Source organism: Ciconia boyciana, chromosome 2 (genome assembly GCF_034638445.1).
Source record: "Ciconia boyciana chromosome 2, ASM3463844v1, whole genome shotgun sequence".
NCBI classification, from domain to species: domain Eukaryota; kingdom Metazoa; phylum Chordata; class Aves; order Ciconiiformes; family Ciconiidae; genus Ciconia; species Ciconia boyciana.
The window spans coordinates 46,362,812-46,506,990 of NC_132935.1; the positions used below are offsets into that span (position 1 = coordinate 46,362,812).

Genomic DNA, 144,179 nt, shown 5'->3' on the forward strand with positions numbered 1-144,179 from the left:
CTTAATTATATGGTAGTCTTTGTTAACTAGGAAATGAAATACAAATAATACTTTGTAACAAAGGACAAAGACAACACCAAAAGTAATAATCACAAAGCAAAGAAAACCCTCTTAACCACCCCCACTAAACCCCAAAGACAGAGACACTGCAATTTTATTTATGTTGTAGACTGTAGGAATTAGTAGGTGAAAATCAATGGAATGTGCCACATAGAGAGTGAAAAGACAAGAGCGTATTCTTTCTCTCTGTCCATAAGAACTATGAATGCAAAATTTAAGGTGGTAATCTACAATATATTTTCATTTTTGTACAGTATTTTAACCTTACTCAGAGCACAAAAATCTCTTCTGCTACAGTTCCATTTGCCCGGTTATTTACTCTTCCTAACATTGAGTACTTATCAAATGAAATATGTCATACAAAAGAAGTGTGTGCATGCATTTAAGTGTGTGGACATTTATCAAGGGCTTTGGCTTCCCTCTTAGCACTGATCACTTCAGCCTCACTGTGCATCATGTGTTGGGGTCACAGCTGCATGGCCCTCCCCTGCCCTTCCAGTCCAAAAGATCCTATTGCTTCAGCCTCTGTCCCTGCATAGATGCACACATATGGACACTTAATGCATGCACATATATATATTCACACATATACATTGTGCAGTCAGTTTACCAGAGCCCACTTGAATGACTGCACAGAGATAGTGTATGGTTAAAAGTGAACTAAGTGAAGTAACAGTCATTTGTATCTCCAGGAAAACGAAGTGTTTCATATGGAAGGGATGGCATGAAGCAAGTTTTTATGTCACTAATATAATATTAAGAAATCTTACCTCATTTCCTTAATTAGTCTTTTCCTATTGTGCCTATAGTCCAAAAGGTTTACCTACTTGAGCTCAAAAGGGTGGAGTGTTTTGACAGCCATGTTAAGGTGCTTTTAATTGAGGTTTTTGGCTGTCTGCTTACATTTCTTTACTATACCTAATGTTGTGAATGTTACATAATAACTTCAGTACAATCCCTTTTTCTTGGTTGCTATATTCAACTAAATCCAGACCAAAGTGCCACTGAGATATTGAGAGAGCAGATATTACAAAAATGTAAATTAGTCTTTTGTCCATATGAGCATTTATGATTGATTACTGCAAACTTTCAGATTTTTGTGGGGACTTAAAAGTGTAGAGATGATCAGATTCTGGACTGACAAAGTCCAGTTGTGAATTATTGGAAACACAGTCTTCCCCCTCACCAAAAACGCCACAAAATCTTGTGCAAAAGCCATGGGGAGGGCAAAAGAAGAGGGCTTGATACCAGTTGAAATGGAAGGTTCAAAATTAAAACTCAGTTAAAGTTTTGTTAAAAGTGGTTTGGTTTTTTGGTAGCTGAACTAATACTGTTTGTATTACACAACAAATTCCCTTTTTTAAAAATATTATTATCAACTCTACCATTCAAATAAAATTTAAAATATCATTGTAACACTTTGCAATATCAACTATTTATCTGTTTTAAAAGTGTCACAAAACAAGAACTAAAATGCTTTTACAAAAGCTCCAGGGCCACCTATTGAATGTTTACATTCTTTTTAAGACTCCAGAGAGAGACAACAACGCTTAAGGCTAGCTGCGTCTTTGGAAGGCATCAGAAGCGACTCCATACAAGTTGATGGTGCTAGATTAGTGTAAAACCATATTCATAGTTAATATCTATATAAGGTAGATACGAGAAGATAGCACTGAGCTTCAGGACTCGTGTAGACAGGAAAGCCCAGGCCTGGAGCTAGGGTATGAGTCTGGTGTACACAGTAGCAACCATGTGCTATCATAGCAGTATGGGCTCTCTTTGTACACAGCTGGCTTTAAAGAATAAAACCTACTCCAATTGCAATGCATTTTTTCAAACTCATCCTGCACCATATAAAACCTGCCTTAGACTCAGGACAACTGCAAAAGAAAACTTCAGTAGTCGCCACCAAGTTTTATAAACTCAATTTGCACTACATGTAGTTGAGCCCTCCTCACCAAGCAAAAAGCACTTTGGAGCTACCAATTACAATATGAAATGTCAGCTAAACTTTCTCTAATTAACTACTTTTCATCATATCTTTCCTACTGGTATTATATTTATTTATTGATTTGATTTGGGGCTTTCGTTTCTCCAGAGATAAATCTGAAAATCTCAGAGGGCCTTGTCAGAGGAGCATAAAGGGGGCTACTCCAAAAGAGGAATGTGGAAGGGACAGCTGGTTCCTCGTAGGCTTTCTGTCTTCATACAACAACACAACTGGGCTATGCCAAGCCTTTTCCCCAACTCTTTTACCTAACACAAGAGCACAAACACACAGAGGTGTGCAGGCACCTGTGGAGGAGTTGACATACAGCAGAATGGGGAGTAATGATTTGATCTCACACACCCTAGCTCTCCCATCGGGTAATGCCATACCTTCCCTTAAACAAACTCATCGCTGCTTTCCCGCCTTCTATAACTTTGTTTGTCTGCCTCTAAATGGGACTTCCCCTCCCGTCACATCATCTGCTCCTAGGGCTTCCCTTGTTGTTCCCCCTCCTACTGACTCCTCACTGGTTTTATTAAACGTGTAAGAAATCACTTTATTCACCCTCTTGTGTCCTCAGTCTTTCTCCTGGTGACACAGCCTGACCCAGTATGGTTTCTTACCCCACTTCTACAGTCCTGCTATGCACAGCTGCTTTTTCTCTTATCCTTCTCCTGCTGCCTACTTCTCTGCCGGTGTCCCTCCTGGGATTGTCCCCTCTGCCCTCTGTCCAGCTGTCCCAGAAGCTTTCCCCTACACAGCAGCTGTGTGTAGTTGCACGCCATATATAATCCCAGGGTGGGTTGCATGGGGTGCTTGCAGACATGTAGCTGTGCTGGTGATTTTGAAAATTAAATGAACGGTTTCATAGAAATGATCCCCAGCAATGCGCTCCAGAGTTAGCACTTGAACCAACGCTCCCGGCCTACCATTGCCCCTTTCTTTCAATCCTTTTTGCTCCAAGTTCAAGTGAGAGTTGGGCATGGATTTTTTCTGAAGTAATTAGCACTCTGTACAAGTGGAGGCTGCTAAAAGATAATACTTCTGTCCCTGAATCTCTTCCCAGCTGCTCCTTGCTGTTGCTCCTAGCTTCATAAATTCACTTCTAAATGTCATATCCTTCATTTTAGCCAGACTAAAGTTTTCAAAACAAATCTGAGCATATCTGGACTATTTACTTGCTATATATAGACCAAAATAAAATCCCTAGCTACAGTGTGAGCTAGTGAGAACATATGGAATGCCTCACAGACTTCAGAAAGAAACAACTAGCTGTCGAAAAGTGTAATTAACTCATAGGAAGGCTACTGTAACTTGAAGGAACAATTTCTACCAGGTTCTGCTACTGGATCTGATTTGGTCTTACGGAAAACTATACTCTGATGTTTGAAACTTTTGGAAACTCTTACATATATATACACACACATATATATAAGGCATAAAGGACAAAAATGTTAGAGGTGCTGGATTTGATCCATGATTGTGGATGAATTTTGGGGAGGAGGGGGAAATACCACAATTTTAGTAATGTTTCTGTCTAAATTAGCAAGTCAAGTCTACCAAAATTCAAAGTATAGGAATACTGAGACTGATGGCTTGAAAACAGAATTTTCTGTTTTCTGTACTGAATCAGATCTGACTTGTTTTGTCTCTAAATCAAATAATTGCTTAAAAAATCATTCCTATTGCAACCAAAAAGTTTAGTAAATACATACGGTCACACCATTGTAATTCAAAATATGCTTTAGTGGCCATGGTGCAGAACAATGACTGAAGGATAGGATAGGATAGGATAGGATAGGATAGGATAGGATAGGATAGGATAGGATAGGATAGAATAGGATAGGATAGGAAAGGATAGGTAGGGTAGGGTAAGGTAGGGTAGGCTAGAACAGAACAGAAGAGAATAATCTCAGCTCCCAGAAGGTCTAGGACAGGTGCCTACACATACTGGCTGTAATCAAACTCTTGGCACAAATGATGGAAGTATGGGAGACAGTACGAAAAATCAGAAGAGCTTTGAAGTGCCCTTTGAAGTGCAGATTTTGAATTCCAGTACCACTGCCACATATATGGGAATCTTCAGAAATGCTGCTAAAGTTTGTCATAAGGTAAGACAGTATATGCATACTGGGAGAAAATATCAGTGCTGAACAACGGAGCAGTCATTGAAGAAAAGTTACAGTCAGCTTAAAAGCAAACTAAGCAAAGTCAACTACTGCTCCACACATTCTCAGCTGTGATACATTAATGCACAGCAAATAGGTATGAAATGTCTGAGAAGGAACACAATATAAAGAGGATTTGATGAATTAGAAAAGATCAGTGACAAAATTCGTTTTATTAATTTCACCAGCATCCCCAAACACTCTGAGCAGATCCTCAGCTGATTTGCAGCAGCTGAGGTTCTGCTCCCGAATTTTGGATATTGGGCACTTCTCAGCAATATTTAATCTAAGGTTACTTCCTATTTTATTGTTAATAATCAGCCGCAGCCCACTGGCTACGGGCCACCAATAGGCAAAAAGTCAAAAGACTTTGCAATATGTTTGTCCTGTTTCAGGCTAATGTTTGCAGGCCTCACCTTGCAGGAACGTTATTATGGGAGTTATTAAAAAATCTATTTTTGCTGAAAACAATGCAAACGGAAGGAAGTGAGCCTGTCAGGAGACTTATTTCCTATTCAAGCCGACAGGTAGTTGGAGAATGGCCATCTGGAGTTTAAAAATTGCCAGTCAAGCCTCTAGGATTTGTCCCTTCCTGAATTAACACACTCGCTCTGGATAGTGCAGCGATGTTGTCATGGCACGACAAACAAGAAGCAACTTTCTGGGGGGGAAGGAATTGAAGGAAGTTAGTTAGCCATGAGAAAAATTGTTTGCTCTCGCAGCACTAATAGCCAAAAGGCAAACACTTGGACATGATCCATTCATCTGGAAACACTTTTGCGTTGTGGGAGCACCGAGATACCGAGGGCAAGAAGCCGTGGGGCAAGGGCTCAGCCGACGACATGGCTCCCTCCCCACAGCCCACCTGCTCCCTGGCCCCCACAGCCAGATAAGCAGGCGTCCCAGCTCCCATCTCTCCTGGCAAAACAGATTGTTCCTCCTGCCCGCAGTTCCAGGGTGCTAAACCTTCATTTCCTGAAGATTGGAAAACTCTCTGCCTGAAGCCAGCCCTCACCCTGAGTCCCGCTGCTCCTTCTGCAAGGAGTCGCACCGGGCCCAATCCCTCCAGTCAAGTGAGTCTAACAAAATGACAAGCAATCAGCCTGGAAAGCAAGTGAAGGCATCAGGAGAGAAGAACTCAGCATCCCTCCATCGCCTCCCCCCCGCAGTCGACCACCCTTTTTGCACTTCACTGTGTTAACAGGATTACCCTATAATTTTAGGCTTAAAGCAACATAGGACTTCTGAGCTGAAGTTCATTTTCCTCACTGATGAGTAAATAGGAAACTACCTGTGTCACTGGTTTGCTTGGCTTGTGGCAGTTCTTCTGCTAGCTCCAGCAAAACTTGTTTTCATCTTCAGCATCCTTAACCTCTTGGCTAAGCAAAGCATCACACGCCAAGGGTCTATCACCAGAGCATGGTTTGGCAAATGCATATGTTGAAAAATATTGCCTGACCTAAAAATGATTTTACTTAACAGTAAGGTGTCCCATTTTACAGTCTTATCTCTCCCCTTCATATGCATCATATGCCTCAGTAGTTTATACAATATACATACCACAAAGGCAGAGTTTGGTCAGTAGAAGCTAGAAAAGAAGCAAAAAATAAAGAAGGTAGAAAATTTTGGAAGCATTCCCATTGGACAGGGTTGAAAATTATGGAGGTTAGTGGGGGTTTTTTCCAGCTTTCAAAATCATAACATTTGGGGGGAAGATTACCAAAAACTGTTTTGCTTATCAGAAACTGTTGCAAGCAGCCTGTGTACTTGGGGCAAAAAAAATCTATCTTTGAAAATGTTGACCACCTCCATGAGAAAGAGTCTGCTCTCACTGCACCAAACTTTTGGGCCCCACTTCAGCACCCTGCTGAATCGGGGCCCTCATGTGCTGAACAAGGGCAGCTGGCATTATTGAATATTAATGTGGTAAGGTAATCCCTCAGCGATCCATGACACTTATGTTTTTGGTTTTACTTAAGTTGTAATTTTCAAAGTTGGACAAGCTTGGAGGAAAAAAACCACCTGGCAAACAAACAAACTTTAAAAATTAAAGGAATTTTCCAAGTCTGCTGGATTTGCAAGCCTAGGCATACTGCAGCTTAATTACTAGTCAATGAAGGAGAAACAATTATGCACCAGAAAGTAACATTCAAGAGCTCATGAAATGTGGCCCCAATGTGTTTCTAATTTTTTTTTTATACATGAAGGACTCAGCTGCCATGGTGACAGGCAAATAAAATAAATAATTATAACAAATATTCCATGAATCGGAGTTGTGAAATCTGTGAACAACATGTTATTTTCTCCTTCCATCCTCTTTACTCCAGTTTGGAGGAAAGAGCTGGTCAAATGTGCTGCTTTGAGCCTAAACTTGTCCGTTCCTCTTTTATTTTCTTCATAACTGTTCTGATGTACACTGCCAGCTAGAAGGGATGAGGTGATGCAAGGAGAGAGTCTGGTCTCCAAACTACTTTTGGAGAATGCTAGGAGCCAGGATTTCTCACAACATCACAGAAATATGCATGAGGCTTACAGAGATACAGTTCCTTACCCCAAAGGACTACACTAAGAGCTACCTACGTGCTACCTAAAGATACTTAGACTTGCATGCAAAGTGTGTATTCCTTATCTTCTTTATTTAATCATGTGAAAATGCATGTCATCAGGTGGACTTCAGGCTAGCCATCTGATCACAAAATCCATTTTCTTCCTGTATTTGCAGTGCAGAGATCCCATACTGAATGTTCCTTTTCATTTCAGTTGCCCCGTTGGATTTCACATGTGGAATTTATACCTGGGTTATTTGAAACTCTGTTTATTGTTTTTCTTTTTTAAAAACTTGTTCTTCACCCCAGTTGAATGCTCATATTCATTGTTTGAATGGCATGTTTCATACTCAGCCTTGAATTCTTGGCAAACGATATACTCAAGATCTACTAAAAATATATCCTTGTAGAGATAGTAAATTCCCTTGAGCTTTTTCTGTAAAGACAGATAAGTACCATAATCATTTGCTTCAATTACACCTGCTATGCCATTTGCACTTTGATTTTGAAAGGTGAATTTATTCTTTTTAATCATTATTAAGAACATATGTATTTCCTGCCAAGGCAGTCTTATAAAAACATTGGAGGCATATGAGAAAAATTCCTCTGAGGCCTCAGGCACATTGAACTGTCCTGAGAATGTGAAGCGAGGAGAGATTGATGCACGGACTACCTGTCCAGCAATTCAGTAGTACTGGATCGGATTTTCCATGCTTTCTCTCTCTCTCTCTCTTTATTTTACTGAAATTACACATCACTTCCATGCATGCATCCGTGCATGCATACAAATGTACGCACATGCACACAAAGTGCTCCTACATAGCAGTGAGGATAATGGTAGGCATGATCTGGCTGCAGTTTAGTTACAAAGGGAAAAATGAATTTCCACACCTTCTTATATATTTTTGAGAGTGTAATTTCTGTTTTAGCTATATGGCTATAGCTATTTGCAACTTAAATATTACATATGGTCAATGTACCCTCCAAAGCAAACTAGGTGAAAGGAATGAGTAGTTACCACTGGAATTATAATTGTCACTAAAGCATAGAGCCAAGTCAGGCAGTTCCAAGGATATTCTTTGATTTAAAAAAAAAATAAATAAAAATCATTCCATTTATTTATCTTTCTTTGTTATCTCCTGGAAAACATGTGCTGAAGGCCCCTGGTATTTTTTCCAGTGATGTGAATGAAGATGTATAGAGCTACACAAAAGCATTTCAAAGTTAAGTCAGCTATTATTCCAAAAGTTCGCCTTCTATTTTTGAAATTCAGACATGGGACTGTAGCCACTTCTGGCTATTGGTACAAAATCAAAAACATGAATAGCTCTTCTCCCTCTAGCAATAGGAATTATTAAGGCCAGAAGACAGACAATTACAAGCCTTTAGACTGACCTCCTGCATAACACCAGTCTTTGAATTTCACCCAGTGATTCTTGCAAACCCATAACTCCAAGCTGACTTCGATCATAGTTTTAGAAAGATGTTCATTTTTGATTTAAAGACTTCAAGGGATGGAGAATCCATCAAATCCCCATGGTAATTTGTTCCTATGGATAATTACCCTCACCTTTAAAAATATGTTCCTTATTTCCTCTCTGTATTAATATAACTTCAGCTTTCAGCCACTAGATCTCTGTTTTTTCCCTTTATCTCTCAGAATTAAAAAGCATTGAACTATGTAGGTAATTACAGATAGTGATTAAGTCTTTACCTAAAAAGGCCAAAAAATGGAGAGTCTTTCTAACTTTAGACTCAAAGGCTTCCCCTTTCCAGTATAAGGAAGGAGTAAATACTGAGTGGAATTACTGTGAAGCAGAAAACACAGAAGATCAGACTTCTCTCTCAAGTGATTTTACTTGTACAGGCAGAAATAAGGCATCTAACCCATAAGGATCTATATTCAAATCAACAGCGTTATTATGGCCTACTTTGCACTTTATTTCCACATGTCCCACAGTTTTGCAAAATAGATTTGGTGTAGGTTGGACAGTCAGTCTTGGCTCCAAATTTTCTGCATTTAAGTCAGACTCCCAATATCACTTTAACGGGATATTTAGGCCAACAGCAACTTATCTTGACTTCCTCACTTCACAATTAGAGAAACTACCTCACTAGACACCATAGCTTCTCCAGGTGACATTTACCTGAAGCCAGATTGAATCCTAGGGGACAATTCCAGCTCTGCCTTGTACCCTGTATCACTCGGCTGAGTGGGGTTGCACAGGATGTACATCAGTACAAAACTTGGCCTACAGGCACTGAATTTATACAGTGGACAAGGAAGCAGAAGGGACAGTGCCTTTAGCAAATTGGATTTTTGCCTGACTAACCATTTATAGTAAAATTAATGAATGGCATTCCATTTTTCAGCTTAAATTCTCTTTGCAACCATCATGGTAAAAACACATGTTTTGAGGTCTACAATCTTTTTTGGCACAGCTGAAACATTTTGCGTAGCTTACTGATTTATTGTCTTGATGATCTTTTCTTTTGCCTTAGCAGTTCAAGATGTCTCTTGTGGCATTGCTCTTGTCAACCTGATACCTGAATAGAATTAATTCCTCTTTAGCCACTACCAAAAGGTAACGATATCAATTATAATTTAATGGTTAGTAATATATACATAAGCCATGCAGACCAGTTCAGGTGACATTCACATGAAATGTTAGCCCCAAAACTAGGTCCCTAAATCCCTGTGTAATTACAGCTATCAATATGTTTAGTGCATATGTATCCACCATCTCCTATATCCACCATCTCCTATAAAAAATTCCAGTGTTCAGCTTGATCCGTTGCAGCTCCTGTTTGGTAAAGACCAAACTCAGATACTGTGTGCAGGAATCCTAAGGTGTTTGGCTGAGCAGAACACAGTGGAGTTTTTCTGATGACTTTTTTGTCTAATTTAAAGAGCATATACGCTGCCCAAATGTAAAATATTATTTTTCTCACTGGTTATTTGGATAGCCTAAATTTATTGCAGATGAATTCCTTTTTATTCCTAGTTAAGTTTGCCTTTGTTACCAGTGCCAGATTTGCCAGTTAATACACAAAAACATCACAGCCTTACAGTCTGTGGATGAAGAACAGATCCTGGTGCTTCCTTTTGTCATTATGTTCAACTACTAACAAAATGCAACCAGTAAACCATGAATAGACTCAAGAAATGCTCAGTTCTAAAATCATTAATTGGTTTTCATTCCCTTTGCAGCATTTGCTTATGACAGCAACTTCCTAAAAAGTTGCATGATCTTCTCTTTGGGAAACCAAATGTCCAGAGACATGTAGACTAGATCCACACATGAAAGGATTCACTCATTTGCACAGTTTGTTTCTATCTACCATACCTCAACACACTGGTGTTCCTTTCTGCAGCACAAACTGATGTCCCAGTGCAATTTCAGTATCCCAGCTTTTCTGACAAGACAGGAATACAAACCATCTGCTTTTCAGAAAGAAAGGCGAGGACTCTGCCTAATGTCACTTCCCTACCGACAATCAGGTTTGTGCCAATTTATTGAGGGGGCAGGAGGGAAACTTGTGCTCCTGCCTTGAGCCCTCACATGCCAAGCTGCAGCCTGGAATTTTTACAGCTCCGTCCTGAACCTCTGACAAGAGGGTTTACAACAGAAATCTTGCCAGACCCTTAACTATAGCGACGCCACTATAATATTTATAAGTACGTTATACTCTTTCCAAACATATGTGCTTATTACTTATGTCTCCGCTCCTGCCTCTCTTCTGGGGGACTTTTCTGTATAAACAAAACAGATTCTCTTGCTTATACTTAGAAAATCTAATTGCTCTGCGTCTCTAGCTGTTATGCAAAAGCCCAAACAGCCAAGAGATTCTTTCAGTGCATTTGCACAGCAGCGAGTCTCTACCAAAAACATAAACTTCCTCTTCCACTTTGCTCTTCTTTGCTTTCATAAATCTGCCCATTTCACTCGTGTTTGGATAAGATTATTCTCTGAAAAAAAAGTAAAAATAAAAAATGCAAGGCTGAGGTGGATAGGCCATCAGTTACGCAGCCCAGCCTTACAAGAGCTGACAATTCTGTCCCTTTAAGTAAACAGAGGAACAGAAAAGATACATAAACAAAGAGACCACTTGCAGGGCTGACAGCTTGTCTGCTCCAGCAAAAGCAGGTTCCCAGGGAAAGTGATTGCCTAATAGTAATAGGGAGTGACAGGGATTTCCTAGCTTTTCCATGAACATCTCAAAGCAGTTTGGTCCTGGGCACAGATATGCCCGTTTCTGCTGATGAGTTAGACAGATGTGGCCTGCAGGTGAGAAACTGCTCGAAAGTAGCTAACCCAAAGGAACATAGGTTCCCCTGCACAAGGTATGAGCTGGATTCAAAGTCACCAGAGCTTTCAGTGAACACAGACCGGGATGTTCTTAGCTGCTTTTGGGTTGGGTTTGCATCAGGGGTTCGGTTTCGAAATCAGACTGAGGAACAGTCTGAGAGTGGCTTCAAGTGAGCTTAAAGCAAAATGAAATGGGATTCAAATCTGAAATAGTAGAATTTTACTGAAATCGTCTTTCTTGTGAGATTTTAGCCATGTTTCAAACAGCACTTTGGATAGGTCTCTTCCAACTCTAAAACAATAGGAAATCGAACATGTAAAGATATGAATATGTAGCCTGATTCTAGTCAGGAGTGCCGGGTAAGTTTTTCACTTCAGCTGCCTTTTTACCCTGGCTAAGAAATATTTCAGTTGGGTTGTATCTATTTGAATGCTTAGGTAATTCAGAAATTAAACTACTTGGAGTTATGGTCTGTATATAGCCTGTAAAAAGGAGGTGTTTGGGGAAAAAAAAAGACTTTTAAGTAAGAAAGTAATACCTAGAGCAAAATATATACAGGAATTGTATAAGTCAGGTAAATGACTCCTGCATGGGATTTTGTAGAAAACAGCTTCTCTGGTCTGTCTGATACTGATGCAGTTTCTCTTATCAGGAGACAGATCAGGAGAAAAGTGTACTGGTCAGCATTTTCTTCTACAGTTCTTCTGCAGTCATAAACAGGTCATAAAAAAAGTGAAACAACTTTTTCAAAGAAGCTACTATCACATAACAAAAGCTCTCTGAAAATATTCTTTCCTGTTGCACTTTATTCTTTCTGAGCTTTCATTTTCTCAAATAAAGGATTTAGTTTTTGACGAGTAAGCTCTTCTGTCTACATATATATGACATATGCGATACGGCTGCAGAAAGAGAGGGGAAATAGTAGACTCAAGCTATCCTTAAATTATATGATGAGTTGTCTGAATGACCGATCTGTTCATAACAGTGAGAAAATGATGGGATGTTGGATGAATGTCTATGTTTCTAATCCTGATAATTCTGAGGATGTGAAGACAAAGTTACCTGTGGAAAAAAAAACATTATGGAAGACCAAGTATAACCCATATGTGGGAGGAATTGTATTAAGATTGTTCTGTAAATATATATGAGATGTGATTCCTCTCTCAAAATATTGGCATTAAATTCTGGGGATTGACCTAAGTGGAACCTCCCACAAAACACCTCAGAACTCGGTCACTAAAGCTGAAACCTGGCATCGATAGTAGGCATGAATTTTATTATCTGAAAATATTTCTGATCATTCCTGATTCTTCTGAGTTTGGGGAACTCAAATAGGAATTAAACACTACACAGAAATTATAAGGCATAGATGTAAAGTCTAATAAATTGTTTTATTTTCCCCTTATTTTCGGCATGGATTGTGTCAGAGCACTTTAGCCTTGGATAAACTGTATCCTGAAAACTGAAATCGGGAAGTCAGGAAATTCAGAGACTATTAAGAAAAAGGAGACTGAGGGGAAAAAACCATACAAATAGGTTTGATGACAAGGAACAAATTTCATTAAGAAGAAACCCACATGAGGAAAACCAGTTTTTACTTTGCTGTTTTAATGGACAAAGTCAGCAATATAAAACAACCAGGTCATCCATCTATTCCTGCAGGAAAACCACTGGAGCCTTCAATATCATAGTGTCAGCTGCTTTTCTATAGCCTGACCTCATGAGCTAAGAAGCATGAACTCTGCTAAAAAAGATTCCTTTGGGTTCAGTAAGACTGCCTCCTGTTTTTAAGTTTTCTCTATGTGTGTGTGTGGGTATTGTGACACCTGCAGTCTGATAGAGCTGTTATTGCTCTAACTAGGCAAACTAATTTAGGCACCCTGGTTTTTTTTTAGTCGTGCTTAAGTGGCTGATTTTAGCCTTTGAAAACAGGAAACAAGTGCTATAATTTTAAAGAAATAACCTGGCAATCAACCCATTAAGAACAAGAAATCAAGGGTGGGTTTTTGAGGGTGGTTTTTTTTTGAGTCAGAAGCTTAAAATTGGACACAACTCAGACACAACTTTCCTTAACTAACCCCTGACTCTGCTTAGAGCAGTAAGGAAGTGGAGGAGGAGCATGACTTTAATGGACTGAACCAGAAAATAATAAAAGAAAAACAATGCTATTCTCTGGACAAAAGAGTGTCACGATGAAAAATCAGTTTATTCTCAGTTAGAATAAATTTTGAAAGAAAGAAAACACAAGAAGATAATTTTCAAAGGAACTGCTCTCATAAAAAATTGATGCATGTATCATGAGGATAACTTAAAAAAGGAAGCAATAATTTAAACATTCCCTTTCCCAGAACCTTCACTGCAAATTTGTAACAGAATAATCAAGTGCAGAGGTGTTTAGAAAAGCACTTAGATTCACCTGAAAGTGATTTGGGCAGGTTTTGTTTTCCCTCCTTTTGTTAATTTATTTTGATTAACAGCTAAAATGTATTTCAGTTATAAGCAGATCTAAGTTGTTAAGTCAAACTTAATAAATGAGAGTGGCCAGCCAGGGGGAACGCTGAATTGAAGGAAGACTCACTTTTCCTTCCCAGTGCCCAGGATGTAATCAAAAGCTCTGCTTCTACAGTCCATGAGTCAAATCTTGACCTCAGATGCACCTGCAATTGAAAGATTAGTGGGAACTGTAGGTGCACAGCTAATGAATAACTTTGGTCCTAGGTGTTAGAAGATGAAGCAAAGTTCCAGCAGCTCTCACTCCTGAGAAACTGAACCCAAATTTTTTGAGAAACAGGATGACAGATATATGCAGCCAGTTATGTAAATCCATTACTTGGCTTGTCAACGATGACATTAGGCAGAGTTCCCAGGCAATGTAGGGATACAGCCATCCTCTGTTTTATGCTTTGGACTGGAAGAACCTAATTTGACTCCCGTAACTGAAAGTTTTGAATTTGGGTCTGCCTTTAATGCTTATTTGCTGAAGATGATGGACAGAAGCTGCCTCTAAACTCCTGCCTATATTCCAGCACTGCTCACCTGAGCCAGTGTACTCTCACACACAGTGTCTCTTCAGTATTATTCGACAGGCATTTCCTCCCACGCCACTGATACAAGAACAGACCACATGAAAAAATGGAACGAGTCCTAAGACACTGAGTATTTCCCCTCCCCGTCCTGGATGTTTACAAGCATTCTTTGCTGTCAAAACAATATTCGTACAAACCAGTGACTGTGCTGGGGTATTTCAGTCTAAGCATGTAGCTAGAGATATAGAGAAACACTCAGAAAACAGCTTTCTTAAACAAATAAACAGCTCAGCTCTTGAACTCTATGCTCAGAGTAATCTCTGTCATTATTAATCACAGTCAGTGTTTGACTTAGCAGTCTAAATGGGGGGAAAGCAAGGGAGGAGGGTAGAAAAAAAGTCATAACCCTCTGCTCAAACCAGCTGAGAACTGTTTTCTTAAACATGGAATATACGATGGGCCTGATCCAGCTGCTGGGGAGCACTGATCTTGTGAGGAGACAGATCTGGTATCTTTGGCATGAGTGTTACCACAAGAACACAGAGGGCATTCGTAGGTAATTGCTAAAAGCCCCAAAGTCCCTTACAAGAAGACTCCACAGACCAGCACAGTGTCTGTGGCTGTATATTAGCTGTTCAGAGTCTGTTTCTGTTTAACAAATGATAAAAACACAATCCAGCTCCTAAGAAGGACAGTTTCTGCGTTAAGAAGATGCTTAGGGAATAGGATCACTTCAGAAGCCTTGAAAAGAAGTCGAATAAGGAGCTCACAAACTACTCTTTCAAGCAGTACCCTTCCTTCTCCTAAAATGAGTCTCTCACCTATAGTCACAAATCCAGTTGGAGAAGCTGAGGGAGCCTCTCTTGTCAACATATATTATTCTTATTATTCTCCTATAAGACCAGAACACTCTTGATTTACATACAAGTTGTTGGAGTCATCCATATTATTTTCTTTGGGAAGGCTGAGGAAGAGAAGATGGCTGCTGGAGAGGTCGAGTGAGGAAAGAGGTGTGGGCAAGGAAAACTGATTATTGCTGCTAGCAAAGCTTACTTTTTTCCCCCTCATTGTCAAATAGAGCTGTTCAGCTGATGAAAACCAGCTGGGCCCTCAGACAGTTGATGAAGCAATAAGGTCCACATGCTGAAGGCTAACATGAAGCAAAGGTGCTAATTACTGGCAAAAAGGTAAAAAAAAAAAAAAGGCTCCACCTGCACACTATAACTTCTGAACCTTCATTTTTCCCAGGAACAGGAAAACTATAATTTAAACAACCTGTCCCACTCATTGTTCTTTTATGAGGGAAAATTTGAATTTTAAGGCAGATTATGACCCTGAGTGACAGAAAAAACTATGCAACCAGGTTTGCACATTGAACTGATTTAAGAATCAAACGGTTTCTAGATAGAGAGATTAGCTGACACATAGCGTGGGACCAGCCATGTCCCTCATTATAGCCTCAGCCTGGACAGAAATAGATTCTGAAAATCTTTAGTCTCCTGTAAACAAAATTGCCAGAGTCCCACAGCCTCAGCAGATGGGCCTGATTCCCTGCTGCTCTAAATTAGCCAGGTATGAGACTATGGATTTTTGCATCCACTAACTTACTGCAGCCGATGGAGCTTGTTCTGCTGCTGATATGCAAGGGTCAACTTGTTTGCTCGCTTTCACAAACAACACATGCTTACTGAGGAAGCTACAGAAGCCGGGAAGGTGACAGCCCTTCCCTTTCCATCCTTACTATTATGTTCCATGATGCCACCGTAGCATGATTAAACCTTGAGTCGAATGATGTGCTGTTGGCTCCTGCTCACGTTGCCTTCCTCGCCTTGCCTCTTTCCGTACTGTCCCATTTCCTTTCTTCGACTACCTTCTCTTGTCTTCCTTGAAGTTTGTTTCAGGACAGATTTCCACCTTCCTTCATCATTTATTTTTTCTTCTCAGAAGTCCCTACACCACAGGGACCTAGGTGTGGCTATAGCAGGGACGTAGGTGAAGGCATGGGACCAGCCGGATGCAGATATGACCCTGCCTCCAGGGCAATGCTTGGAGGACAGGTAGGATTGCCTCTGGCCAGTTAGCAGTCAGTAGCACCGCAGTGTCGTGCTTCTGACACTCTTTCATTCAGCAGTTCTACATGATGGGGAAGGCGGCAGAGAAAACATGTTCATAGGATATGCCTGTCTAAAATCAGCAGAGCAGCACTCTCCTTGTCAACTTATACCCAGCTTCCTGTTTTGATGCATGATTCCCTGACTGCTATTTAATCCCAGTTTGGCTCTAAAAGATTACAAAATACATTTTTGGCAATGGCTTTCTGAGATTCCTAGCAAACAAAACTCGTTTTTGGGAAGACGCCGAACTCTAATAAAACTCTTCAGGAGAAATGTTTTCTAACTATAGCTACTATGACTACTTACTGCATTTAAGCACTGATGTTGGAAGTAAGCTGTTATGAGATAAATTCATACACACTTTTCTGGAAGTGATTTATTAGTACTGTTGTCACCAAAAAGACTACACCCTGTAACAGCATGATCCCTGGACAAGATTAGACATGAGGCCCAAGTTGAAACAGCTCTTGAATTTGATTCAGAGACTTGTGCCCTTTCACAACTGAAACTACAATAATAGGAGACTTGGAAGCAACAAGTGCCACCAAATAATTTCTCAGATACCACTAACTTGCAGATAATTCTCTAATGTAGTATTTTAAGCTTAAGGATTCATATGGAGTAGATCTCTTCAGAGTCTACAATACGCAGGTATGCAGCCTCTAAAACCTTTTAATCAATTAGCAAGATCTCAGAGGATTTCTCAGAAGCATAGCAGTGATAAACACACCTCAGATTAGGAGGTAGTCTGTTAAAACCTTCAGAAAGCAAATGTTTCATGTCCTAGCTTCCTCATGTTCCAAACAATGTTTAGGGCATACAGTAAATAAAATCTAAATACAGCCAACACATGATTCTTACTTTAGTGCTATCAGAAAATGCTAGGAGACCAATTTGTATTAATTTTCACTTCACACCCAGACGGTTTCTTTGTAGTACACTCTCTCTCCTAGGTCAGATCTAATAGAAATATGGTTGCATGGTAATACCTATTTTCTTATAAATCCATAAATATTCTACCTAGATAGCCACAGGTGAACTCTCCCGCCCCCCCCCCCCAAAAAAAAAAAAGTCAGACTACTGATTCCTACAAAGACATGAGGCATGAGCTTCAAATAAAACAAGAAGAGGTTAGCAAAGGTTTGGATAATATCCATGTTAAAATGGTTGGGTCTAATGCACTCAGATGCGACACCATGTAAGATTGTAAGATGCATAAAACTTTTAAAATACATCACAAATTGACTCATTAAATCTTGGAACCACTGACAGATATCATTGGAAAGATGTCTGTGAGGTGAGACAAAAGAAGACCGTGAAAGGACAACGACAGTGTCTATCTTTAAAAAAGAGGCAGAAGAGGAAAAGGGCAATTTTTACACTACAGCTCCAGGTTGCCAAAGAAATGCTAGAACAAATAATCAACAAACCATCTGTAAATACCTAGAAAATAAACAATGCGATAAGCATGAGCCAGTTTACATTTGCCAGAACAAACTGTGCAAAACCAAAGTAATTCCTACAACCACATAACAGAACGTGCAGATAAAGAAGTCATAGTTGTTATATAGCTCATCTTAAGAAATGTACCAGACGGTATGACATGATGTGCTCCGGGGAAATTTACGGAAGCATGGACTAGGTGAAAGGAAAATACAATTCTCTTTTCAGAAGGCACCAATCAATGGTTAAAGGGTCTTTCCTACATCAAGTGTTACTCAGTATTTTCACTAATGATCCCAGAAAGAAAAAAAAAAGTATCAAATATCAAAAACAACTTATCAAATTTGAAGATGACACCAAGTAAGACAAACTCTTACTGCACTATAGGACAGAAAAGACACCATAATCCTCCTACATTGGTGTTAACAGTCAGAAAGCCATAGGACACTGCCCACAGGGGAGAGGACCATTTATTGCCTCTGTACAGGAATAAACTGCTGCATCAAGAACAGATAGAGAACAGGTGCCTAAGAAGTATTTAGGTAGGAAAGAACTAGGGGTTATGTAGTGGATCATAGGGTGAACGATGCCATTGCCCAAATGACACACAGGAGTAGCCTGCAAAAGAAGATACAGTCTGCAAGAGACAAGATTCTCCTTCTTCCCTTTTCAGAGCTTGCGAGGCCTCAACTACAGTATCTATCTGAGTAAAAATGTTGAGCGTTGAAGACTCCACAGGAGAACTACAGATTCAAAGTCTAGAAAATATGCCTTAGAGGAAAGATTTAAAGATTTGAGGTTATTTGGTTACTGAAAAGAGGGTGGAGAAGACTTGGTAATTGTATTAAAATATAAAAAAGAAAGCTGCAAAGAACATGTTTTCTATGCCCTTCGTGTATAGGACTAGACTAATGGAAAGATTTAGATTAGGTATTAGCAAAGGCTTCCTAATAGCATGAACAGTGAAGCTCTGGAGTAAACACATGAGGAGACTGTGGAATCTTCATCATGAAACATTTTTTAAAAGTGATCAAACATGTGTAAGACACAATACGAATATGGTTGATACTGTCTTTCCTTGTCCATCATTTTGAAGTCCTCTTTACTCCTGTGATCCTGTGAAACCACAGTCCACAGAAAACCGATTGGGTCTGAGGTGACAGTCTCTAGACCCCTATGAAACAGTGCATCTCTGTAGTACAGTTCTCAAATAAGAGTTTAATGGTAAGGGCAGACAGTGGTCCACAAAAATTTGAGGTTTGGCAGTGGTCGGTTAGCTGAAAAAGCTTGGAGATACTGCCACAGGCCCTACCTCAAAGTCTGAACTCATTTTACATCCCACCTTTATTCAGCCCAAATCCCACTGAAATATGGCAAAAAAAACCCTTTCCCCCCCTCCTTTTTCTTTTTTTAAACTCATGGAAATCAAGAAATTCTCCCATTTTTGCCAGCTGCACAGTGGTACAATTTTTATTTTTTTTTTCACACAACTAAGGTGGAGTAACTTTAACCACCCAAGATGTATAATTATCACTCTGAAATGCACTGCCTGGAACGTATTATTGCTGTCATGAAATGGAATTTATACACAGTAAGGAAACAGTTAGCCCCACAGATTTACTGGACATTATCGGCAGGGCTATGACATCAAGGGCAGCCAATCCAACAGCTCCAAGCGAGCTCAGCACTCACAAACCATTTCATGCTTCTAAGTACTTATTACCAATAAAACAAATGTTATGACTGTGTATTTTTAGGTAGTCCAGTTGATTTGTCAGCCAGTCTTTTGTACGCTGAAGACGTCTGTGTGGCACGGTGAGGCTAACTTGGAGAACTTGAAGACAAGGCATTTTCTTACACAGCTTTGGTTCTGCATTTCAGGAGCTGCTTTACAGCAGCGCTGCTGAAGCAGAAGGTCACACACAGAATAAAACCACTGCGAACAATCATTTCTGCTGATGGAGAATGAACCCTCACACCATTTCGGCATTTATGGGTATCAAGCTGCAGCTGTACTCAAAGAAGAGGAAAGAACTCCTGGATATTTCTGTTGCAGCCCCAACCACAGCAAGCCCCAACAGGCAGGCAGTGGTTGCGGGTCTCTTTGTAACACCTACCCTGGTCCAATGGAGACACTCTGAGCAGTATCTCGGAAAGGCTCCAGCTCACCAGCACCAGACAGACCTCACCACGCATTAGGATCTGGCTAAGTTTTAAAGCCATGACACATTTTGGCAGGTTGGCATCCGGCAGTTCAAATGCACCTGCTTACAATTAGTTACAATAAATTCCACATAAAATGCCTCATTGCTTGGATCAGGGTACCTTGTTCACAGACTCATGTTTTAACCCTTTCAGTATCCTAGTTTTATTAAAGGTGAGCCACAGAGGTTTCCTTTAACTTTCCTTGACCTTTTCTTTGTCAGGGCTTCCTTTTTGAGAGTTCCATTTAAGGACCTGATACTGAGGACAAAAGAAAAAAGCCCATTAACAGCAGTGCAGGAGACTGAACTGGACTGTCTGAGGACAATTAAAGTAAACATAACCCACTGAACATTCGCTGTGATTCTGAGCAGAAATGGATTAACTCCTAATATGGAGTTAATACTCTTCCAAAACATACAATAGCATTTCCTTGTACTACTAATTATGACAATAAAACAACTGTGTTTGGAGAGGAAATGAAGAAACACCAGAAATCACCTGGTTGCCCAATACACGTGCATTATTGAGCTATAAACTTCCATTTTTGGATACCACTACCACGTTCTGCTGCTACACTGATATTTTTAATGCCTCACAATATGAACTTTAAGAGGGACAGATTGCCTGGTTTATATACTATTGTGGGGAACAGAGATTTTTACTGGGACAAAATAATGAACTATCAAACAAGCATGCTCTAATTGTAGCTAATAAAGAGTCACAAAATCCTGTTAACTCCAAAAGCCTGGGGCAAAAATGTATTTATTTCAGGAATATAAGAAGTAAATTAATTTGGGATAGGATGCACCTGGAGGAAGTTTAGATCTAACTGTTGGCCCAAACCAAATGTGAAGGATGTCTGGATCCAGTTCCATATTCATATTCCATCTTGCTTCTATCTCTATAACATGATGGAATGGGAAAATCCAAACTCCAGATCCAAGAATACAGAATATTTCAAGGATTAATATAAACCCTTTTTCTTCTTCAGTGAAACATAGAACATCTTTGTAGTCAACAGGGCACAAAGTGGATGCAAACATAAGCATATGAAATTTAACTCTCTTCATCCATGTTCTATTTCTTTTGACACTAATTTCACATTCCTAACTGCATTATTCTCTCAAATGAAAGAAGAGTAATGCTCACCAATATCACAGCCCTATAGCAACAAGAGATACAGAATAAAGATTGAGTACCAGCCTTTCAAAAAACCCTTCCACCCTGATTAAAAGTGGGTAAGGAGATTCGTTATCAATAAAAAGTATTTGTGCTGCTGGTCTCCCATTCTTTTTATTTTTCATTCAGTTAATTTGAAAAAATATCTGATATTTAGACTTAATGGGCATTTAGAATTCAATATGTTGACAATGAAATCAGTTCGTTCTTGTAAAACCATGGGATTAATCCCAAACTACATTGCAACAATCTTTTTTTTTTTCTTTTTTTCTTTTTTTTTTTTTGCATCATTAAGGTCAAAATAATGTATGTTTATCCTCCCCTACTCTAGCTGGCAACCCTCCTGCTTCCTTTCTCCAACTGGAGGGGAAGGTGAGAGGCTGCTTTGCATTGTCTGGCAGGGGACGTTTGTCTCATGGGAGAGAAAATGCCTTCCTACAGACTACAAAAAAAGTCTCGGTAGACAGGATATACAGCACACTCCATGTAAACTTCATTTTGATGTAATTAAGTGAGACTCACGAGGCACATCTCTTTATGTGTTACTAAGTTTGCTGTCGCATACTCCAGGAGCTAAGTCCATCTGGGGCCAGAGAGCAAGGAAAAGGCTGAAGATTGCAGACTTCCAAGTGCAAAACCACCTGGTAGGTTTTGGATGCTTAAACCAAATTGTCACATATAAAGGCACAGACTGGCTTAGGCCATGTGGATCTCAATGGCATCAGTGATAGAGAAGCTATCTGATACACTTAGATAGGTATTAATAGATCTACAGAGGAACACATAAGGAGGACTGGAAAGTACACAGAGGTCCCTTCTGTGTACAATCTTAGACAAGATTAGACAAGGTTAATCCAGAAAACATCTCTGATGCTTTAGAAAACTCTCAATCTAGCAAAAAAACTAAGAATCACTATTTCAATGTACCAGAGGAAGGGAACAGGAAAATTAATGTCCATGGCTTTAATCAGTTCAAACATATATATCATCAAAGCAATACAACCAAAGTATTTTTTCATATCTAGTCCACAGAAGTCAGATGCACTTAAAGTGTGTGTGTATATATATATAAAATTCTCATCGAGGTCGGTGGGAGTTATGTGGCCTCACAAAAGGGGCCCAGACTTCTGACTTGAAGCACTTTAACCATGGAAATTACAGAGAACTTATCTTGTCACTAGTCTCTTGGGGTGCCTCTGTCTCCCATTCAGTAGTTCAGGTAAAGTAATTTAAAAAAAAAAAAAAAAAAGGCAACAGAAAAGCTCTTTGAGATTTTATTAAAGACTTTTACGTAGAGCAGGGTTCAACAAGATGTTTGCTACTCCAGCAAAGATTTATGCCAAGAAAAGCCAACTTGGGTCTTGAGTATAAACCAAATCCCCCTATATTTATTGAGCTTAGAGGATTCAGTATCACATTCATGTGAATCTAAAAGCTGCAAGGATGGAATCTACAACTTATATTTCTCTCCCTATAATTCTTGTTGACTTGACATAGTACCACTCCCTCCTAACATATTCTTATTTCCCTGAAGCTTGAAATTCTAGTGAGAGCTGTAACAGCATCTCAGTCCAACAGCTTTCTGATTGCTCCCTCTTCATATAATGATTTCCCTGAGTTCTGTGCTTCTTTGACAGCTCTTTCTCATTACAGAGCTTTCCCTACCTCATTACTCAATATCCTATCCTATATTGTCCTTGAACACAGAGACCTCCCCCTCCCCCATTTCAGGTCTCAGTAGGAGCCCATGACTCATTTTTATATACCCTCCCCAGGAACCATGAGTTTCCCAGGTGCATTTCATAAGGGAGAAAGCAAATGGTTGCTTAGGCAAAAATATCTTTCAGGTGAATGCGCATTGAGGCAACAGACAAGCGGTATGGAGGAACCAGATTTACCTTTCCCATTGTTTACTTATTCCCAAATCTAATTCCCTGCAGAGGCTGTATCACCAATTCCTCCAATTCCTCTTGTTTTTCACAGTTGGCCTCTGCCTTCCTATATCCTCTTCCCTCTTAATTTTAGCATGCTTAGGAGAAGCAAATCACCCCAAAGAAATTCCTGGGGGAAAGTCCTTACGCAGCTATGTAGTACATAAAGAGGTGCTTGTTTGCTCAGCTTATTGAAGAGCAGAAACTTTGCCAAGCTATAAAGAGCAGGAGTGTTACTACTTGATTACGGACAGCTGCTTCACACTGTTACAAAAGTCAGTTTTGCTGAATATTTGATTTTTGGCTGTTTTTTTCATAACTATTCTGTAAATGCCTGTGAAAACCTCCAAAGCAACAGCTTAACAAATGGTATTTACCATCCTTCTTTTCCTATGGGAGTCATTGTTACGTTATCCTTACAGGTGTTTTCCTTATAGCAGCTCTGGTACGCAAAGTGGGGATCAGCGGCTCCGCTGCATCATTTTCATTCTCCTTTTACTTGTGCTGTGGTGTCAAGATTGTTCTGCCTTCCCTGCCTGCTGCCTTCTCTGATCTCTCTTTCACTAGCAACAAGAGTCCTTCCATTCAATTCCTAGTGTATCTTAGAGGGATTTATTTTCAAAGGTGCCTAATTTCCTGTTGCCTGTTGTGATGGATCTTCCTAGAAATCGCTATGGTCAGATCAGCACACTGTGACTGTGTTCCCCTACCAAATTTCCTCGGCATTAGAAAAGAGTGATGGAGCTCCAACACGAGCAAAAGTACTTGGGCAATTTCTTAGCTGGTAATATCAAATAAGGTCATTCCTCCACACTAAATTCTTCAGAAGTTGAACTTACAGGCATTTCTACTACAAACTGAGAAAACTTCGATCTCCATCATTCTACCTGAAATTGGCAGAAATATTATGAATTTCTCCAGGCCTCACAGATGGCTTCTGAAAGGCACAAGACTCAGCAGAAGTGTAAAAGAGGAGACCACAAAATGGAAAGGAAAAGGAAAGGAGGAGAGGAGGCCGTCTGTACGAACAGCTGGAGAGAGAGAAACCCTTCAACTGCATCAGGGCGGCTGTGCTGGCTGCCTCCAGCCCCCTCCTCAGAGCCCGCGCAGGTGCCGGGGCCGCTGCGACCGGAGGGCTGATGGCACGAGTGATGAATCACATGCTGCAGCCAGTGCTGGCCGGTGACCTCCAGGTGGGAGCCCTGTCCGAGTCAGGGGTCCTTCAGCGGCCGCGGGATTGCGGTGCAGATGCACGTGGCAAAAGAAGATGGATGAAGTATATCTCGCCGGAGGTGTGAGGTATGCCGTGTTCCCACGCACGGACGGACACACACAGACTGTGCCGCTCTGCTAAAACCTAGGGCAGATACGGCAGGTTTATGAAGCACATTAAGAAGGAGGTCAATGCTATTCCTTATATTTCACAGACTGGGAAAATGGGGAGCAGGTGAATGAAATGACTAAGATCACCCAGGAAATGTCCGGCAAAGCCAGGAATTGAAGCCAGTTCTATCCTAGTGCCTATGTATGGCTTTAGAACAAGATTATCCCTTCTGGCCTGTCATGTATAAGAACAGACATTTTACAAGCAACCTTTCCTAACAAGATTTTTTTTTCTATTATTATTCCTCTTAAAATAATCCTACCATTAAAACACAAGTGACTTCACAGGCATAAAACTCCATTTAAATAACATTATATTGACAGAACCTGACACAAAGCCTGGAAATTCAGAGTTATGGTTGGCATTCCCTGCTGAACTCGAGTCACTGTGCCTTTTATTTTCCACATGAGCATTAGTGTCAGCCTTAAGTGTGGATTTCCTGACTTTTTCAGCCTGTGTCACAACCTTCACTTTATTTAAATACAAAATTTTTCCTGTGAATATCTACTGAATAGGTCACCAGAATTACAGTGTCATTTTGCTACTTCTAAAGTAAGATCTGGCAAATAAACTAAGAAACAATACAAATCTTGATCCAAAGTCCTAACCAAACCCAGTCCTAAATTTTCTGGCTTTATGAAGAAGAAAAGCCAGATGGGCTGTGGGTTTCCTTAAAAAGCTAAAAAATAAAGTTTTTTGTCTCTTTCTGTCTAGGACTGGAAGGAGAAATTAAAAAAAAACAAACAAAAGGTCTTCTCTCATTGCCTTGCTCTGCTTTTGCAAAGGCAGGGAGTGCAGACAGTTCAGTCACGGTCATACATCTGAGCAAAAGCTGTTTATCAGATAAACCCCCTGGAAGAGCTGCCAGGGCTTCCATCAGTGCACTGAATTTTTGGTCTTGATGAACCAGCCAGGCAATTACAGTTCCTGGTGCACACAAAAGGGAGATGTAGAGTCAATATGAACTGTGGAGTAATTAGTATGGGGGAGGAACACATGCATTTTACTGTCAACATGCCATGCTCTCCCTGCTACTTGTCAGGCATATGTCCCGATATACGCATCATGTGCATTTGGCATGTCCCCAGGTGATATGCTGGGTACACAAGCAGCTCAATGCAAGCAGACCTGTCTCATGAGATCGGGACTCAATGTGCACGGTCATGCCTGCATACATGCATGCTGTTGTGCGCGCCTAATGGAGACGGGCTGAAGGACAGCAAGGACAACATCAGCAAAGAGCATACTGCCTCAGGAGCAAAATCAGTCCTCCAGCTCCACCTCTGAGGGACCTGGGAAAGAAGGCGATGGGCGGTCAGGCAACAGATTGGCTGTTTGGTCCTGCAAAGACAAATCTGGATCATGAGTGCAACAGATAGAAATCATCCATTCACCAGCCCTATGACATACCACCGATATGTCTGTAGTGCCTTCTTTTTGAAGCTCCCTCATGCCAAATCCCCTAATTTGGACATTTGGTCTATATTCTACCACTTAAAAGTACACGTGTGCTGGGACCGCTCAGCTGCACCTGTACAGGACTGAAGACATCAACAGGGCTTTACTGCTTATAGTTTCACTGAGCCCTGGCCCAAATCTGGCCCACAACCCAGGAGACTCAGAGATCAGCTTCTCCTGCAGCAGCACTGACCCAGCATACAAGCTTCTGTCCCTGTGCCAGCCAATAGTCTGGCCCAGAGAGCTGGAGGGGATGAAGAAAGAGCTCAGAGCAGCGTCCGAGTCCCCTCCTCTGCTGGTGGCCCCCCTGGGGTGGGCAGCATCCCTCCTCCCCTGCACCCCAACCCCCTCCCGCCCCAGTGCAGCCTTCTATGGCACGCATGGGTTTTATGACTGTTGCAAGGGATGGCAATGCAAGAGAGAAATCCTAAAACTTCAGTCCATCCGTCCAGGGTTCCATCACCCAGGTCTAAGTCATCTTCCACTAACACTGCAGTGTAAATGCAGGGGATCACTGTTCTCTTCAAATTATGCTGAATTTACCATTAGCCCTTTAACCTACGAGTACCTAAGCATGTGGGAATGCCTGAGGAATTACACATTACTAGTTCTACCTAAACATAAGTATGGACGGAGTTTGGGCCCTTGTAATACCTTCAGCAAGCACACGTACAGGCTGCACTTGCACAGATTGCATTTGTACAGATTGACACAAGCAATTAACAATTCCTTATGGCAATTCTTTACCACCTTTGCTTAGATTCTGTTGCTACTGGCAGACACCAGGGCTGATTTCCCTCTGTATTAAGGCCATGTCTAAATTAAAGTTCTCATTGCTTTGAGATGGTAAATTGCAATTTTTAGGTGTTATTTCAGTTTATCAGAATTTTTCTTGTTGCCTAATTCCCAGCTTCCCAAAACCATTGCTCTAGAAAGTAGCTCAGTGGTAGAAAACTAGGAAGATTATATCTTTATTTGTCTCAGAGCTTGGTGTTTTAAAACAAAATACTAGATAAAGACTATTTCTATCACTTACGCAATTTCTAAAGTCTGTATGAGAAACTACAGGAGATGGTCCAGTTCATATAATCCTCTTTAAGATAGAAAATAAGACAAGTCCTTATCACATATTTTACATAGAAGATCACTACATACTGTGACTCATTCAAGGCTTGGTAGCGAGGCTGCAATGTTGAGATCAAAGTAGTGTTCAAAAACATAATCTTCTCCTTTTAAGAAGAATCTGTAGATTATGCAGCGTTTGCTGGGTACGCATAAACAACCAGCTTCATGAAACCTAATCATTTAGTAGTCTTGAGACAATGCTACATTCTTATAAAGCTTGTCTGTGACAACTCGTTATTATAGCAGAAAGCTAAACTAACACGTCCTTAGGCCTCATCACTGAGGTCTATTCTCAGTTTAAGATCACATTCTGCCTTACATAAAGAGAAAAAAAAAAAAGGTGCTGTAAAGCCAAGAGCCAAAAACATACCCCAGACTAAGGACAGAATATTCTTGGACTTATGCATGTCTACAACACATCCCAGTACGGGGATCCGTAGGTCTGTTAACATGATCCAGAAGGCAAAGAGGCCAAACACTTTGCATCTCGGTTGTTTCGGCGCAAGAGAGGCGTGCAAGGCTGCTGGGACTAGAACTGTCCCTGGGGTTTGCAGTCACACTTGTTTCCCCAGCGCCAGAAATGTGCGGTGCAGAGCTGGCCTGGCACTGCTGACAGCTGTGAGAAGTTCGAGGGAATGAGCAGCCATAGCCAGAACCATGCACGAAGCACATTTTTGCAAGATCTTAAGACTTTATTCACTCTGGACCAAGCCAGGGATTTCAGTGCCTAACTCGCATCTATTTGGTCAGGAAGCAGGCATCTGATTTCCTCTGTGGGCATGGCCTCTTCTCCAGGACGGTTAATATAGGATTTAATAACATTATCAACTTCACACCTCTGTTAATGCTCAAGCACAACTATATACATTCTTTTTTTCTGCTATGTCCTTTTTTTTTTTTTATAAGCAATTAAAAAGGAGTAAGATTGTCATACCATTAGTTTCCAGGATTGCTTTCACAGCATGAATATATAACTATATACAGAATCAAGGAGCACATTGAACTCCTTTCCTCACTCAGAGGTCCCGAAGACGGAGCAAGCAGAGGAACAAAAAGCCAAAGCCCATCTCATTTTTCCACCGAGGCAGCGCACGGTGCTGCGTGAGCACTTCCCGCATTGCACAACGGTGGCTCCGGCTCGAACGCAGCTGGAACAAGCAGGCAGACTGTGGCACGAGCAAGCCTCGTTGCCTTGAAACACTGCCTTAAAAAGTCATATTTGCGTTCAAGTGCCTGTAAGGGCTGTGAAGCCGCTAGTCAGGAAGCAGATAACACCTGTCAGTCGAATTCAAACCACCTGCAGGGACTGGGTTGGAGGGAAGCCTCTGCACACCCAGCCCCAGCTCCAGCTGCCCCCCGGCACCCACACTGACCCCGACTCTCCTCCCACATCAGGAGACCCATTGGTACTCAGCAAGGGAGGTTCCAAACCATAGGCTCTCGGATGGGAAAAGAAGAAGTGGTAGAAGGTTTTTAATCTGCAGCATAGTCTTTTCCTCAATACATAATGTTGCGAAATCCAGTTTCATGCTTTTGCAATTAGTAACCCACATGCAGTGCTTGTTCCTAAAATTACATCGGAAAGACTTCAGGACACGATGCATAAACATGCATGTTAGAACACAGAGGCTGTTCCCAAAAAGGTAAGAAAAAAAATCTATTTTTTCTCAAATCCAGAAACTTCGACATCACATGTATGCATAAGAGATTAAGCAAAATGCCAAAAGTAACAGTTTCAATTGGATTTCATTACTCTGTGATGAGGTTGTCCTCTGTTATTTTTGGTATAGCTCTTAATGAACTGAGCAACCATGCCAGTCCAATAAGCATTTGCTTTAAAGTCTTTCTTTAATTTAGAAAAAATAGTTTTAAAAAAATCACAATTCATTCTGAAGAAGGAGTGACATAAAAGACTCGGTTACAGAGCAGAACTTTCCTTTTGTGTTCACATTTGTGTGGATAACAGGGTTATGTTGGTGACCTCCCTAACATTTCCTTTTTTTCCTTTTCTTTTTTTCCTCTGGATTTCCGCGAAGCATGAACTGTTCTTTTAATGGTCTGGAACTAGAAGTTTCAGGGGGTGGAGGTGAAGAAAATGGGAGAGAGGAAAAATAATTTCACACTTAATACCTGATAGGGTGGGTCATTTTTGCAGAATGGAATATGATTTTTTTTTTAATTTCTTCACTGAGTAAAATACATTTGTCCCATGTTCCTTGCACCTCATTCAGACATGAATGTCTCCTTTCTTCACGTATGCTGGAGAAAGATGTCTTCACTTTGGAAAAGACTAAGTTAGACAAATAAGAAGGAGATTCTCTGAGTATTAAATTGCTTAACAAAAATGGCATATTTCATAACAGAAATGAAAAATCAGAAAGACCTCACCATGTCTCTGGATGAATTCTTTGTCTAAATGAGTGCCACATGTCAGGGCTTCTCATGGAGAAATGGGAATTTTTCTCTCCAAATCTCACATATGGTACACAGCCTAAATCAGATGGAGATAAAAATGCAACCAAACTATGCATGGTTTCATTATGTGGGCTCTTAGGATATTAATGCTGCCTGTTTATCAGAAAAAAACAATTTTTTAAAAAATGCAGAAAATACTCCATTTACAGCAACTAGGCCCACTCTTTGCTTTCACAGTGAGATTATTAGTGGTGAGGAAGAATGTAATCTCATTAAAGCGTGATTTAATTTCTACTTCAGATGCTTTTCCACATGCTGCAAGTAATAGGCATTGTGAGACTTGAAAATCCATAAAGAGTTTGTTTTCAATCCCTCAGAAAACTTGTCATTCTCAAGGTCATGGAAGACCTTTTGATGTGTCAATGCAATGATGCTGCTCTGCAACTGGAGGCCTTGGATGCAGGGCCTAAAGTGCAAAAGACAGCAAGATTAGGTCCCAAGACTCCCTCTTTACTTCCTTAAACAGCTTCTTCAGAGTCCTGAAAGTTCTTGGTGGGACTAAATCCCTTGTTTAAAAATACAAAAAAGTTAGTAAAGGGGAAAAGTTTTCTTTTTTTTTAACCCGTGTTTGAGAAGCAAGACTATGTGACTGAGAGTGTATTACCTTAAAATCCTCACAAATAATGATGTTAACATATATCTTTCCAAAATAAAATTCATTCTGATATTCCTTCAGAGCTAACCATACAAAAAAACCCCCATGATTACATCTTGTTTAATAAATTACTTTTTCTACTTACCCTCCCTTTCAGTCTTCCAGGAATAGCCTGGCGTATGCTCAGGTGTCTGTTATAAATGGAGATTAATAAAGCTTATGTTTTAAAGGAGTTTAATAAAGTCCAGAACAAATTAAACCAGAAGTAGCACAACAAAAAGCCTATTAATATTGCTACACCAGGGACCTCTTAAAGGCACATAGCTTTGGTGTATTCCAAGTTTCATCTCACACGGTACCTTGAACAGGATGTGGGTTGAGAAGGTTTCACAATGCGTCTGGTTCTCAGTAAATCAGTCGTTAACTTTTGGGTTAGTTTTCACTGAAATTGTCAAATGATCATTATTCCAAATTTGATTTCTAGAGCGTTTTATTCCCTTATTAGATGTGTATTTCAGGGCACACAATGACACACACTGGGTTTTGTTTGATCTACCTCTACAGAGTCAGTTAGTAAGTTTAATTATTCTAATAATAACCCTCAGAGTTAGGAAATGTTTCTGCCCCAGTGCAGTACTTATACCCTCTTGGACCACCCAAAATAATTCCTTTTACCATGAAAATGTAATATTACTTTCAAGTTAGTCATTTGTTACTTTGGGAGTCAAAGAATAGAGTACGATGTAGAATACATCCCTGGGATGAGAAAAAGGAGAAGAGAAGGAGTAACTCAGCCATGTTCATTTTAATTATCTATTAATATTTAGGGCACTTCACTGAATTTGAGATGAAGAACAATTACATGAATCAAAATGCTGAGCTAGTTAGCTGCTTAGTTTGCATTTTCAAAAAGCTGAATATATTTATTAAAATTTAATTAAAGTTCAAAACAACAAAAGATAGAAAATAACTTTTGAATATGAGTAATCATTCACAAATAGGAACAATCACATAAAGGAAGCAAAGGCAAATATGTCCATATCATATAGTTAATTTACTAACTCAGCAAAAAAGTATCCCATGCATTACCAGGGCAGTGTTAAGTCAGCTGGCTATTTACGGTTAGCTATCTGGGGCTAAATCCACAAATGGGTGTAGGTATGGCGACTCTTCCTTTTGCCATAGCTAACTTTTGGAGCCAGTGTTAAATCCACCATATGGACAAGTCTGGGTTAGCTGCCTTACGTCCCCCCACCATGAGCAGGAAAATGAGCAGCACGGAGCAAGGCTCACAGGGCGGCAGCAGGGACACCCATGAAGACAACATAGGTTAAGGAAGGACAGAGCACGTCTGCTGTCCTGCCTCTCTCCTCAACCTAAAAGCACTGAATTAGGCACCTGTGGGAAACTGGTCGTCGATTTCTTGCACCAGGCACCCACGGTTTCTGCCTGTGTGTGCACAACAGGCTTCTGGTTTCTCTTGAATCACAGATGGAAGAAGCATCAACACAGCCCATCTTATATACAAGAACCCGAGCGGCAAGCCCTCTTCCTGGGTGCTAAGATACATCCTAACTTGGAGCCTGATGTTCTTCACACTTCTTAAAGCTGAGACACTGGACAGTCCAGCATAGAAAAATACGCAAGGGCTGGTGAGGCAGAAAAAGCAAGACAATGCATTACTTGTGACTTAACAGTGAGGGCAGCCCTGCTGGGAGAGGAAAAACATGGATGATGGCCAGACAAGTTTATGTAACACATTCTTTTCTATTAGGTTCACACACAGAGAACAATACATACCTACCTTTTATTGACCTTCACGTCTCTCCTTGGAGACCCTTCTCAACTCTCCATTCATTCTCCATGAATTCCAGGGAGTTTTCCATCCTCTGATATCTCATGCTTTTGGTAACCTTCCCTCAGCCTCTCTGGACTTATCTCCCTCTCTCTCATCATTGTTGCTGTTTGAATGAGACAGACAAGTCACTCACTCCAGGTTGTCCCCTTCTTTGTTCCTCTCACAAGACCTCCTTGCCTGAAGTGGAGCATCCAGCTCAGTCACTCCCCAGCCCAGCTCTCTGCACAACACTGTAGCATGCAACTACGGACCAACTGTGATCTACCACAAAGCACACAGTGTATATTGAATTCCTTTGCTGTTAGGGTCAAACTTTTATCCAAATACCACATTCAGCAAGAACACTATTCCTGGAAATCATTCTTCACGTGAAACTAAAGACCCTGTTCTGCCATGCTTTCTTCTTTCAACAAAGAAAATTATAGAATGATAGGAAATAGGTTGGAAGAGACGTCAAAAGATTATTTGAAGAGATATCAAAAAATCCCAAAACTTTTCTACTCGACACAAGCTGGAATCAATTTCATCTGAGCTAATCCTGATTGATAGGATGTATGTGCAACCTATTCTTAAACATCTCCAGTACAGCAATTCTGCAGACTTCCTCAATATTATATTTAAGACCTCAGTTATCTTTACAACCGGGAAGCTATTCTGAATGTATTACTTAAATCACTCTGGAGTACAGTTTATTCTTTTCCCCTTCTAGATACCTTTTATGTATTTAAATACTGTTATTGTGTCTCTCAGTCTGATTTTCCAGACAAACAAACTCAGTTTTTCTAGTCTTTCCCATATCTCAGATTCCCTAGCCTAGTCTGGATCCTTCTCAACTGTTTTATGTCTTTCTTGGCATACAGTACCCAAAATGGTCACAACTCTCCAGCTGAGGCCTTGAGAGAGGAAAGATGGAGTGGAACAATTATTTCAAATAGGCCCACCAAAACAAATTTGACTCATTTCACAGTGAAGTGTGGGTCTTGGTGAGTGAGGCTGGCACAATCACAGTAAGATTTTCAAATGTTCTTAGTATTTTCTTAACTCCTGTTTTTTTACAACAGTGGTAGAATTTTTGGTGCTTTTTGAAAATCAGAGCCTTCAAATGCATGTTAGCAGCCTTATGTAGAATCACACTGTCATTTGCAACAAATATCCCTGAGTAAGGGATGGCCAAAGGCTGATGTCAGCTCTTACATCTAATACTACTAATCATTGAATGCGCTCCTATAATTTTTATTTGGAGGATGAATTTCCATCTTGATCCTGCAAAAGACTGTATATACCACCTAAGCCATATTTATGCATAGTATTAAGGGGGGTCCTCTGCAATTGGGTTAGTTTCTGCTATGTAGAAAACCAGATGACTTTATAAGGTGGAAGGGAAGACAGAAGAAATTTGGGGGTTCCTAGAAGCTATAAAAGATCTTTACTTTGAATATCATTTTAGCCAAAAATAGCTCTCATAGGAAAAAAAAGTCCTCTCTTTGTCTAACACTTTCCAAAATGGAATAAAACCTTTAAATGCGCTAAAAGTTTTTATACCATGGTATTCTACAAGGTTTTAAATTATAGGTTCCTGATTCTTCCATCACTAAACAGTAGCCAAATATAATAATGTAGGGAATATAATGCCAGTTTAGCAGGTTTGGAAATCATGTTGTTGTGTTTCTTAATACAGAGCACTTTCACATGCTCCCTTCTGTGTGACTTTCAAGAATGGTGATGTGGCAATGTATAGTTGGCAAGGTACACTCCATGACAACGGTTAATTAGTAAATAAATGATCCCAGGCCCATTTCCACTGAGTTCCAGTTGTAATAGCACAGTATGCAGGTTTAAGCTCCAAGCTGACTAATTCTAACAGTTATAAATGAAATGTTGCTTTGCTTTGATATATCCTTTAATTTCTTCCCTTGACAAGCAACAGATCCAGGATCCAGATATAGTTCTGCTCTGCAGCGCAGCGACTCTAAACTGTAGCAACAGCTAGTGAAACTTGTTGAGATGGTAAAACAATTTATATGTTTACAAATTATTTTAAAGAACAAACTGAAGCTGTTTATTCACAGAAGATCTACATAAGGAGGCACGACTGTCCCCCTGCCCCAACCTGTATTAAACCTACACAGAGAAGACTGCTGCACATCCTGATCCTGACATCAAGCACAAGAAAAGAGGCGATAGGAGCTCACACAGGGATTCACCACATCATGCGGTCATTTCTAGCAGGAATTTATGCTTTCCTCTTTGACTTTGCCCTAAGGCAGAGTAGGAGCACCCACATGGCAAGTTACAAATGGGAGACAATTCAAGAAGTTACTGTCTTTCAATAACAGCCAAGAGAGATCCCTTAACACAACAGTATGGGAGGATTCAGCAGGCACAATTCACTGGACACTGGCACAAACTTTGCATGCTTGCAATGATGGTGAATGTATGCTGTCACCTCACCAAGCAGGCGTAACCTCAGGAAGAAAGGCTCACCTGGCAGTCTGGGATCAGAAGTCTCCGTTGGACTCCCTGTTCTACTAAAAGTCCTCTGCACGACCTGGGCAAGCCATCAACATTCACCTCGCCCAGCAGGACCTGTTTGTCCCTCTCTCTCCATCTCCCTCCATTCTCTATGGGGGCACTACCTTTGGTACCGTGCTGATACAAGACTATCTCGGGTACAATGCTGACACAAGCCTTCTATTTTAATAACTTGAACAGCAAAATCCCCTGCAATTTATAAAATAAGGAAGTAGCTAGTGGCCTTTTTTGAATTGCTAAGCACACTATCTAGGTCAATTGAGCTTCATCACAGATTCTAGGTCAAGATTTTCACATGCTGAGGGAATTCATATGTCTCTTTCCTGTCTTGTTTCTCTGGTCTCTAATAAGGCAGAAATTTATGCTTCAGCCTTAGGATACTTCTGTTCAAGTCAACAGCAATGTACAAATGCCTTAAAAAGCAGACTTGATTAATTTGTGCGTTCATCAAACCACTTGTTTGGTCAGATCCATATGCTGAACATTGCTACCACCTTCTAAATAACAGAACTTAATAACAAGGAGACCAAATTTTCTGCTGCTGTACATCAGCAAAACATCCAGGAACCCAGTGAAGATTCACACCCACTGTGAATCTGATTCAAAACACAGCATTTTCTACATGTACACGTCTGGAGGTTGGCTGAAGAATAAGATCCCCTACATTCATACACAGCATTTCTATTGATGCCAGTAGGAAGGCCCAGGATAGTATAAATATTTTACACACATGCTGGTATATCCTGTGTTTGTAGAAGAAAATGTTTATTTAATTTAAAGTAAATGCATGTAGTGGGTCACATCCTCAACCTGACTACACTGGTTTCCCTGCCAGAACCAGGTCATCTTCTGATGCTGAAAGACTGCACAACTGTTTGGATGCTAAAAACCACAGAGAAGCGTAAGGATATTTTAAGATTCATAATATATAAAAATATTTTTACCTTTTATATATTCTGTAGCAATGATTGCCATGGAATATTAGAAAGGATAAAAGGAAGACAACTGCATAGACACTTCCACAGTCTGCTTAACATGGAATAAAAACTCATGATCATATAGCCACATTCCTATACTTCTCTGAAAATGATATTTTTAGGACAAGGGAGAAATGTAAATATTCAATAGATGTTTTCCATAAAAGATGTGTGTATAGTAAAACTTATTGTCAGAAAGTCACTTAGATAATCTTCTGACTCTCAGCAGCTATTACTCTTCTGAAAAGTGTGAAAAATCCACCTATTGCTATGTTTTCTGCTATTCATTGCTGTTGAACTTTCTAATAACATATACAGTGACAGTATGTTTCCCCTCATTGTGGTAAGGTCAGCTGAGTAAATGTAAGTGTAAGTGCTTTTTTTTTTTAAGTATATTTTGTCATTTTTAAGTTGCAATTTCATTGAAAAGGTTTGTTTCCTAAGTCACAGTTTGCAAAAAAAACATTAAAAAAAAAAGTCTTAGCCAAACTTCTCTGCATTTCGTTGTACCAAAAATCACACTAACTACTTCACAAGATCTGTTTTATATCTCTAATGACCAAAATTTCTTTCTTTTGAGTTGATTTCAAATATATGGTGGTACTTTGTTGCAGCCCTGCTTCATCTGTGTGAAAACAGGTGCAACCAAATAAAACCTGAAAGACTGTCAATAACTACCTCCAGCATAGTTCCAAGCAACAGTTTACATTGGTTTGTACTTTCACCCATTCTTAATCTCCAAGGATAGAAAAGATGCAAAGGATGCAATTATACTGTTTTAAGATTAGAAAAGATGTCTTTGAGTCTGATCTCTTCCCTAACCCTGGCCACAAGTTTTTGCAATGTAAGGACAGAATTTTTGACTAGAATACATCTTTAGAAAAATAGTTGTGATCTTAATCATGTCAATCAAGTCAATAGTCTACTGATAGAGAATGCAAAAATATAATTCATCCCTAATACCAGATATCCACAGTTAAAACACAGGCCTAATTTCTACTTGATATGTGTTTGACTTTAACTTCAAGCTGTTGGATATTGCTATACCTTTCTCCACAAGACTGAAGAGTCCACTGTTGACGATTCCCATTGCTTACGTAGATATTTCAGAGTATCATCGAGTGACCCTCTAACCTTTGTTTTGGAAATAAATTAATCCTCCTCCTGCACCTCCTTTGTTATAAAACTGCTTCTGTAATGTTGTTTTCATCTGAAACTGTCCAGTTTATCTTCAGCCTTCTTGAGTTGTGAATACTAGAACCGGACACAGTATTGCTGTAGCAGTGCTCCTCCACCAAACATAGACGTAATGCAACCTCTCAGTTCCAGTCATATACCACCATTCACATGCTTTGTTTTGTCTCTTGTAGCCAAACACTAAAATGAGAACCCATGGCCACAAAAAAACTTATTTTCTTTCTTCCTGAGACAGACCACTCAGCCTCAGTGCCTTTCTGCAAGAGTGACATATGTTTCTTGATATATAACCTTAAATACAGTTGCACTAAAAAAATATTACCTATCTTTATAATTCATCATTCCCATCTTTTTTGTCACCAACAGTTTTTATTAGCACCAAATTCATAGGGCTCTTTGCAAACCATTGATGAAATTGTTAATTTTAATGAACTTCCATGGCAACATTGTCACACAGTGATGATTTCCCATCTCAATTTGTATCTGAGCCCTATGACTTAATGAAGTCTTCATCTATTTCACATATGACACAGTAGTTTTGAATCAGTCTATCTTATTAATAATCACTATACTATGTGATCCCATGTCAAACGGCTTACGCAAGTCCAGCTATATTCCATTAACATTTAGTCACTCCACTAACCTTTATTCAGAGCCAAAGAAAGAAAGTTATAGACAGACTGAATTACATTTACTAGCAAGAAATAGTTTCACAAAGACCCATAGGCTGACATATACTTTCCATCCCAGGTAACCCTTAACCTGCCATGCTGGAGTCCAAGTCCAAGTTTCAGGTCAACTTTTGGACTTAGACTCTGGCTGTCAGGCTTTGATCAAGGAAGGGACACCTCTACCATTCAATGTCCATCCTACTGTTTCTTTAATTCTCAACCATATTGTCAAATGTTTTCATATTAACCAATTTTTCAAACTTCCAGTGGGTGGTTGGTATGGCTGAAGAAGCCTAATGTAATTTTATACAAATGGAATAACAAACAGGTAAAATAATTGTACCAAATCTAAATTTTTTTTATAGTATTGCTGGCAATGGTGACTTATTTGTAAATGAGAGAAAAGACAGAGAAGGCTCAAAATGGAGATTGTCACCATGGGTTGGATTTATAGCCAGCCTCTATTGACAGTGTTCACACTATATTTTGTCTCACTCTGCGCTGAGTTTTGCCAAATTTATTGATGTAGTGCCATAGTCATTTACTCTTCAGACAGTGCCACTTTATGGAATAATACTTGGGTAGTAGAACAATTGGGTCCAGTGAGCCATGTAACGAGAGGAACTTGGACAAATGCAGTTTACCTACTTCTCATTTGGACAAAAGCGAATAATACAATCCAGCCTGGAAAACCCTACCAGTAAACTTACCCACTTTTCTATGTGTGTATCACAATATCATTGATCCAAACTGTTTAAGGAGTTCTACTGAAATCAGGGAGGAAAGCCATTCAGTGGCAGCTTCTGCATTGCGCCTTTGCAGCATGGCTGTTTTGCCAGCAGATGTTGTTGCACTGTTTGAGGAAGATTTGGTCAGCAGTGCCATAGTAGCGTAGGGCCAAACTGTTAGGAGGTGTGACATTGCATTCCTGAGCATCACAGCAGGAGATAACATTTGTGCAAGGAATCGGGGAGTAGCAGCGTGTCCTACATAGCTGGCCACCATCCTTGCTACCTGAGAATACTGGTAACCAGCCCAGGTTCAGCAGTTGTACTCTAAGGGACCAGCCCAGCACAAAGTACTCTTAGGCCTGGAAGAGTTCAGAGGTGATTCTTCCCTCTCCCCATCAAACTGCATGATGAGCAGATCAGCCAAACCCTGGGAGCTATTGCGTGCACATTTATTCAATCATCTCTTCTGTATCTCTTACTTCCTAAGTCCCTCCACCCTACCCCTGAGATATGTCTTTGTTAACAGGATTTATTAAGAGATTCAGGTGCCAAAGCCACTCAGCGATTCGGTCATCTTGCTGATGCACTCAAGCTCTCAACACCACTAAAAGAAATACACAAAAAAGTATGATTTAAAAATCTGCACCCTTAGTCTCTGAAATAAATAAAACACAGTAGAGAAAGTCTAGTAGAAAAGAAAAAAGAAAAAGCAAGATGAGGAACAGAGTAAGTAATGGAGCACTGAACTCCTTTCAGATGAATTACAGACCTTTGGAAAAGGGGAGAGAGATGTAGTCATACAGACATCCCAGAAGAGTCAACCTCCACACCCAGGACTAGAAGTGTCTGTCACCTACAGATCATGCATGAGTGCAGACATCAGTAGAGATTAGTAAGCATTAAGGAGAAAGATAATTTTGTGTGATTCTTAAAGTTAAAAAAGCATACAGAGTTCATGACCAGATTAATGTTTTACGGGGAGAGATCTAGTTTATCAGCCTAGTATATTATGGTTCACCCCTAATTTCTCTGCCACAATGCTGCGTTAAAAATCATGTGCTATGCATACAGTAGGATTATAATTTGCAATGCTCAATTTCACCCTTCATATATAAATGCATGTGTTGTATTGTGGAGAATATTCTGAATTCAGGACAGCGCTAGTCAAAGTATCCAGGGTGCCCAGGTAAATGCTCAGGGCAGTGAAGTTCAAAAAGTTGCAAGAATTTACTCTGCCAGGTCTCGCAAAGAGGCTAATGGTGTTACCAACTTCAGCTGCCTCTACCGTCCCTCTGATCACGGTACTCCTGCAGAGCAGAGCTGCCAGCGGGGAACATGTGCCTGAGCCTTAGCTTCCCCAATTTACGCATCTGCAGTAACGGCATACTTGTGCAACCACAATTAACATCCACATGGGTTTACTGAGATGGTATTTGAACATGGAAAAGAGCAGCTTGTGGGAAGGAGGTCCAGAATTGATCCTGCCGCAACCTAATTCTGAAATTACCCCAAGCAGAATAACAGTCTGACATCCAAGGTCCTGACGTAATGGCTAAATTATGGTTAAAACACCAAACTCCTCCCCTGCTGGTACAAACGACTGGCCTCACACCATACTTCTAACAGTTTAGCATCCACGAATTTCACACACACAGTTAAGAGTGCTGAAACATGCTGGCCTCTCTCCACCCCTTGAAAAATGGTTACTGAGCACCTGAACCTTACTTAGAGTATTCAGGCATGAAGGAAGAAAGAGAAACATGGATAAAACTAGACAAAGCTTTAGTTTCACAGTCGGAAATTAATTCTCTTTTTCAGTGCTCAGGGAGCCTTGAGAGCGCCCTGTGAGCACACACCTATTTAAGAGAAAGACACCCTTCAGAACGGAAAAATAGATGCATGAACAAGTCTTCATCACGTCTGTCTGTGAGACCTGCCCAGCCTCTCTGAAAATTGCCTGTGTCCAGTGACCATCTCCCCATGGCTGCTCTTAGCAGGGGCTGGTAAGGAGGGAGGAGAAGGGAAGAGCCATTACTCCCAGCTTTTCACACAGCCGCAGTCCCAGCACGCTGTGACTGCAGAGACGGGGCTGCTCCAGGGACCCTGGAGACGTGGCTGGTACCAGCTAGCCAAGCCCAGCAGATGCACCAGCTGCAGGCAACCCAGAAAGTCCCTGTGGGACGGTGGCTCCACAGCTAACAAAATAGCCACCCTCTTGTCACCATCAACGCCTTCCTTCGCTGTCCCTTCGTCGCTCTCGTCAGTCATGGTGAAACCCCCCCTGCAAGCTGTGACAGCTGCAAAGAGTCAGGGAGAGCTGAAAGGGATGGGGCAAAGTTTCCCTGGGCAGCACAGAGTGTGCTGGCACCGAGCAGGAGGCTGCCAGGGCAAAAAAAAAAAGAGGTTTAGGCTCCTTTTATCGCCAGACCCATGGGAACTGCCCTGAGCTCCTGCCTCCTTCCTCCCCCATCATCTTGGCAGCCCCCTCTGTGCTGTCAGGCACAAGCAAACCCTCCATTAGTCAGAGGAAAAACATTCAGAAGTACTTGCTATGGATTTATTCGGTATAGCTTGCAAACATATTTTGAAATGAGAGATCAATGGCACTGTATATATACCATTATTTTTTATACAGAACAGATTCATTTTCACACTTGGCATGCAATTAAACACCAGACTCATGGAGAAGCACAATTTCTGAAGGCCAGCACATTTCATGCTGGAAGAGCACTGTACAGCTACCCCCTAATTACACGCAATATAGACTACAGCAAGGCACATACAGCGTGTGATAGGTTGATTAAAGAGAACACCATGGCCAATAAACCAAATGCCTAAAACTGTAAATATCACCTAAGCTAAACATACGAAAAAAGAAATGCAGAAAGCAGATCTGACAAGTCCTTGAACAATGTTTCAGCTTCTCATGGCTTGAAATCATTTTCTCATGTTGGGACTGTTATTTGCTCTAAAGTGATTCTTATGTGAGGGCAAATTCACTGTAACCTTTCCCACACGCCTGCTCTGCAGCATGTACATGGCTTAAAGAGAAACTTCCATGCTCTGGAAAGCTCACCAGTGCACCAGCATTAACTGCAAATTTCCTTCACCTTCCTTATGCTTCTCTTCATTAGTCTCCTCAGAGGTGCTAATTACCCACACTAGCTGTGTCCAAAAACAAGCTGCTCATTTTTCTCTCCTCAGCGGAGTTTTCGCTTGCAAGCTCATTTTTCTCTCCTCAGCTGAGTTTTCACAGACAACTGCAGGAACAGGGGCTGCATTTCACCCATGCAGTACATTTACATAGTGAGACAGACAGACTCTTGCTTCTCTGTCCTTCCTCCACCAAGCTAGGCAGGAGCCAGTTGCATCCCAAAAGTCATATGGCTCTGTAAGCCCAGGATTGTGCCGGAACGACTCTGCCACATGGCCACTGCCGTACCTGACCAGCCTGGGGTACAGCAAAGCAAACGCACATCTCTTGTGCCTAACATATGGCCTGAGCAGAAGCAGAAGGGATTTCTCAAGGTTCCTAGCTACAAGGGGCATTTGAGCTGCATGCTCCGTTGGTGTGTTGACGTCCTTTCCCCCGGGAGCTCTCAGCCTGCCCCCTGCACTGGAGCCCATGAGGGATCGGTTGTGCCATATTCATTCACCCATTCCTACACGCTCTGGGACAATGTCCCACCGGGGGGGTGCACAGAAGATATCTCACCTCTGCCACCCACAAGGCTGTTTTCTTTCCCTTTTGCATGAAGCATGCAAGGCGATGGGGAAATGCTCTGTTCACTCTCACACTAAGGACCCACACTTCAGGCTGAGACAATCTGGCAGTGTGGCCTCGATGCTCCAGGGCTTATGGAAATCTTCTGAAATCTCTTTCTTCTATTCTGAATTTATTCTTCCCAATGTAATCAGAGCCTTTCTATCCCCTCTTCATCCCCCGCCCCTGCACCTAAAGCAGCTCCTTCCCTCTGGCTTCCAAGAGCTCCCCTCTCCACGCTATATTTTATCAGGGGAGTCTCAGTTTTGGCACATTTTCTTCTGGGCTCAGCTGGCTGACGTCTTCCCATCTCATGCATTCCTCAGGTCAAAGGTATACCCCAAAATGTACTCACTCCCTCTAACCCAAGGGAAGCATTGGAAATTGTCAGATTTGAGGACAGCAGCTGGATCAGCAAAGACAGCCAAGACTGTAGAGTCCACATGATTAATTTCAGGGAGGTACTTATTGAAATCATGTTAGCTTAAAGAAAAAAAAGAGGCGGGGGGAGAGAGTTCAAAATTTGGGCTGAGGTTCATGGCAGTTGCTATTTTTATTGAAGTAGTTTGCCCATCCCTGGTGGATTTGTGCTATCACTATCATTTCTATGTTGGCAACAGCCTGCAATGTCAGAAGCACAGAAGTATGATTTCACTGCAGCACTAAGCCAGGGGAGAATCTGGACTGTGAAGGAGCAAGCTCTGACCGGAACACAAATAGTTTAAGAGCTCACAAATACGGTTTTGGTAAAGTAATTTCTTTTTCCTGAAATGCTCCTTCTCCCCACTTCCAGCCCACTTCCAGTATTACAGCCCCGGGACCACCTCTTTTGTGCCTGTAGGCTCCAGCATTGGGAAGAGGGGGCTGAGGGGGAATCGCCCTGGGGACAGCAAAACAGGTAGCAGAAAGGGAATAACTTGTACCCTCAGTCTTCACACAACTGCACTGTAATCTTTTCATTTTAATGAGTGAAAGAATGGCATAAAATACAACCCTCTATATATCTGAGATTCCTGCTGCAGAACCTCACCTATGGTAAAGGTGGCCTGAGAAATAAATAATAAACCATCTATAAATGAATGTATGTTTAAGGAGCATGGGTGAAAGCAGTACAAAGCAGCAGAAAACTTGTGGAAAATGTGTGTCTCCTGCAATCAGTTTTCCATGAAGGAGGATCTCCTGAGGCAGCACATGCAAAATGGAAAGACCTGGGTATTGCTGGAAATAGGGATTTTATTTCGGCATTCAAGAAATTGGTTTGCGCTAAAAGAAACAAAACTCCTGTGTAACCTGATGATGATGATGCATAAATTATCTGTGCCCTACAGACCATTTAAAAAACAAAACCTGACTTCTTTTGGTTGATTTCACTTTTTCTGGTGAAAAACTGCTGCAAACACAAGTGTCAACTTACATGAAGCGGAAAAGGTGTTTAGTGGTCAGGAAGCATGTTCTTTCTAGTGCACAGGGAATGCAACTCTCAGGCAGAAATAGCCCACCAAAAAAAAAAAAAGCTTCATGATTTATTATTCTGATTTACAAGGATGACAACTGTTACCTTTTGTAAAAAACACCACTTTTACATCATTGCAGAAACCTATAAACACCAAAGAACAAAAAGCAAAGTTTTGCTATCTTACAACAGCAAAGTAAATTAAAGAGTGGGTTGGAAAACAAAAAGCCCTGTATACCCATTTCTGTTTCTGAAGAGCTGTAGGAAGGTGCTGCACTCACATTACGTCTGAGTGAACTTCTTACCACGGCCAACCTCAGCACCGTTCCTTTAGAACTGACACTGTTGTGTGTCTTGACAAAAACTAACGGGTCCTGCCACTAAAACACGGAGCGCCTCAAAGAAGTTTTAATCAACATGGTGCTTAAAAGAGCAATGGCAGACAGCAGCTTGCTGCAGCTGTGGCATAGCTGAGCCGCAGCTCACAACAGTGAGAAATCTTGAGAACAAGCCTTTGCACCAGGGCCAGCACAAGCAGGGCACAGCTTAATCAAAAAGGTAGCAGGGATGTCTCTCTAAACTAATGCAAACTGCAAAACTCAGGAAGTCCTACTGTGAGGAACCAAACAGCTCAAGGACTTCCACAGGCATCTGTCAGAAATACTCAAGTTAAGAAGCCTTGGGTCAGAGGGCTGAAGCAGATGAATTCCCTCCTAGTTCTATTTTTCTACCATTTTTCTTCACTAGGATACAGGGAAATTCTTTACCACCACTAAATGCAGTCATGTACGTACTGCAGAGTGGCTATTTTTTTAATAAATATTCCAAGAAACCTTGTGTTAACATCTTTAGGATTATGAAATAGTAATATAAAAGACAAATGTATACTTTAAAAGTTATATATGCTGTCAGTACCTTGGGGTACTGAAGGATTTTATCATGAAATAATGAAAATTGAACATGTATGACGATAAAAAAAACAGCTTTGATTTCTTGACAGTTACCATCCACCGTCTAAAGGTACGTAACACAATCATTAACAAAGCAGTAAAACAGATATCATGTGCCACAAGTCTTCTCTTCATTGTTTTTCACAAAGTTCACAGTTTTCTTCTAAACTAACAGCAAATGTAACTTGACAGAGCCATATGTCTCCAACGTTCTGCAAAAAGCAAAGCACTTTCATAGATGAAGTAGAAATAGAATGGCTGAGGTCTCCCGGCAAAAATTTGGGGGACATAACGTGAAACTTCAGGCCCAGTTCAAGAAGACCAGAATGGACAGTCACTTCACTTTATCTTGATATATCTCAATTTCCATTTCATGGCTTAGTGTAAATGCTATTAAAGCAGCTGCTGAGTACAAAAGTAGGCTGATGTACCAGACAAGCCTTAGTGTCAGAGAGGGCTGGAAGAAACATTTTTTTTATATAGGTCACAGTTGCATTACATCAACAGTAGCCACTCATCAAATCCCAGCTAATATTATTTGGGAACATGTCAGAGCTACCATAATAATACAAACATTTAGGCTGCATTGGGAATACACTAGATACACAATAAACTACTCAGTACAAAAACAACGTGGGCAGTTTTCTGGCTGAATCAAAACTAACAAGAAAATAAGGAGTTGAAAAAAAAAATCAGCAACAAATCTGGTTTAACAGCTGCACAGCAAATATGTTAATAATGTAAAATCATTGAGTACATCAACCCATCCACTCCTCTCTTAATGTTTTCCTGTCACATAATGGTTAATTCTCACAAAACTACAGGAGCCATCTACAAAACTCTGTTACAAAGGCATTCATGCTGAAGTGCACAAATACAGCCTGACTTGCAAACAGCAAGGGAAGCTAATAATAGGGTAATAGAGAAGGTGCAAAAAGTTCTGATCTCTTATGAGCTGCTGAGTCTTTTTATTTAAATTACATTTCATATATATGTGGCAGGAAGAACGTAGGTGGTTCCTTTGACCCTGGCTGATCCAAGGACCCAGGTGTTTCTGATAACAGCAGAATCCTTTTGTCCTCATAACATTTCATGTCTCTTGCTTCAATATCTGGTTTCTCGCTAAACATTTGCCTTGAAATCTGTCCCAAGGGTGCAGAGCAGTATGATCCCCCACAACAGCCGCTGTAAGGTAGCGTGCAGAGGGTTAGCTCTATTACTGCAGGGTACAACTTTCCCAAAATCTGCTATCCTCCGTCCTCTTAAATGAAAATCAAAGCCTACCGGTTTCTTGAGAGGCTCTCCATTAGCCTTCCTTGCTGCATTAGGCCATGGGGAGGTAAAAACCAGTTTCTCACTACAGTGACAACAGGAATCAGAACAGCAGTGCTCTCTTTGAGGAGACAGCTTGTTTTTAACACAAAATTATCTCAAAGACTTTTGAAAGGTGACGAGAGAGCACAGACGAAGATTGGACTGCGTTACTACACTGGCTCTCAAGATGAAGCTACTAATAGTTGTACTATTAGAATAGAAAGGAGAGAAGAAAAAGGCTGGTTATATTTTAAAAAACGGAAATGTGATAGGAGACACGCCCACAAAAGGCTGAAAACCAAAAAGCCTGCAAATCCTCATTTCTTTCAGTGAGCAAACACTCAGCTAAAGATAATCAGGGTCCTTTGAGTGACTCTTCCCTGTACACTGCCTTTGTTATCTCCTCCTGCTCTTGCAAAGGTTTTTCTCTTCCCTTTCTCAGCAGCTGTTGCTACAGGCAAAATCAGCGTCTTTTCACCATTTGCAGGAAATTACAGCGCTAGACATCACTCCATTCACAAATCGTGGCTCCACAATGACTACAATGATGTGAAGCCTGAGTAGCCCAACTGGTTTTAATTTACATCAGGTAACTGGATTTGCACTTGTGCCAATGGGAACAGTACCTGGCCCAGAGAGCCAAGCCATAAACAGGTGGGAAGAAGTTTGGAGAGAGTTCATCACCAGGGATATGAGAAATGTGCGCATGAAAACAGTTTAGTCAGCAATCAGTCACCTCTAATTTTATTTTTTTTTAACCACAATGGGTTTATCCAAGAGCCCTGTAGACTTTAATCTGGGTACATTACGCAACCCTGTCTACTACAGCATTAAAAGGCAGGTGTATTCAGAGACATGCACGCAGAGATCATTGGCAATCTCTGAATCACAGCGATGTTTCTGCTGGCTCTTTGCTCTGCCACCTGTACACTCATCGTTAAGTCAGAGAACAGACCGGCCGGCCAATCGTACAAGTTCAGAAAATCAAAGCCAGGCAGACGATGGCGTGGGAGGCTGAGTATGAATTGTTGCAGGGCTCTGACTAACGCTGCGGCAGGGAAGCTCTCAGGAAGCTGTGCAGAGCCAGGAAGGACACTGCCCCGGTGCTTCCTTTCTGCCACTTCAAAAATATCGACTAACAGACCTCTTTAAAAAAAAAAAGTGCTTTGGACAGATCCTGACGTTAGCTCTTGGCCTTTGCCTCATATTATCTTACCGAAAAATAGAAGGAAAGTACTGCAAGTAGTTAATAGCTTCTCTTAAACAGGATGCTGAGGATAGTGATTACAAGGCACTCTGCAGAAAATACTTTGAAACATGCAAGCTGTGTATTCACAGTCTGGGCATGAATGCAGTTTGTACAAGTCCTTGTTACTGTTTTGTGAACACAGAACACAGTGTTTTCTTTTACTTACTCCCTTCCTAGTCCCTCTCCATGTACTCTCTCTCCACATACTGTTTTAAAAGAGAACATCAAACAACAAAAAAAGGTCTTTGTATGGGTTATACTATGGGCAGTCATTTGTATTGCCTTTCGTTTCGGAGTTCACAGAAGCTGTGTTATCGGAAAGTTGGAGCCATGCTGAAGTCTAGGTTTGAGATAGAGCCACTGAATCAATCCGTGACCTTGAGCAAGGCACTAGATCTCTCGGTGCTTCAATTAGGCATGTCATAAACTGGGGAAAAAGCAGCATCCCAATGAAATACAGATGCTTTATCAGAGATGAAGCTATCTTCCTTAAATAACACACATAGAGGCATACACACAAAAGGGTCTCATACTTTCTTGCCTCATTTTGGTAGCTGCTTTGCTAAAATTCTGCACAGCTTCACATCCGTCCTACTGGTATCAGAATATTGAATTTATCCACAAAGGCATATCTGATTCACAGCTGAAAACTAGCCCTGATAAAATTCAGCTTTATGCAAAGTGAGCCTTACGGAGCACTCAGCGTAAGCCATTGCAAGCAGGACTTAAAGTAGCAGGAAGCTTGAACTTAAGAAATGGCAGCTCTGTTATTGCTCCTTGTTTTAAAATTGATAGGTTTGACCTTTTACATTTATCTTCTGTGGTCATTAATCAGTTCTGAGGTGAAAGCTGAAGTTACAACATGCTATGTCCTTTCACTATTCATTTTTAGTTAAAATTCTAATCTTGCACTTTGTTTAATATTCCACACTGAGAGTGGGGTGAAATGGTCCCCAGGAGCTTGACAATCCATGCATAGCAAACCAAGTGCCAGGCACTCACTGTTAAATTAATTAACAAAAGTGCACACCGAATTATACCATCTTTTAAGGCTGTAAAGGGATTTCAGTCCTACCTACCAGCTACTTCCAGAAAAAGCTTTAGGATTTATAAACACTATTCCAGCCACTGTATCCTCTACAAAATTTCAGACAGAAAATCTCAAAATCCTTCTTCATAAATTCTTGAATCTTGGACTCTTTGATCAACATCAACTGTACCATTCAAGGATTTTTGTAAATCCTGAGTGCCTTGGGAAATGCAATGTACATGTAGCAAAAAGGCTACCTAATGGCCATATGGAATGTAGTTTATTCTTGCCCACTTGCAAGTAACATAGAAATGCCTGTATGAAATGTCTCCGGGGGCCTGGCGCGAGACAGATGAAAATTCAGGAAATGGGTAGAGAGGGGAACAGAAGAGCAGCTTTGAATGTTGAACTGCCATTCACATCAGCAGGGCTTGGAGTCAAAAATGAGGACAGAAATGGATTATCACCTTTTATAAAGAGCAAAGTCTCTGACATGATTTAAAGCTTGCATCATAGGTACAATCAGACCTCAGTCAATGCATGCTGCACACACAAAAAATCTAAGCAGACTTTAGGAACCTTAATAATATACAAAGATTCAGTGCATGACCTTCGTATTTATTTTTCAACCAAAAGCCATCTAAAAGAATGAGCGTTAAAAAAGTTTGATGTTGATTAACCAGGTCTGACTATAATTAAGTTTATGAATAGAGAGAAAAATGCAAAATTTTATTAACTGTGGAAGGAATGTTAGGTCCTTAACTGCCCAGCAAGTTCGTGAAGACAAAGGAGATCAGTTTACAAGGGTTAAGTAAACATAATATTTTATATTACAGTTCAAATGAATCCAATTTCAACAAGACTGTGTAAGAGTCTAAAAATTGGTTTACCAGATTGAACATTTTTATGAACATTAAAACCCATTACATTGCTCTGAAGTACAGCTACCGAACAGCCAGAGCCACATAAAGAAACTATTTGTTTCTTAGCCCTATGGCTGAATTGCTTCTAGCCTCCTTGCTATTCATGTCTGGTGGGTTGCCTGTATTTATTTTTACACGCCTACATGTTGTGCATTTTGTATTCCTTTAAGTTTCCAAGGTCATGTCAAAACAAAATGCATTCCTGAGTGGGTCAGCATAGGAATAGCCACACCAGACATTAACGTAATAACTCGATGCTTACTGCAAATCTGAGAAAAGTAACCAGCTGTTGTGAAACACAAATTTCTGGTAAGGGAAGGAGGCAGTACATGAACACAGTGCTCTGAAAAGTGCTGGTTTAGCAGTAATTGACCGTAAGGTCCTTTATTTATCTATAGAATAGGCATGCATTTATAGCCTCCTCATTCTGTTTAGCTAATCACTGGCTCTGATGAGGCTGCAAACAAAGCTGCCAATTAGCACTAATTATGATAGCAATATTTCATTCAGATTAACGAGTCTGAACCACTGAACTCCCTTGGAGAGGAAAAGCCCTTTTAAGCACTTTTCAGAAGATTTCCAGCACCCCAAAGAAGACCACAGATACTATAAGCGTGTATCCAATGATGATAGCTCACCATTTGAGCGAAAATAAGCATTAGATAATGGAGATACTGTTATACAGCATGACACAGAGTGGATCCTGTGTGCCTCCTGTAGCATGCAGAACGGTTCCCCCATCAAACCACAACTACCTCTGCATAACACCCCACTCGTTAGGAGCTGTACAATTCAAACAGCCTTCATCTGGCAGCTGATCATTCCTTTTCTGCACACCTGCTGGTGTTACAAGCATTATCAGTTGTCTTGGTCTTACTTCGGCCATGCCTGTCTCATGGCCAGCACAAAATAGCTGAGGCAAGCCACTCACCCTGGTGAGAGCTGATGGGCCAAAGGCTGCCCTGACGTACGCACCAGAGGCAAGTCCGCTGAAGCCTATGTCAAGGAAAAAAATTGACCTTGGGCATTTTGAGCCATAGTTTTCTATAGCCGAATTACAGGGCAGATGATAGACTTTTAATGTACCTCATGAGCAAGGCACACTAGTCCAGGCCTAAGGCTGGTGGATGAAGAAAATCAAGGAAACGAAAAGGTGTGGGTTATACCACATGCTCAGCTATGCCAGCTCAGGTCCTGTTGCCCCAGCAGCAGCTCTGAACGTGGCTGTCCAGGGCCATACCTGGTCCAGTACAGGGATCTGTTTGGATGTACTCTGACAATGTTACCACCAGCAGCTCCACACACCAGAAAGGAGCCGTGTTTTATTGCACCTGAAACACAACACTTGGCTTCTCAGAATATGTAAGCAACAGATTTGTCAGGTGAGCCAAAAGGGATCCTCCCCTCAGGCAGGCCAGCAGAAATGAATGTCAGGCTTGTCTCGTCCAGGACTCACTCTTGCAGCTCTTACACTGAAAGGACACATTGTGAAAAGTGAATTAACACACTGGCATCTGTATTAGCTACGTTAAAATCACCCAGAGCATGGACAGGATTGCCCATACCACATATCCAGAAAGAGAAATGGTTTTGTTTCATGATGAGAAATGGTTTTGTTTCATGGTTTTGTTTCATGATGAGCTGTGGCTCTTCCTTGCTCTCCTCAAGGCTCCACTGGAGCAGGTTGGTGATGGGCAGGCTGCCTACCTGCACGGCAAGAGCAGGGCTGGGAAAGGGTCCAAAATCCGAAGAGGAGCTAGGGAGTAACCCGGTGACTGAAGGTCTGGTTTGACCAGGAAAAGCGCAGCCTTCCCAGTAAAGATGATGAGGAGTTGCAATAAGAGTGGGTGGGTAGGGTGGGGCGAGAGAAGGCTTGAGAGAATTGAGCCCAAATGACTCCCACACTCGGGAGAGCTGGAGACTGGGAGCCGTCCTTTCTGGAAAGCAGCGCGCCTGGGTGTACAAGCAGCAGAGAAAGACATTACTCCTAGTAGAGATGGGCAGGAGCTGCAATATTTGGACTCCAGTTTTCAGTATCACCAAGTACAGAACATGTATGGGTCTGAGCATGTGGACCTAACAGACCTATCTTAATTTCCTAAGAGTCGTAAAGGCAAACTTTTAGCAGCGTAAAACATAAAATATAATTTGGAAAACCTGTGTTGCTGGGGGAGGCAAAGAGGCATGCCTTAGCCTTCATGGAAAAAAAAGCTGTTTTGGCAAGGGCAATAATTAATGAGCCAGCGGTCATTTAAGGTGGGCATAAATATTTGCATCTCAGAAACATTTGCCACCTTCTCCACGCTCCCCTTCCCTCTGTCTGTTTTTTCCCTTCTCTGCAGCCTCCTCTCTCACGCGTTCTTTTTCTCTCCCCTCCTCTCCCTGCCTGCCTGCCTATCATCTTGCTCTAATTGTTTCCAGATTTGTGTGGGAGGTCAGGGCCCAGGAGTGCTGCTTCATGCCAAGTTTATAAACAGAGCAGTGTTTCCAGATGGCCACTGGCTCCAGCCTGGCTAGCAGGTTGATTGGGACCAGAATAACAACAGGTGGAGAACAGACAATGAATTCCTTGACACTTATTTTACTCCCTCTGCTTTTTCCCCCATTCCCTCCTCCCTGCAGCCACCACGGCTACCACCAGCAGACCTTCAAGCCCTTGAATCAGGGCAGGGAGCTGGAACACAGGGGAGGGAGAGAGAAGGAGGAGGAGGAATGATGAAAGAAAGTGCAAGTGACTTCCTTGACCGAAGAAATGGCGGGGCAGGAAAGGAGACACATGCTGCTACCCCCCTGCCACCCATTACTGCTGCTGTTAATTAAGGTGTCCTTCAAGCCCTCATGGAAGAGACCCTCGGAGATGAAATAACGGCGAATAAACAAGATACCTTGGACAAACAGAGAAAATTATAAGATTGAGTTAACAATGCTCCTTAGGCAACTGCTTGTTCTCAGTTTTTGGCAAGGCAGCCTGGGCCACCAAGCCCACTGGCAGTGACGACACATCTTCAGCCACAGGGAGCTTCATACTCTATTTTTCCAGACAGAGCTAGTCTCCCCCAGGCTCCAGTTTGCTACCCCCCTTCCCAGGCTCCTGCTCTTCCCAGTTTCCTTTGCCTCCTCCGAGCTGAAGTTTTCTTCCCACTCTCCACACCAAATTCCCACATTCCTCATCGAAAGTTGTTTATAGAAATGACAGAGGCAGGGAAAAGAGGTTCTGCAAGGCAGTAGCAGAGGTGGTTTTATTTCCTTGCTCTTCCCGGTGCATTTGGGGGAGTTGTTTGGCACAACTGCATTGCTCCGAATGACTGGGTTTAGAGCAGATCAAAAGGTGGTCACAGATGACACGAAACTGCAGTAGGTTCGACTCAGGAGAAGCCTCACTCCAGCTGAAGGAGAAAGAGGCATAAATTAAAGCAGACAACAATCCTGATTTCTGGCCTGCGGTAACACGAAGGGACATTTTATGTGCATACACAGAGTATAGGCAACCCCTACTATCATATTCCTCCTGGAAATTCCCAAAGGGAAGGCAGATCCTGGAAGCAGATGGGAGAGAAAGAGACAGGGTCTGAGGAGTAAAGCTAAACTTTATATGCCCAGGCTGATTCAAGCTGTGGTAAAACTTTTAGGAAGGCATGAACAATAACCCATCAGGAGACATTTGCAAGAGTGCATTTTGGTTCTGGTGGCTGTGACTGTCACCTCCTCTGTCCCCAAAGAGAGCACCGGGATGCAGGAACTGGATCCCGTTCCAGCTGTACGCAGGGGTGCCGGGGCTGCTCCTCTTCCTCACTGAATCTCCCAGGTATCCATATGACTGGGAGCTCAACTTCACAAGGAGGTAATGGGGAAAAGGAGTGAAAGGGGTACTAATGAGGGGAAATAAGGAGAAACAGTCAGTCTTCCAGATGAATTCATTTTATACTACCGAACTGCAAACTTTCCTGTTTCCCTGCCTGGCCCAGTTCTGTGCTCCTTAGGGTAAAAAGGCAGAACCGTTAAGAAGCAAAAGTGTAAATGATCAAAAAAATTATAATCTCAAGTGAATTAATGAATAATGAGACTAAATTATTGAAACTGCTGGACATGACTCACCAGAATAGGCTCGACAAACCTGCTATACACAAGAGAAAGAAAAAAGGGTAAAATTTTCTCTCCATTTCCCGCTTGTGCTTACACTCTCCAGATGGCTAAATTTAAACTAGGATGAATACCCTGGAAATAAACCCATAGAGCAGTATTGGGACTGCAAAATTAAAAACTGCTTTCTTAAAAAAATTATTCCTGAAAAATTCAATAGCTGCATTAAACAGAATGTTATCCAAAGTTGATAATTAACCCAAGACTCCAAAGTGAATTGTTTATTTTCTTTTTATTTGCTGCACTCCTCACACGTAAATAGAGAAATTCAAAAGGCTGTGAAATGGCATACACAGTCTCCTCTGTTCAAATGAAGTTATTAGTAAACTGACCGAATTGTTCACATGGGTAAAGCAGACAGAATTTGCCATGTTCATTATTAATAGCATATTTTCTTATTTGTATATTCAGGTCCTTAATGGTTGACATGTACTCTTGGATTGTCTATAAAATACCCCCAAAAACCATTTTGGCACAAGTGCCAGCGTGAAGGTGAACTGAAATTTAATAGGACTACAATTTGCTGCTACTCCGAAAGCTCTTATATAAACGGTGTGTGAAAAGCGAGCATAATTTAAAAAGCATTTGCTAATATTTGCAATGCAAAAGACTGCAGATTCTTGCATATGAATACCTGGAAGCAGATTTGGAAGCATTTAGGGGTTTTCATGAATGTCAGCAAATTGTTAACAGGTTTTTATTTTCCTGGAGAAATTTCATGACTAGTCTTAGCTGTCAAATTTTATATTGCATTAGTTCTACATCTACAAATAAACACAAAAACATATTAAGCTAGTTAAAAAATCTTTGCACTTCCAAAGCTTCTTATATCTCAGGATCTCAAAATGCTTTAAACAAACATTGTGCCTAATCCTAAGGATTGGTTTAAATGAGGTCACTCAGCACTTCTTAAGTAGATGCTTAAGATATTTTGCCACAGTGGACTTTTAAGATAGATCATTTTATGGCAATAGGGTAAGCTCCAACAGTTTGGAGATTCTCCCAATTTCAGACTGTAAATTCTCTGGGGCAGAGAATGGCTTTGACCATATGCTTAGGCAGTAGAGTCTTGATTTTACTGGGAATTCTGGACATAACTGAGATGCAAGTAGAATAACAAAGGAAAAGAATAGGAAGTGCCGAAGACAAGATGCTCACCACGGCAGGATTTGGGTCTGATCAAACATGGTAATTCTTATGTGCATATGACTTCCAAAATTCTACTCATTCACAAAGTTTCCAATTATTTGTGGAGCATTATTGGGACTGTAGACTGATCATTTTTCATGTCCCGCTAATACTACTGCTTTGGCACGGCACTATGTTTTGTATAACTCAGAAACGCTAGGCCATGCCTTTCCTGTCGCAGCTCCTGCGTTCTACAGAAATCTGTGTACCAGGTTTTTCAAAAAGGAATTCAGTTCATTGCTTGGTTCATAGATGTTTTGCAATACCTGTGTTTCTCCTGAACGGAATTATCCAACTCTGATGTATCAAATCCAGGATAAGTAAGCTTGAGAGTTGACTGTGCACCAAACTCTAAATTTCTGTAGTGAAAGTATTGATATGATGCTGAGCTGTGAATATTTATCTTCAATCCTGGTTTCTCTTTCAGCAGCTCATCATCGACTGTGATGACTAGAGTCACTTGTGGACCTCTCTATGGAGAGAAGGCAAATGACGTTTGTATTTTAAACCAACAAAGAACAGCTTTCAATAGGTGGAAAGCTGAAGATGGGCAGGCCTATGAATTACTATCGTAAGTGATCCTGTTTAAGGAGAAGAGTTTGTTTGCATAATGCTGATTTTGCAGTGTTGATGTCCACATGAACACAGCATGGTAAGTAGATGTTCTTGTTCTGAATGTGACTCCTTGCGCCTTTTCACACCCAGGCAGCACAGTGGGAAATGCCAGGGAGTCTGGCTTCAGTCACTGGCTCAGATATCAAGTTAAGCTTGAAAGGTCAAGTTCTGGGAATCCACATTTCAGAAGCTTTATATGTAAACGTAAGCAGAAGTCTTAAAGTTAAGCATCTACTGGAAGATGCTTAGATTACAGGTGCTTCTTCTATAATCAGCAAAGACTGACACCCCCACAGGCATCTTCCATGGAAGGATCTCTCACTTGTACACTGTTGACTGTAGAAGGACTTCAGAAAACTAAGATAGCTAGACACATAACTTCTTTTAGATGCCAAAAATAAACGGCAACAGCTTTTTGGACTTTGCCAAAGATTAAGCTCTTCACACAGACATAGCTTTTGAGACCTACTGGTGCAACAGCATTTTCAAATGTAAATGTTTCTGAACATTCCCGCTGTAGAGAGATTACATAAAGGCTTCCTGAAATGTAGCTTATTTAGAAGTGAGGTGCATACCTGAGCTAATGTTCCTGCAAAAAAAAACAGCTAAGCTTCTTCTCACATAACTTTTGAAACACCTCAAACCAGAATGAAGTTATTTTTTCCTTCAAATAAGTTGGCAGGATAGTGAAAAGACTTGTGTAGAGGAGGTGAGAAATACCATTTCTAAACGCTGAGAAAACCAAGCAAACTGTCCACAGTGACAACCCATATTCAGTGACTGTGGATTATTTATTATGCTAGTCTGAACTGCTACTCTAAACCAATGATACAGGCAGAGCTGTGACTGAAGATGGGAGAACATGCAAATATTGTTCATAAATGCTTCCCTAAATTTTTAAATTAAATTGGAACTCATGTTTGTGCAGTTACGGAGTCCACTCACAAATATTCAAGTAGTTGGGTGCATTCTCCTGAGCATTCAGAGATAGCGAAGTATGGGCCTGTAAGAGGACCATTGCAAAGCCTCTGAACAGTTCAATATACACAGACCCCTCATAAAAGCTTTTTTTCAGGAAGCACCTTATAAATTCAAATAAACACACAGAGCATGAGATAACCAGACTGGTTAGCTTCACTTGACAGTGCCCAGTGGCTGTTACTCTGAAGATTACAACTTTGGGCATTAAACTATCGGATTTCTGGACTTGTGCCAGCCAGAGTCCAAATTCCCTGGGCAAAGAGGCACAACACAGTCTCAGCAGGACACCACAGTCCATCTCGGGTGGTCTGAGAGCTACTCAGTAGGTCCAGCAGGTCCCAGAGATAAGTCTGGCACCTACTCCAATTTGTATGTTTTGAAAGGTGCGTAAATGCTATAAGCAATTTCATTGCAAGGAGTTCTGCTAATGAGTCTTCACGATGAGGGTGTTGAGGCACTGGAACAGGTTGCCCAGGGAAGTTGTGGATGCCCCATCCCTGGAAGGTCAGGTTGGATGGTGCTTTGAGCAACCTGGTCTAGTGGAAGCTGTCCCTGCCCATGGCAGGGGGGTTGGAACTAGATGACCTTTAAGGTCCCTTCCAACCCAAACCATTCTATGATTCCATGATTCTATGATAATAACAGATGTTCTTCTGCTACGTTTTCCATGTAGAAGCTCAATCAAGTCACCTCAGGCTGTTTTTCTTTTCTGTTCTTTGCCACCCTAAAGATAGGAGACCAAACACAGCAAATACACTTCACCAAAATGGAGAGCATCTTAAATGAAAAGCATGTAATGGTGGGAGCTGCTGCATCACAGGAAAAGGCAGACTAAAGAGATACAGAGAGACAGGTTATAACTATGACCACTAAGCATCAGATGTAGCAAGTACACTTACTAAAAAAGGTGATAGTGAACCATGGCTTGCAGGGAACCTAACTGGTGAAATTTAGACAAAGCTTTTTCTCCACAGGAATTTATTGATTATGAGGTCTGAGCAAAAGGAATCACCTGGGAGATTTTTCCCACATGTTTAATGAGATATTAACTGCAAGATTTTGTTAAAAATATGTGAAGAAAAAAAAAGTGGTGCCTTGTTCACTCTAAATTGTAACACCTATACAAATATTAAGATGCTACAATAATCTGCTCCAACACTTCCATCTGTATTAGTATAACCGTTGCACTGGGCTGCTCTTTTGCTGAAGAACACTGCAGTATGTCTACAACCATTTGCATATCTTCTACTGCCAGATCTTGTAATGATACAAGACTCCAGTTCAAGGAGTAAGTTTGTGGCAACATTCTGAAGTACATAGTGTCATAAGGGCAAGTATGGTATGAATGTAATTTTTTTTTTTTTTTAATTTAAATTAACCTCAGATGTTAATTGTAATCCATTACTTACTTTCTGATTTAACTGCAAGTATAGTGGTCTGGAAACTACTGACAAATACTGACTGTATAATAACTAGCACTATGCTGTTCTTGTACCTTTTGCAAAGAACAAATTGACATCGATTGAGTTCTACCTAAGAGCTGCTATGATATCATGGGCTGCACAGTGAAGCCCTAAGACAAACCACTAATGTCTGTAAACCATTATAATAGTAATACTTAGTTAAAATCATAGAGCCTAAAAGGTCTAATGTTCATCGGTCTGCCAGAGGACTGCCCGTGTTCTGAAACTTCACAACAAATCAAAGGAGAGCAAATAATAGTGATTAATGAGCAAATAACAATGTAGTTACTGCAGTGGAGTTGATCTCTGAAACAAAGCAGAATTTAGCAGCTAAATAAAGTGGAAGCTATTAACGGCATCTTTATTACTATGCGAAGGCAAGTAGCAACTGTATAATTTAAATAGGTCCATTATGTAACATTTTTTCTAATTCATTCCTGATCTGCTAAACTAATCTCTATTTTTCAGGGGGTTTGAAAATGAATTAAATGGATGAAAAATGCAGCTGAAAGCCAGGATTATTTAAGGAATGGAGAACAATAGGAAAGCATGACAAGGAAAGATCAGCCATTTGACAATGAAGCAACATCCTGAGCCTGAAGCACAATACTATTGAGTAAGCATCTGAGAAAATGTTTTATTTCTTCACCCAGGATGCATTCTCTTTCCTCTTTCTCCTCCCCTCCTAGCAGTGGAGCTTGACTTGGTGTTAACCTAGAGAAGTCTAACTTGGGATTTCCTAGACTGGACTAAGAACTCCATTTGTTACATAGCTCTGTAATTCCACATACTACATTTATAGTGTATACTGGAAGTCCCAGTTTTATCTCACCTAGATATGGGCACTGAATGGAGGCAGCTACCCATGGGCTGTAGGACCCCTAAATGCCCTTTACAGTCAATGGAGAGAAAGAGAGACACTCCAGCAGCCGACAATTCAAAGAACCATAATATTGTTCACCTTCTGGAGATCTCTCATCCTCTGCTGATTGTAAAGGAAACCTAAAATAGGTATGCTCTTAACACAGGTGGCTAAAGTTAGGTGGGATGATTCCCATCCAACTTTTCATGTTCTTGTGCATTTACACGAGCATCTCATGCATCTCCTCCCTATCAGAAGTGAAGGTTCAAAAGGTTCTTCTCTCCACAACGTCTGTTATATGAGTTTCAAAAGCTGTTCCTACCACAGTTTTCCAGGCAGCTTGAGCGAGGATATTTGTCTGGTTACAATGCTAGCTTCCTTCAAATAATGTCTCGTTAAATAGTCACCAGAAAAGAAATCTTTATCCAATAATGATGCTGCAATCATGCAAGATTTTTATTTTTCAATGACACCATGGTGCCTATCAGGATATAAGGAATTTTCTCCTTATTTTTTGATCGTATGCACTAAGCCATTGCAAGACATAAGAATGGTGCAGCACTGTCAGTTAATTTAGTGCAGCATTTCAATAATGAAAGTCAGGGACTTTTGAAGATTTGAAAAATATATTGAAAGGCTATATATTTAAAACTAACACCTTTTCATTTAGGCATGTAAAACTAGTGTTACCCTTTTATCTAATTTCCTGCCCCTTTTACTAGCGATTCAGTTACAGCTCTTTTCTGTTAGGAACTGGCAGTTCAGTAGTTCAGTGGACCAAAAAGTAATGTAATATTTTGCAAGTTTTGTTGGAAAAGTAATATAGTAGTGCTATTACTAATGAGGAACATACTCCTACTACAACTGGGCTTTCCTTTAAAAAATTAATGAAAAATAGCAAGTACAGCTCTGCCCACTGTTGCACTTGTACAATCCTTTGCGATTAACAAGAGCTGTACATGCTTACCTAAAGACACATCTGAGTCCTGTGGTTGCACTCAATCTACTAAAAAGCACCAAGTTTGTTCAGATTCACTTACAGGAATAATTTAGACTCACATGTTTCAGCCATGGTCTGCATAAGAGGTCCATTATATTTTCTTAGTTGATACACAACAGCATTAGAGATGGGTCCAGCTTGGAGCCCCAGCCAAAATGCTGGGGTTAGAGGTTCAAAACACAAACCTGTTCCCGAACTAATTAGATTCTCCCTCACAAAAACAGAGCTTCTAAGTCTTATTTCTTCCTTCAGAAAAATCTGGGAAGGGGATAGATCTTTAGAAAATTGCAATTCTTATTTGTGTAGCTCCATTTAAACTTTATAGAGAAGAAAGTCTGGCCTGATGCAATTATTAAATCATCATTTGATGATCACTGAAATTCATTGGAATCTTACTTTAATCTTGCTCATTTAAAAGCCCTTGGGTTTTATTTGTTGTGTATCAGGACACCTGACTTGACTGCAATGACTGTGATCAGAATTTCACCTGCCAGGTAATAATAAATTGTGCTTTTGCAACAATTTTGTGGTTAGTTTCCTTTCTCTCTCTCTCAACTTCATCTTTAAGCTCTTTTTTCACATCCACTATATTACTTAATGCCTGCATTTTTATTCTTGTGGTTTTCTTTCTACTTTTTTCCTCTACTTCATTCTTTTGCTGTTCTTCATTTTTGCTTAGTCTAACATTTATTGTGGTTTATTTTTAGGATACATGTATATTTGGGGTGGAATTATAAACTGAACATTTATATACTGAGTATATGTTTTTGTTGGAGAAATATATAATTGACGACTGTCCTTATTCTTCTGAGAAATGCCAATAACAAATGGCAGGCTCCAGTTCAATGAGTCCTCTACCGCTTTAACAAAACAAAACACTGAAAGCAGGCAAAGGAAGTACAATAGGATAATTTTTTAAAGTACAACAGTTTATCCTGGGGTCAAAAATCTTGCAAATGTTGGTGTTTGACTGTTTCGCATCTGTCATAATCTTATGCTGAAATACGATTTAAATGTCAATAACATATTTTGCAAAAAACATGGTACAGATATACTGGAAATAATCACATTGAGAGGAAATAACACACTTGAATCTGGAAATTCCTTTTTAACTTCTAGGCATATTTCTCAGTTTATTTAGATGTTAAAGAGATCTATTGCCCTTTAAAGTACAGTATTAATAGCTGGGTTAGTTTAACTGCCCTTTTCCCACACACATATGTTTTTGCAGACTAACACCTACTGATACACTTTTCAAACCCTTATATCTCCTCTGATTCCTAAAGGCTCTTCTGTCTTCATTTCTGGATGATGGTCACAGAGCACGAAGCCTACTGGAATAAACACAGTTTGTGAATGCAAGTTCCACAAGTTTCACTGCTGCTTGAGCATGCACGTAGGTCCCAAAGTTGCGTTTGCTTAAAAAAAAATGATTGCATTAGTGCCTCTAAAAATTGATTATTATTTGCCATGGCCAATTCTCTTTAAAATCTAATATAACTGGATAGGATTCAAAAGAAGCGTTACAGAGTGACTGAGTAAGGCTAGGCATGGTCACATATTTAAAGTGAGGCACCCACGTGAGCCAAAGGGACATACCAACACACAGGCAGGCTCTGGTGACATTGGCACCACTCAGCTCTAGTAAATTTTTTACTTTTACCTCTGCTACATTGATCCACAATGTTTACTTTTTCACAACTGGTCTTTTTTGTTAGATGTAGAACATCTACTATGAAGTAGTATTTTCCAAAAGAGAGGACTGGGGAAAGGGGAGGTTGTTGAGTTTTTGAAGGGGGTTGTTTGTGTATTATTTGTTTTCTTACAACTGGCAAAACCCCAGCAGCTATTCTCCAGAAATTTCACAAGAAACATTCATATGGGCAGGAAATCTACTGGCAAGAAATGGCAGATGAAAGAGTTATGTACTGCTGAATGAGAGCTTTGCACCTGCACATTGCTTAAGTTGGAGAACACGCTATTAATATAATCACAATAGCATAACCAGCAGGATGCGTAGTCATCTACCAAGAAGATTTCATTTCGAGACCTCATGGACATTTTTGGCATTACTGCAAAACAAGGAGTTGAATCAATTTCAAATGCGCACTAAATGAAAAGAGGAAAAAAAAAAAACAGTTAAACAATTACTATCAGGATATCATGTTAAAATTAAGACAAGAACTGTATAACTGAGCCCAGACCAATCTACTGGAGGTCCAAGGACACCAGTGGGATTATAGGCAGGGATGTCCAGTAAGTAGGGTCAGAGGAACCCTGCTTCAGATTCATTCACTAGATTCTGTTTTATTTCTACTTTATTTTTGGAGAAACCTTTTTTTTTTTTTTCCCCTCAGGGTCATTAAACTTAGACTGGAATAGAGCTGTTCAAAAAACTCCTATGGAACATTTTTTGGGGTCAGGATTTGGTAATTCATTGAAATCAAAATATTTCCAATGCATATCAAAACATATCAACAAAGTTTCAAAACAAGTGTTGTCCCAGTTTCGAAACCTGGAAGCCCTGAGGTCTCTAGTTCAAAGGTAGACTACTTGGTGGGCCTTCCTGCAATGACAGACCATCAATCCTCTGCCCTGGCAGTCAGAGGGTTGAGCAATGGTCTGCCAGCCAGGCAGGACTCCTCCAGAGCCCTGCAGGCTTCCAGAAAAACTTAGCCAAAATCCAACTGTCCCTGCAAAAAGTTTAGATTTCAGTCAACTGCCAAGGTCTCTCTGAAGTTTGCCAAACAGCTTTACTTTTGAGACTGGTTCCATCAGTTTTTCTGTAGAAATGTTGGTTTTTTCCAAATAAATCATTTCACCCCAAACAAGCCATTTTATCTACCTCGGTAATCACCTAGATCATGCAAAATGGTGTACCATCCCTGGACCCATGATGCTGCTTCAGGTTTCAGGTGCAGAAAGATTATGTGCAGTTCAGTCTTTCCAAGCTGACCACCACCTCTGCCACGCAATCAGTCCCCTCCTTACTGTGTTTCACCTCAAGTGGTTTTAAGCAGCCATAGGTAGGTAATGCCCAGTGCTTCCCTGGGTGAGAAGGCTAGGACCTGGCAAAGGTGGTTCATGAGGAATTTTGGCCCTTTCCTACTGGGATCTGAACTGCCAGGGAAGTAAGGGAAAACATAATTGTGAGGAAATCACTAAAATCAACTAAAACAGTACCCATTAAAAACAGTAATACAGAAGTATGCAACCTATATTGCTACCTCTCGTATTATTGGACATCAACACAGAACATACAACAGCAATCCTAAGAGCCCCGTGGGGGATGCACTGCTGAAACTTTGCACAGCCATGGTACAAGAGCTGCTGCCCCGCCACACTTGCTGCCCAGGCCAAATTTTCCTATGTGATAGATAGGCCAGCCTCCATCAAGAGTCATGGGAGCCACCTACTCATCTGGAAGGTCACAATTTCATCCACCAAAAGGCTAAAATACCAAGCATGGCTTGTGAACTGAAGGGAGACAATGAACCAACATCCCTAGAAAACTGTACGGTGATCAAAGATTTTCTACTCCTATAGACAAAAATCTTTTGGGGGCTGACCCGCAGTGGTTTATTCATAGATTTACTGAGCAAGATTGTTCAACAGTCTCCATAGTGGGTAAACCACTGCTTTCATCTGAATGAGATTTTACTACGGTCTTTAAAGACAGCTAAATCAACATAGCATGCATCAGTATCTTATCAGCAGCAATGCCTTCTGAGGTTTGTTTTCTCTCCTTTATTCACTGTAAAATCTATTGAGTTGCAAGGAATACTGAGTGGGAAAAGCCATTTTAAATTGCATGTTTATCATTTTAATGTCATTTGAAAAACTAACTTACAAACTTTATCATTTTGCTATTAAAAAAAAAGAAATAAAAGCTATATGAAACTTGTAAAGAGTCACAGAGTACTCATCCAGATTGCTGACTGTCAGTAAATGCCTCAAAAATCTCTCCCACTTCTTTACAGAGACTAAAATTCAGCAGTCCAGTGAACTGGACTATAAAATCAGCATATCTGCCCCAAAACAAGCACGCTTTTTCTCTGCAGTAACGCAGCTAAAATGCATTTGCGGGACAGCAGGCTGGCACTGGGCCGTGAAAGGTATTCGCCATTTTGTAAAACAAAGCAGCCATCCATAATCTTTTTCGTTTCCAGATGATAAAAGGAAAGTCTCATTTTGCGACTATAAAAAAAAAGTTAAAGCAGTACAGCTGTAAGCAGAAATCCAGTCCACTTGTGGTTTAAAGAGCTCCACGCCTACTGTACATAAAATAATACGCTGGTATCATTAGCATAGACAACAGCTTGTTTTCAATTTGGCTGCAGATAATGAAATTATCCCCCAAATTACCATAAAGTGGAACAAATAAACACAAAAGCAAACTCTTGCTTTTTTTTCCCCCTTCAGCAGCGCTGGCTTTCAGCTATTTAGAATAAAAGCAAAGCTTCTGTTTTTCCAGAGCTCCAGTTTGACCTCAAGCAGATAAAGAACATGAAATGACAAACACGCAGCAAAGAGTTACTGTGTCCTTCCCCCCTGGCCTCTGTTTACATTAGGAAATGTACCCGGGGAGGAGGGAAGGGGAGGCAGGAGGGCTGCCTTTCAGCGCCGCGCTCAGCTCCGCTGGCTCCGGCTGGAGCTGGCCCCTGTTTCTGAGTAAGCTTACTCCACTCCAGATGTGCCTCGGCTCCAGCGTGGCTGCCATGTACAGTAAATCGGCATCTGAGGGCTCGTCAATCTGTGGGGTAGAGCAATTGCGGTCTCGCCAGGCCGCCCCACTGGCACAAACAGAAATTTGCGCCGCTGAACTGGAAAAGGAGGAGGAGGAGGAGGAGGAGGAGGAGGGAGAGGAGGGAAAGGGGCAACGGGGAGGGAAGGAGGCAAATAACGGGAGAGCAGTGTGTGAAAGGTGAGGGGCTGGAAGGTGTCTGGTCCCGGGAGGAGAAGGGGAAGAAATAAACACTAACAGCCAACGGGGGAAATGTTCTTAATGCATTTGTAAATTTACTTGTAAATGTTTTACACTTAGAGAGAAAGGGGAATGCTGCGTATCATTTGGCAATGTTGGCTGTCTATAGGTCCCTGTGGATATACTGGTTTAGTACGACTTGTAACCAGGGCAAGAGAAACGTAAAATAGCTGGGAAAACACAGCCAATTAGTCATTACATGTAGATTGTAAAAACAAGAGAGGAGAGACAGAGAGAGAGAAATAAATACCCTCAGCAAATTGAGTCACTCTTGTTTATGTCCCTGCAACATGACGACGAAAAAGCGGAGGCAACCATGCCCTCTAATCAAAGTGCAACCTGCAAACCAGTCAGTGCTCTCATTCAAAATCCTCCAGGATTTCCTGACGCTCGCAAGATTTACCTATTTGCTGTCATTGTAAAATACAAATTGTTTCGCTAATCAGGCAGTTTGCTTTGGACCTGACCCCAGTTGTACAAACTCCAAGTTGGACGTTCATTTCTGATCTCCTGCCGCCTACACAGCCGTTGCTAACTGAGTTTTAATAGGATGAGAAAACGATCTTTTCTTTTATAGCGGGTTCAAATGAGCTACCCAGCTTCAAGCTGACTATAGCTGTGTTTTCCTAATCACCATTTTTTTATAGCAATTCTGAGGACCAAAATGCTTGCTCCCCCTCCCTTCTCTTCCAACAGCGCCAAGTCTAAGAATGTAAATAAGTGCTAAATTGAAACACAGAACAAAAATGGGTCAGATTTAGTGTAATTGAGTCATAGTTAAATTTAGGCTGCTTTTATTTGCAAAAGTGCACTTTAAGAGCAGCTCTATACAGCATCTCTGGGTAGAATGAGATGCCTCATTTATTTATTATTTTTATTGTGGTTGTGCCTGAAATTCTCAACAAAGGCTCCCAGTCCCATTGTGCCGTGCACTGTAAAAGGTGAGCTATGCATTTTAAAGACTCTCCTTTGCCCGAGAGGCTATCCTCTGGGTACCATCTGGGTTAAATGGCAGCACCTTAAATGGACAGAAATAGTCAGCTGTTCCAATTTTCAAAACTTGCGAATCAAAGCTGAAAAAAATCATGAGGCTGCAGGAAAAAAGTCGTAAGTTTTTCCAAAGGGTATATGCAGCATCCTTTCTTGTCTCCTGATTTGTGAGTTTTCAAATCTTCCCAACACACTGCAAGAGTATGAAAGCTACATTTTTGAAAGGAATGCTCAGATTCTTGCAGTATCCCTTGATTTAAGGAATGAAGGCTTAAAAACATCAAATACCATTAGATTTGAAATAAAGCCATAAGACTTGGCAAATACAACTAACAGTTGTATATGGGACTTGATTTTCCTTAACAACCCATTGACAGGATACTAAGCTCTCTTCCTTCTAGGTTAAATCAATCCTGCAAGGTACAAGGTGCTCCAATTCTGATTGTGAAGAACATATGTAATCATATATGATTAAACAATTAAAGTAAATATGATTATTCTTATGCATAAATTTCATACTGGGTTTTCAAACACTGGAGGCACTGAGATCATTACCTTAATGCAGGGCAATAGAGAAGCTCAACAAGCCCCCAGCAAGCAAGCAGGCATGCATCTGCCAAAGAGGGCAAGTCCACGCATAAAGAATATGTGTCACTTTACCAGCTCTTCTGTGTCAACCAGAAGGAGGCACGCTGCCTCCCACTTCTTCCTCTCATCTCAGTGTCCAGCCCATGCCCCAGCTAGCCCCCGCAGAGGGTTCTCGCCATTGCTTTATGCCTTGTACGGTCATTTACAGCTGGACAAAATGGACATAAAACAAGTGTATCGAATCAGCATGGCAAGATTAGGTCAAAAATTACCTCAACAACTGACTGTTTAAAATTAGGCTGGCCAAAGCACTGGTAAATGTACAACAGGGTCTTCCCTTACACTGACAGAAATATGAACTGGGTGATCGAGCAGGTGTTTTCAATGGCCAGCATTTCCATGCAGAAAGGCAACACAGACAGGTCGCACTAGACAGTAGCTGAATTTAGTGAGGAATGTGATTTTTTTCCCACCCAATGTTGAATGAGTGGCCCAGGGGAAATGCAATACTTAGAGGACACCAAGAGCAGCACAGTTCTTAGCTCATCCACCACAATAATGTCACTAATTTGAGAATAAGTGAGCATAAAGCTGATAATAGTTGTCTGTAAAGAACCATGTATGATGGTAAGATGATATCAGACAATGCTAAGTGACCATGGAGGAATGTATCTAGAAGCTAGGACACAAAATGAGTGAAGCATGAAGAGGGTGTTGAAAATGAATCACTGAGAGAGATGGGAACAGTAGAGCAAATAGTGCAGTCCCTCTTCAGAGCAGCCCTTCAGTATCATGCTCCTAACTCACAGCAATGGTGTTCTTCCACTTTAGTTTTAGCCATGTTTTTACCATGTAAAGTCAAGTCCTTGTTTACATGTGTATCATAAGTGCATCCACTTAACCTCAGGTTTATTATGCGTATGGTCAGAAAGGACAATTTCCCTGACAAAAGTTTAAAAAAAGACAATATCAACTGGATAATCTCACTAAAATATGATAATATCTTCTTTCTTTGCTGGCTCAACTAATGCAATGTGCCCTCTTGCAAGACAGCAGGTACTAACAACTCAAGAAAAATTGCCTGCAGAAGAAGTGATGCTTTGTATTTCCAACTATAACCACCTTTTAACCGTGCATTAGAATCTTGGATCTACTTTTTTCTTTGGTTTTTCTTCTATACACATTCCAAAGCACCTGACAACTGAAGGAAGAACAGTACTGTCCAGCCATTGTGTGGGCAGATGTTGTGTAAATTTCCACAAAAGATTCTGCCAAGCCTCCCTCTTACACAGACCTCTGACACCTGCAATATTTGGAAGGATTACTTTCTATATCAGTGAACTTCCCCCCGGGACTGAGACAAGATGAGCAACCAAGACCCTGGCTCCAGAGCAATCCTGCAGAGCACAGAGAGATGCAATCATCCTTCCCTCCTTAAGGAAGGAACCTGGCTGCAGAGCAATCCTGCAGAGTAGACAGGGATGCAATAATCCTTCCCTGCTTAAGGAAGATGCAGCAGTCCCATGTTCCAGGGAAGACAAAGGTGGCTCACTTTACACATCTCCTAAAAAAGTGGACATTAACGAAAGTTTGTTAAGTATCCTGCTTACAGTCATTTACAAATAAAATCAAATGTAAAAGGACTGCAAGAATAGGCTGTATTGTAATTGAAATTCTTTATAACACGAACTGCAAACTTGGCATTTCTGTTCATAAAAGAACTACCAGTAAGTCCACCGGGCTTATATATGCCAAATGTTTAACATCCCAGTAGCATGCTTTTTATGATGCCTTTGACACCTGCAGAGAAATTACATCAAATCTGTAGCAGCAGTATTAGGTAATGCACCAGAGTTCAATGTTCAAAACATCCTGTTCTTTACATAGCCTCTTGTCTTACACAAAAGCAGTTAAAAATAATAGAGCTTGTTCACGTGCCAGATTTACAAGCTTGTGTCCATAGACTTTGTAAGGCTCATCTTGCAAGGTTGTTTTGTTTTACCTGTAGGCTGGGAAAGGGGAGGCAGGAGACAGCACAAGAGGGAGGAAAGCTTTGTGAATGGATGGTTTCAAGCTTTCAGGAAAAAATGAAATAACTTCTACCACTCTGCTTTTATGACAATTAATTTACTTTTCTGAAAAGTAAAATTAATAAGAAGTGAAATTTGTAAGAAGTGAGTAACAGAATAAGCATCCTGTAGCTGGACTGGAGATAGATTAAAGTCATGGAATATTTATATTTGTAGTTTGAGATCTGGAGGCTTGGATCAGCTAATTAGTAAGACAAATACCATTTGCAAAACTTGGATGTTGATCCTGATGCAGATTTTGAGCTCATCAATCTTTTGGAATGTTTAGAGGAGAGGAAGCTTGGCTCTCCTTTCAAATTTCACACTAGAAGGCTCTAGCTGGATTCAGTGCTGAAAGACAAAATAGAAGAAAAAAAAAAAAAAGAAAAAATGGCTCTATGTAGGCTTCTACAGCCTTGCTATGTAACATTTACATTGTAATAACATCAGTGCTGCTGTTACAAAACTATGTGAGTAATAGGCCCTCTTCTTACTGGGATCTGGGGCTCCTGTTGTTGTTGAGGGAAATCTGAGCAGAACAATGCAATCCACCAGTGCCTTTATGTTCTTGTCACATTCATGAGTCCTATGACTGATCTCTTTGCAATCAAGACTCAAAGCTATAACTGATCACTTTATTCTGATTTCTTAAGATGTTGAGAGCTTTGCTGTTATTCATTCTGTTTATGAAATGCCCATTTTCACTGGGAAGCAACATATTATTGATAGTGTGTTGGACTGGGAATAAAGGGACCTGGCTCAGCACATCAGTGAAGTCTGCTACCAACTCCTGGCCTTTGTCACAGATGCACTTCTTAGACACAGATTATGTTTACAGTTATCAAGTCTAAAAACCGTAAAGACCTTCATTATTGCTTAATAAGGTGCTTTGAGATCACGGATGAAAAGCACCAGGAAAAAATAACAGTAATTTGTACAAAAAATAACCAATGCTGCACAAAGAAGCACCAGATCACAAACAAGCTGAATTTCACACTTCCATTGAAGAGTCTTCAGTTTATACCCCATCAGATTTGAGCGCAGCTATTTTGTCCAAACACCTACATACAGTCTATTTGTAATGTACCCCTCATAAAGCTCTTCCTCTTACTTCCTGTGAATAGGAATATTGCAAAACTGCACAGAGGAAGTGGAAGTTTAAAAGCTTTGCAGAAACCAGATGGAAAACGTGATAGGAAACTGAAAAACAAACATTTTGTGTTTTCATATATATTAATTACACTTAACAAAGGTTAACTTCAACTCATATCTTTCCCTCAGTTTTTTTGCCCAGAACTTTTAATTCTTGCACTAACAGTTATACACTGTAAGGGCGTCTACCAATAACAATAGCAAGAGTCTGGTAAATGTTTTATTATCAAAGGCAGCAAAAAGTCTTATTTTATGTAGAGGAAATAAGCCAGAATCAATAAAGATATAACCTGTTGCTTTTATTAAATCACTGAAACAAGACTTCTTGATTAATTTTTACCAAAATGCAGTTCCCTTTACTAGGGTTCTCTGGGTGATTTTTACCAAGGTTTTCGCTGCAGGAAATAGTGGACAAACTCCAGATCTCTGAAAGAATGACAAAACGGTATGATATACAGGGTCTCCCACAAGAATACTAGGGACTTCATCTCTCATGGACCTGGGAAAGACCAAACAAAATTTACACACGGCCTGAACCCAGACTGGGGTCTGGCATTTGAATAATCCTGGAGTATTTTCAATCCATCTCATTCTATCTTAGTAGCTGCTTTATTTTTTAAAGGGGGCTAAGCTCAAAAGATCTTACTTAGGCCCCTGTTAAATCAGCTGATTTTTAAATTCTTAGCATCCACCAGCACACCTGAAAATCAGAATACTTATTTTGTTCTGTAAATTGTGAAATAAAATTTTGAACATTTTATGTCTGTAAAATCAAATTATTCTGAATGTTTTGTCTTTTGTAGTTACTGGCCACTGAAGATTGATGTTGTCCTGTAACTCCTTGCTGATTAACACAGTCCTCTGGATGCCTAATTTGTGAGAGATTTACACTGTGCAAACATTATTTACAGAGAGCACTCGATTCTCTCTAAATCAATTAGATATGCCTTTTCAGGCACACTTTCTGTTGGAGACTGCCAGAAGAGGGTTTTCTTTTTTACCTGCAACGGGGATTCCAAAACCACATCACCTCTGAGAAGCCACGGGGCGACTTGGAAATAAAATGGTCCTGCCAGTGCAGCCTCCTGTATAATTGAAATGCAATTTAAGGAGTCTTCAGAGGAATTTCTCCAACTCTGGAGGAGGCCGATCAGCAATCTGACCTCCAATAAAGACAACAGAAGGAAGCCCCCTTTGAAAGATAGAGGAAACTTTTTTCTTTGAAAAGCATTCTTAGGTGCCGTCTGCTGATACAGTGCAGACTTATCTCCTGAGGTCCAGACAAGCCTGTGTTACTGATTATGCCAATATACCTCATGCGGTTCTCACTGCCCTTATCTAAGAATGGGAAAAGTCAAGGAGAGCAAGTGAAAAACAAAACAGAACCCTACCTAATGGAGGAGTTTGCCATCAGAAGTGTTCTAAATGCATCCAGAGAAATCTCCCTGCATATATATATATATATATGAAGTTTGGGAATTTTACTATTTTATTGTTCTCTGGAAACAATGAGATTGTCAACAAAAAACTAGCAAACCATGTCCATAAACCTGACGGATACATGTACAAACATGCACACACAATTATGCACTGTGTGTGCAAAATGAGCATTTGTACCTAAAGGTATACATGAGTTCATGATGTTTAACAAAGGCAAATACTAAGTCCTGCATCTGGGATAGTCTAGAGGCCAACTGATTAGAAAGCAGCTTTGCAAAAAGGACCTGGGGCTACTGGAGGACAAACTGAACGTGAGTCAGCAGTGTGTCTTTGCAGTGTTAAAAGCTAACCTCATACTGGGATGTTTTATTAAGAAAATAGCCAGCAAGTCAAGGAAGTTATTATTCCCCTCTATTCAGCACTTGTGAGACCACATCTGGAGCACTGCATCCAATTCTGGGACACTGACAAACTGGAGTAAGTAAAGCTGAGGGCCACCAAGGCGGACAAAGGGCTGGAGTACGTGACTTGAGAGGACAGCTGAGCAAGCTGGGTTGGTTTCGCCTGGAAAAGGGCAAGCTGAAGGAGAGGGTCTCACTACCATTGTCACCTACCTAATTGGTGGTCACAGACAGACGGTTCTTGGAAATGCACATCAAAAGGTTAAGTGGTAATGGATGCATGTCACAGCAAGGTAAATTCCAACTACGTAAGGGGAAAAAGGGGGAAAAAAGGGGAAAAAATCACAACGAGATTGGCCAAAAACTGGAAAAGGCTGCCCAGAGATGCTGTGGAATCTCCGTCCTTAGAGACATTCAATACTTGATGGGAAAGATATGGTCCAACTCTGAAGTTAGCAATGCTTTGAGCAGGCAATTGCACTAGAGGAGCTCCAAAGGTCACCTCCAACCTAAATTATTCAATGAGTTTATATTAGTACACAAAAGTTCATCTGTTTTCATGGCTAACTGGTCTTCCATCTCACATCAGAAACAGAGGAAGTGCGTTCTCTGAGAGTTTAGAATTTGTGGGACAAAGTGACCCACTGCTGAGGCAGAGTAAGACTAAAGAAGACCTGGAGTCAAACCAACCAGCATGCCTCAAGCAAACCAGAGCAGTGCAATAAACTAACCAAATCCATTCAAACATACAACAAAAATTCCCATGACTCAACCGCCTCCATAATCTGTCAGCTCTACCTCCCGCCTCCACAGCCCTATCTAACACTAGAGCCCAAGCTGCTGGACACTTCACTCCAAACATTGTGGTTATACAGGCCCCCTCCAAGCCTAAGGCCCAGATCCATGAATCCTGCCTTAATTCACTCCTGAGAATGTGTGTATTTTTTGGTCAGAATTTCGGTTTTCTATATTTGGAAAGTCTCACCCAGTCTTTAGCTGACTAAAGGAAGCCAAAGAAAATGCAAAATGTAGTGGTTACCAAAGCTAAAATCCTCCCTGAATATGACTGTTCCTTATGTATTTTTGCACTGTATATGTGCTTACCAAACCTCTAGGAACTCAGTCTGCTCCTTATTTCATTTATAGGGAAGGGATGAGAAAGAGTTCGTTTCTACAGAATTCCCCAGATACAGTCTACTGCAAAGTACATCATTAATAAAGGATTTTTCTATTTATTTGTTTCACCCAGAGCAGCTGGTCAGTCATATCTCTCTGGGGCATGTCAACTAATACATATTATTTCATAAGCTGAGAATTTTTGAATAATACTGTCTTGTCCCTTCCATTTGTATTACATTACATGGGAGTAAGGAAGTATCTTTTCATTATACTGTAGAAATTTAAGGGAAAAAAATATTTACAAAACACTAGAAAATGATTGAGCAGAACTGAGGATTATAAAAATGTCGATAGACCATTGTATAAGAGGTTATGTTTCATAATGGTAAAGGAGGAGGCTAAGAATAAATCTGACTCATGCTCATGTGAGGTAGAACTAGTGAATGACAACCAAGGAAAATGTATTAAAAACAACAGTCAGCTTTTTTTTCCCCACAGATCTCAAAGCACTGAAGTGCCACTGAAGTCAATAGGAATCTATTATTGATTTCAGTGAGAAATGCTGGCCCACTAGCCTCATTTTCACAGTTGGAGAAACTGAGACACAAAAATGTTAAATGAGTTGCAGGATATTACCCAGCAAATAGCAGAGCTGGGAATAGTACTCACCTCCCCTGGAGGCCAGTCCGTGCGTCATCCACCGCACCACTTCCTCATACTAGAAGGCAGCAGCAGAGCACAAATTTCAGGGATTTTGTTTAATGAGAATGGGAGATGGAGAGATCTAGAGGCTCACCTCTAAAGTAAAGGAATGCTGGGCTTGTTTGACTGTTACATCCAATGTGGAACTGCTGACACTAAAATATGAACATGTCTTTGCTCATATGCAGACTATTAAGGGTCAGGATCACAAGGAGAAAAAAAAAATAATTCAATTTATTTTAAAAACAAACACACAGCAATGCAGATTCTGTACACAGTGAGTCAGGAGGCAAGTTTGCAAATCATAATCAAATGTGATTTAAACAGTGTATCTGCTAAAGTGGTTGAATCAACCAGTTGATTAATGTAAAAGGGGTCTTACTTTGCATCAGATGCCTACCAATCCTATTTTTTACAGGTTACTTCTCTTCAGCTTGAAACGGGTGATATCAGGTTCTTTAATAGAACACATGACTTGTAGCATGATTATTTATGTCTCACTGCTGTATGGGTGGCATATCGCTTTACTCCTGAGACAGATGCACTGACTTTGCAGCTTATTCCTACAAGGATATTTTAATCATTTAAAATGATTAATATGAATCCATTTTCATGGCAAATACTGTTTGACAATTTCCTCTCCCTGTGGTCACTGCTGCACATGATTTGGTATTAGCCTCCCATCTTAGGAGGTTCTGCATCCTCAGAAGAACACATGGGGTGGGACAGGACTAATAGATACCAACTTTTGATTGTCTTGCTGAACAGTTTCGGCCCATGGACCTAGAATATTTCAGGCTGCCAAAATGCTCATAATTGAGGAATTGCCCAAACATATGCAAGTCCCAGGTGGGGGTCCCCTTCCTTTGGCCAGCAGCTCATGCCCCTGGTAGAACCCCCCTTGGTACTGGGAGAGGAGCAGCGGCTGCAGTGCTGACATTGCTTTGGAGCAGACCCACTGGCCTCAGTGTGGCTGACGGCTGCACTTACTTACTTGTGACTACCTGTGCAGTGCATTTTTTCCAGAAGGTTTCAAATCACTTTACCAAGCTGACTAGTATACATTACTATTGTGATGGTTTTGTGAAAAGGGAGTTAGCAGTTATGGCCTAGAATATCTGAGATGGTTGCTTATTTCAAATTATTTAAATTGAAGGACATTGTAAATATTTAACATATTACCTTAAGTGAAGGCAGTGTGTGAATGGCAGAGCAGCAAAAAGATTATAGGATTCATATCTTATAGTTCAGCAACCTTTCAGATGGACCACGTCATGATTCAGGGGCAGAAAATCCCTGCCCTTCAATTCACTTTAAGCCTTCTGACTTTCTTGCTTTAATACAAACCAGCTACATAATTTAGCTTCATGACTGCTAGTGGGAAATAAATATTACTGAAGCTTCAGACTTTGAACACTTCAAACTTTTCCTCTGATTTTAATCTTTGAAATCTTGTAAATAAACTTGTAACTTTGACATTACAATCCTTCAGCAAACACTTTCTTCTTAATGACATTTTACTCATTACACTGTTCCCACCTACCAGGAGCTTCACTTCTGGACTGGGTTTGGCTTTTATTGTTTTAGTTTTTTTAAAAAGACTTGCCATTATGCAGCTGTGTAATATATGACAATAGAGGGTGATAAATACTGCACAGCTGAAGCTGAAAACAAGTTGAGTTAATGGAATGAAGTGAAGGTGATGACACTTTTTTTTTTTACACAGAAAGTCATGAGATATTTTAAACAATATGTTTTACCCAAACTCAAAAAGAAATCCTTCATTTTTCCCTAAAGAGTTTCTGGTGCAAAATTTATTCCCACTGGAGAACACACACAAAAAAATAAATCCTAACCTCTATTTAATGACTTCATGAATTCACACAAAGTGGGATAACATTTATGCTTCGAAATCCAGGTGAAGTAGCAGTCCTCCATTCTGCTGCTAAAATCCTCTCTGCTGCTGGTGGCTGCTAGAAATTAAAGAGTTAAAATGGAGACCACTGAAAAAGAGTAAAGCGTATGTTATATACAGCACTTTACTTGCTCACTGGGCTTCCCATGGACCAGTGAAGGTTAGGAACCACTTCTGTAAAGGAAATGTATATGGTGTCAAGTTATAGACAGTCCTGTGTGTTAGCTCCATCTCTGCAACTGATTAGCCCCAGAATGACTTTGGCCTCACATAGTTTCTTACAAACATTATTTAGTCAGGCTTCAAAACTTTAGTAGGCAATACTGTTATTCCCAGTTTACAAATGAGTTGTAAGTGCGACAGGGTTAACAGCTTTCTGCAAGGGGACACATTAAATGAGCATCAGGAGCTGGAATAAAATTCAGTTTCCCAACCCTTGCCCACTTAACCATAATGTCCACAGTTTAAACCACTTAGATGAAAAAAAAAAAAAAATTAAGCTCCTTCACTGAAACCATGTCCCCTGAAGTCATTTCTGATGCCTAAGTAAGCATTGTAATTTTTAGAGCTACTGTGCACCTGCAGCTTCCAAATAGTTCCCAAAGGTCATTTACCTATCCTAATTTTTCCAAGCCCCAGCTTCTTAAGTCTTTCAAAACATGGAAAGAATAGTTATCTGTCTCCTAGTCTTCCTGCCCACTGAGGTCAATGAGAGACTTTTCTTTGACTTCAGTGGCTGTAAGACTTCCCTCCCGTATTCTTTTCCTTCAGTTTTAGAGAGCAATTGTTTCAGGGTGGGTAAATGTCTGCTTCAAGAAAAACTGTTGTGTTGAGAATCATTATCTAATCATTACCACCCATGCACCACACAATACAAACAGTAAAAATGATGAGCAAATAAAACAGCATAAAAATAAAGAATAAGAAAACAGCACAATCATCCTAACAGCAATGGCTGGAAATTCATCTTGGAAGGCTTAACTGTTCCTGTGGCACAGAAGCTAGGAGTGATTGTTCTGTGCCACGATGGCGTTGCCCAATAACCCATTCTGTCTAAACTAACAGAGCTGGCTAAATTATCCTGCCTTGTGTTCTCTTTTAATTAATTGTTTAGTTTAAAGAGAGGATAAAAAAGGCTGGCTTGGATCCAAGCTCAATTGCCTGCTGCTATGACAGAAAAAAGTACTGATCAGAATATTTCTCTGCAGAATGAAATGTGTATCTCCTGGGCTTTTAGCAATAGCAAAACAAGTTTACATTTCTGTCTCTAATACGATTCTGTCCTCTAAGTCATTAACAGTTCCTTGATCCCTTCTCTTATTCCTGCCCCCTTTATCTTATTTATTGAAACTTGTAATATAAACAGCATTTCTTCACCTACTGTCTTTTCGAATTGTTGATTGTCTGGAAAATGGCACTAGCGCAAGGTTTCAGGGCATTTCCTCTGCATAGCAGTGGTGTTTCAGTTGCATGTGGGTACTGTCAGACACCAGCCACCATTTAGGGCCATCAGGGGCAACTTGGGGAGCAAGATACTCGGCCAGTGTAAACGAGCACAGCACAGTGTGACCTCAGGAGTATTGGGCAGATTCGCACAAGGCTGAGGATCTGGCCATGTGACTGTTTCCAGCTAAAATCACATTCTTCCCCCACCACACGCTGGAAAATTAGAGACTGCAGATCTTTCTAAACATGCTTATGGATGTAGAGAACCCTTTCATAAGGCAGGGGGGGAGGTGGGGGAAGAGGTTTCTTCTGAAAGGCAGCATAGGACAGGATTGGAAGTGCCAGCACTTTTGCCCCCTCGTTGCCACATTCCTTTCCCAGGCCCGGCCGATGAGGCGGTCTGTAAGCCGCTCTGGCTGAGAAGGATCGCATTGCTGAACGGGGATGGGAAAGGCAATGTGGTTTCCTGAAAGGTTTCCAGCAAGTACATGGGAATGGAGCTCTTGAAAGAGACATGGAGCTGGAAGCACTTCCCTTCTGAGAAACACTTCCAATCCGCTCCCCAGGCCAAATGTAATAACAGCTCTGACATTATTATTACAAAGGGGGAAAAAGTCATTCTTCCAGCTCGCTGCTGTGATTTCTCCATTTTGAAACCACACCTTCTTTGAGACCTGGAAGTCATGTGGTTTAACATGCAAGCCTGCTCACAAGGGATGCTTCTTGGGCACATCTCTACCAGCATTTATCACCAAGTCTTTCTGGAGGTGCAACAACAAAATGAACCTAAAGATGTGCTTTTCTACTTGGGTTCCTCCTTATATCTCTTGATTTACATGGAATATATTGCCACAAATTGTCTGCAATATATGACAAGCTTTTTCCTACTGTTAGTCATGAGCCAATATCTAGATATAAGGGAAAATTCTATGTGAAAACCAGCTATTTTGCCATTTCTTGTGGCAAATTTTAAGTTTGGTAGGATCCTTCTACAGCTGCAAAGTCTCTCCCTTTCCCCACTTAAGACACTACACTGCACAACAAATAATTAAGATAAATTATTTGAAACATCTCTCTAAACAAGCCTATGGGAGAATATGCTAACTGGTCTTTATGAGTGAACACTAACAGAGCCATGCTAAATATTCAGACTATCACTAGAAGGATTAGGAAATAACGTATGAGGGAAGAAATGAAGAAGCAAAAGCAGCAAGGGACCAGTTTCTAGTTTACTGTCCAGAAATATGCTGGAATATGCACAGAAGAGTTACAAAACAAGTGCTGTTGACAGTACAAAGGGGAAAATAAAGCCATTAGAAACAGTATAAATTGTACTGGCATGAATAATGTTTCTCCCCAGACTTCATTCTAGAAAAAAAAGGGGGTGGCATTAAGTCAGCAACCTCCATTTCTAAATAGGTTCAGTTAAATTGGTACAATTTTTGTTTAGATAAGGCCTCAGACTTACTGACTCTCTGGAACCCCCTCTTAGTCTTACCTCTAACCACTTTTTCCAGCCCATGGCAGGGAAAAATGTACCACAGGAGGCAGAGCCAGACACCAGTAGTATCGTAAGAGCCTCAACCAAGAGTGTTTCAGCAAACGCAGGGCCAGAATCCACCCTTGCTCACAGTGAGCAATTCATTTGATTGGGACTACTTAAAGAGGCAATTCTTAAGATGCCAGCTTACTGACACCTGACAGCCATCAGCCTGCAGTGCCTAAGCTGCTATAAAATATGAGTCAGTCAATGAATTACATGTTTTTTGGAACATAAGAGTAATTTAGAACATTCTATTCACATTTCTGTGTATGGATCATTTAACCTCATGGGTGGGGTTTTTTTATTATTTTAACTAAGCATATAAAAGGAATAAGAACACAAAAGTTCTTAGCAGTATCAGGAAAAAGTAAAAGACCATTTTTTACAGGGTTATGTCCATATTCTAAGTAAGGGCAAGAAGCTCTTTTGACTTCTGAGAAAATATAGCCTTAATTATACAACCCAAAACTGACAGCATACTTTTCTTAAAATTCAAAATACAGGATTTTAAACAGTTGATGGCTAATTTTAGCTGATGTTAGAAGTTCAGGTAACAATTGAGAAAGCTGTTTCTGTAGTATTTCTGGGTTTATAGCTAGCTCAAATATCCATACACTTCACAGCCTCATTTCCATGGAAATTTTTTGCGGAAATAAATACGCTACACTTTGGATGAGTGTTTCTTCTTTCAGTTTGATTCTTTCAGTGAAATAGAAACAGCCAAAAAATCAAAGATTCCTAATGGGATATAGAAAATGCCACTAAAAATATCAAGTAGCAACAAAACTCTCAGAGGCCAAAGAACTACTAAACTGCAATCAATTTATGCAAAAGGCTGTACAAATATGCCTGAGGACACAGGTTCTTGCAGTCAGAGGTAGGTGGATATGAGCCACCTAAATCCAAAACATTGACAAAAAACCCTGCCTAAACCTGAGGATGGCTAAAGTTGCTGGAACCCTTCTTACCTGACATGAAGCACACCAGGTTGCAGGAGATTACTTCTACAAAAGTGCAAGATTGCCAGAATCTGGGTTGATCAACACCTTTGCTGCTGAATATGGTCATGATTTAGAAACAAGGTGTTTCTCAGTTTACATCCTTCAAGGAAACAAATTCAACAGGTGCTTTCAGAACAAGCTCAGCACACACTGATAAACTGCGGTCTCCACAAAAAGCCCATTGTGGACACCGTGTTTAAATGGAGCAGTAAGAGGAATTTGTGTCATTGACATCTTTGCGCTTCTCATTCAACACCAGGTTAATAACATACAGGTTAATAACATACAAGTGGGCCTGGAAGCAGGATTCCTCCCTCCCAACAGAGAGCCCTAAGCACTAAGCAACAGAGTCACACTGCTTTTTGCTCACTCTGGTTCAATGAATCTCATGGTCCTTGCAAGCAGCTGACAGTGGCACAAACAGGAAACTACTCCAAGTCATCCTGTCTCGCACCTGGTAGAAGGACATCTTTTTAGGGCGAGAGCTTAAGAAGAGGATTTGATTCCTCCTTCCCCCTCCATACAGACTAAGGAGAAGACAGAGCCCACGTCTCCCCCATCCAGACAAGCACTCTAACCTGCAAGCTTTCCCTCCAGTCACACCATGGAAGAGCAGTTGACTGCTTGCTTTTGCACACTTCAAAGAGACTGCTGGCTCTGGATTGCGGCTAGATAGAGGAATCTTCCCGCAAACCCTGCTGAGGCTTGGTGATGGCTATGACTTCAAGCACATCCTAGCTAAAGTTCAGTGCTCCCTCCTGGCTCGCTCTAGACAGCTGGCTATTCAGTGTGAGGGTTTTCCGACTCATCCTTATGAATCACCACTTTTTGGTGTACAGACTAGTGTACTTAGACGGATGGTTTCCCATCTGGTGAGAAGATTGCTGAGCTCATCAGACATAGCATTAATTAACAATGTGACAGTTACAAACTGTTCTGGAGCAGTAAGCAGCCCTTCACATTTGCCTTGCTTTCTGACTGACTCTTTCCCTGATGAAAAGGCACCGGAACGGCACGTTATTGGCATCCTCTGTTTTATTGGGATGACGGTCCTCATGTACGTCAACAAGAGATTTACATGGCAGGCCAGCATGACGCTGACATTCTGAATCGCCAGCAACCTCATCTGGTTTTTGCAGGGTCTCATAAAACCAGCATGTGTGCCCATAAACTCAGAAATGCCATCGGCGCCATGGAGGAAGTTGCCACTCAGGCAGTTACCTTCATGTGATCTTCAGGGTTGCAGAGCTGAATGTAATTTTCATCAGACCAGGCTCAAAAATTCTGACAGTGCAGTCTGTGCACAAACCAGAGGAAGGGAACCTAGAAGGTAAGACGTCAATAATCATTGAAAGATTAAGTGACCAAACAGCAACTAATTTAAGCAAGTTAGGAAATTAAGGTCACCCACTTTGATCTTGTATTTGAATATTTCCTAACCTCCTCTATAGTTCTGCTTTGGCTCCCATCACACTTTTCAGCAAATACTCCATAGAGGCCTCACTGTTCTCCATCCCTGAGCTTGACACTGTGCTCCATGGTGAATTAATGTGGCATCCCTGCTGGACGTGCTGGGCCTGCCACTCCAATCAAGAAAAAAGATTAGATAATGCAGCCACTAAACCTAGCAGAAATCTGCTGAAATGATTCTGAAATGCTCCTACCGTCTACACTGCTCCCTGCCACGTCTCCCCACCCTCTACTGTCATTTTCTCCTCTCTTTTATAAGAGGAAATGGATGCTAAATCAGCAAGTTAGGTTCACTCCTTAACATAACAATTACTAACAATACACCTTTTCCCCTTTGTTATAAATGACTTTAGTGTGTAATTCAGCCAAATGAGAACACAGGCACCACTTATACACGCTGTCTCCATCCTTTTGTGTAGCTGCATTCACCAGCCTAGAGATCTGCAAAACAACAGCTTTTTCCTTCCACTCTGGCGGCATCCATAGCTCTTCTTCTGCTACTACCTCTCTTCATCGCCAGGAAACCAGGACCCCAGGAAATGAACTGTTGCAGTCAGAGGAAGGATGAGACTTCAGTCATTCAAGATGCAGAAGACTAGAGCTTAACCTCCAGTTATTCCACAGATATGGGGTTTTTTTCTGTGAGGTTGGCCAAAAAAACATATTTAACTCTATTTCCTACTTATACACCAAACTCTATTTGAGTTAAAAGACTGTCCTTAATTTCTTCAGCTATATAAAACATGCCCTGTTAGGTCACTCCAGCAATGGTGGAGCGCACCATTGCACAATCACCTACAGCACCCTTAGGCTCAACATCAGTCCCAGTGACAAAACCCAGTGACACCCTCGATAACCCCTTTCTAGTGCTTTGCACTATACCCATCCCACTTGCACCGTGCCTACCTCACAACCATAACACGTGGCACTACCTGACTCACACCGCTATTTGCTAGCCCTGTAGTACAGGGGGACCCAGGGAGCATGAAGGGAAAATGTGAGCCAAAGGAAAGTGTGGGTCAATCACCTTCCAGACTCCCACCCCAGCCTAATGATACCCCTACCAGGCAGCTCACATAGGAGAGAGGAGGCAATACCTTCCTCCATAGGCTTCCTGTGCCTTAATGACTGCATGTCCTTTCCCAAAGACTTTGTACAGGGTTACAGAAGCAGGGCCTATAGGTATTTACCTTGTTTCCTTAATGTATTCTCAAAGGCTTGGATGTCCTCTCCTTGTAGGGAGCCCACAGAGCTAGATGGGATCAGGAGGACTCACCAACACCCATGGACATGGCAAAGCCCAGATGGAGAGTGAGAGCAATGGAGAACTTCCTCAGAATATTATGTGTGCATATGCACGGGGGATTGGGAGTGAAGACCTTGCCTCTGGAAGTCACACAAAGCACCGGACAAGGGAAACAGCCTTCCAGCCCACCCTGACCTGCTTTGCAGCCAGGCAGCTCACAGGGAGTCTAGCTTACACTACCAAAATCCTGATATGTCAGCTTTGCAAAAGATGGGAAATATCAAGAGAAGTCTCTTTGGCCATGGCTCTGCACAGGTGTCGTGTCAAATCTCTATGCCAACAGCATTTGTCTCTAAATCTTGCACAATCCACTCAAGAAAGACACATGCTCTCTGTTCTTCCTGGGCAACCTCCAAATCAAAAGCAAGGAGTGACCATCCAGGCTCTTGGGCAGATGACCTGGAGCGAATAGCACAGAGGTCCTCCTAAAGCCCACCCACAGACAGAATAGGAAGGAAGAAGGGATGCCCTACTCTGTCCTGCCTTGTGGGGACTCCAACACTTTGGGCAGAGGAGCCACCACAGTGGCTGTGGTGCTGCTTGCAGGACACAGAAGAAACCGCAGAAGGGCTGTTGGGAATTTGCTACAAGGCTTGATGGCGATCTCCAGCTCCTGCCAGCCCTCCCAGCTGTTTCACTCCAAATCTGATTGTTTGAAACTCGTCAGCAGGCTGAAGAGGTGAATTTCACACAGCCTAGGAATACCAAGTGATGTGGATGTGCCAGTGCGTGCATAGTTTGGGCCCTAACTGACACCATGATAATTATCTCTAAGAGCTGAATAACTATCTATACAAATTAGGAACATTTGGGGCATAATCACCCACTTGGAATAGATCATGAGAACATGTTTTTCTGAGGACCCAACTCTCAGGTGAATACATGCGCTGCAGACACTGGTGTGTCCCTAGTTTGTTCAGATTTCAGGTCCTATGCTTCCAATTCATTTCAGAATTTAGTCAAATTTAAAGGCCATCGAAAGGCCTTCCAGTTCATTTGAGGGAGCAAGTCTGAGGTTCACAGGTGACCACATTTTCTTTACATGCATACTGTGTAATTTTAACTCCCTCTTGACTTACTATGTTGCAGATTCTATTATAAAAAAAGAATGTTCATTATTAAGTGATTTATTACTATATTAAACATTAAAAGCTGCACTGAAGTCCTTGAATGATTGCTAATTTACACCAGTGGGTAGTCTTGAACTTACAGTATCAAGATTTTAAAAAAGCTTTATTTTATTTTTATTTCTGTCTGGCTGAACTGGTGTGGGGAGGGAGCAGTGTCATTGCTCTTTGGCAAGACTCTCTCAGCTTTGTATCTGTTCTCATGAAGCTTCCAGTCAAGTTTTTGCAAACTCAGACATTTAGTTACTGTGGTTTCAATACGCACCTCAGCCTATAGATGCACAGCTGAAGAAACCACCAATTCCAATTCCCTGGTAGCTCACCTATCATCACTAGTGTAAACCAACCAGCCTTTCCTCCACCAGCAGCCTAAATTCCCCAAAGCACTGTTTCCAGATGGGGAAACTGCCTTCACAGACACCTGTTACATCTCATAATATCAGATAGCACAACATGTGTAATTCTACCTCAGACTCATCCTACAACTTTGTGAGTCATACTACATTTCATGTACCCAGTGAACTAAAGCAAACAAACAGGAACTATTTGTATTCTTATTTACGCCAGGGCTTATAATAAACCCCTTTGGAAACACTTCCGAACAGGTAGCAGCCGGCACACAAGTTTTGCCAAGGATTTAAACTAGTCTTTACCTGTTGCAGCTGTTGGGAAATTTCTAGCTGTTGCTAGAAGTGTACTTGTACCTGCATGCTGGGATTGGGAGTGTGAGCAGGTGTTTGCAAACCACAGTTATATTGCTAACCATGCTTACTGTCTCAGACTCAATACTAATCATACTAGCAATGTCTGGTACCTGCAATATCTTGCTGCAAAGATTTTCATTCAATTTGTCTTACACCAGTGATCAGAACTGCTCTGAGCTATAAAGCCTCTCCAGCTAATTTCTGTGTGCAGCACAATGCTCCTTACCCTGAAGGCCCTTTAAGATTTGACCCCTTTCACTGTTTTTCCTGCTGTCAGCCAGGACAGCAAAAGAAGAGGTGGTATGCGGGCTGAAAAGCCTAGCAGTCCTCAATCAGCCCTTTGTCTTTCATGACCAGCTTTTTATCCAGGGGCAACAGTCTTTTTCCATTACCAGTAAAAATGAACCCCCCAGTAGGGGTGATGAAGAAACAATAAAACTAATCATTAAGCAGGCCTGCTGAGAAGTGAATTCCAGTCCCAGGTCAGATGTAATTGCATTCTGACACTGAAGCAATGGCCTGGTCATTTATATTAGCAATGTCATGTTTCTTTTTATTTATTTGTCTCCATTCTGCTCTCCATCCCCATAAAGAAAGAAATATAAACATGTAGATCAATGAAAAGATGTACGTAGAGATCAAAATATACATACTGTCCCGTGGTGTACTTTGCAAGTTTTTAAAATACTCTCTTTTTAGCCAAGATCAATTGTGGAAAAACTAAAAACAAATACAGCATTTTGGAAAATGATGAGCAACTGTAAAAGGGAGATTTAGTAAAAATTATGGTAGTGTCATGGCCTATTACCAAGGAAAACCATGTACACAGGGGAGGAAAGACAAATTTAATCATGCATATAAGCACACAAGATACATATGTGTAGCTGTGATTTTTGAAACTAAGGAGATTTAGATACCTACCTTTGAGTAATTACAATAGAAATACACCACTTTCGAGTTCAAGTACAGCACATGGATGCACATGGCATACACACACATCCATGAATATATTCCTGAAAATACAACTATCTTCAGGTCCCGTTCCTCCCCTGCCACCTTCCTTTTACTGCTTTCACTGTTAATGATGTTTTGCCCTGGTCTGCATCCTCAGCCTCCTCCCCCACTGTTTTTTGCCCAGCCTCCCAGCCAGCCTCCCAGCCTGAGACTCTTCCTTCAAGAATCTAAACAAGATGCCTTTGCATCTGACTGAACACAATGGGCCTCTCTTCAAAGCCAAGCAACATTTTTCCTATCATTGTTTGCAGGGGAAGAGTCACTCTGCACTCTGCTCAGATATTACGGTTGCACAAGCCTTATTAGCTTACAGGTAGATTTGCTGTTGTAAGAGGGTTTGTACAACTAACAAGATGGGTTAATCCCTTCCTAGGTCCCTCAGCATTTGTAAGAAGTTTTGTAATTGCTTTTTAAATAAAATTCCCTGACCTTGGAAACTCACTTGCAAGCCAGCTCAATCCTCTGGCTTTTTTCCCTTCATATAGCTTTTATGACCTCTCCTATCTGGATATCAAGCCCTTTCTCAGAAGTATCTTAGTCCAATCCTCTTGATGCTATCCAGAGCTAAAAGCCCTCAGCATGTGCTTTGGACTCAATCCCTACCTGGCTGCTGTGCTCAGAGGGGCGTTGATCAAATCTGGTAACAACAAATCAGGGCCCAGAAAATGCATTTGTACAACCTGGAGTTGTTCCATCTAATTGCAAGCAGGCTTTCACAACTCATTTACTGAAGAAAACTTCCTTATCAGGTGAGGACGTGACTAACTTCCACCCAGATTTCATGTTGTGGTTCTTATCAAAAACACTTGAAAAGATTTTTCCTTTATCCACGGAATCAGCTTTCAAAACTTGCTTTATTGAAAGCCACAGCATGGCACGATGACAATTTTGCCTAGTATTTGCCATGCACTTCATGTTCTAGGATTAGCTGAGCTATGCCTGCTCTCGTGGCACAGAAGTGAAGCAGGCTAGCATAGGTATGCCACAGTTAGTTTTTTGTATTAAGCTCCGTGCCACTATGAGTATCCAGATACTACCAGTGTCCAAAGTAGATAGTTTAACAACTCATTTATTCCCAATAGTTTCCAACCTTGTGAACATTAATCATTGTCAGGGCAGGCACTCATTCCCTGTTGCATTTGTGTGTCCACATTGGCTTTTTTTAGATACCTGTGGTGAATTTCTTAAAAGTCACCCATGGATGCCAGGCTGAAAACCTCTGTGATGCTCTAGGACACTCCAGCCCTCTCTGTGCAGACAAGCCGTAAGAGCCAGGGTGTAACGCCTGGGTTCTGCTTCCACCTCTGCCGCTGAATTGCTGGACAAATTTGAACAAATCACATAACTTGTGCCTACATTTCAGCCTTTCATCTAATGTATATAGGGGAGTTCTCTACTTCTCTAGGGTATTCTGTGGTCTAATAAACACTTAAAGGGTGGGCTGGATCAATGTGTAACAAGGTGGAAAGGACTGGGACTTGCATCTAGAACTATTAACCTACAGAGGATCTAAATCACATTAAAAGCTACAGGGATTTCATTCCCCGGAAAGTAAGCGTCTAAAACATACCCAAAACATTATAGACCTTACTGAAATGTAATTAAATAGTAAATATTATTATAGTAATAACTTAGCACTTTGCTTTCCAAGACTGAAAAAACATTTTGGTAAACTCTAATTAAGACTCAACTCATGAAACACAACCTCTTTGCAGTGGATAGCAATATATGTATAATGGTGTGCAGCAACATGACCCAACAGATTACAGCAGGAAAGCAAGGAAAATACCACATCCAACCTGCAAGTTCAGAGGGAATTAGGTAAATGGAAGGATCCCAGGTGGAACTGGGATTAGGGCAACTTGAAGTAAATTAACTCTACTGCCAGAGAAACAATTACAGAACACTTAAGACCAGTAATTGTGAAGAAGCTTTTTAATATCTTTTCCGAAAAATAGTACCCACATCAGCAGTGTTCCCTACATCCTATTGAGACATGAGTACTGACTCAGGTGAGGATGTGTCACCTACAGAGGAAGGAACTACTGCTGACTGCAGCACTTGAGGGCTGCAAGAACTACCCCAGCCCCACCGAGACGTCAGGACGATGCTAGGCAGCGAGAGCCTCTTGCACAAGGCACTTCACAGGATCCTCTCTCTTCTTTATATCAAGCTGCCCAGAACCTTTTTCTCCTGTAGTCCCACATATCTCAAACTTGAGCAGAGGAATTTAATTGCAAACAGGCTCCGTTCCTCTTATATCCATAACTATAAGCTGCTATTATATTTTATACCTTCCATAAGTAAACTACATTCATTTTCACCAATTATTTTCCCTTAATCTCTATGCCCTTCCCTAATCTTGATAAAAATATTTGAAACTTTAAATGCATTTCATTTTCCAGTATTTGTCATTAGTGCAATGAGATTAGTGGTTTTCCTAAAATTGCAAACGATATCTTAAACTCCTTTTTCTTTATACTTTTTGTTTTTATTTTATATACAGCTAAGTCTGTCAGGTCTTGATTCAAAGCTCTTTGAACCCAGAGAGAGTCAATTCATTGACTTTTATTGCTTTTGTTCCATGCTCTTAAAGGTAGCATCAGAATATTTGGAGATAGAGCTGAATTTTTACACCCAGCCAACCTCCAAAGTCTGGGAAAGCCTGAGCTTGGGAATGACAGCACAAAAATTATTCACAGAAATGGTCCCATGTAGCCAGGAAAAGCTGGCAATTCCTTATACTCTCTTTCTCCAACTCATCTTACCCCAAAGAAAAGACTATTGGGAAGAGTCTCCATGTACCATATAAAATCTGTTTCATTTTGTGGACATCTCACCAGCATCTATATAGTTGTATAGAAACGGAGGGCAGGGTCACAGCACTAAGTTTCAGGTGGACACCAGGCACAGTGCAACAACCCTAGTACAATGTCAAAGCACCCACCCCATTTCACTTGCAGGCTACTCAGGCTATTCAGTGGTAGACTGAGCTCAGTGGAGTCATTTGAACTTCAAGATATGTCACGTAATGGATTATTATCACTCACACAAATCACTGAAAACCTCTCCTGTGACACTTGTGCTCTTACATAAAATCACTAAGCAGATGGAGGTTGGTAAAGGTTGCCTCTTTAGTCGGACCCTCTTCTCCCTCTGCTGCTGAATTCAGAAATGTCACCTCTAAAATTAATGTCCTCACACAACAGTCTCATACAGTGTCTGCTAAGCTCCCCTGAAGCCCTCGAAAATTCATATTAACATTACTGAGGAAAAAAAAGAAACAATCAACATGTGAGAGGGTTGTCCAACACTTATTGCCCTGAATTTAGGAAAACTGCAATTAAATGTACCAGCAGACAATCATGAACTTTCTAAGAGCTCTGAGAACAAACCTTTACTTATAAAAGCTTGATTACAGCCTTCACAATACTCCCAAAATCTGCTTTGTAGGACAGCTACTCCAAGGTTTTCTTGTCATTTATGGTTTTTATTAACATCCATATCAGCTTCAGCTCCCTGTGATGGACTGGATTTCCAGAAGCTCCACGTCATTAGGCTTGTTGAAGCCTATTGTACACAAGAAATTACTTGGATAAAAATGCTGGAGTCAAGACAGAAGGAAAAAACCTCCTCACCTCTTCCATCCTCCAAGAGATTTACAGACACTCAGTGTAAGAGCATATTTTACCAGTAGTTCTCTTACTCAGTAGGAAAAATAATTTAGTAATCCCATTGAACAAATGACACGTCTGATTGTCTCTGGGAGAGAAGTGAAGGAACCAAGAAACCTTGTCACACCATGTTTTTTAGGATGATGTTATTCAACCCCCACACCCTTGCCAGCAATTCCTCATGACTCATTCTCCCCTGAAAATGCTGTTATCGATCTTATATTGAGACAATGAAATTTGACTTATTTGGTGTCTGTTTCTGTTCAGTTGACCTTTCACAGAAGCCAGAAAACAGTATCTAGATGCATTTATAAAAACTGGAATGTAGTAAGAAGATTTTGGGAGAACTTATTATGGATAAGTATCATGAATAAACAGAGGGTAAAAGTTACTGAGGAACTGAGGTTTCTTCCAATTCTGCCTCTTCTGAGGAAACAGCAGAGTAAGAGGCTCTTCAGCCTCAGACAGAGAAAACTCCAGTTTCACTCTCAGTTATCTGTTAGGATCCACAAGCCCAAGTTTACTAGAATACTAAATGCTCCATCCCCAGCAGCTATGTATTACTCCACTGGGGATACCAACACGGAAAAGACAAAGCCTTTTTACTCTCCTTACACTAAGTACTCCTGACCACTTGAACCAGCTATTGCAGGTCTACCAGAATGGGCAATTTTAGAACATGACCTTGCTTGTACTGAAGGCAACAGTAACCTGATTTTGGTGTGAAGGCCCTTTGGGGAACAGCCTTGCTCAAAGAGAAGCCAGAGGGTAAATGTCACCAGAAGCATACTCCAAAACTGACTTCAACAGGGATGATGAAAAAGAAAAAATGAGGTCTTTAAGGCTAGGTGCTCTACCGAGATTTACTGGGAAGAAGGCAATCTGCTGAGCATCCCTGTACTCCTTGCCCAGCTCCAAGTCTTCAGCCCCGTTCTGAAAGAGCCAGGCTCCCTCAGGCCCTTTCTGCTGCCAGAGAGAGCTCTTGAAACCCCACTGGAGCTTGCTCCCTCTCCTACCGCACCAGGTTATTAAAGGGCCTGTATTCCTCTGCCTGCCCCCACAAACATAAATCCTCATTTTACATTGCCTTTCCTTTAACACTGAACATAAAAGAATGTACTTTTTATTGGAGTTTTATCTTTGCCTGGGCTTCTAACAACCCATACCGAATACTCTGTTATTATGGCCCCTTCTGGATTTAGAGGCATATAAGCTGTTTGTGCTTGGCTGCATACATTGGTATTTTTATGTTCTTACATATCTTTATCTGTACAGTATCTCTGAATACACTTAAAACTGTTTCAAAAAAACACCCTAAGACTTCACTCAAATAAAACTGTAGAAAAGCAATCTGCTACACACATATTTCCTCATCACTTGAACTTTCACGTTCAGCGAGGGCTGGAGTGATTAATTTCGGCCATTTGTTTTAATTTGGCCATTACAGTTAAAAGGCCATGCCCTAGATTTGGCCCTGTGAAGAGGTAGTTTGCTCCAGTTTAAATGGGTACGAGGCATAGCATTTTCACATCTTAGAAATGGTTCTCTCTCATCTTCTTTTTTTTTTCCTAATGTAAATTTTGCAATGCTAATTCCTTTCATAAGAGACGTAGAGATAAGTGGTGGTTTACAGTTCAACCTTCCCCTGGTACCCATAAATATTTACTGTTTCTTGCCCTGTTTCAAGGCGCAGATGAATTTCATCTTCCTGGGGGGGGCAGTGGAGAGGGAAGGGATGTGGAGGGGCGAACATCATCTTTAAAGTATAAATGTGAAGAAAACTAAAACAGATGCGTGGAGAGGAAAAGAGAAGCTGGTGGGAACACGGCGGGGCTGGAGCACATTTTCCCTGGGAGACGGCCGCGCTGCGAGCTTCCTCAGGACGCCCCGCGGGCAGGCGGCTCCCCTGCGGACAGCTTCCCGGGAGGAGGCGGGAGGCTGCTGCGGGCCGCAGAGGCAAGAGGTGGGCTGGGAACGGGTCCCCTCCCCAGCCAGGCCCCCGGCGCCGTCTGTGCACTGTCCCCTCTCCAGTTAAACCTCAGTCTCTTACAACCAGGGAGGAAAATGTCTCCTGGTCAGAAAGCAGAAGGACGGCCTAGCGCTGCTCCCTCGTCCAGGGCCTCGGCGGGGCTCTGCAGCAGGGCAATGGCAGCCCGCCCCAGCGGGCACCGCTGTGCGAGGACAGGGCTTTGCAGGCCAAGCGGTGGGCGGCAGCGGGGAGGAAGAGAGGGAGGAGGTGCCGGGAGGGAGAACGGGAAACTGTAACTCATTGTGGATGGGATGGACTGGCCGGGGTGGCCAGCGCTCACAGCCCAACACATCCATCAACCTGCCGAGCGGCCCGACAGGCTGGAGCCGCGGCTGCTCCCTCTCTCCCTGTGTCAGGCGTGATCCAGCCCAACTGCACCAAGGCAGCGCGGCCCGGCCAGGCGAGCTCCGGTCAGCGCAAGCCATCACAGCCCAGTTGGCTGCCCAGCAAGCTCAGACGCAGCTGGCCATGCACCCTGGGCTGCCTGTGGGGCTCAGCCCGCTGGCACCCCAGCTCTCCCACCGCCTAAGTGATCCGGAGCTTAATCCCCTTTCACTCCCTGCAGTTGCACCCAAGATTAATTTAACCCAGTGGTGTCCACTCACATTAAAAGCCCTGTTTGGTCTCGTATCACCTTTAAATCACCCTAACACCACTGGCTCCAGCAGCCCCCGAGTGTGTGAGGGAAGAGCCAGGCCCTCAGGCTTGCTCCAGTACTTCAAACGGGGCAAATCAAGTGCTCTGTTTTATTCCATTTTATGAGGTAATTTGGGTTAAGTTCTCGTATTTATTTTTGCAACCCTGCTGTAATGATGTTGCTCTCTAGCACAGGGCTATTAAATGCTTTCAGCTCTCTATTGATGACTTGCTTGGCAGCAGTGCCGCAGCCTGCCCCAGGAGCCACCCTGGCGTGGTGCAGCGAGGCTCCTGCTGCAGCGCTCCCATGGCCGCCACCGGCTCCTCTGCTCGGGGGCACTGCCCTTTCTGTTCGCTGGTGAGGCTGCGGCCGTAAGAGCTGCAGAAAGCCAAAATGCCCGGGTACAAGGGCAAATGTCCTTTGCAGCTTGCCCACCCACCCTCTACCCGGCTAATGAGACATTGGCACAGGATGTGAAGGCTCTGGCCTTGCTGTGGTGCTTGATACGGATCAGCTGCAACACCTCGCCGTGTCACAGGGCCTTAGCTCACAGCTCGCGCTCTAAACTTCCTGCGCTTTGTCTGCTTAAAGCAGAGCCAGAACACTGCTTTATTGATGAGGGCGGCACGAACGATTTGTCCAATTTCAAAGCTTTTGCTTGAAGGATTTCAGGACTTTTTTTAATTTTCTTTTTGTAGAGGCTGATTTAAATAAGCATTTTGAAAATATATGTAATAGCACTTCCTAAATGTATGCAATTTTCCCAGCATAGCGGGCCAGCTATATATGATACAAACCCATCTCTGATATATTTTCCACGTCATTTCCAAATTTTCATTGATCTTTTTGTTTTGTTGGAGCTCAGATGTCCTAACAAGCCCACATAAATTAATGGTTTCTATATTATTATTACTTATTATTCAGTAGTGTGGCTTTTATCCTAAAAGAGAAGATACAATGAAACATGAACAACATTTCTTTCATCTCTAAGAATCCCACTGCAATTTATAAGCTGAGGTCCTGCACTAGGAACACATCGATACTCAGGAGAGCAGTTAACATATTTTAGCTTTACATATGTGCCCACATCTTCCTGAAGTCAAAGGTACTTAAGCACACGATCAAAACAGGGAAGGGGAGCTTTTATAAGAATAAACCTCAAAATACCCAAAGTGCTTTCCTGCAAGTGTCTGTTAAAGGGCAATTCTAATGTCTTAGAATTATTCCACCATCACCAAAATGCGAAGAAGGAACAAAGTAGTGTATCAGGGGAGAAAGTGAAATGGGATCCTTTTTTCAAATGAAATGACAGGGGGAATTTTAGATGCGCAAATAGAATCATTCAAAGAGGAGTTCTGCCAGGAAAAAAGGATTACTACCCCTATACTTGAAGAAATACACGGTCAGGAGCTCAGTACAATATTCATCCAGAATTTGGAAGCTCTAATGGTACCATTTTAAGCTCTTTCATCTGTGCAACATCAGCTCAGGAGGGCTGGTACAGACCTAATGATGATTTCGTTGTGATGTCTATATTTTGATATAGCATGACTGTAATATATATTACCAGGGTAGGAGAAAAGGAGGAAGTACAGGAAATCTGAGAAATTCACATATCAAACCTGAGAGATTTGTACTGAAAGCACTTCTTGCAATATTTTAAGTGTTTTCCAAGAACCCTCAGCCTCTGATACCAAGCCAGTCCTGCCCTGTTCAGTGTGCTGGATCTGACGGGATAACATAACAGAATGATTCCCATTGCCTCCAATATGAAATACTATACGCATGATGCAAAAGGTGGCTCTCATGTTTAGGAATGAGCACACCTCTGCAGAGTCAGGCTCACCTCCAGCACTCTGATCTTTCTGCACATGTAATTAGCACTATCAGCCTAAATTTTCCTGCATGACCCCTCTGCATTCTGAGGACTGCATTTTCTATTCTCAGCACTCAATACAAGTGGAGAAGCTACAGCTGTCAGTAGCCAATTTAAAAAGTATCTTCAGAGCAATCAGCAAGGACAACTGTTTCTGCAGCAAGACAGGTGGGAAACCAATGGAAGAATTAGGTTTAGAGTGGTGTTGTTCCAGTTTGTTGTGTAGCTGCTGCATTCTTAAGAAATAACATCAGGCTTTCACTGGTGTCTGGAAAACATCATCTGCTGTGCAGGTACTCTCTCAGTCAGCTGTTGCAGGACAAAGGACAATAGTGAAAGATTACACATGATGTGTCACGCTGAAAGACTACTGTTCCATTAAACTTTTCCACTTCCAGCACTACATAATGTCAGAAAACACAGTGGGGAAAAAAAAAAAAAACATAAACCAAAAACCCAACAAATATCACCTAGAAAATGTGAAAGCATAAAGTTACACACTCACCAATTTAGCATTCTCATCAATACAGCAAATGTGCTAAAATTTATGGAAAGACTGAATAAATATACATAGAGAATTTAATCCTGCATTACCTCTCAGAGATGACCATACATATGACAACTTTGTTAAATCATGCATTGTTGATTAAAAGGTAGTAAAAAATCTATTAAAAGAGAAACATGTTTTCCTCAGAAAACCTCTTCAAAAAGTTTGGTGAAATTGCTGGCCTAAAGTGAACTTATTAAAGAATGAGTATAGGCAAGTCTTGAAAAATATTTAGGGATTAAAAACGCTTTACCAAAATGCCAGCAGTCACACAGCAGTATTTATGCTAGGTGGCTGCCCTGCATTAAATGATACAGATTAAAAAGGCTTCAGCTAGTCAGATAAGATCCAAATTATAATTGCATCCAAGCCAAAATCCTAGATCCAGATACCAACAAGCTTAGATATTTATGAAAACCAAATCCAAATGTAACGTGGTTTCACAGCTAACAAAAGAATAACAAGTAGCTGTCGTTAGTCACTGGACCTGTCATACATTGTTAATTGTGAAGCAGCCTTGCCAACTCTCGTGGTCATCCTGTGCTCAGGTCTTACAATAATCAGTATTTTTCTTGAAGTACTAGTTGCTGGAGTCATATGAATATATACAAAACTCACCTTTCTCTCCATGTTCTTTTAGCATGTCCTAGTGAATTCTCACAATAAAGTACTACGTCTTTTAATAAAGTACCACGTCTTTTCTATACAGAAGGGGAAATTCAGGGCCTTGTCTTACTTCCTTTAAAGTCTACAGAGAAACTCCAGGTTTATTTTCATTAAAATTTTCACACAATACCTGGGCCTGCAATGCAGTATGTCTTATGTAAGGACACACAACCCAAACTGAGTGAGATACTGCATCTTGATAAGCTATTTATCAAGTAAGTGGTAGTAGCTGGCTGCGGGAGTGCTCCTACCATGTCCAAACTGTGAGGTACTTTCAAATTAAAATACCTATTCGGCAGCTGACATCAAAAGTGCCTCTGACCCAGGAGCTAGAGGAGATCATAAGCAGGAGCAGAATTAGCAGCAGAATCAGAATCCATTCTGAATCTACACTTTTTAATCTTTAATTTAGTAGATAAATGCTCCTCCGTCTAAATGCAGTACACAGCAAAGTACACCTGGTTTCTGGCCACGTAGGAAAAAAAATTGCAAATATTGGTCCACTGCTTCCACATCCATTTAGTAAAGCAGAAATAAGCCCGTTGTAACAGGAGATCGCCATAGGATCTGTATCTCCAGCTTTGCAAATGAACATGCCTTGATGTTTAATTTTCCGTGAGTTCCTCTGCATTTAGGTACCAGCAGGAGACCATTATACTGTGACAGCACTCAGTTCTGATGACATTATCTTAAACTTTTCCCAGTTGTCCGTCCTCACCCCTGTTGTGCTGCCGCCATCTATTAACATTCCACTGACAACAATGAAAGATGTTAGAGCAGAGCACGTTAACGTGGTAGCCAAGCTGGGGTGCTTTCACCTGGACGTACACAAATGTTTGGCAGTAGCTATGTCGTTAATTAGCTGGATCACATCATGCCAATTCCTCTCAAGGCTCGTCTGAGGTGCTTTGCATTTATAATTCGTGGATTCATAGATTTTTATGGCCAGAAGAAATCATTAGATCATCTGGCCTCCCCTTCTCTATTATAAAGGCCATACAATTGCATTCACTTACTCCTGTTGTTAACCCAATTACTTGTGTTTCGCTGTCTTCCAAAAAAGACATCCAAAGACTTCAAAAGATGGCAAACCCACTTCTCCCTTGGAAGTTTATCCCAACAGCTAATCACCCTAAGTATTACACAACTAATGTAGGCTTGGGACTAATAAAGCTTAGTCCCCTATGGATTCGTGTTTCATGGTTGATTGACTTCGATGCCTAACAAGCTGTGAGCTGTGATTAAAGTTTCTTCCCATATACGGAATATTTTTAAGGTCTTTTCCCCAACTCCTTGTGGATCCTCTGTGTCTTACTAATGTGACAATGCAAATTATAGCCCTGGTGGTACCTCAGATCATTATAGGTCTCTGTCAGGGTTCTTCTAAGAGAGATTTCACCTATTCTTGACCACATACTTTCATGAAACCTGTAGAAACATAACTGCTTTTCAGACCTTCCACCCCCCACCCCCACCCCCCCTTGCCAAGAGTGGCTGCAGAGAAACAAGTTCAAAAGTTATTGGAGGCACCTGTGCATGTACATGCATACACACACCCAGCATGGTTACTTGCATCTTTTTTTTCTAAAAAATAGTGCCTTATTTCTTATTTATTTGCATTTGTTACTGTCTTCCTCACTATGTCTTTCTTTTCCTCCCCAGTGTGACTTTCATCTCCAAATCAGAGTGCCCACTAGCGCCCAGAACTTGCCCTGTACTGAAGATATTCATGCACCCAGTATTCTTTTTAACAGGATGAACACCTTGAATTGCTTCTCTTTCTTACCCTACTGTATTTTTTTCCCAGGTTGGAATAATTTTTATTTCTCTTTTCCGTACTATTGCCAATTTTTCCTAATGCAGACGTCACAATGTGAAGAAAGGCCCATATGCCCAACCGTTTTTCTGTATTTTTCCAAGTATGTTAGCTGGTCCAATAAAAAAAGAGGCATCCCTTCCTACAAATCTTCCTTGTATCCTCAGACCACCGTAGTTACAACAACACTGCTAAGAGACAGGAACAGTATGCAGTATTTTCAATGTTAATCTCCCCAGTGTGAGATAGAGGTAAAAACACCTCCTTACGCTACTCACAACTCCCCTTCTTATATATCAAAGGACCACATCAGTCTTTTCCCAGAACATCTCACTGGGAACTCATGTTGAGTGACTTGTCTTCTTTGACCTCTAAATCCTTTCCAGAGCTTTCTAAGACACAGTCTTCCTATTGTTCAGAGAGAAACTGCTAACATTCCCAAAAATACTATACATATTACGCTAGAAGAAAGGTTTGTTGCAAACGATTATTTTGGATGGAAAAAGAGTCCACAGCCAAGTTTCTCAAAATCAATGTAAGAAGTACCCACCAGAAGAATTTAAAAATTAGGGAGACTGAACATACTGTACTAATTTTAATACGTTAAAATTCTGCTTTGGTATTGTTGGAGAGATGGAAAGAGTAGAAATGGGACTTCACATGCCAATTTTAATGATTTATTTTTTGGAGTGAGGGGTAGAAAAAAATCTGTGGCAAAGTTCTGTAATTTCCCCTCTTCTTTCCCATATTTTAGGCAGGCTTTATTCAGTAGTACTGATAATCAAGCCTTATATGTCTGAAGCTAGTGAACTGAAATTGTGTGAACCATTTTGTGTGAGGCCATTTTGAAAATAGGAGGCTTGGCTTCCCTCTACCTTGGCTTCCCTTTCAGTAATCATGATAGTAAAAATCAATTTGTATCTCATAGAGATGTTGAAAGACACTCAGATTAACAACTTTGATGGTCTCAGAGAAAAGCAGATCTGTAACCACTAAAAACATGTTTAAATACTTTTTTTATTGCTTTGCATATTGCTCTTAACTAAATTATCTCTTCCAGAGTTCTTTTCACTAATCAGTTCCATCCCACCTAACCACTATCAGTTTTGCTAATTAAAACAAAAGTCAGCTGTTTGACACTATGCTCTTTTGCATCTATAATGAAATCTAATAAAGACTGAGGAGAAAACTAGTAATTTTCTTGTGGGAAAACTACAGCTAACTTTCACTGGGTCATTTGACAAGAAAATAAAACTAAGCGATGCTCTTTTTGGTGATCACCTACCAGGTCCTGAGACAACTATTCTGCTTGCGGACCAGCTCCTCAAAGAGCTGTCTGTCTCGGAGAAAGGACTGAGAACGCTCAGCTCCCATCAGGTAAGAAGGAACTTGTTACGCCAAATCCTAACTTTGAGGAACCTTTTCAGGGAAAGACCTCTGAGCAGGAAATACAGTTAGATGGCTTTTAGAGACAGTCCTGTCTTTCTCTTGTACCATATCATTTATCAAAGACATAGTTAGGTTTTAAAAAAAAAAAATAATAAGATGACGGTTAAGAAAAGTTGTTGTATAAAGGGAGTGTTGATCAAGTTGCTTTTGACTGAAGCTTGCACACAAGAATGAATTTTAAATTTAATCTTTATTACGGTAGTGGTAATAAAGCAGTAGTATGATGCACTAAATATTCGATTTTCCTTTATGCCTTGTCTAAGAATATGCAAATGACCCTCAAGGAAAATGAGAATCAAGCCTTTTAACTGAGATAAATTAATCGGTATTCTCTGTTCTGATGGTTCTAGCTGAGTTTAATGGTTGCAGAGATCTGACACTGCAAACACTAATGCATAGAAATTACTTACCTGTATCAAGTTATTTTCATGATCAGAACGCAATAATGGCTCATTAGTACAGCTGTTAATATTAAACAACAAACCCAATAAAAAATGAAGTTAGAAAAAATCTAAGCTGAACCTAAGGCAGTACATAAATCTGCTGAGACTGCAAAAACAGCACTAATGGAGGAATAAAGCCAAGGGAGGCAAACTAGGCTTCTAACTATGGAAGTTAATTAGCACTATTTTAAGCTAGAAGGGGATTTCTCTTTAATATTCACCCAGGTTTTAGGTTACAATGATTTAAGATTACAGACAAAAAAAAATGTAACTGGAAAATTTGGTTTAAGGCCTTTAAAAAAAAAAAAAAAGACTAGATAAAATATTAAGGATGCACCCGTATGCTCCTTCCAGACATACTTGAAAAAATATTTCTCATGAGATTACAAACAAAGAAGGATTAATTAGCAAGAGATAATTCTCATGCATTGCACAATGCATTAATCTCCCTCAACTCAGCAATTTTACTGAATGATAATGTCAACAGCATAGGTTCTTACTGGTCAAAATTACATATGCATGATGCCTCTCAATTTTAAGACTATAATCTTAAGGGTTTTGAATCTGTATCAAGACATAGGAGACATCAGTATGCAATACAATTTCTAACATGGGTTCAATCCTGATCTGAACAGTTTTTAGTTCAAATTATTGATAATGAACATGGGGGGGGTGCTTTTGATTTTGTCAGCTTTGGGAACAAGCCCATTGGAAATGTCATCAATTAAAGCTGCACGTGCACATCCCCTCTGAAGATGATAACCTAGAAGAAAAGCTATGATCCCTTTGAAGTCAATATGCTGTGAGAATTATAGGAGGAAAGTTCAGGTACAAACTTTCAATAGGAAAAGCAAAACTTTTATCATAACTTTTAGATGGAGCTAGATTGGTTCATGAAAATGCTCTGTGGTGTGGTTGCCTGTGACAGCAGAGCACTGTTGCCCTGGAGGTCTCCTCCAGTCTTATAGTCCTGCATTCACTGGAAAACACCCATTGGCATCCCTGTACCTGAGAGCTCTCCATGTGTCCTGAATTTGACTGGAAATCTAGCTCTTCAGATATTGAGGTCACATTTGACAACACAGCTTTTAAATGTTCTAGGAGCCAATCCTAGCAGTCATTGACTGAACAGAAATCTCTGGCAATTTTTAGCTGGGATTGTCAGATAGCTCTAAGGAAATCAAGGATAGGTATCTTTATCATTGAGCAATTAAGCTCAAAGGCAGAAGAATATACTTTTGAATACCATCTCTCTAACCATCCCTGATAAATTGTCTTCACCCCTTTTCCCACTCCTGATCTCCACCCATCCCATCTTTTTCTTAAGTGACTACACCCTTCCACCTGCTTCACCCTCACCCCTTGCCAGCTTCAGTGCTTAGAGCAATTCAGAGAGCCCTGCCAGCAAATCTCCAGCTCCGCTTGCTGCTGCACTGCTCCACCTCCTATCTGCTGCTCCACGGCCTGTATGAAGAGACAGGGATTGGCAAGGGGGCAGGTGAAACACACAGAGAAGGCAGATGGAGGGAAGCAGCAGGTTCCCAGCCGGTAGCACGCAGAATAGGACTTAACTTTTCTCCCACGAGACCTGAGTAACCCATAGCTAGATAGAGTTGCCCTCCAGTCACTATTCATTTTCCAGAGAACATCAAAGGTCTTGCATGCTACATTATGCACTGCTTCTTCCAAAAAGTGAGATGCTATTGAAAACTCTGGTAAATGCACAGCATTTTCGTGATAAAAATTGTAACTGCCAATGAAGTAGCATTTAATAATAATTAAAAAAAAGCTCTGAGGCATTCTAAGAAAAGAAATACAGGACTAAGAATCCTTTTGTAATATAATGCAAACCCCCCACTCAATAATATGTTAATGAAATTTATTTAATTAATTAATGGAAGTTAATGAACATTTAAACATACTGTGCCTTTGGCTGTCACAGGGAAATATTCTGGTCAATGAATGCAATCAAATTACTTCAGGAACTGCAAAAATTTTTTTTTTTAAAGCAAGCATGAAAAGTTATATATAAAAAAAAATGCCTCAAATATGAAGAATAAGTACGTTGTATGTGTAGTGTTTGTGTCTGAGGTCACTCTCATTTAGAAGCTCACTAGTTAATTGCAATTACAGACGAACAGCTTTTCATTAACACTCATATTTGTGGATGTAAATAATTGCATTGTAAAGCCAGAGAAAGTGCTGGCTCCAAACCAAACCGGGGTACAGACAAGTGGTCACGGAGATCACAGCAACTAAGTACAATACTATGCACAATATATATGATGATAGCAACAGCCGTACACAACATTTCACAGAAAGACACATTCGCCTAAATTTGGTAGCACACTAAAACACAGCAAGAATTTTCCCCATGATCTCGAATTAGAAATGTATAGATATTTTTCCAAATCTTATTTTCCAATCGAATTATTAGAAAACAACAACAAAAAGTTACAATATCTGAAGGAAAACATACTGTCTATGGGTCTCATAGGAAAAGTCTATCAACAGCAGCAATTTTGCTAGAAATTTCAGATAGGACAAATCTCCTAGCCTTTTGCTTGCAGCAAATAATCATCTCAGCCAAAATCATAAAACTTTCTGGAATGCCAAGTTACATGAAGAAAAATGAGATATGAATCATGTTTATTTAATTTTTATTTAAAGATAGCAATAACTCCTTTGCACTCTTTGGCAGCCTAGGGCTGCTTACAAGTTACACCTGTAACTTCCATTAGGTTAATAAGATTATACCTACTCATTAACCCTCAGTGTATTAATGGCTAATTATGTGTCTTATTATTTAAAAGTGGATGCCCCTATGCAGGTTGTGGGGGGTATGGGAGGAGAGGGGATGACCTAATTAGAGAGAAAAAGTTTATGTGTGTGAAATGAAAAGGTAATGCTGTATCTGTAAAGGGTTCTTAGAGGTTAAATATTTCAGGTTAGGAGGATATTCATTATAGTATATTTAGATTAAATGAATGTGCAGGTGGAATAAAGACAAAGCACTGATATTGTAACTTGAAGCAGCCATTCACTTCAAAGATGCTTGTGATATCACAGTGAATTTCTTTAGTGCCAATTTAGTCTTCTCTCTAGAGCACTCATATGTGCCCTGCAGCATGTAAAAGCACAAAATGTACAAAAAATCTATTCCCAACTTGCCCTCTGAGACAGTATTAAATTCAGGTCATTCTAACTGGAGTTAGACAAAATTTGCAGCCACAGACCCTTTTCAGAATAGAGGTGTTGAAATATGCCATGAAAGATGCAGCCATTTTACCCAATTATTTTGTGTAGAGGGAAAATAAGGATATTTTAAAGCATTTTAAGTATCAATACTATTTAACCATTTAAACACCTTAACAATGTTTCAATGTGAAGTATTTTGATCCCTGGATTAAAGAAAACTTTATTTTGAAATTCTCTTGAAGTTATTTCTCAAATAGTAAAAAATCTTCCTCAAAATCTTGTCTGGCCCCTTTTTATTCAGTTTTTTGAAACTGCTAGCAAGCCAAATAACCCATCCTTCACAAAGTCCTTTCTCTTAAACACAGAACTTCTCAGACAGAGCTTAGCCTGCTGAACCCCATTTAATCACTACCACCAAAGCACAGTTATGGTGTCATGCAAAAGATAATGTCACTGAGTCTCTAAGTATGAGAAAGATGATTTGTTTGACTTGATTTTTTTCCTCATAGCACTGAGAAATCCCTTTAGGCAAAAACTTTTCTTTTTTTTTTTTCTTTGTTTAATTTTTCCTTAAGCAAAAAGGAGTGGGACTCATTTGTTAGGTGTGTGAGACTTTGCAGGTCTGGTTTTACAATACACCATTTAGTCTTTGGTGAGGCTTGTTAAACCCTGAAAGAAAAGTCATGCATTGACTGAGTGACGCCACCCTGAGGTTGATTCCCAAGGGAAAATAAAGACTCAGTCCTGCCTTAGAATCGTTAGGGTGACCGAGAACACCTTCTAGCAAGTGATAGCATACCAAACCTTGGCAAGCTGCATAATAACATTAAACCCAGTGATCTAATTATTCACCTCTAATATAAAGGGCAGGGTTCCATGGGAAATCAGGAGCAGGGCTGAGAAATACACCCAGCAAATACATTTCACAATACAAACGGAGGCAGTTTGTCAAGACTCTAACCTGGGAAAATTAATTTATGAAGCTGTCCTATGCATCCACTGTGCCCAGTTCAGAATAATTTCACATTTGTGCAGGGAGGATCTTTAAAGCACCAAATTATCATCAGCCTTGAACACCTTGTTTAAAATATCAGTTTAATTTGTCGTGGCTCAGCGATCTTTAATTTTTTATTAATCATGGAGATACATAATATAAATATATAGATAAATATGGCATAGGAATTTAAATTAACCCCTACTGACCTGTGAACATAAGAGAAAGTCACAGGTAGAAAAGTAGTATCTTTTATATATGCCAATGAGATAGTCAGCAGCACTCAAGATGGCATATAAGACCTTTCTCCAATCTTTTTCATGATCACTTCTTCATTTTTTATTCTGTATAATCTAGTGTGTTGCCATGTACCAAATTTTTGCTGTGTAAAAGTATGAATTTCTAAATATATCCCTAAATACACACTGAAAATATTTGCATGTTCCCTCATTTGTACACCTAAAACCTTGGATTTGTTTGCAAAGGAATAGCTATGCATGCCAAAGAAGTGACTGTTCTATACCCTCTGTACACAGAAAAATAGATTTTTCTGCAAGTATATTTCAAACTGTAGAATATTTGAACTGCAGCCCAAGTAATTACCTGAGCAGTCTACTGGGAATGTACATATTAGAACAAGTTGTAAAATAATCTCTTCCAAACAGCTATTAAAAACAAAATTACAGATCCTGGGCCAGATCCTCAGCTGTTACAAATTGGTGGCTGTTACAAGTCTCTTTGACTTCATGTGTGCAAAGTTTGAGCTCCAAGAGAAATTTTACAGTAAAACTACAAATTACTGAAAAATTAGGTTCTGAGTAGAAACACAGGTGGTATTCACACCATCTCCTTCAAACTCCTTTAGGCATTTAGCTTGGCTTCTCTGAATCATGCCTGCTTTCTCTATATCAGCAGTATGAGGAATCTGGGTTCCTCCAAACCGCACCTTAACAGATGAGTAAAGCAGCCTCAGCCAGAAAATGTAAATGACCTGAATATCGCAAAAAAAGGTCATGTCTTCTGTCAATATAACTGAATTACTAGACAGACCCTGCTTTCAAGCAAAAAAAAGTATCAAGCCATTTCATTGTAGAAGTTGTGGTTATTTGCAAAAGCAAATCAGTTGTTCCACCAATTTCTGCATCACTTTCTAATTTCTCTGGGATTCTCTTAATTAAAAAGTGTTCTGAATGATGTCTTGCTGTCTATAATAAGAAAGATTTTTATTTTCTTCTAATGACGGTCTAAATCCCATGTAGTAACCAACTGACTAATACAGGGAAATCCCAATCTTTCAGCTCCATTGTATAATTTATACAATATGTTCAACACTTTCCCACATAATAAACGTGGGAATCCCTTACAACCAGTCCAAGGTCTGAGGGTTTTTGTATGAATCATGTTCACTGCATCCTGGCTTTACCACACCCCCAACTACTTCTGCTGGGAGCCAAAGAGTTACTGCAATCACCACTGGTAGGAGATACCATGTGCAAAGGCATTGTTTACAGTAGGATGCAGTGAAGATGAGAGACAGAGTCTGATAACTTTATCTCAGGGTTACCTGGGAAAGACTCCTCTAGGTCTATTTAAAAGAGTAACTTTAAATAATGAATAAATTAAGAGATATTATCATTCAAATATTACTTCTTGCTATGACAAATCTTTCATGTAACCCTCAGCCAGGTTCTGTTTATTTAAGGTGATGCTCATTTGAATAGTTTGGGAAAGAAGTGCTTTCACTGTACCTGTTATTCAATTTGACAGTTCTTTGCAACATAGGAAAGAGTCGTGTTTGAACTTGTACAGAGAAATGTCATTTTCTTGTCTTTAGAAAAGATATTCAAGATACCTCCGATAATGTTCACACGCATTTAGCCTCCCTGACTGGCAAATTTACTGTCTGGCAGCAGTTTTTATGTGAGGGGCAGGGGGGGCGAATAACAACAGGTTGCTTCATTATTAATGCAAAACTGACAATTTTAATCAGCCCTCAAAAACTAATGTATACTTTCTGAGTTGTGCTCGGTGCAGGGAATTGAACAAGGAAGTTGCCTGTAACATAGATATCTCCACTATACATTTATTCCTACTGCTTAGAGCCCTCATAGATGTACAAGCATATAACAGGAATAATCATGTCTTGGTCTTTGCTCTGTCATATGTATTTCACTTCTTTCATACTGTATTGTCAGATGAATCCCAGCTGCACCTATTGCAATAAGGGAACAAGAGTTTGTCAAGGCTTTAGGCACTCAGTCAGCTCAAATCTGAGCACCTGACTTCTGCTCTGAATCATCCTCTGGAAGAACCTCTTAGATGCACACCTGCCTGTTGACTCCAGAGGGAAAAAACTCTAAAGACTCATCAGCTAACCCAGCCACCTAAGTCAGAATCCAGATTCTGAATGTTAAATAAAGCCACTCACTGTTATGGGAAAAAAAATTAAGAGTAGAAAAGGGTCTCTGCTACATTTATAAGAGCAAGTTTTTAGAGCATTTCCCCCTCATTAAAGCTATTTTTTGAAGGGGTAGGAGGAATTGATAAAAGGAATTGCTTTTGCACTATTATGCAAAGGTGCACTAGCCACAACTCAAACACTTGTTCTGTTAAGTATTGGGAGTTTGCCTTGTCTGCATTTACTGCACAAAACAAGGAGGTCAGAAATAGGAATCCTGAGTTTGGTTCTTATCTATCTGAATCACTGATTCAATTTGTAGTATTAAGCAGGTCAAGTAAGTGGTGTCAGCTAGGCATCACAGATTTTCCCACATCACAGAAATGCTGTTTGGCTGAATTAATTTGTGCTTATGAAGCACTTAAACTTTTTCTGAGAAGTCAGTGTAGCAATATGAAAAGGAGTTTCTCGTGGGTTCCAGACTAGCTGGGATCCATAAAGCTCTGGCAATCAATCAGCAGTATTACAGAGTGAGAGCACTGTGCCTCCCTGAAAGACAAGCATACACAAAAGTTAAGAAATTGTTTATTCCAGCCGTAATAGGAAACTTTTGTATATAATTTCTCTGCTTACTCAGAGGTACTGTAACATCTGTCAGGCCAGGCCTAGCACTTAGCGTACAGATCTGAGGAGAGGAACACATGCCCCATTTCCTGACAGCAGCTCACCCGCCACTGCTGCCAAACTCAGTGACCATGCATGAGACACCAAGCTCAGTTCCACCGGTGTACAGTTAGACTTCATGGACCAAATCCAAATTTGCACAGGTGTAAATAAGAGCCACCCAATCTGTTCAGTGCCTTTAATGAAATTTCAGCTCTGATTGCATGGCACTCTCTTCCTTTTAACCATTGAAGAAGTGATAAGGACTGAAGCCAAAAGCTCGTTACGTTACGTTCCCTGCTTCTTTGAGACACAAAGTATTTTGATCAGCATCCTCCCCTAATGTATCGGCAGCCCTGAACTTCATTCCCCCCACCTCCCTGCTCACTCAGACAGTGCCAGTCAGGTCAAACGGCAGTCACCGCAACATTCAGAGTTGTTCAGGGGAAAGGTGTTTAAGGGGATCCACACTTTTCTTTTAGATTCCTGATTTCAGTCAAAATCTAGTTAAGCTCTGCAATAGAAAAAGTGCAGCTTTAACCCCAACACCACCAAAACACTCTTCTTTCTTGTATTTATTCATAATTCCTGTTCATTGAGTTGTTCTCTTCTCCTGGGCTTATTCACCTGTGCTCCTCTCACTTTTACCCATAAACTCATAACCTTAGGGCACCTAGTAATGTCCAAAGCTGCCAAGTTTTCCCATGAGAGCAAGCGAGCTAAGAGTCCAATAGTGACAGTAATCACCGTAACAGACAATTTCAAATATTATACCTCCCTCTTACACAACAGGGACACTTTTCCCAGCCTAAAAAAAAAAAATAAAAATTAAAAACTGAAAAAGCTTAGAACTATCTAAAAATATGTATTTTAAGCCAGTCAAGAAAGCTATGCAGTGGTTTTAATTTTTACTCTTTACACCTACAGACACCTACATGTGTTACACATCTATACTTCAGAGTATTTTATCACATCAGTCATAATTTAGAATTTTTAAAAGGGATGCAGTGCAAGATATTGCAACTGATGGCAGTCTATTTCTATCACCCAAAGACTTTGGAAACATAAGCAATGTTGTATTCCTTATCTGCTGTATTCCCTTCTCTTTATGTATTACAATACATTTTGCACCCTGACAGAGGATTAATCACCTGATGGGAATACCACAGACTGCAGAGATCTGCTGGGAAATATATTTCTGAATGACTTCACACTAGTCAGAAGTTCATGATGTCTATGATTTATTGTCTCTGGTGAATTTCTCATTGCTGTTGAGAATTTAAACTAGTTCAGCTGCTCCTAGTGATGAGGCACAGAAGGCAAATACAAGGCCACAGTAATGTCTGTGAAGCTCAAATTTGGAAAGCAGCTTTTCCAAAATACGCAGAGAAATGATGAATTTAGACCTAAGGAGGAGAAGAGCAGCTTACTTTTCAGCTGTTTCCACATTCCTTTCTGGCTGTGCTGTAAAGCCTTATACGTAGCAAAAGATAGAAGAACTGTAGCCAAAACCTGAAGTCCTCCTTCAGTTCTCATCACATTTTTACATGGCATACTACCTCTCACCGTACTTCCATGTAATAAGATACACACATGGAAGAGTAGAAAAAAACAAGCCCAAGATGTCAGGACTGCTCTTTGGCATGTTCAGGAGGTACCACCTGGAAGCAGAAAAAGAGAGCAGCTCAGGTAACCGACGCTGTTGGGCAGATGGGGTTTATATACCCAGGAGGGTAGAAAGGCTCAGTTGGATCAGTCAAAAGCAAAGGCAGATGGCAACATGATACAAGTTCTACCTTGAATAAGGATTTCAGGTACGGAGCCCTGATCAGAAGGAGTGAATATAGCTTGGCTGACATCGCTCAATGTTTCAACTCTTTTTTAAAGCAACTTGTATTTCTTAGTATCTTCCTCATTGTTCAGTTTTGATGTTCAGTGCTATGCCTTCTCTTCAGCCACGTATATGGTCAGTAATTTCTTTGGGATCATGAGTCATTAAAAGCAGTGTTTACTCATACAAAATAAGCACTTAACATTTTGCAATCTCTAAATATATTTCAGTGACATGTACAATATCTTTTTTGGCCCAAAAAGACTAAAGGCTGTCTTCACTCAGGGATGGTATAAAAGGACTTAAAATATTCAAGATACTTCCAGTGTTTGAAGTGTTAAAAAGTAAAACACATTTATTCATTTGCAAATGAGCAAGGGTCTGACTCCTGACTGATTTGCCCCTGTGTAAAGGGGCATAAACCCCTACCATTCTGATGTGAACAACTGCAAATGACAATGCTAAGCAACAGTACTGGAAAAAGGAAGGTTATCAACTAATCAGCCAAGCTAGTGAGTCAAGCAGCTACTTCTCCATAGTCATATTTATATAAATGTGAGAGACTTATAAATTTGAGGGCACAACAAAAGCACAGAATCGACCTAAGGCTTGACCTAGGAGAAAAGAAACAGGAAAGGGAAGCACACTGGGAGATGAATAGGCTAGGCTTTCTTCCCTCTGTCATTCCCCTACAGTCTGGATGTGCCTGTCCTCCATTTTGAGAATTTATGTGTTCCCCTGCAATGGAGAGTATTTTCATCTCCTCTCAGCTATCACATGCACCTCTTTCAGAAGGTTTGCTTTGCCCAGATTCTTTGACAAGGAGTGAGTGAAATCGCAACCTCACTGAAGTCAGTGGGAAATTTGCCATTCACTATAACAGAGCCAGGATTTCACACAAAGTTTATATCCATAGAAGACCAGACTGAATCTAGTCCAGTGTTTGTGAAGTGCTTTGAAGCAGAGAGTGTTGCAGCACTGAAAGTATTGCTATTATTATTATTGCTATTGAGTGCATGACAGGGAAGAAAGGTAGAAACCTCAGAGTGAACTGGAAGGAAATACTGATTCTGCAGATCTTTCTGAGAGGTCAGTACATGACATTTTTCTAAACAGTTTCCTTTAAAAGTGTCTAGTAAAATTCTCTTTCAAGCTAAGTACTTTCTTGGCATGTTAATCAGAAGCAGATCTTCCTACCAAGTACAGCAATCCTGACTGAAAACGTCCTATCTTTTACTTTGCGTACTTTTCCTAGAGCTTTATTATTGCTCTCTAAGGATTAACTGAAATACTCTACAGAGAGCTTAAAATGTTTTCAGAAACATTGCAAAAGCCCAAGCGGGAAGAGAGAAGCAATGGTTTCCTTCCAGCCTGTCTGTTCTTCCTCTGAACAACAGTGTGGCCTTTGCACTTCACTGGCCCATGGAAACAAGAGCCTGGGATTCAGTAAATGTTGGCAACGATAAGCTATTTCACTACTTGTGGCTGTCGCATATATATTACCACCAGACAAGGGTTGATCATCAAGGAAAAAAAGCCCTCTCCCATGATCTCATTAACTAGTTTATTCTGCCACAGATTCATTCAAAATTCTTTTCAAGTTACATGGACAACACAGCAGTCAGGAAATGTGTTAGCTGCTACCAAAGGAACTAGCATTTGGGTCTTGGCTGTCATTTTCCATGAGGCTACGGCAGAGATCTCACCCCAGTATCCTCAGATCACAGTCCCTGCAGTTCCCCCAAATATCTTGCTCATTAGAAAAGAACACTCCCCGTAGGGTTCAGACACCCGGGGACAGATCTTCAACTGGTGCAAACTGTCAGTGCTCCGTTAACCTCAGGCAACCCAAGGTTTTAGGCTGCAGAGGATTTATCAGCAACTCGGCAGCTGTGAGAAGAGCACAGTGTTAGGTCAGAGAGTGAACAGGCCAGCAACTGTGATTCAGCCATTGGCACACTCAGCTCAGCTGAGAATTCCCAACCACAGCCTACAAAAGGGAGCTGTTACATCTTGATTAATTTCAAATTACACTGTCTTCTTTCAGTCTCTACCTTTTTTGGTTATCTCAGTGCACAGCAGTGGTCCCAGTGGTTGAGATCTGCACAGTCAAGTTCTTGACTCTGATCTTAATCATGTGGCCTGTGATGGAAACAGTGACAAATTACTGCTATCTACTACTACAACTACAAAGAAAGGACAAGCTTGTATCATCTGCTAAATTTAATCCATGGCACTATAATCCAAATAAAGGCAGTGATAGAAAATATGCTATTAAATACTTCACTGAATATTTAGTAGGTATAATTGCAGCTAGAAAGAAATTAAATACCATAAGCTAAGAATTTTCTGAAAACAGTTTCTACATCTTCTGTTCTTCACCCATGTGTCACTCAATAACTATTGCTGCTGAGCCACAGCACATTATGTTTTAGATGTGCTTGGGAGACTTGTCTGCATTTTACTTCTCTGGGCACCACACTTAATTCAGGACTGAGATTCATATTTTTAAATACATGAGACAAAGCTAGATTCTCCAGTGCAGATATCGCAGTGTAAGTAGGCCTTGATGTTATATGAAGACACTTCTATAAAGACATATCTGTGTAGGCAAAAATCATGTCTTAATAGCTTCAACTCAGCACTGCATCAATGCACCTATACAGTTTCTGGAATGGAGTCTGGAATGGAGCTGGTTTCTATATGGACAGTTCCTTTTGCAGCAGAGGAGATCACATCTCTCTGCATGCAATCATGTCAACACCTCAAGTGATGCTCATACAATTATTTTTCAAGAAGTCTCTTAGTCTCTCAGTACTTTGGAAAATGAGACCACTTCTTTGTATGTTGAAATATAGATGTAAATGCCCAACTTTATACAGATAGATTTGAAAATATTGGCAACAGTGACTAAGTACACTAATGAGAGCAAAAGCAAAAATAACCACCTCTTTAAGTACTTGCTATAAAAAGATATACATTCCCTATTTAAGCTTACCAGTATAAAATGCTAGGTTCAGATGTAGCATTTCAACCAATAAACACATTCTTAAGGGAAGATATGACATGCTTTTTCCTACTCATCACAATCAAACACAACAGCTGCATGTGTTCAGGGCAGTTCATATCACACTTAGTTCTTAGCGCTACTTTTCATGGCCAGTAACATAAAAAAGAAGGTAACTGGGCCCACTCTCCTTCCTTAGGAAGAGACACAACACTGCACATCGGCACTTCCTTCACACAGCACTGCCCGTAAGCATCTGTGTGTGACTGCAAGAACATAAATAGGTTTTTTATTTCAACAGAACGGGCAAGGGGAGAATTTAGAAAAGGAGAAAGCCAGACAGACAGGTATCCATCCCTCTCTGTGCCCTCACAAACCACACAAACTGCTTGGGCTAGAGAGACTTAGCAAAAAGGATGGGTAGTTTGCAGTCAATAATCTAGTATTTTACCATTCTCTAAAATAAGCTGTATAAACCTTACGGATTTTAGTGGGGTCAGGATTTTACTTGCTCTGTTTTGCCTGACAGAGGAAGCCTAATCTTTTGCTAAATTAACTTCTTAATGGGGCCACTTCTCCCTTTTCTGACATTTGGGGCAGCGAAAGACCTAGTGCTGCTAACAGCCCTTTGATGTGCCAGCCCTCTACAGCTTCCAGGTCCATCCTGCCTTTGGGGGTCACACCTGTGCGCAGCCCCATGACTGAACATTACCTCTCAACACGTCTTCCCTGCCTTCCCTACTGCTGGGAACACACAGGCATCCTCTAGAAATGCATCTTGCCTTCTCAGCAGCTCGGAAGGCCTGTGGTGGGTCGGCTCCACTGATCAGCTGGAGATTTTGTTTAGAAGGCTTCTTTATGCTGTTTATGTTGCTGTCAAGTCTAGCTCACCACAGACCTAACACTGCCACCTCTTTGTTTACATACCTCCACTCCAGGACATTATAACCCTCCTCTACTAACACTGCCCAGTGTGTGAGGGCGCAGCTTCTCTTTTTTATTTTTATAAGGTTTGTTAACCACATTGCTATAAGATATTCATTCAAATTCCACCCAAATAGACCTCTTGCTGTCAGCATTTAATTATGCTTGCATTCCTATGTAAATAGAACGTTAGCCAAAATAGAGCCTGTTATAGAAGATAAGGTCAGGCACATCTTTACAAGAAAAGGAAGCTTTGGAAGCTTCTGTACTTTTGACAAGAATAACTTTCTGAATGCAAGAAAAAATTTAGAGAACTGAGCATGTTCTGCTGGGGATAAATCATGCTATTGAAAGCAGTACTCAGTCTGTCTTTATGCATCTTTCTTAGGAAGTTTAAGAGGACATATTTAATATGCTTATATAAAGTATGTCCTTGTAAGACTACAAGGTCTTTTCAGACTTCCCTTGAAAAATAATATACACTTAAGATAGCCTCTTTTAAAGATTCACAGCTCAGGAAAGATTTCAACCAAGGTTTTCTCCCAAGCTGGGTATCAAATTATTTGACAGTCGTCTTCTCAGCTTGGCTCATGTATGTAAACATCTGGAGAAACATTATGTTCTAAGTTTAACCACAGATTTCATATCATAAGATAAGCATACACTTTAAATCCTCATTTAAATCTTAAAATACTGAAATCTCATAAATTCAAATGGGTCCCTGGTCTTCCAGATATAAATGCCCATTTCCCTTTCAAATAGGTTTAGAAAAATAACATAATCCTTCAAACAAGAATATCAGACCCCACTGTACTTAGATTGACAGGAATCGCAGCAAGCCTCCTACAATTTTTCCTCACCAACATGTGTCTTAACTCAATTGTCAGGTTTTCTGTCACCTCCAATCTAGATTACTGTGAAAGGTCATACAGATCTAATGCAGTGGCTCAACTTTCGTTGTACTGGGACATTGTAGTTAACTTCAGATTCCCAGCTAGCTTCTCAGTAACCACACTGAGAGGTATAACTGAAATCACGCTGAACAGCTACAGAGCTATTTCCACGATAGGAGCTTTTGAAGTTAAACTTGTGCAAGTTTCTGGATGATGAGAAACTGCATCAGCTATTTCAACACTTGTTTTGGTCAAATTCCATTCACCGTGAACAAGAATTAAATACCAGTTAACGTGCTGCTGCTCCAGAAATCTATATAGAACACAATTCAGTGTACTCAAAATGAGACTTGACCCTAAGATTCAGTTTACATGTTATTTTCTCGTGGCACATTTTCCTTGACAATACATCTCAATTTATACAAAGGTTTCTATGTTTCTAGTAGCATCAGAAGTAAGTATCAGAATAATTTTTGCTGTAATAGTTTATATGGATCACCCAAGTTCTTTTTTCTGAGACACCAGCATAAAATCAGTGCAGAATTTGGCTCACTGTATTTTCACTTGTAGACCTCTAGATACCCTAAAAAATGCTTCACAATGAAGATAATAATGAAGCATTTGCAATTAACTTATTTTATTGCTGAGTACCGCCCCAGTACTGTGATGTAATTCACCCATGCTGTTTGACCTAAAGGTAACTTTGGCAGCTGAAGTTGAGATGTATTCTCACAGATCTGCCCTGTTACCTAACGTTGCCTAGTGCTGCATTAGAGAAGTGTAAAACTGATTTACATATAAATATAAAATCAATTTTATACAAAGCACTCTGAACAAATGTCTTCTACTATATGCTTTAAAAAAACACATTTTATTTGGCTGGAAATGCTTTGATAAACAACAGGTCTCATTGACTGCAACACTGAAATGCTCTAATGAATTTTTAATGTCTTTAGTTGTTTAACTGGATCTTATTACAAAGAAGCTGAAGACACAGAAGCATGATGTGTCCTCCACTGGCACATTTAAGAAATCAGCAGAGGCATGCCAAGAAAATGTTCTGCTTTCAAAACAAGGCTCCAAGACTGAACTCAGGGGAAAAAATAAAAAGCATTTTGTCGTGGTTTCTAGAATTAAACTACTGCTGTTGATTTGAAATCTATATTGCCATTTCCTCAAACTGACTACACTTTGTTCTGTCCTTTACCTCACTGCTGGTACGATATTGCATCTGTGAGAGGCTGGCAGGTGGCAGAAATTGATCACATTTGAAAACAAATTAGAGGCCAGAGATCTCTGATTGCACAGACAGTAGAAGGGAAATTCTCCTATTATAATATGTGCCATTTCCCCGTGAGGTTAAAACATGATTTTCAAGACGATGCTGTGCTTCACTGATCACTGTTATTGCACAGGCTTACCGACTGCAGAGATCCTTCCTCACTGTTCAATAACCCCATACTGATTAACAAGATTGAACTGAGAAAGTTCACCTTAAAAATTTTCCTCAGGTCCTCCATTCAGTGCTATTGCATTATCAACATCCCCGTATCTGCTGCAGGTTTTAAATCTCACATGCAGTCCTGAGCATTAGAAACCCCTGCACATTAAGACGCTAAATCGTTATAGACTCCTCAAGTATCCTGCTCTTTGTCTGGCAACCAACCCATTGAGCTTTGAGAAGCCTCCCAGCTTGCCTGGAGGTTTTCTTTGCTGGAAAAACCTATGTATTATCATCACCAGCAAAACAATGGAGCTGGCTGCAGGCACGGTGGTAACACAGCGCACAAGCAGAGAGAACAGCCCCATGCAGAGCTTGCAGAGCAGTGATCGTGAGGAGTGTAATACAATGAGGCCTGCAGAGCACTAATGCACGTTGGGGTTGCTGTGCCAGTGCTCCACTCAACAGGCTGCATCTCCTGGCAAAGCGACAGGGTAGTATTAGTGCTGGTCAGAAAGCCAAGCTACTTGTTCAGTTTCCTCATGTAAGGAGGAAAAGAGTAACACAGCAGGGATAGAAAGAGCTTCAAAGCATGCAAGGACACGAGAACTGTTTCCATACTAAAATTAAAAAAAAAAAAAAGTGGCGCTCCTTCCTGCAGTGCCTTTTCTGAGCACAGTGAAGAAGGTCCCAAAGTTCACCTGCCCATAGATTTCCTTGAATAAGAAATAACATGTAGAAAGTGGGTGTCTTCTTCCCAGAATACACTCCAGAGTGTTTGAGTATGTACCTCATCCTCCCCCACATTTGTTTGTTTTATCCATCTGTTATTGCCCCATATTTGATTATGAATTGAAAGCATTCTCCTGGAGCTGCACTCTGAGCTTTTTAAGTTGAAGTGTTTGAATAAGGCTTGTCACTACAGGAAGGATGTAGAGGGCATCACATTCTCCAGCTGCCTCCCATCACCCTTTCCCCCTCCCTGCCCCTCAGAGCCGGCGAGCAGCTTGGATGCAAACGGGGAGAGCTCTAAGCAGCTGCTACCTCTTCCCTGTTTCTCCTGCTGAGCAGCTTCCATGCAGGAGACGAAGAGAAGAGTGGCTCTGTTGCTTGCTTTCAAGTGAGTTGAAGGAGCCTGAGGGGAAACAGAATGGTTCATTGGGCTCTGTCTAAGCCTACAGTGGCACATTAGTAGAGGATGGATTCCCCCATCCTACACAGCCACAAAGGAGAGGCAGACAAATATGCGAAAAAGGGGTCATGTGGCTCCCTGATTCTCCCTGCCCCAGCCACAATGCCAGCTTAAAGAAATTATCCTAATTTTTCCCAGATGAGTATCCCAAGGAACTGTGCACAGTCCTACAATGTATTTCTTCTGGAAGGGTTTGCAGAAGTAGGATGTTTTGGCAGTACTCTAAAGCTGGGAAGTCCCCCCTTTCAGAGGACTTTCCAGGAAGGGGCGTTTGGGGGTGATTTCCACTCCCTCTGCACAGGCTGAACTGACATATGAAATAACCTGTTGAAGTCTTGGCTGAGAAGGAGCTTCCCTGCTCCAACCAAGCGCCCTGCAGAGCAAGCGAAAGCTCTTCTGCTCGGCCTAGAGCATATCTCTCTGCCACTGCCAGCGTGTGACAAAAGCCACCGGGCTGCATGGCAGCCAGCAGAGCTGGGAACATCCCTATTTCCTATGCACTGCTCTCGAGGGAGCAGAATATAAATCTTTTAAATGTATAGCCTGTTTCTTAAGAAGTTGTTTGGTTTTTTCCCTGAATTACTCCAATAAGCCATTTGCATTTGATAATTTCACTGATATGGGGGCCGTTTCAGGTAGCAAATTTGCTGCTTTGTTCTTCACAACATGAGGAAATTTCATTTTAAAAACAGGTTTTCAGCTTCAAAGCTTTATAACCTGACACGAAACACAGCACACACAAACCACCCGTGCTTTGCATTTTGGCCATTTGCGGAGCCCAAAAGCGGTGCGGAGCCGGCTGACAGTACGGGGGACTGAAAAAGAGTTTCTGTGTGGGCTTCTGCTGCAGCCAGATTAGAAGAGGGAATTAGAGACAGGGTGTGGTTCCCACCTACAATGCCTCTCCTGCAGTTCACAGACCTTCACACTGTCTTATTAACGCGCACTTCCCTCTCTCCTTCCAAATATGCAAACTGCACCCCCTCCCAGGTCCCTCCTTAGCTTAAGGGTGCTGGCATCTTCTCTGCTGACTTTCTGGAACCCAGGGATTTCCAATTATTTCCACATCCTCCTCCTGTTTCTCTTCTGGCTGTGGTGCCTCTGGGCTGCCTGCTCAACTTCCCACTCCACAGGTCTGCAAGGCAAGGGTAGAAAGGCGAAAAATTAAGAGCGCAGAGTGGTATTTGCACGAGGCAGAAGGGAAGAGGAACAAATAGAAATTGCCTGGGGCCAGATCTGCTTATTCTTTCTATCTTGCCCTGCTCTCCAAAAGGCAGCCTTCATGTCTCCTCAGGTTCTCGTTAAGTTTCCCACCTATCTTTTATTCAGCATCCAGCTCTCTCTCTCTCAGTTCTTAGGAAGAGAGGAGGTGTGTCTTCTTTGCCTTTAGGCACAAAAGGCTGCATCAAGGTGAGGTACAGGCAGCGTGTTTTATTAGAGCATGTGGCATAACACAGGGCAACACATCTGAGAAGTCGTGAACGTACTATTGCAATGTTTGAAATTATTGCGTTAGGTGACATCCCCCCAGGTAAAAAGTAGATCCCAGTCTAGATAAGCGATTACTGTAGAGCCTGCATCTCAGGCCTGTCCATCACTCAGTCTAGCAATTCCCTCACCCAGTTATCAGCTTGGCCCAACTACACAGCCCTAACTCACTCCCTTGGCTTTCCAATGCTTGCTTAACTACTCTTCTGTCTTGCAGTATCTCAGAGATACTCCTCACTCCATACCTTCCAGGCTAGAAAGCTGGTGGCTATAGGCAGTCTCTGCCAAGCTCTTCCCTGGCCAAGGCTACAAAAGACCTCCACCCTCTTGCATGCTGTGGGCACTACTGCAAACAACCCCCTTCACCCTGTTCCCAGGCCAAGTATTGCAGGGAGGGAAAGGGAAGGAAGGAAAAGGAGATAGCAAACTGACTTATTGTTCGCAAGGAGGGTGGGGGAAGCACAGAGAAAAGCTGACCTGAGCTGCAAAGCTCTTTTAGTTTCCTCTTTCTCCTGTAAGGACGATTTCTGCTGTTCCCACTCTTCCCCACCCCACTCCCCCTACTGTAATTCAACTCCTGCCCCTATAGGAAGGGGAAGAACTGTGCCTGAAGTAGTCCTTTGCAGAAGTCCTGGTTTGATGCTTTTCTGTAGGAAGTCAGTCAATCAAAGCAGTACTTCCCACTGGCAAAGTTGGGAATCTCGTGAAGGCCTAGGGTCAAGATAGTGATAGCAGTGTAGGTCTTTATATGCCTAGCTATTAGATTGCCAGAATAAGAAAGGAGCCAAGCATTTATCTGGTTAATTACTCATTTCATTTTCTACATTATTCCCATTTCAAAATCTGTATGTATACATTTGCAGGTCCTAACAATAGCATGTTTGTGTGATTCCAGCTGACCAAACAACAGAAGTTATTTATAACTACAGATGACCGGACTCTGCTGTATTTTCATTTATGTAATCTTCCTTAGGTCATTCATTGGAAAGTGGTCGCACTTTCATGTTTCTCACACGCAGAGGCCCTGTAGGTTAGCACACAGGAGATTAACCTTGGCAGTCCGCACTGCTAGACTGCCTGAAGAGGAATTCTCGCTGCAGCTGTCTGAACCAGCAACCCAGAGGGGCTGGGGGGTTAGATAGCTGTTCTCAGTGCCACGCCAGGCAGCAGGTGGCTGCCATGGCAGTACTGATGATTTTCAGATACAAAGCTTTGTAAAACTGGTACTGGTTTGTGGGTTTTTTTTCTTTTGCCAAGTCTCACTGGCATTGCAGTGGAATGGTCAATGCTGGAGAAATTCCAAAATGAGTGAGTGCGATATTGAGAAGTGGCATTAATTAAACAGGATAAATGACCGTAAGGTGAAGCATCTTCTTCTTAGACAGTAAAAAGAGCCACAGCATGCCCGTCCATGCTAACAGAGCAGCACTTCCCATCCACATAAATGCACTAAATTCTAAAACATTTTTAACATTTTCAGATGCTTCTCTCTGTACAAGCTTAAATGGGGACAGGCATGAATTTACATGATGACAGTTGGGACATCAAAGGCTACCTCTTTGAAGCCACTCTGCCTACAACCTTTTCACATTATATGGAAGGCTTACAGTAGGTAGAGCACCTTCTATAGACCCTTCACTAGCCAATAATGTTATCCAAGGCAAATTCATTCAAACAAGCATACTATAACCAAAAAAAGGCAATTTGCAAAATCCCTTGTTTCTATCTAGTAAGTAGGGCAGTTGTCCACAAGGCTCCGACAAGAGGACTGAAGTTCAGAAGAGACAAGGGGGACAAAGGGAACTGCAATGTCCAAGGTCTCCTCTTAGGGTTGCACATCATCTGGAGCAGCCAGATAGAGACAGCAGCATATTTCACAGTATACGCTGTATGAAATAGGCCTCACCACTAATCCAAGCAGACACATACCCAGCCAGAGAAGATCTACTAAATAAAGCCACAAGATCTTTTCCTTAAAATAGAGAGTATTAAGGAATTTGGTGATTAAAAACACACAATAAAACTCATAGCTGGCAGTAAACAGGACAGAAATGAAGTCATGGAGGTTGCATTCCTTTACCTTAAAGCAGCATAGGCCTTCTTATGTGGTCCAGCCAAAATACCAGAGAAAAATGTATTCAAACACTCAAAGAAAAAGCAGGGATCTTCTTTGGGGCCTTTAAATATTAACCTGCACTGACTAGGCTGTGTCCATGCAACTGAGTAGCGGTGCTGTTAGCTAGAACAAAAACTTTTCCTACTTCCCATCTTTTCTTTTTATTTTCATTTTTATTTATGGGAAAATTAGGCATTTTCTGATGAGTTCAGAAAAGGGAAGCAGGCTGGTATTGGGAATTCTGATATCACAGCCGTGGAATGCCATACACTTATTAGCCAAGTGTTTCCATCCCTCTGTATACATGACTCTTCCCTCAAGCTAATCATTTTCATAACCTTTTGCCCTTTCTATGGCATCATAGCTATTTAGTAACATTTACTTTTTTCCCATCTTGTAAAATGTGTGACCCCGTTGCCTTGCTAGTTTGTGGCTGATCCCCACGTAGAACAACTCAAACTCAACGAGTAGTTCACAGAGTCTGTGTTCTCTGACATACTTTCTTCCAAGTATGTTAGTCAATACCCACTGATGCTCCCTAAGGAAAAAGACATCCAAATGATTAGGAAGGAAGAGGAGGTACCACAGCTCTTTAAAGCTGTTGTCTGGTGCCTTTAGTCTCAGGCACCAGTCTCACAACTGAATTTTCTGGAAGAGCTTTTCTCTTTTGAAAACCAGTGCCTTCTGGGCTAATACTGAGAACATGTACTTGGCACCATATCCAACATAGGGTTGTAATTAGCAGCCAGTATAGCACTTCTGTTGACCAAACAACCAGCTGAGTTTATTGCTGAGGACCTATTCACAATATTACCATCTACAAAAACTAGACATTACTGTAACTGCTATATGGTCTAGGCCAGGTAAAGTTTTATTCTCTTCCTCATGCCCACTCACAAGAACCATGAACACTAGCTAAAGTGCCAATATTCATCAACAAGTTAAAGACTTTCTTTAGAGAAGACCAGAAAAGATCCAGCTGCAGTATTTACATCAGAAAGAAGACTGAAGGTACTTTTATCCTAATCCCAGATGTAGAATGGCATGTGAATTATTTTTTTTCACCATATATATTAAAATGGATGACTGTTGAGAAGAGTTGAATCAATTAACTTAAATGGCTACACTTTCAGTAGGAGAAAATTATGTTGCCTATGGACTGTTGAGAAATCATCTTGTAGAGAATAATGACAACTTATGAATATAGTTTGTATTTCTTCACATCCTGGAAAGCCCATACTGAAAGAAAAACTGGTTCTAAACATGGACTCCTAATTTTTACTGAGTCCAGAACTGTGTCTGTAATAGTACGTGCTATACAATGTTTATTTTGCCAGGAAATTCCAGCAGTATACACCTTCCATATTTCAAATCAGAACAGAAGCCTGTCACAAACCTGCCAAAGCTCCATGTGGTGCCATGTGGGTACATCAGAAGCTTTGTGCTTTGCGTCCTCTCTCCTCTGCATGGGTTCATCTGCAATCTCTGCCTCTGAGGAAGGTCCTTTGTGGCTGTTACTGCCTCTAGCAGACTCATATAAGAGATCTGAAATACAGAAGCATAGTGTGTGAACAGAATAAACCAGAGTAAAACTCTTATTGTCTCTCTAGTGCATTGGATTTTCAAAAGTGCGAAAACTTTCTTAGAAATCCTACAGACTAAAAAAATGTATAGAATGAAGTGTAATACTGACCCTTAGTCCTTCTTTTAACCTTGGAGAGAAAAAGGAAAGAAACAGTCAGCTTGGGAAAGCTTACAGAAACAAATGCATTTCTAAAATGTTTCTAAACAGTCTGGACTTTACAGAATTTCCGCACTCCTTGGTAACCTTGTCTTGGTGATGAGAGTCTCTTCTTTATCTATTAGAGATCAGTCCTACCATGGCAAAGCGATCATTGGATAGTCACTGATTATGTAGTGAAATCAATGCAAATGCAGTAATTTTCAGGTGAATGAAAGAATAAGAATATAATAAATGAAGAAATGCTACGTCTGGAAGTCATGTGTAAATGTGGAAACACTACAGAGAATATCAGCAGTAGCCAGACACCAGGAGGAGCACAGACTAATTATACAGAATTTAACACATACTTCCCTGCCTGTATGGGATCTCAGGTGTTAAAAACGTAATTTTGAATCAGGGTGCTGGTGCTGCTGTTGGGATTTGAGGTTAGCAGTTCAGCTTTTAAAATTCAGCCCAGCTTTCACAGACTTCTTTCCTGGGAAGCAGGAAGAGAAAAAGAGAGCTGTGGGGAGGAAGCTGTAGACAACAGGACCTGCGTTCTCCTCCAGAATGCTCACACTATATGACACACTGCCCACGGCATTGCTGCTAGAGACATTCCTGAGAAGCCTGAAGGAATGCAACAAGTGTCTGGTAAAATACGCAGGGATCTCTGCAAGATTCAGGCCAAGCACTGAACAACTTCTTCCTGCAGCATTGCTGCCCTTTTGTCAGTTTGCTTGATAAAAACTGCAGTCATTCTTCTCTGGAGGGTTACAGCAACATAGAGGCTGTTTAGGCTGCTCATCATGTAGGAGATGTGCCATACAGGTTTGTGTAGCACCTCTCCCCCAGCTCCAGAAGTTGGAGGGGAAACCATACAAGACAGTGTTACAAACCTCTTTAGTATGCTTGGTCTTGTCTATCCCTCATCCACCACCAATACTAACACTGCAGATCTGTCCAATTTGGAAATACGAGTTCAAAAGCCTTACCACTCTCTCTGCTGACTTCTATGCAGCTGCTAAGCTTGTGCTTGATATGTTTATGTTAAGGGTTTGGTGTAAACGGGGCTTATTTTGCATAGCTGTCTGAAAATGTCTCCCCCCACCCCCTTTTCAAAAATGGGCAAAAGACCAAATATTTCTGTAAAGCTTTTAAAATCCTATAGTCTACAGAAGACCTTAAATCTTCTAAACCAAAATTGAACATTTTCAGAGAAAGCAGGCATTTTTCTGGGAAAATGTTACATTGTTAAAAATGCTGAGTTTAAAAGCATTCAGATGATTCTTATCACTAAAATCGACTAAAAACTGAAGAGGGCAATTCTGCCTGAATTCTGCAGCTTCCAAACGGTTATAGGCTCCTTTAAAGATTTGCGTAACATAGGCAGTATAGAGTAAATTCTTAGTAGAAATGAGGATGAGTAACAGCACTGCACACATTAATGAGTTTGTAATGTACCTCAAATTTATTTTGGTCTCAGATCCAGCATGAGAAGAGAAAGAGCTTGTAATTTCTTGATGAAGTAATTTAGTGAATGGGGGGCAAAGAACGTAATTTAATGACTGGCTTAAAGAATTTATGTGACAGCCATGCAGCTCTTTTATCCTCTGTTACACAATGTGTTCATTTTTTTATGTCTAATGCTTTAACACAGTGTGTCACATTGCTAAACCCAAGATGTGCGGAAGACCCAGGGTCTCTGTGACAGAGAATCAGACTGCAAATGAATGAATTCCTCCTTTGCTGTTTGGGATCAGGACTTGTAGGCATAGCTTTTCCCAAGTTTTTTCACCCTAAACTACGTAAGTGTACTTAGGCATTTTCTGGCAGCCAACACAGTATCGCAGCAACACTTGCACTGCACAGTACTGCAGGACTCCAGAGACAAGGGGGGGAATGGTTTGAGCGGAGCTTAGCACGACACTGACATGCTTTTCTCTAGGCAGTCAAAAGATCTGGTGATGAGGGCCACATGCAGAGCTCAATCAGACCACCTAAAAGGATGCTAGAGCACCTAAAGAAAATGCCACAGGATAATCCAAGACCATAGGTGGCTGGAATTTCAGTTTGAATCTACCCATTGACGTCATTAGGAATATTCATCCCCAGCATTGGTGAATCTGGCTTTCTTTAGCTCCAAGACCTGCAGACCCCTCTGCAGAAAGATTTAATAGCCTTTTCGACATTTCTGGCCATGGTTACAGCACTTATTTTGAACAAAAACAGACTTTTTCTTCATATAGATTGCATTCAGAAGCTCTCGTTTTTCAGGTATTGAAAATCACAGAAGTTGAAAATCAAAGACAAGAAGTAATCCAGTGTTATTTCCTCTCTTCAAACACCATATTTATCTTTTAGGCAGGAAAAAAATGAAGCCTGAGACATCAGTGAACCAAGCCCCTTTACCTCTCAGAGAAGATTACATGGGAATTCAAATGTCCTGGTATAATTCACAGATTCCTGAGTTCACATGAACAGCAGCAAAAGAGGAAAATTGCTCCATATCCTGTAGAGAGGAAATGAAAGGTATCAGGAAGAGAAGAATGTGCTGTGTGGTGCGAAAACGCTGTTTTGATTCCTGATGCTAAACATCTGCCATATTTTTGTGCGGAATCACTTGACTTAGTGAGAGAATAGCATCTTCAGGATTGTGCAAAGCCTATTCCAGACTGGAGCTGTCTGAATTGGCAGCTGTGGGAACACCCACAGGAAGCATAGGACCCTGGAAGAAAAAGTGTAGGAGTACATCCTGTGGGGATAGATAAAAGTCAGAGCCGGGCTATGGGAACCTCTTCAGAACAAACATGCAAATACAGTTTCGCAAGTCAAAGTCCCAACTGTTTGTTTAGGGACTTTTTTGTTATTTGTTGCTTTTATTTGGCTTTCACAGAACAGAAACAGAAAAAGGATCTCAGAAAAAGATGAATGAAATCAAAACCTTAGATGTTTTCTTTATTGTTTGGTGTCAGTTCATGTGCTTCGTATGCATCGCAGCTTGCTTTTTTGCCTTGCAATAGAAGAATGCCATAATATACCTATATCTAGTCCACCAAGTTTGATAGTCCGTCTCCACACACGGTCAATAAGAGTAGTGCTAGAGCAGAGCTGTCCATAATTTCTTCACTGTCACTGTTTCACAGACAAACGCCTCCTCTCATCCATATGAAACCTTATTATTACCTGATATGAAACTGCTGGTAAGGAAAAGTAACAATAGGAAATAATTTCATCCATTTATTAAGTGCTCCCAGTCACTGCAATCAAGCAGAAATTGGTGTAATGAAAACAGATGGCTTCCCATGTATACCTACAGGTAACCAAGAGACCCTCTGCCATAAGAACACACGATCCCTTGTACTCCCATCGTCACAGTAATGTGCTCATCTTTCTTCTTACCTTTATAGGCCCTGCTGAATAACGCTAGATGGATTTATTTTTATCTACCTGGATGACATTTTCATTTAATATTTGTGCCAAATATTTTCCTCAGTCTTTCAGCCAACTTTCTGCTATTTGTACAAAAGATATCCTGCAAAATTGATGCCCACAGTTTGATTACACATTATGTCAATTATTGGTTCCTTTTGTGTCTGAACGTGCCTAATTCCTGTATCACTGGGAAGGTTGGAAAGTTTTAAGTTGGCTTTCTGCCTACTATCTATTATTTCTTGTGTGACACACACTATATGTTCTCTTGTGCTTTTTACTTTCCTGTAAATTTCCTGTTCAATTTCTTCCTACAAGAAATATGTTCTCTGTAGTTCTCAGGTATTTTCACTACCTGCCTGGAGTTTGTTTCTAGTTCTATGCCTGTCTTTTTCTAGATGGGTTTACTAAAACCAAATGCAATAATCAAAATGAGGACATGGCATCTTAGATGCAACATGTAATACTCTCTATGTGATTGTCTACCCACTTCTAACGTGCAGTCTAATAAGTCATTTTTTCTGTCACACACCCAGAGCAGACATTCACTGTGTTGTCCTTGAAGACTCCTAGGTCTTCTTGTTTCCCAGGAGGTTACTACTACATTCAGAACCCATTCATATGAAAGAATAATTTAAAGTGTATTTCCATGTCCTTCTGTTGTTAGTTTATTTAAAAAAGAAAGAAAGAAAGAAAGACAGAAAGAAAGAAAGAGAGAAAGAAAGAGAGAAAGAAAGAAAGAGAGAAAGAAAGAAAGAAAGAAAGAAAGAAAGAAAGAAAGAAAGAAAGAAAGAAAGAAAGAAAGAAAGAAAGAAAGAAAGAAAGAAAGAAAGAAAGAAACCACCAGCTCAGTAGAAGTTTAAAGAAGTAAACATTTTACAAGTTATCATGCAGTGTGAAGAATTGGTGACCATCTCTCAAAGCGCCTTTTGATTCCCCAAATGCTGATGGGAAATATTCTGGAGGCACAAATAGACTGCAGATGTTGGAGAATACATCTTAGAATTCTGCTGAACATATTACCCTACTGGGAGGCTGTTTCGAGTCTCCAGGGACATTCCTTTGAGAGCCCAGCTGATTGTCTCATATTGAAACAACATGTCCGAGATACATTCCAAGTAAAAGAAAATAGAACAGGGGTACTCTGACCAAATATAAATCATGGGGCTAAAGGGCAGTTTATCTTCCTTCTTTCTACCATTCCTTTTCTCCCCCAGTGAATACTCCCCCCAGGGAAACAGACCACTGGGTCTGTTCAGACTGCCAAACATGATGACTCAGACATTAGGCACTGTCCCCAAGTGCTTCACAGATGGTGTCTGGATGGGAAACCCAGAGCTTTCGGCACCATAAGCCTTGCTACTTTTTTTTCCCCCCCTTTTTTTTTTAAATTCACTGCAGCATTACTTCTGATCTCATGTCAAGCCCTTACAGCACTGTTGCCCCCCACAATGAATTCTGATCCTGACCTTATAACAACCGATGTCATTGGCACATAAAAAGATAGGAGAGAAATCCTAGCAGACCTAGGGGAGTGGGAAAAACAAAGCTAAAATAAACACATTACTTAAAAGATTATCTTGTATCTAACTGAAAAAAAAATACTAGCATACATTTGAAAGGAAAAGAGTCTGCTGTAAAAGACAGGCATACTGTGAAGAACCGTACATTAGCGCAATTGCATAATAGTAGGTACTATGAAAGAAAATGTTCTCTGTACAGTTTTTATTGGTCTGCTTCTTTTTGTGGAATCCTGTTTGTTTCAGTAAAATCCTGTTCCTTTCAGTTTGTTTTATGTTCCCCAAAGCTAGCACATCTTGGGATGCACATCTGGACATGGGCAAGCCTGAAAGCAATGGCATATTTCTGTGTTTCTCCAGTACTATATGTTCACACTAGACACTGGAAAAGCCCTCTGTGAAAAAAAAAAACCAGCTATTTTTCCTCCCATGAAGAGAAGCTCAAGAAAAGCCCTGTAAAGGCTTGCAGATTATGCACAATGAATCAAACTATCACAACCCTAAACAAAACGCATCATGGGAAATGTGAAATAGCCCTTCCTCTCTCTCTCCCTCTCTCATACACACACACACACACACACGCGCTTACACACACACAAACCCAGCTGCAAAGGATAAAAAAGGAGGAATTGCACACTGAGAAGAACCAGGTCCGGCCCATATTTTTTTCTTCCTCTTCTTGCTCTCCTTTTGTTTTTCAGGTTTACCGTCAGTATCATCCATAAGAAACAAAAGAATAATTGTTTACTCCAACTGGAGAGGAGAAATAACTAGGTATTTTTGTAGGCTTCATTATGTTTCAAAGGTTATGTAGCCATTCATTTAACTTCTCCAATTTACACAAATTCGGCTGAGTAGTAATTCCATCTAAATCAATGGAGTTATTTGAGCATGTGTATAAAAGAGAAAATTCAGACATTTTGCTTCCAGATTCAAAGTAAAAGGTCCCAGAATTAAAAGCAGCAACCCTTAGGTCAGCCGATTTCTCTGTTCTTTAAGCAGGAGCCACTGATAAAAGTTGATTGCACTATGCAGAGCCGATCTCCCTGAGCCCTGGGTTTTACGAGCTGCATGAACCCTTGCAGCACTCTGCCTGGTGGACCAAGCCAGGGTCACAGACACTGACCACCGCGGGGTTCCTCACTTGGAGACAGTCACTTCGGAGTCATTACACCTGGAAATATACACTTCTTAACAGCCAGTTGGTGAACTGCTAAGGAACCAACAGTGTAAATTGCAGAAAACTAGCCAGGTTTCTAAAATGTGCCTGGCAGGCAGTTTTCAAGCCCTGCCTGGTTTTGGAAGCAACTTTGTCAGAATTGGACCCTCTCCACAAAGTGCTTTGATGTTGATGAATCGGTAAATTCCAACGAAAACTTGTTTAGTCAGAATTTTTCTGACCAGCTCTACTTCCTCCTGCCAAGCCTATTTACTAATTGTCAAACTTTCTGCGTGGCTCCAGGCGAAGGTTTTCTGCCAGGACATCACGGCTGCAGACCCCCTGTGCTCAGGGGTCTGCAGGCACAGCCAAACACAGGCACTCGCCCACCGGGGTCCTCCCCTTTCATGTCCCCATGGGAGAGCAGTGCCATGCAGCAGCGCAGCTCTCGGCCTCCGTCTCCATCCATAGCACAGCTCCATCCAGACCTGTGTAGGTCAGGAGGCTGTGTCACGGTGACTAAAGTACCATTACCCCCATTTTACAGCCAGAGAGACTGAAGCATAGAGAAACAACCAGTCAGGGAGTGTCACAGCAGCATTAGAAGTGGACTCCCACTCCTGATGCCTGGCCCTGTATTGAGTCCAACAGTCAGTAACATCTATTTACACATTTAGATTCGCAGCTACTGTTGTGAACTTGAGTTCAGCATGGATGTGGGTGAGCCTGTGTGTAAAATGGGGAGGGAGGCTGGGAGAGAATAGGCCAAGATTATATTAAACCATTTCCATCCCGGGCTTGCAAAAACAATGCATTGCGCTGAGACGAGGTGTTATTGTCTGCTTTTAAGTGTACCCTCCCTTTCAAGTTTTTCTTTCTTAATAAAGTATCTGAGGTCATGCTATTGTCATTAGAGCTTGGCGAGTGCTCAGCAGCTGTCACCGTGGCAGCAGGAGTGTGCCTGGTGCCAGTCCCCTTTGTCACGACAGCCGCAGCAATGTAAGGAGAAGGGCCTTGCAGGATGCAGGACAATACTGGGAAGGAAAAGGAGGGAATCCTCGACCTTGGGCCAGGGCCTGGTGGCAGACTATTGAACCCTGCGCGTCTCGACAAACCACAAGGAGTAAAAATTCTTGGAAGCTGCAAAGGTTGCAAGTGAAAACAAAAGATTCTATCGTGTAGGAAATAGAACAAAACGCAGAGAAATTTGTTTTGTTTTCGGAGATAAAATAAGCAAATAGCACTCTGCGAGGGTCAGGCACGCTGTGCCCTGCATGCAGCACTCGCAGCAGGGAGGAGGGCAGAAAAGCTGGAGTGAATCTGGAAGCAGGTAGGAAAGTGTTCCGTAGCTTTCCAAATCTTGCACTGTGGGCAAGGGACTCCCTCATGAAAAAAAGGACGATGACGGTCTCTAATAAAATCTAAAACATAAAATCATCTATCCAAACAAAACCCTGATGATGTAATACAATCAAATAATTGCCTTTCGAGCCCATAGATGAGGCAACAGATAGAAGCAAATGAATCACTGCTACTGAGCTTTGCCGGTTGGGTGATGAGAAAAGCCCAGTGCGGGATAACTAGCACCGATTTCCTTATGCTCCAGCTAAAGCAAGAGTAAAGCCTGCACCCATAAGGGGCTGCAGGAACAGACACTGAGGATGGTGTTATTGGTCCATGTAGACTTGTTAACTTAATAAATGCCTCACAGCTGACATGTTGAAGTATTTTGTCCCCTTTTTTATTTGTGTTTATATCAGCAACACCCAGAAAAGTGGTCTTGACTAGCAGCTGCTTAGCTATTGCTTTCCTGCTCGCTTCTGATCTGAAGATCCACTCCAGAAAGACCAGCAATTGCTAACCCACACCTAGTAATCAGTGCAGTCTCTTTTGCACCAGATCTCCCAGCGTATTCTGTGTGCACAACTTTCACAACTTTGTGGGTGTTCCTTTAGGACAGGAAGTGAAGAAATAAATCACATCCCAGCAGAATCGTCGGTGGAGCTCTGGGCTGGTGGGACGCTACCCAGGCTGCAGTTTGGCTGGGATGCCTGGGCCAGCACCCTGTATTTGGAAAAATACCGTGGTGTTTTGAATGACCGCAAGTGGCCAGAACCTCAGCTTTATTCCTTATCCAAAAGAAAAATACCTTTTGGAGCAGAAAAGCCCCGCAGCGGGTGAGCAGGACTCACAGTGCCACCTGCTGAAGCACCGGGGCTGCTCAGGGCAGCAGCTGCCGTCCCTCCGAGAGGCTGGGGAAGGCCTGGCTCGATGGCCGATGTGGCCAGCCTGATGTTAGCACCGGCTTGTCCTGCCCAATTTCCTAACGTGTAAAAATCTTCCCTTGGAAAAAAAAAAAAAATGCACCTCAACAGATGGGGGGAGGCACAGGGCACTGTGGCACTGTGGGAAGGCATCAAGGGATGGGGTTTTGTGACGTGAGAAAGATGCTCGCCTTTCAGCAAAGCTTTGGGTCACAGCAGTCTCTGTGCCAGCAGCCGGGCTGGTTATTACCCTGAGACAATGCAACTTGTTCTTTTTCTTTCTCAGTAATTTCACAGCTTCCAGCCCCTGCTGGAGTCCTTTGCTCCCCTCCTCCCCGCACTCTAGTCTGTGGATCCATTGAAAAAAGATGCTGGTAAAGCTCCCTCATACTTAAAAGGGGGCGGTTAATTGCAACAGACTAAGGACACATCTTTTAACCAACTCCTTTTGCCTTTTTCCCATCCTCTCCCTTGTCAGTATGGGACTGCAAGTAGCTAAGACCTGAAAAAAAAGAGCATCTGATAGAGAGTCTCTCTTTCCCTATAGTATTGTGTAGTCAGTCACCAGCTCCTAGGAGCTCACATCCAGTAATAGTGGTAGGACAGACCCACATATTCCCCGACAGCAAGCGCATTATTCCCCTGAGCTATTTCCATCATAACAGCTCCCATGTAGCCTGTCCCTCTCTAGTACGATACCACTATCTGAAATGATACAACGCATCCAAAGAAGGGGAGAGTGTCCCTGATGCATTCAATAACAGAGAGGAATGACGCCGGGACGTGAATAAACAGGGCTGGTTTTGTCTAGGCTCAGGTATTGTAAGCCTTTCAAGAGAGAATGATAAAACCTCAAAAATGAAGCAGGAAGGTAAACATACAGTATCTTCCTTGTGAGGGTGAGCAAATCGCATGGACGACCTACAGAATAAACTGGTGCAGGGAAAGGAGGGCTCCAGTTGGTGGGCAATAGACATTGCGCAGTCTGAAATGACTTGGGGAACGTGTGTGTGGCATGTATTTTTCCAGGCATGCCTACAGCAAAGAGGTTCACATGGTATTCACAAATCAGCCGTCCTCTCCCCTGTACCCTGCTTAACCTTATTTATGCTTACCATCTTTTCCACTTTTTTTTACATTACTAGTAAAAAAAAAGAGAAAAAAAATCAGTTTCTCGGCTGCTCATAAACTCTTCTACCTTTCTGTAGAGAAGAAACAGAAGGGGGAAGGGACGAGCAAATGTGGCATTGGCTCTGTGACTGTGGTTTTTGTTTCCATAAACCTTAGAGCACAAGAATGCATGAGATATTTACACAAATCTTTCCACAATTCCTGTGGCCTTTGGGAGCATTGCATTTGCATGACTTCACCACTGTGGCTGGTTTGTGCTTTCTCAGCAGCATTGCCTGCAACAGGGAGCAATCCTGGCCATTCCCAGTAGTTCTCCCTCTCCCACCCTCAGATACGATCACACCAGTGCATGTTTAATACAAGCCATGTTAATGCAGGAGTTCCTGTCCTGCTTGTTGTCCAGTTTCCCAGGGATGGTACAGGAAGTTTCCCAATTCATCTCGTAAATACAAAAAGAGAAAAATGTTGTATTCAGAGAACGTGTTGCTCATTTAGATCTTGAGGGAAATATCAAGGGATATGAGAGGGAGGAGGATGCTTCTGAAAGGTTACTGAAGTGAGGTAGAAGTAAGTTGGTCAAACACATAAGGAAAATGCAAAATGTAGCCCAGCTTTTGCATCAACAACTCACCTTATGCCCACTTGCCCTGCGTCACAGGATGGTGAGAAGCCGAGTGCCACGGAGACAGTGTCTCCAAGTGAACAGGCTACTCAATAAGAACTGCTGGGGCTCCGTCCTCTGCTGCCCTAACTGGGGACTTCCAGCAATCGCTTCGGTCTGTCTATACCTCATTTTCTCAATCTAATGTTGCTCAACCTTTGCAAAACGCTTTGAGTCACTGCACAAAAAGTGCTGTGTTAGGACCAGGGCATTTTTTTCACTGAATGGGAATATCAGGTCACTCAACGCACAGGCTGCCAGTTGGGGAAACAAAGCCACGATGTCTACAAGGCAAGGCGGTCTTGCCCATTCTCACTGTTGCAGCTGTGACCATTTGGCTGTGGCAGCACTGGCTTCTCCAGTGCTAGTAGATGTCTTTAAAAGGGAGGTTGCATCCTGGGTGTTTGTTCTGGAGGATTTGAGGGGGGAGGTTAGTGAAGGAGAACACACGCCGCAACGAGTAAGTCTCGGGACTGTTGCCGTGGGCTTTACAGGACAGCCAGGTTGCTTGAAACGGTGTTCAAAGCCATGCCGCATCTCTCTTCCCAACTCTGGCTGAGCCTGCGGGAGATCCAGTCCAGAGGCAGAAGTAATAGCAGACTCATTTGCAGGAGTTTAACACTTGATATCAGAACCAGTGTGCAATGACATAAGGCAGAAGCATAACCACAGACGGCTTGTAAAAATTCAGCTTTGTCCCTCGCAAGCGAATCTGTAATTAAAACTGCAACTATAGTCCATTGTACTTATCCAGCAGGAGGACTCACTCCCGCTACCACTTGAGTCAGCAAGTTTCTCTATTTACAGTAATCCTTTACTTTGTCTTTCTTTCATTATTATTAAAACAATTTTAAACTCTTTAATGTCAGCCAAATGGTGTTTCAAATTATATTTTCCAGGAAAAAAAAAAGACAGTTGAATGTTCAGAGGGGAACACTTAGTTATGTTATAGTTCAGCCTGAGACACTCTGGTGACTCTTAGAAAGTGTTGAAATTACAGGTTCATGACGTACACAGTGTTGAAACAGCATGTTACTGCAACACTTGGTCCAACACGAACTTGCAATTTCAACACTTCCTAGGTCTTTTGTAAAACCCCATAACTGACCAGAACAAATGTAAATTCCCAAAAAGTCTAAAGCAATGTGCTGTACAATAGCACAGAATGGAAAACCCATTTAGTTTCCAGCACTGCTACTCTTACATAGGATAATCATTCTCAAAGTATGTTCAATTTGTAAAAAAACTGTCATCCAGGATTAGCCACTCTCACAACAAGATACTGGTCTCAAGGCACAACTGGTCTGATCCGGTATGGTAATATCTGTATTCTTCCAGCTTGTTAACTTTTTCCTTGGTGTCACAAAAAATCCAACAGGAAAGTACCTGCCTCAGCCTAAGCAAAGGACGTTCATCAGTGACCTCCAAAATGTGCTGTCCCAGAGCTTAGCAGAGACCATAATAACAAAATGTTAAACACAGGGATAAAACCTTCTCGACCAAAGGGAAGCTGCAATTTAAAAACACAGCAAAATTTGATATTTAAAAATACACCATGGCATTATTTCAAAATACCATTTGTTATACAAGCAGGAGGCAGCGGAGCAGGCAGGATCACGGCTCGCATGGTGTTTGTTTTGAAGACAAGGATTGTACAGGATTTGTGCTTGACCTCTTCACAGGTTACACTTAGCTCATTCGGTTTCATTTACAAAAGAAACAAGTTTTCACTCAGGGGAGCTGCTGAGAAACAGCTTTATGCCCCGGCTTCTGTAAGCAGCTCAGGTCAGGAGACTCCTACACCTGAAGCCAGCAGAGATGCAGCCACCTGGAGTGCTTGGCAGGACGGGGACATCTGGGTTCCTGTCCCTGCGAGCAGACAGGACCGTCCATGTGTGTGTCACCACTTAGGGACTGGGAAAGAGATCGAGTAAAACAAACCCTCAGGCTGAGAGTCCACATGAAAGCCAGGTCTCACGTGGGGATTAAGTGGGACTGGCGGGGATGCTGGCCTGCTGGAGGAATCCCACCGCTAGCGTATATCCTCTTCAGCACTTATGCAAAGCACCCTCCAATAATGGAGATGAAATGGGAGTTTTAACAATACATTTCCTTTTGTTTATCTGGCTCTGTTCTGAATATTTAATGCTAATTTAAGTACTTGGGCAGTTGGGAAGGGGTAAAACAGAATAAACATGTTGTGTGTATTGGGCTGTAAATATATAGCCCCCTACATACCAGCTTGGGTTTCTCTGCATCAATCAAAGCTGGAATAACAGCAGAAACAGCAGTTTTGGTGTTATATACAACTACAGTTCTCATTTATTTTTAGAGAACATAATTTCTTAAGATAGCAGAGAGCTTACTTGGAAAATCATGATAAATTATAACAGCCTCTCTTCACCACGACTTCTTACAGAAGCTGCTTTTTTTTGGACCGTTGCAGTGTGCTGCGTACTAGGAAGAAGGTACTTACGATAGGATTTATTTGTAGCTGTGAGCCAAAATACATATTGCCTTAGACGAGAGTCAGTATTATCACAAAGAACCATGCCGACTGGGGTTTAATGAAATTGGACCTGAGTGTCAGATTTTAGCTTGGTAAGGTTAGCAGCTGGGATGAATTGGACCAGAAATGTGCTGTGTAACAGGATTTCACTGGAATCCTTGTGCAAAAAAATAAAAAGTATGTGGAATATGTCACGCTAACAGTTGACAGTGTAGCTGCAACACCAAACATTAAATAAATAAATTCCATACGTAACGCAGGCACAGAAAAACTTTTCAGGAAAGCGCCTCAGAGCTGCATAGCCTCACGTCTATAAATCTCCATTAAATCAGTTTGAGTGGGGCAAGTGTTAGAGACAGAGCTGCCAGAAATAGCTCTTTTCCTGCAAGATGTAGAAAAGATTACAGCTGAGATTGAGACGGCGGGGTGGGGAGGGAAAGCAGGGGAGGGGTGGGGGGAAGAGAGGCAAAGGAGTTGAGCTGGAGGAGGCGGGGGAGCTGTGAAAGGCATCTCATAAAAGTCCCATTTGTTGGAAGGCTGCAGGAAGTGGAGGCAGCTTTGGCACACGTGTCCATGGTGCTAAATTAACTGTTAACACAAATAATCAAAGTGCAAGGCCCATCAAGCCGCTGGCGCCAGCAAAATGAGGGAGAGGCCAGGTCAGCGCTGCCTCTCGAGTGAGGCGGCTAGCAGGTGGAGACCAGCCCGGGACTCGACAGGATGGAAGTGCTTACAGAACACACTGACCCACTGACAGAGGAAAACACCACTGCACTCCTGCTTTCCAGCTATTGTGTGCCGAGCATCGTGTGTGTGTATTTTTGTTTTGCATTTATTTATTGTATTTTATGTAAATTTTTTCCGATTTTATTTTATTTATTTTTTAAAAAACCTTTTTCAGCAAGTCGCTGCAGTTGAGAGCTTGGACACCCCAGGGTGAGTTGTAGTACAGCTCAGCCTTTATTTGGCGGCACTGATGGAGCAAGAGCTGAGCAGGACAAAGGAAGAGTTATCAGGTGCAAAAGCACCAAGTGCCCCCCAGCGCTACCCTTCGGAAGAAAAAACACTGCTCTTCAAGAAATAGATGCTGAAGAGCAATGTGGGCGGGGGTATTTCTACCTGCTTTGTTATCTCGCCCTTTTAGAGAGTCCACAGCCCCATTCTGTACTGCAAATATGATGCAGATACTTCAGTAGGTATCACGGCAAAGCAGCCACCCCAGCCGTGAAGCACAGAAACCCACCGCAGCCCGCACCGCTCTGTGCAGAGTGAAGGCAGACAGGGTGGTGGTACTCGCTCCCGCTGAGTAGGATCAGACTTGTCAGCAAGCAGGACTGCTCCGACAGTCAAATTTGGACATGCTGAGGTTCACTGAAAGTCTCAAATGATCTCATTTGTATTGTACTGTGGAAACAGAAATCGCCCCAGCTATCACCCTGCTCCGCTCTTGGTGAGATAGCTGGGTGGAAAGGCTGCCTGGTGAGCGGCTTCCACCACACCGAAATAGTAGGAGTCCTGTGCTGGATTCATTGGCTGCTTCGCTCAGCTTCCTGACACAAGACAGCTGTAAACCCACTTTAACTGCCCAGTAAAGCCAGGTTTACAATTACTTCGCATGACCAAAGCACTGCAAAGCAATCACAGCGCAATGGTGCATCAGGCCCTGCAATTACCAGGGTCTTTCGCCTCCTTGCCCAGGTACAATACATACAGCTAGATGCTGTAATAAATCACATGTATATCATATATATGTGCTATGTACATACATATTTTATATCACACATTTTGGTTTGGTTTGGCTTTTGTTGGATATACATGTATACTCTACAGATACAGCTGCGGGCGCATATATTCACCAAAAAACCCACTTGTAGTCGTAAGGTGTTACAATAGAGAGCATGTATCATTGTTTAGCATAAAATATGCTCCAGAAAACAAAACTCAGAAATGAGCACTCATCCTGAATCAAAATACTTATAATTATAATTACTTATAATAGACAATGAATAATATGATACAAAAAAGTATCATTTCAGTGAGGATACACATCTTCAGAACATCTAAACCTTAATTATGCCTTTAATTCATAACTGAAAGTATAAAAATCTCATGTATCTTTAAAAAATTCTCATTAAATTTATCCCAGCCAACAGATAGCAAAATGCCCAATAAAAATATGGAGGGGGTGGGTGTATAATCTTATCACAGGGCATAGTCATTGCTTTCAGTGAAGAAGTTACCAAAACAACTAAAATTACAGACAAAATCATCATTAAGTGTGGCAGTAATATTCACACATCTCCTAGAAACAATGTTTTAGTGAGGTTTAAATTTATAGAAGTTATATGTAACCTTCCCTATATTCCATAGGGTCACGTTGACATCTATCAGATACGAAGTCTGTGGTAGATCCAAAGATGTATCACAGTTCTAATAGTGCTTTAGACCAGAACCTTTAATAGAGGAGATCATCCTCAGCTAACTTCGTAAACTTTAACTGAACCATAGCCAGCTGCATGATCTGTACAAAGAACATTCAGGAACTTTAGCAGCAGACATCTGATGTGATCCAAGGAGCAGGTACAAAGATAATTTGCTCATAAGTCAGTTAGATTTGTGTAGACTTTTCGAGGACAGGAAAATGTAAGATCTCTCAGGAAAAGAAAAGGGGAGAGAGACGGAGACAGAAAAACAGAGACAGAGAAAGAAACAAAGAGAGAGAAAATAATACTGTCATAGGCCAAAATTACTTATTATTACCCTTTGCCCCCTTCTTGATAAGGGTTAAACCAACTTCACTGAAACCTTCCATGTGTAAAAGTCAACTTGACACAGACAGAAGTTTTCTACAAGGGAATGGGCAAAGTTACAAAAAACTGAGAGCTGTGACTTACACCAGAGGTTCGGTGGCCGCTGTTGTACGTGTCGCTATCAGGTTTACCTCTACAGACACATTATGGCCCCCCTTAAAGATACCATTGTATGTGGGTGGGTGGGTGGGTGGATGAGTGCATGCATGTGTCAGAGATGGCAAGTGCTATCACAGCTACCAAATTAATGGAAAAGTTTTAATTACTGTGAAAAATGGAAGCCAAGCACTTCCTGAGTAGGCAGGAAAAGGGTAACTGTAAATTTTAAAGACTAGAGAATCTTTGTTAATTGAATAAGAAAATTAAAATAAAAGCCCATTAAACAAACCTTGTATGATTAAGAGCCCCTTTTCTGACTCTAAGCCAAGTTAGAGAATGTCATTGTTACAGTTTGATAAAAACTATTGAAGATACAAAGAAACAAGTCAGAAAAACAAAGTTCCAGACATATAAAGATGAGATCGCTCCAAACACTTAAAGACTGAGTAAGAGCTAACTTGGCTCCTGTCCTACAACTAATAAATCCAGCCAAAATTTGTTATTAGAGTTTTCAGAGTATATTAGAGTTAGCACTAGCTGTGTAATGTTTAGCATAGACAGTTAAATGGCTATCCTTTTTCCAATACGTGCATTTGTAAAGACACCACAGCCTTGGGTCTGGTGTTCCCTGTGCCCAAACCTTGGGCTAGGGCTCTCCGCAGCACTTGTCTCCATTCTGTGCCTCCTGCTGCTTGTGGGACCTGCTGAAGCGTGCCACTGCTTCATTTTGGCCTGGGTTTCCTTCCAAAGAATATTCTGGCATGAGAAGAGCAGTCCAACAAGAATTTGGGACATAACTGAGCCAAACTCCTGTGAGAAAAGATGGGCTTGGGGTCAAGTAGATTTCCCGTTAAGTGATGCAACGTATATTACCCTGATGCCACTGCTGATTTACAGTGGCGTGATGTAAGAATGGCCCCTCCACCCTCCTTTACATATTTATATTTCTGAATTGTCTGTCCTTTCAACTGTCAGGAAGGAATTTCTCCTCCCCACTGCTCAAAGCAAAGACAACAAGAACAAGACCCTCACTTCTGTGTGAGAGAGGGAGAACAAAAATTCCCGCTTCTCTCTACAAGGACTTTAGACAAAATAACTCAGAAGACTGCTGTAGATCCAGACCGGGAAGGAAACCAATCACTCCTTAACACATAGGAAAGAATGTCTCCTAGCCTGAAAGAATAAAGTTTAGATAAAAGGGGAAAGTGAGCCCGGGCCCATTTGAAAAGCCTTAGCCTGGGGTTCAGAGCCTTTTTCATTAACTAACATCTAAACATCAGGAACCCTCCACCAACATCTGTACATGAAAATCATAGAAATTCTCATTCCACCCATTTTTTCTGTTCTTAGTAAGACTCAAAATATCCAGAATAGGAAATATCAATGCAGCGGGACATCGAAAACTGTAACAAACAAGGAAGAAAAAAGCAGTAAGGGTTTACCAGAGACAAAGAAGTGGTTGGGAAGACACAGACTAAGTATTCTGTGCAGAGGTACGTTCCTCCCACTCCCCGTTTGTTTAAATAATTTCTGTGTACCTTTTCAATTCTAAACTCCCAAGAACCCAGAGTTGTAACTGGAGAACATGCAGTGTAATGTGGCCAGTACGTTTGGGACCGATCTGTGATTTGGCCCTTACCTTCTACACAAGTAAAGAATACCTAGTCTGTGCGAGAAGAGAGCCACAAGTCCCATATGACACCAACACTGTGTAATGTCCATCCCTAATGCAAGCTTACATATGATCCTTGGCAACCAGGTTCCTGAAGCACAGGGGTGCACAGACTGCAGAATTAGCACAACTGGGGATGGAGGCCATCTACCAACACACTCTCTGAAGTACAAACAAAATGCAGTGGTTTTCTGCCACTTATTTCTGTGTTTAATTTCCTTCGGTCATTTTCCAGACAGTATCAGTGAAGCTTCTTCCTCTACAGGGTACTACAAGATCAGTGGCCTCCCAAAAGACATGTATGTTAAAACTGGAATTTCTCAGACATATTAAATCCTTTCACTGAACTCATCCAAACAAATGCCGGTTCATACAACACACCACCTAATGCAAAGTGATTTCCAGATCTAGTTGCAAGCAAATTTTTGCCAGCCTCATTCTGACACAGCATCATGCACCATCACTAGCGCAGACCCTACAAGCAGTACTCATGTTAGTACTGTATGGCACCAACGCAAACTAGCCCTGCGTCCTCCCCCCAACCCCCTGAAGAGCTATACTAAATCTTTCAGATCCCGAGCTAGCTCACCTGATGGTGGTTCAGGGATGTCTACACTGCTTTACATTAGAGAGAGGCATTTTCATACCCCTGCCCTTTCTTACAGCCATGACCCATAGATGTAAACCTCCTTGGAAACAATTAATTTGTCAGGTAATAAATTTAAGAACATTAAGAGGTCTGACAGTAAGCCTCCATCTATGCAACTCACATCTATGTGGTAACAGAATAAGCATGTATCTCATTTCAGCAAGTTAATATAAAGCTCATTTCTCCAATTTAGTTTTCTCACAGCAAAGATGAAGTGACACTGGCACACCTGTACTGGTCCAGAACTGCAGAAACAGAACAGTTAAACCTTTAGCTGATACAGAGAGAGGCAAAAGCCAAAGTGAAATACTCGAAAGGCAGCTCCTGTCCCAGCACAGACAGGCATACACCCCAGGGTACACTCACTTACGTTCTTATTTCCCCAAGGTCCTGCCAGGCTGTGAAATGCATTTCCCACCAAAGGCTTGAAAACTGTTTGTATTTGACCCACAGCCTTTAATGAACATGCAGGAAAACACAGCAGAATGGATGTGGTGAAGAAAGCTTTCCCGTTGTTCTGAAATGGGTTAACAAACACAGGCTGCAACTTTCAAAGAATTTACAATTCCCAGTTTGGCCCCATATCAGTACATACAATGAAAAGTGAACTCGATTTAACTTTGACTTCTTGTATCTTCAGCAGAAGTCCAAGAAAAAAATGGTCACTGAGAACAGTCACTAAGACGCTGTTTTGTGGAGGATTGGGTAACATGGCTAGTCCTATGGGATTTCAGAAAGGCTGACTGCAAATCACCATTTATTTCATTTCCATCTTGGAAACAGGCAATTCTCAAACTACTGACAAGCAAACCCAAGAACTCCCTGTTTCATAACCTAGGTGTCCACCTACACTAACCTAATGTGGTTTGCTGCCTTTAGTTTCCAGGCTACATGTGATCCTAGACTCACAGAATAGGCAGTACTTAATATTGCCCAAGTGGCCTTAAATAATCCTTTCATTTTCAGTTGCCATTAATCCATGAAAGGAAAGAAGAGGCCACCTGAACTAGCACTTTCTCAGTTTGTTCTAGCATGAACTGTTTTTTCTCAATGGAATTGTGCACAAGGTGTAAAGATAGCCATGCCAGGAGAGGAGGGAGTGGAAAGGAAAGAGGCTTTTTACTCCTGAGGGCTTTTCCTCTTTCCTCATAGTTTTCTGCATGATACAGCTCCTCTTTTCATTGCCCAGCAGGGAATCCCAGAGGCCAGAGGCAAATTTTCCCTTTGGTCTTAGAGCATTCATGATGGATTCTTGTTTTAAGAAGAGGTTATTAGTTGTTTGCTCTTGAGTATTATATCATCACCATTACAGCAAAGCTGGTCTCATTCTAAATTTTGTTTATTCTTTGGCACACATGAGATATCTTGGGTTACACAGCTAACATCCCTTTATGTACCAAAGTCAATGAAAACCTTTCCATTGACTCCAATGGTGCCAGATGAAAAGTCGCAAAGGTGCTGAAAAAATGATCTCTTTTGGTCTTACGCTGTTCCCACTGGTAAAATTCCCTCGGACTTTGACAGGAGTTGCTTTAAGTCCACTGATTTAAACAGCTTTTTAGAAACCATGAAACTATTCGGTTATCATATAAGCTTCAGCTTGATAAGGAATGCTCATAGACCTTGAGGTCTGTTTATGTTGTACTTTGTTAATAGAAGTTATCACTTAAAAATGTCTTGGCTACTGTTTATATTTTCACTACTCATACTACAGTTCATATAAGTTACTGTAGAAATAGCAAAAGATACAGTATTTAGAAGAGATAACCAGTTAGGGCCGGTATCTAATTGAATTTTTAAAACATCATAGCATTTCCAAGCTCTTGATAAATAATGGAACATTGCTGATCCTGATCAGAAATTTCGCCAGTGAGGGCTTGTATCTATTACCTTATACAGCCATTTTCAGCCCCATTTTTATCTACGTTTCAGTTTGGGAAAACATAACCTGGCCTCATCTCAGTACTTAACTTCCCAAGGCTCATACAGCAAGCAAAAGATTCCTTTGATGCCTTTCCAGTTTTGTAATAACACTGATGTGCAGAAAAAGATCCATTATTCAAAAAGACTCTGTAGTAGCCATATGCATGGATTAAACTTTTTTTTATCATTTTTCTTTTTTCAGTAAGTCTTTGCTTAATAAATTAAGACATTTAATCACACACACAGAAGATCAACCTTCCATATACTTGGGGTCTGGGTAGGAGGTGCTTTCTCTTTATTTTGTTTTTTTTTGTTGTTGTCCCTGAAGGATTATTTTTCCCTGTCCCAAAATAGTTTGTGTTATCATGTATTACCTTCAACAAGTTCAAGAAACTACAACCAGAAAACTCTCAATGTTCAAAGAAGAAAAAAGGCACCTTTTATCTTATCTGTTCTACACATACTTTAATTCTGAGTCTGACATCATTGCTGGCAAAACCTTCATAGCTACCAGAGAACTAGCAAGTTCAGTACAGTAATAAGCTTCAAACAGTAAACTTACCGAATCTCTGTTTACAGATGTCAGCATCGAAGAGTTTGAAAATTCAGAGTGTTACCTGGTATTTCTCAGAATACTGACTTCAACTTTTCCAGTCCCCATTGCTTTGTCATCTCTGTTAGCTCTGGAGACGGAGTGTAAGAACTCCAATAAAAACAACCAGGTTTACTTTGTAAAGAGTTTCAGACCTGAGTACAGTTAAAACCAACCTAGCTGATTTCAAATTCTTTCAAGCTTTTTCTGTATACTTCATAAAATTAACTAACCCTCCCTTCAGTTCTGCCCCCACCACCACCCTCTGGGACTGGAGATTCCCATACTCCAATACTTTAATTCATAGTGCACAAGAGAAGAGAAATGAAATGTAGATTCTTGAAAACAATATAATTTTACACAAGTATTTCAACAGCTATTTTAAGATGTTTTACACATCTCTAGGTTTGCCACTTGCACCACAGCAGGATCTAGCTATGCCAGTTAATCACTTGGCTAGACTGTCCATATTTATTAACCACCTAATTTTTGCAGTGAATGTCAAGTCTTAATGCCTGATATTTGGGAATAATTGTTTCCACAGAAAAAAGGTTTGCAGTACCTTTGGATTTTCTTTTCAAGGTTACCAGGATGAGGTCATTAAGGGAAGTCTGTGTCCTGTTATGCATAACAGAGCACTCCCATCTGCTCTCTCTGCTTTTGCACAGTATTCCTGTTCTTACACAGGTAATGCATACTGCAGGAGCCAACAGCCAAATATGCCTTGTGTGTTTACATCACAGCAGATGTTTGGTCAAAATTTTCAAATGTGAGCACCTGCCATTAGACCTCCCCCCAAAAAATCAATTTTTGAACACCTACTTAATTGCTGGGATCATCGGAGGTGCCAGCAAGCAATCACAACGTTACATCTCATGCTCCTTCCTTGGGCTGTGAGACAACCCTGTGCTATCTTCTACCCAGGGCTAAGGCGAAGCAGAAACACTCGGACAAAGGCAGAATTAACAGCAGCCTCCGGCGCAATGGGGAGGGCACTGCAGCAGAGCAGCAGGTGTTCAGCTCTGCCTCTCCTACCCCACCACAAAAGCTTGGTTTCTGTCTTTATTAATTTTTTTCTGAGTTAGACGTGCTTCATCTTGACTTTTTGTTTGTTTGTTTTGAGGAAGAAGAAGGCAACAGCCTCATAAGGGCTTCAAATACTGCCATTATATGCCACAAGTGGGAAGGAACTGGTTAGTTGGTTGGAAAGGGAGCCGCTTGGGGAGGAGGGGAGGTGAGAGGGGCTGCAGACAGGAGGGAGAAGCAGGATGGTTGCCACTGAGCCCCTCGAGGCCATTACACAAGCTCTTCTGCTCTCTCTAAGCACCATGGCCTTCTCTGGGCCTAATAGGGTTGTTTTGTTTTCTTCGAGCTAGGATGATTCCTGCCATGTATTTGATATTAGAATCTCTCTCTAGTGGTTTGCAAGTATTTGATCCCCTAGGGCTTGTGATGCTGGATCCACTAATGATTCACACAATGGCATTAATGTCATTCATGGATGAAACCACATTTCCTTACCCTACAGGGTGAGAGCGAGATGGGAAGACTGTGGCTAACATTAGGAAGGGACTGGGTGGGAAATAAAAATTGAAGTATTCAGGTCAAAAGACAGTGGGTGGCTAAATAAAAATCCGTGATTTCTGATCATTTTGGAGGTGGGGTGAACAATAGAGATTTCACCCTCAAATGCCTGAGGACCCAGCACTAAAAAAATAGACAATAAATGACCCCCCAAGTGAGCAGTTAAAAACCATTCTCTTTGAAAACAGTTCTTGAAAACGAATTGGCAGAACAGTTAGATCTCCCCACAGCAATGTATCATGAGATCACGTACAAGGAAACAGCAGAAGTATCAAAGCATGCATTACTAGAGCATGCCCTTAGTTGCTCTGCTCTCTTAAGCTAGGCAGCCCAGACTAGCACCTAATGGCAGAGGCTGCGTGAGGAGCTGGGTAGACACTGCCAGCTAAACGGTGGCTGAAATCCTTCTTGCCTTCGAGTGGGAAATGGGGCTTTTAATTTTTAATTATTTCAAATAATCACAGCAGACTGAAAGTGGGAACTTACATTTAATTGCTAATGTGCATGCAAATGTTGAAGGAACATTTCACACACTCATTTCCAGGGGAGCTTCCACCAATAAATGGTATGAGGAAGGTGAGAAATAACACAGGAATGTAGGAAATAACAACTTCCAGGAGGACGGAGGGACTGAGCCAGCCAACTGAGGCTGGTATGCAGGAACACCTTTATCCAAAACACAGAAAAGAAGGTTGAAACAAAAGCAGAAGACCTAAAAAAAAAGGTCCCTGATGAAGTGCATTAGAATTATCTGCCGGGGGGGGATGCTGAGAGTACCAGAGCGATCAGCTCAGAAAAACATGCCAGAGAAATTTCCAGCAGAAAGGTCTGTTCCAAGGCTGGGACAGACCTAGATGACTCAGAGGGCCTTCCCAGCTCCAGGGTGGAAGAAAGAGGAAAGATTTCCAGTTCCTCACAAGAAGAGAAACAACACTTGGATCAGATACCAGCCTAATAACCAAGGTGCAATTTTTGTAATCTTGAAAGGTCCAGGCTGAGAAAATATACATTGTTCACTGGTTAACAAAACACAACAACTGTCAGAAAAGGGGCTTGCATCTTGATTTGCGGGTATGATTTATACACAGGACAGTCTCAGCTCCAGCTTCAGTTTTGTGGGTGCCAATGCTACCATTTAAGGATTTGATCTCGGAGACAGCTACTCCTCTGAGCCACACCACTGACGTAATTTCCCAGTGAAGTCTCCTTACACCCACAAATCAGGTGCTGAAATCCCTTTGTGGGATAGTAAAAATGCTGGCACAACTAACTGCCAATGTAAAATTATTCCTGAAAATGAGAGGGACAGGTCAAAGCCCCTTTAAAAAAACAAGTCTTGGTGGCTATGCAGAAAAGGATTATATTATGCTTAGCTAGTGCGTGGGTGTAGAGAACAAGGGACAGAGACAGTCTTCCTCGGTACGCCCTCCCCGCAGCCCCTTGCGAGGCAGAATATATAGGCAACATTTCAACCTCAAATCCACAAACAGATCGGGATACACTGGAGGAGAGAGAGACAGATTTCTTGTTTTTTAATAAAAGGTAGGATTAGGAGAAGACGTAGGTGGGGAAGGTGTAAAACAAGCAGGCAGGCAGTCCTTACTCAGCTTCCCTCTTATATTCATTGCTCTGAAAAGTGGACAAGCCTTAGGAAGAAATAAGACACATGGCTGTGGGTAAAGGGGGGGAGGAATTAGAAACTGTAATTCAATCTAATATTTGAGGCTTGGCAAATGCACCTATGGGATTTCATGAAAACCCCCGAATCTTTTTCATTTCGGAGCAATTAACCAGATCCCAGCATCGCTGGCTCCAGTGAGCCGCTTAGCTCTCTGTTTTATTACCCATTTCCTTTCCCCCTCGCCAGCACTAGCTCCCATCCTCGCACTTGGGAAAAAAAAAGGGGGGAAAAAAAACCCCCACACTGTTACAATGCCACAAAGGGGCCACCACAAACAAGTGCCAGCCAGTGCATTTCAGAGCAAACACAGAACACACATAAATGAGGCTCACATTTGGATTAAAACACTGTTGTGTTCAGGCATTTATGTGTGGCATAATTAAAAACATCCAGCCGTAATTTAATAGTTCCCACCAAGCACAGACATAAAGTCTAGCAATTTTTTCCCTCTGCATATTTAACCCTTAGAGACAGAAGGAAGAGGAGGCGGGGGGCAGGGGGAGAGAGCAGGAAGCTGGGGAGAGACAAAGGTCTTTTGAACACATTTTTTCCCCTTCCTTTGTGTTACTCTAGTTTGCTTTTTACCTTCTCTGATCTTTTCCTTCTACAAAGAGAAAGCAAGTATCTTCTGGATATGCTAGAAATAGGAATCACATTCAGATAGCATTTCTGTAGTTCAGCAGCAGTACAGCTGGGTACGGGCTCCTCAGTTTGCAGAGGATAACATCTGTAGCTGGATGCACTGATTCACAATTTGTGAAGATGCCAGATTTTCCAGGCTTAAAAATCAGCTACTAAAAAGACAGACTAATTTCACCACCATTACTCACCCTGAGTACAGTCTTACTATTCAGAGTGGTCCTTCTAAATCAAAGGCAGCAGTGACAGGACTAAGCGCAGTGTTAGGACAGGAAGGATAAACCAGCATTTGCAGCACTAGCTAAGCATCCAGGACACCAGGGTGGGTCCAAGTCCCTGCTCTGCCACGTCACTGATGTTCAGAGAGACATCTCTAGGGGCATTTTCCAAAATGCCTAGCTACCAGCTGTAAGAGTGAAGCACCTGAGTAAGGTCCCATCTGTACCGCTGGAAATCTGAATGTTTTAAAGTTTTTCACCTCTCCCCATGTCAATTCCCTATAGGCAGACTTGAGAGGATAACATTTTCCTCCATCCCAAAGTATGTTACAAAGAGGAGTGGGATGTGCTCAAATCCCACAGCAAAGAAGAAAGTTAATAAAGAGTAGAAAATCTTCTTGGACCTATATTCCTAAATGCTGCAGTCTTCATTCAGGCAATAGCCCATTACCTTGACTCAGCACAGCAGGACTTTGCTCGAGCAAGGAACACAGAATCCCACCCTTACTCTGGAAGAGTGAAAACTGAAGGAAATGCTCTGCATAAATTCATAATCATGGTCAACTGTGTCCCAATTTTCCGTCAGTTGTGTATATAACAATTAGTCTAGGACCTTAAATCTATTAGTCTCCAGAGACAGAAGAGTACCTATGCATATAAAAACTGTATAATATTTCTATCACTAGCTGTTCAGCTCTACCCTTTAAACTTGTTCCTGCACAACAGAAGATATGTGCAAAAATACAGAGAGCG

General features: G+C 41.2%; 4 long non-coding RNA genes across 6 annotated transcripts; 1 reads left to right on the forward strand and 3 right to left on the reverse strand.

The window, feature by feature from the left end:
* Positions 1 to 23,287: 23,287 nt before the first annotated feature.
* Positions 23,288 to 31,938, reverse strand: LOC140647662 (uncharacterized). The gene is made up of 5 exons (XR_012040901.1): positions 31,815 to 31,938; positions 30,156 to 30,201; positions 29,764 to 29,821; positions 29,071 to 29,230; positions 23,288 to 24,330 (listed from the first exon to the last, which is right to left on the reverse strand). It is a non-coding gene; the product is annotated as an uncharacterized lncRNA (long non-coding RNA).
* Positions 28,263 to 74,018, forward strand: LOC140647660 (uncharacterized). 3 transcript variants are annotated; one of them, XR_012040898.1, is made up of 6 exons: positions 28,263 to 28,583; positions 51,281 to 52,499; positions 54,414 to 54,638; positions 57,514 to 57,661; positions 59,354 to 59,401; positions 69,494 to 74,018. It is a non-coding gene; the product is annotated as an uncharacterized lncRNA (long non-coding RNA). The 3 variants fall into 3 exon arrangements; XR_012040897.1 differs by lacking the exon at positions 51,281 to 52,499 and having other exon boundaries at positions 69,494 to 74,017; XR_012040899.1 differs by lacking the exons at positions 51,281 to 52,499; positions 59,354 to 59,401 and having other exon boundaries at positions 69,494 to 74,017.
* Positions 58,557 to 67,828, reverse strand: LOC140647661 (uncharacterized). The gene is made up of 3 exons (XR_012040900.1): positions 67,761 to 67,828; positions 65,542 to 65,677; positions 58,557 to 63,660 (listed from the first exon to the last, which is right to left on the reverse strand). It is a non-coding gene; the product is annotated as an uncharacterized lncRNA (long non-coding RNA).
* Positions 74,019 to 74,185: 167 nt separating the features above from the next.
* On the reverse strand, positions 74,186 to 119,379 carry LOC140647663 (uncharacterized). Its single transcript, XR_012040902.1, has 4 exons — positions 119,252 to 119,379; positions 118,557 to 118,705; positions 79,479 to 79,580; positions 74,186 to 74,325 (listed from the first exon to the last, which is right to left on the reverse strand). It is a non-coding gene; the product is annotated as an uncharacterized lncRNA (long non-coding RNA).
* Positions 119,380 to 144,179: the final 24,800 nt, after the last annotated feature.